At 36.9% G+C, this 144,179-nt stretch overlaps 8 protein-coding genes and 6 pseudogenes across 11 annotated transcripts in view; 7 read left to right on the top strand and 7 right to left on the bottom strand.

Annotated features, from left to right (window-relative positions):
• Positions 1-9,546: 9,546 nt before the first annotated feature.
• On the bottom strand, positions 9,547-10,317 carry LOC143549535 (ethylene-responsive transcription factor ERF039 pseudogene; annotated as a pseudogene).
• Positions 10,318-31,669: 21,352 nt separating this feature from the next.
• LOC143549534 (nudix hydrolase 8-like) lies at positions 31,670-34,407 on the top strand. The gene is made up of 8 exons (XM_077040425.1): positions 31,670-31,800; positions 31,947-32,170; positions 32,258-32,323; positions 32,494-32,631; positions 32,716-32,793; positions 32,908-32,958; positions 33,804-33,947; positions 34,046-34,407. The coding sequence occupies exons 1-8, from the start codon at positions 31,671-31,673 to the stop codon at positions 34,250-34,252; spliced, it is 1,038 nt and encodes a 345-aa protein (XP_076896540.1). The 5' UTR covers position 31,670; the 3' UTR covers positions 34,253-34,407.
• A 5,864-nt stretch (positions 34,408-40,271) lies between these two features.
• LOC143549533 (uncharacterized) lies at positions 40,272-43,385 on the top strand. The gene is made up of 3 exons (XM_077040423.1): positions 40,272-40,405; positions 42,621-42,731; positions 43,113-43,385. Exons 1-3 carry the CDS (start codon positions 40,289-40,291, stop codon positions 43,305-43,307), a joined length of 423 nt encoding a protein of 140 aa, XP_076896538.1. The 5' UTR covers positions 40,272-40,288; the 3' UTR covers positions 43,308-43,385.
• A 2,032-nt stretch (positions 43,386-45,417) lies between these two features.
• Positions 45,418-45,642, bottom strand: LOC143549550 (uncharacterized). The gene has a single exon (XM_077040435.1). It carries the CDS (start codon positions 45,640-45,642, stop codon positions 45,433-45,435), a length of 210 nt encoding a protein of 69 aa, XP_076896550.1. The 3' UTR covers positions 45,418-45,432.
• A 2,652-nt stretch (positions 45,643-48,294) lies between these two features.
• LOC143549532 (uncharacterized) lies at positions 48,295-48,527 on the top strand (annotated as a pseudogene).
• Positions 48,528-51,673: 3,146 nt separating this feature from the next.
• Positions 51,674-61,539, bottom strand: LOC143549549 (nuclear transport factor 2B pseudogene; annotated as a pseudogene). Its single transcript, XR_013138153.1, has 3 exons — positions 61,445-61,539; positions 54,205-54,643; positions 51,674-51,997 (listed from the first exon to the last, which is right to left on the bottom strand). The product of XR_013138153.1 is annotated as a nuclear transport factor 2B pseudogene (transcript).
• A 13,853-nt stretch (positions 61,540-75,392) lies between these two features.
• Positions 75,393-79,545, top strand: LOC143549558 (protein NUCLEAR FUSION DEFECTIVE 4-like). Of its 2 annotated transcripts, none has more exons than XM_077040444.1 (3): positions 75,393-75,728; positions 77,526-78,457; positions 78,924-79,545. In XM_077040444.1, exons 1-3 carry the CDS (start codon positions 75,393-75,395, stop codon positions 79,429-79,431), a joined length of 1,776 nt encoding a protein of 591 aa, XP_076896559.1. In that variant the 3' UTR covers positions 79,432-79,545. The 2 variants fall into 2 exon arrangements, with proteins under 2 accessions (XP_076896559.1, XP_076896560.1); XM_077040445.1 differs by lacking the exon at positions 75,393-75,728 and adding an exon at positions 76,504-76,511.
• Positions 79,546-79,600: 55 nt separating this feature from the next.
• Positions 79,601-81,696, bottom strand: LOC143549531 (peroxidase 55-like; annotated as a pseudogene). The gene is made up of 3 exons (XR_013138151.1): positions 81,481-81,696; positions 81,142-81,333; positions 79,601-80,211 (listed from the first exon to the last, which is right to left on the bottom strand). The product of XR_013138151.1 is annotated as a peroxidase 55-like (transcript).
• Positions 81,697-97,889: 16,193 nt separating this feature from the next.
• On the bottom strand, positions 97,890-100,594 carry LOC143549529 (uncharacterized). Its single transcript, XM_077040422.1, has 7 exons — positions 100,510-100,594; positions 100,389-100,429; positions 99,186-99,243; positions 98,689-98,782; positions 98,493-98,577; positions 98,202-98,267; positions 97,890-98,049 (listed from the first exon to the last, which is right to left on the bottom strand). Exons 1-7 carry the CDS (start codon positions 100,571-100,573, stop codon positions 97,960-97,962), a joined length of 498 nt encoding a protein of 165 aa, XP_076896537.1. The 5' UTR covers positions 100,574-100,594; the 3' UTR covers positions 97,890-97,959.
• A 1,849-nt stretch (positions 100,595-102,443) lies between these two features.
• Positions 102,444-107,301, bottom strand: LOC143549528 (mitochondrial import receptor subunit TOM20-like). The gene is made up of 6 exons (XM_077040421.1): positions 107,187-107,301; positions 105,126-105,204; positions 104,875-105,044; positions 104,706-104,753; positions 102,828-102,926; positions 102,444-102,720 (listed from the first exon to the last, which is right to left on the bottom strand). The coding sequence occupies exons 1-6, from the start codon at positions 107,280-107,282 to the stop codon at positions 102,595-102,597; spliced, it is 618 nt and encodes a 205-aa protein (XP_076896536.1). The 5' UTR covers positions 107,283-107,301; the 3' UTR covers positions 102,444-102,594.
• Positions 107,302-115,771: 8,470 nt separating this feature from the next.
• Positions 115,772-119,135, top strand: LOC143549527 (plastoglobule-localized metallopeptidase 48, chloroplastic-like). The gene is made up of 8 exons (XM_077040420.1): positions 115,772-115,990; positions 116,673-116,730; positions 117,549-117,616; positions 117,749-117,928; positions 118,007-118,103; positions 118,171-118,280; positions 118,354-118,487; positions 118,745-119,135. The coding sequence occupies exons 1-8, from the start codon at positions 115,772-115,774 to the stop codon at positions 118,878-118,880; spliced, it is 1,002 nt and encodes a 333-aa protein (XP_076896535.1). The 3' UTR covers positions 118,881-119,135.
• Positions 119,136-134,539: 15,404 nt separating this feature from the next.
• LOC143549547 (cytochrome P450 94B3 pseudogene) lies at positions 134,540-136,067 on the top strand (annotated as a pseudogene).
• A 3,553-nt stretch (positions 136,068-139,620) lies between these two features.
• On the bottom strand, positions 139,621-140,049 carry LOC143549526 (calcium-binding protein CML38 pseudogene; annotated as a pseudogene).
• A 4,094-nt stretch (positions 140,050-144,143) lies between these two features.
• LOC143549546 (uncharacterized) overlaps positions 144,144-144,179 on the top strand; it is a 579-nt gene continuing 543 nt past the window's right edge. The window contains exon 1 of the mRNA XM_077040434.1: positions 144,144-144,179. This exon is cut by the window's right edge and continues 543 nt beyond it. Within this exon, the coding sequence (XP_076896549.1) occupies positions 144,144-144,179 (36 nt within the window).

Below are 144,179 nucleotides of genomic sequence, written 5' to 3'. Positions count from 1 at the left end.
GGCTCACCCGCAGGGTAATGGTGAGGTAGAAAGAGCAAATAGGAGCATCGTCGACGGCATAAAGAGAAGACTATTGGAACACAGATCCGGCTGGGTGGACGAAGTTCCACACGTACTTTGGGCACACATAACGATGAAAAAGGCAAGTACGGGAGAAACCCCGTTCAGCCTCACTTATGGCACTGAAGCCATGGTCCCGGTCGAAATTGGTTTACCCTCACCAAGGGTCATGATTCAACCAGAGGACAATAATGCGGAAAGACGGTTAGACCATATGCTAACCGAGGAACGCAGAGACTTAGCCGCAATGCGTGAGGAGAACTACAAACGACAAATGCAAAAGTACTACAACACGCGGGTAAAACTCTGCAACTTCAATGTAGGAGACTACATATTGCGTAACAACGAGGCTTCGAACCAAGATCGCCCAGGAAAGCTGACCCCTGTCTGGGAAGGTCCGTACGTTATCAAACAAGTGCTGAGAAAGGGCGCATACCGGCTCGAAAGGCTCGATGGCACTCCCGTCCCAAGAACATGGAACGGAGCTCAATTACGCAAATGTTACATGTAGATCAATTCCAAATTTGTAAAGAAAAGGCCCAGAGCCACTTCTAATGGAAATGATTCTCCTTAGAACATTGACGCTGATGATTTTACATTTATACTTATAAACTTTCCACACGAATATGCCGGTCTTCACCGCATAATTACGAGGAAAGTCGTTGCGTGGGGAAGGCGGCAAAACCCGCATAAACCCAAAAAACGGCAAACCTTCACGCAGGTCAGTCATAGGTAAACTTTGGTCATTCCACTAAATGAAAGTGCCGGTCCTAACCGCACAAATCATAAGAAGAAACCGAACCTATTGACAACCGCGCGTCGAACGGTTAACTTATCCAAAGCACTGGGAAAATTGCTAAAATAAACTAAAATATGCATGCGCAATTCATGTAACGTTTATAACGCAAGTCTCAAAGATTCAAAAGTAAGCGGGAAAATACCCCTTACCTTGGCAACCAAGTAATTATAAGACGGGTGCGGGTACAGTGTTAAGGCAAAACCCTTCACATACTTAGCACCCGCAGGGAATTGAAGCCAGGAATACCTCGGCAACCAAGTAACTATAAGACGGGTGCGGGTACAGTGTTAAGGCAAAACCCTTCACATACCTAGCACCTGCAGGGAATTGACGCCAGGAATACCTTGGAAGTAAAGTAACTATAAGACGAGTGCGGGTACAGTGTCAAGGCAAAACCCTTCACATACCTAGCACTCCGCAGGGAAATGAAACCAAGAAGGATCTTCTGGGCCATGCTTGCGCAAACGGGAATAACATCCCCGCATAGCGGGAACGTCGAGAACTAGATTGTTTGAAGCTTCAAGATGGAATTGGTGGTTTTAACATAATTGATCACTATGTTCAAAACTACCAAAACCTCATGGAGAATCTACACAAGAGGTACTCAACGCTCCTGACTTGCGAGGAGGTTACAGACCTACCCGCATCATACCCAAAGATCAAGCAGAACAGTGGGAAATTCTGCGTGACATTAGGACTTCCGCGGGAAGAATCCCCATGGAAAACCTTAAAACTAAACCCTTTTCAAAAACCCTTTGCTTAAGTCCAAAAGTTCACCTCACTTTATTAAACATTCATGAGGAGAACATTGGACTGGGGGGACTTGAAGAGGTAGGTCCCAGCAGAGCCCAGTTGGACCCGCAAGACTCACCTTGAAAAGGGACGTCTGCGCAGTTGAACCCGCAAGACTCCTTAACGGACGTCTGCGCGGTTGAACCCGCAAGACTTAACTAAAGGGACGTCTGCGCAGAAACCAACTGGATCAGCAGGACCCACCACGCTCAGAGACGTGACGTCCTTACGCGCAGTACGCAAGCTGTTCCCGCAGGAAACGCCTCCCAATGGTTTCTAAGTACTCCGCCTGTTCCCGCAGTTACGGATACCAGCCATCAGGGAAGGCTACCCGCGCAGCATGGCTACACGCACAAGGCTTAACTCATTAATAATTCAGTAGTCACCTGAAGAAGGAATGAGCAAGCCGGGAACAGTCCCGCACAAAGGCGGGAGGGGGAATACTCCCGCCCAAATGAGCCAGTCCGTACGATACTGAAAGATCTTTTGTACTGTACCTGACGAGGTATGGGCAAAAGATCTGACCAAAGATACGACAGCTCATTGACAACAGTATGGCGAGCAGCATGCTCTTGTACTGTATGTCACTATTAGCCGCTACCTACTCACCAACTCCTGTCATACCACGTGCATAGCCTGCAGTTGGTGGAAAAGGAATAGTACACAGCAGGCCTGGTCACTGTCAGCCGCTGCCTACCCACCAACTACCAGCATGGCACGTGCGTAGGCCACAGTTGGTAGAACAGGAATATTATTCAGCCGGCTACACCTCCTTGGAAACCTACCTTCGGCTATAAATACCCCAAATGGTATGATCATCTCATCTTATCTTGTATCTTATCATATTATACCTGATATCTGCTCTAGCAATCTCTTAATATACATTTATATTTAAAGAGCAATCTAGTCTGATTCTCACGCCGGAGGGTGGTCACAAGGAGGAACCCCCCCCTTCTCAGTGACGAGCTCACGGTGTCTGTTTTGCAGGTTATCAGAAGAACCATCTTTGCCGGGTCTAACCCCTCGTGGGAAACATCTATCTAACCCCCAGGTTACCCGTAATCTGCCCGGGGTCCGATTAGTGTTTCTTCAGAACCAATTTATAGTTTTAAACCTAGTTCTGAATTCTAAAATTAGTTACCTTTCTCTTTAAAATATTGAAAAGAGTAACATGTTGTCAAAGGTGCGTGTTCTTGTATTATAGGGGCATGATTTCCAACAGTTGATATCAGAATGGGTTAAAAGAAGATTGACGATCGAGAAACGATTGAATTCTTAGATAAAACGTTGGCGATAAAAGAAGCGGACAAGAAAAAAAAAACAAAACCAGTTGTACTTGATCAAGATAAAAGAGAAGAAAGGAATGAAGCAACTACTAAAAGAATAATTTACATAAATTAATTTTATATTTAATTAAAAAATATAGTTAAGCATATTTAGTAATATCTCATATCCTAATAACAAACTTTACTTCTATTCGAAAAGATAAAGAGGTTTGAAGGTGAATATAATGATCATGTATGCTTATATTTATTTGTGTTGTTAATATATTTATAAATTTGTTTATATATAACTATATATAAAATAAACTAAATATTCAAGTTGAACCGAACCGAGCAGACCCTTGCTTGTTGCTTGCCTCGTTACAAACTGAACCGAGCAGAGCGGCTCGTTTACAATCGGGCGATAAAACGAGCGAGCATTTTCCGAGCAATTTCCGAACGAGCGGCGAGCATGTTCGAACGACGAACGGTTTGGACGGCCCTGTTTGTAATAACATGTATTGTTATTATTTATTAATTTTAGATTCAAGCATGCTTTTTTTTTATTTTGAACGGTGAATTTCTTTTAATTTTGTCGTATGTGGGACTTGCCAAGGTGGTCCATTGGCAAATACAAATTCTTTAAACACCTTGGTTAGAATGATTTAGAAGGTGTTGAATTCAAGTCTCAAAACCGTCAAGGTTTAAAAGATTCAAGCATGTTTTAAATGTTCGTCTTTGTATCTAGGAGTTCTTCAAATTAATTATTGTCCTTCCCATCTATACATTGAACATATACTTGTCTTTTCCCTTTATACACAGTTAAAACGTTTGGTTTGCATTAAAAGGTATAGTTATTAAATTTTTATTTAAACAAGTTGTTTTTTCTTTTTGGTATATTGGTTTTTAATGATCCTAACTATTGTCTTTTGGTCACTATTGGTCCTAACTAATGAATTGGTTGTTAATGGTCTCAACTTTTAAAGTATTTGTTTATAACGGTCCGCGACTAACAGAATCCTAACGTTATTAATTAGTTTCAGGTTGCCGAAAACACGGTTTTGGCCTGAAAACTCAAACTCAACATTTTCGTCCCAAACATCTTGGTAACTTCGTATCAGACCTTTAGGAACTTTTTTCTAGTAAAAGCCCAATTATTGAGGTCGCCGGAAACCCTATAACCATCGTCGGAATCAATTGATGGTGCTCAAGTGGTGGTAGTTGGTTAGCGATGAGTTAATTGGCGGTGGGTGCGGTGTTCAGGTGGTGTTTTCCGACAACAAATTTGAATTTTACAGCCAAAAACGTTTTCCCGGCGACCTGAAACTAACGGCGTTAGGATTTTGTAGTCGTGGACCATTAGGAACAAATACTTTAAAAGTTGGGACCATCAGTAGCCAATTCATTAGTTGGGACTAGCAGTGACCAAAACGCAATAATCGGGATCATTAAAAACCAATAAACCTTTCTTTTTTGGTTTCAGAGCTAAATGTATCAAAAGAAGAATTATGTGTCTAACTTATATCAATCAAGAAACTATCTATTTACCTGCCACTTAATTGTCATCGTTTTGAATATCAATTAATAAGAAAATAAAAAACTCTTAAAATTACTACAAGAGAAACTACATGAGTCAATAAGTTAGGATGTCGAAAAGCAAGACAAGGTCTTTAGTCATAGACTCACAATGGCTACACACGCATGGTGAACGGGGTGCAATGTGTGAATTAGTATGGCTTAAAACCATTAAATTGTATGCGCATGCATCTTTGTGAACATGCATGAGCACCAAGATCTCAAGTTCATGCAACTCGAGTTTGGAACCAATTTATCGTTTTAAACCTAGTTCAAAATTAGTTGCTTTCTCTTTAAAATATTGAAAAGAGTCGAACGGGTTGTTTAAGTTGTGTGTTCTCGTATTTGATTATAGGGGCATGATTTTCAGCAATTGATATCATAATGGGTTAAAAGAAGATTGGCGATCGAGAAACAATGGAATTTGTAGATAAAACATTGGTGACAATAGGAGCGAACAATGAAAAAAACAAAACAAGTTGTAACTTTTTTTTAATAGATGAACTTCATTAAACCACACACGAAAACCACCCACTCTCCAAGGAGGAGAGAGGGGTCCGCAATTCACATTACATCAAAAACAAATTACACCAAGAATTCCAATCGCTAACCGAAACCTTGTGTCTATTCTTATACCACAGAAAACCATACGTCTTAATATCCGCTACAACATCCACAACCTTGCATCTCTTGTTATCAAAAATATGTTCATTCCTTGCTTTCCATATTCGCTAACAAATCATGACCACGCCTTTAAGAATCTCCTTTTTCACCAACGAAATGTCCTTCGACTTATGCGACTCCACCAAATCTTTCACGTTAAACGCAAAGAAATTATGGAGCCCACACCATCTTAAAACAAGTTGTACTTTGATCATGATAAAAGGGAAGAAAGGAAAGGAAGCAACTACTTAAAGAATAATTTACATAACTTAATTTTATATCTAGTAAAAAAAATAGTCAAACATATCCCAAACATATACTAATATCTCATATCCTCAGTCATAGAGTAAGGGTTTGAAAAAATGAGATAATAACAAGCTTTACCTCTATTCCAAAAGAGTTAGACTACACCTCTTGCTCAACTAATTTTTCAATTTAAAAATTATATAACTCTAATACTAAGAACCAAACACTTTCATAAAATATGTTGAGTTGTTTGACTGAAGATATGACTCATGTATGGGTGTTCCAAATGATGATGAAATGAAATATAAATGCCAAAAGGATAATTAATGCATGTTGGAACAATTGAAAACCATTGAAGAAAAACTCTTCCGGCAGTTCGACACATGGAACAATTGGATGATAACTTCACGATATCTGGATACACTCGTCTTTCGATCCGGGAAAGCCCTTACCTAAGGTTAACGCTCGTGAACACTCGCCCTAAGGTAGGGCAGTGGGGTGAGATTAACCGGTTCAATTCAAGGATCCAACTATTGAAAACCACATACTCACCTGGTCTCTCATCATCACTGTAGTGCATCTGAAACTAAATGCTGGGGACGAAAATCAAACCTGGGTCACATGGAACTAGAACACTAAGTCTCCCTTACCACTTCACCACCACCTCATAGACACATCCAATACTTCATTACTAGGCCTATACTCAATAATGCATTATTAGATTGTTTAATGGATTTTTTTTTTTAGATTTTTTGGTCATTTTTCATTTTTATCAGTCATTTTCAACCCAGCTCAATTTAAAAAATTCCAAACCTTCATCGAGACCATGCCCTACATGTCGGCAAGCCTTGTTTGAGGTTAGGGCCGACCCTGTGTGTGGTGTTCGAATTCAGAGGAAAAGATTGATCATCTTCTTGTGGTTTGCAAGTTTGCAAAAATGGTGTGAGATCATATCAAGAAATATTAAAACAATCAAGAAACTAATATTTTCATAGGAGCATTATAGTGTGTTTGGAAAACTAGAAATGATAAAATCTTTAATTTATTTAATAACCATCCTGTAAAACTCATGCTCCAGATTGACTGACACCGGTGGTATTTATGATAGTGAAGAGTTATATACACTATTGTTTAATATTTTCTATTCATGCTGATTTATTGGTGATATATCAATATCAATAGTGTATTATATTATATAACCCTTAGATATTTGTACTGTGGTGTGGGCATAGTTTAGAGGGTGTTTTTGTTAGCTTCTAAAGCATGTTTATTTGCTTATTTACTTTTTAAAGTAAAAAAATATTTTACAAAGCTCATTTAAAAACTTTAAATTGAAACTTTTCAGAAGTGCTTTTGTTTTTCAAAAAACAAATAAGCAAGTTTTAAGGCTCACTCAAACACCCCTATAGATATTAGTGATATGCTTTGTAATTAAAATATTTTTAGCGCAAAATTGGTATCACAATAGGTTTTCTTTTTTACTTTAACTAATTACAAAACGATTTAAGTGTATAAATAAAAATACACACAACCAATTGATCTAGCAGTATGATGTTTGTTATTTTTAAATGTGAGGTGATGGGTTCAAATCCTTACAAATACATAGTTACAGAGATTTTAAATGAAAGATTTGTTTTTTTTCCTTAAAATCGACTAAAAGAAAACGACGACAAAGTATACACTGATAACAACATAATAAAAACATTCCATGTGGACAAAATATGCTACTATGGAAATTATGTAATGAAAGATACATTTCAAGTCTAATAAAGTAATCGCATAAAATACAAAGTGTTATAGACAAAATTGTTGAATATGCATATATTTTTTAAACCGTCTGGGTTTGTACTCTATCGTAGCGTAGTAGTTATTGCTACAATAAAATGAACTATAGGTTAATATTATTAGCGTTAACTAGTGTAATAGTAATTATTATTTTTAGTATTAATATAGTTCAAAACTGGAGTGTAATAGTAATTATATTTTTAATGTTAACATATTTACTCTAATGCTTATTACATTTATCACGTTAAAACTTCTTGTATTTTATCATAGAACTATATGTGTATATATATCTAAACACATTTTGGAACTCTTAAATAATTGGAAAACTCTCAAAACTCTTATCAACCATTCATATTATATATTATTTTTATATATTTGATATTATTTCATGGTAGCTTCATCATTTGTTATATTTAGCTCTATGATTATACATGCATAACATGGTTTTTACACGTGTGAAAATTTTTGTAATGTAAAACTGAGATTACATACATGTAATCACAAAATTACATAACGCAAATAAACCTACCATCAAATAGTATTAAATATAAAATATATAAAAAAAACATGATTGTTTGTTAGCAATTCTTATATTTTTGCCAATTTAGAGAGGGGGGGGGGGGGGGGACTCATTATAGAGTTAGCGTTGGAAACTAACAAAGTTATCAATTTAGATGAAATTGATAAGACTCGTAAACCTAAAAGGCCAAATAACCTTTTGGATGAAATTGATAAAAGTGACCAATACTTATAGACGACTTTGACACTTAACTTATCTTTATATGTATTGTGATATCCACATAGGTAAAATATATGTTTCACAACGGTTAGATATTTCACCATTTGTTTCCACGTCTTAGTGTGAAACTAGCCCTTTTAAGCATAAACATGCATAAAAGATATAGTTGTTTGTGTTAGAATTATCAAAAATGATATAAAATAATAAAAGTTTATAAAAAGACTTTTCGAAGGCTGTGGGGTTTTTGAATAAGGTTCAAAGGATCGTGCATAGTAATTTTTGACTCTTAATTTGGCCCTTAACACCCAAAACTTTATTTTTAATATGATTAGTTTTGCTATTTAAAAGAAGGTTGTAGCACAACTTTTTGCTTGTTTACCTGTCACTTTATTATAATCATTTGAATGGTAAATACTTCTGTATTTTATGAAGAAGAAAAAACTCTTGTTTTCTAGTGTGAAATTCACAACAAAACCATCCAAGATTTGAATATGTTTCCCTAGATCTAGCACACATAAAATTAACCTAGGAATATTTAGAGACACAACAAGACACATTTCCATGAGAAACTCATCTGGAAATTCTTGCTTCACACTTGCTCATACACGTGATTTCTCCCAGCTTTAGTTTGATATGCATTTTCCTTTATGCCCATGAGACAAAATCATAAAATATATAGAAGAAATTAATTTAAAAAGGCATAAAAACTAAAAAGCACCTTTGATTGCAAGGGTAGCTAGGGGCACTATTAACTATTAAGCTTAGTATTTCTAGTTATTTCAAGTGATTGTGTTGCATTGCATCCTTTTGTTATTATGTTACATAAATAGGGAAATTTTTTATGCTAATTAAGTAGCTTTCAACATAGAGAATTTATACATTTCGGAGTCGAGAATCTCTTTGAAAACAATCTCTTTATTCTTTAACATAGATGCATGATTAGCCAACATCTCATCCTGTCAATGTTGTCATATTGATTTATAACTTTGGTATGAACGAGATTTTATTATACATGAATTCAACCAAACCCGAAACAATAACTTATAACTAATACTACAGCTGCTCCAAATTTTAAATCACTTTAAAATAATATATATGCATTCATCTATTAAAATAATCTAATCAATCCCTCATTTGAGGTCTAGTGGTAGGAGTTTCGATCCACACTTGAGTCACTTTGGATGGATATTGACAATCAAGAATTTGAGCTAGGCTTTGCGAGGTTATTACTTAGTTCGATTCCTGAGCTACCCGGGTTTTAGTCTCACCGCGTGTTAGGCCAGAGAGTACGTTCTGCTCTTAGTGTGACACAACGGCTGTCAAGTGGCAGTTGACGGTATTGTTTCCCGGGGAACGTCAAAGCCAAACCCTGAAACCAGTATAGGCTCGGTTAAGACAACATAGTCTGGTAAGAGTGAGACAATGAGACTCTCGAAATTAAAAATTACAATGGCCTAATAATTTAATAATTAAGAAGCCTTGCTAGCTACTCCACTAGAAGCCATGCAAAACCAAAAGTGACCATAAATTAACTTCAATAATTTACAAAAATGAAGAAACATAATCTTAACTAATATTTCAATATGACAAATAATTAAATTAAGGACTCTAGTTGTAATTAATATTACTATTATTATTATCATTATTATTGTTACCACATAAAATAATCTTCTGGCCAGAATTCATTGTTACTAGTGATCTTATCCGACAATGTGTTAACAATCCGGTAACCCAAGTCCATATAAAGATCCGGCAAATCAAGAAACGGGTCATCCGTTACATCACTTTGAGGTGAAGATGATGAACATGGAAGTTGATCAATTTGGCTTGGCTCGGTTTGGTTTCGAAGGACTAACGTGGCGGCTTTAACTGCCGCGGCTTGGATGTCTCTAGGGGAGTTGGAAGCCGGCTTGGGGAACTCATGAGCGAGTTCAGGGAAGTTGAGGATAGCCGAGCGACCTTTGATGGCCACGGCGGCTACATCATGTGCTCGAGCCGCCATCTCGGGGGTGTCAAATGTTCCTAGCCATATTCTTGACTTTTTCTTTGGCTCGCGGATTTCTGACACCCATTTTCCCCAGCTTCGCCTGCGTACCCCACGGTATACTGGGTGCTGTTGTTGTTGTTGCTGCTGCTGTTTATTATCAGTGTCGGTTTTTTTTTTCTTTTTGGTAATTTTGGTATCGGTGGGTTCTCGGTTATTGGGACGTTTGGCGGCGGCGACAGTGGCAGTGATGGTGGTGTGATTCATGTTATTCTAGACAGGTTTTGGTAGGTAAAGATAGGAGAGCATGTGGGAAAATAAGGTTAGAACTAGAAGTCTTGTCTTGTACAGGAATATGAGAAGTGTTGGTTCTTATATATAAGCTAGAGGACTGAACTATATTTTATTGTTGTAATTTGTAATTGTATATATATTTTTTATAGTTTTTAAGCTTTCCACTTTTTGGATAATTATGATTTTATTTTATTTTGGTTTTAAGTAGGGTCTGACCAATGAACAGTTAAAGGCATTGATTAAATATTTAGTCCGTTATGAGTTTCCTTTTTAATTGTGATATTATGTGAGTTGGTCAAGAGAATCAATATCAGTATGGATGATTGATATTTTATTTTGAAAAATATATTCGAGATTTGGGGTAATTCAGATATTCCAGTTTTTGTTTGATTGTTTGTAGGAGTGTGTACGGTTTGGTTCGGTTAATAACCAATATCAAACCTGGGCTAATATTTTTTTTAAAAATACATTAAATGAATGCTTAAATACATGAAATGAAGATACAACTACATGAAATGAAGGTATAAATATATGAAATTGAGATATTAGTACATAAAATGAAGATATAAATACATGAAAATGATATAATACATGAAACAGAGGAAAAAAGGCTTGAAAATAAGGGGAAAAAATTGAAGAGTTCGATGCGGTTCGATTAATTTTGGTTAATTTGGTTTTTGGTTATTTTGATTCGGTTTCAGTTAACGATTCGGTTATTGTTCACCCATAATTGCTTGTATATAATCCATTCTTTCTCTTGTCTTCTTTTGCTTTTCCGTTATTTCCCTTTTTTTTAATAAACATGTTCAACTTTTGGCATTAATGGCTGAGTCACAGGTTTCATAACGAGACACAGAGTCTAATAAAAGAAATTTAACGGTTTATTATGTCAACTTTTAATTGATTTATTAAGATTGTTATATATATTAAAAGACTTGTATAACTATTAACTATTAAGTATTGTTTGAAGAATCATATACTTTTGTTGTCTAGAAGATATTCTAATTTATGAACATTAAATAAATGACTTTATGTTTATTGTATATGTAATATATTTAGCGGCGGCTTCACGTCACTTATCTAACCATTGATTTGAAACCCCTTTGTTGTTTCTTCTACTTCATGAAAGGTTATTACTTATTTCTTCTTTTTCACGCCGATAGTCCTTTCGACACTAACGAATGGTCCAGCTATAGACCGCACACATTCTATCTTCCACGTTCACCATCACTCTAGTCTCTATCCGGCATGAAGTTTGTGAAGCTAAAAACTCAGACTGCAAATGCTTTTATTAGATAGTCAGACAAAGTTTCTTTTGAATCAAGTATTAAACAGTATTAGTTTTATTTGTTATATATCCAAACTAATAAAACAAATAATTCTTACAAACATGATATATATATGTATATAAATATTTTTAAATTAGTAATAGAATTGGTTTTTTCTATTGTTTTGTAATTAATTTAATGAGTAAACTACGGTTTTTGTCCTTGTGGATTGTCCAAATATACGGTTTTAGTTCAATAGTTTTAAATTTGTGATTTTTGTCCCTGTGGTTTCATTTAATTTACAATTAAACTCGCCCCCACTAACCCCATTAAGTCTGGTTGTTAAACCCATCAACGCACACCGTGAAAGACAGTTTTGTCCATTTTTCTCCCGAAATAAACCCCATCCCTAATTCAAGTCTTTTTGACCTAATTTTAAAATAACTTGTATGAATATGTCATGTGCTTAATCCAGAGTTTATTTAAGATATAAAATGGGACAAAAATAATAAAGAAATTGATGGAATAAAGGGATAAAAAAAAAGAAAAAGCTTCCAATCTTAAGATGAATGACAATTGAGGCAACTCCTTACGAAAAGAAAATAAAAGCAGTGCTTTAACTGCTTGTACGTTATGCAGTAAAAATCGTACGTTCTCCTTAAATTTGGCATTTCGATGAAAGGCTTTAGCTTATATATGAGTATTATTACAGAACTCTTAAATTATTTAAGAACTTGAAGGAATTCTTAATAACTAACGTTTTCAATATATATAAAAAAATTGTATGTTAATGTTATTTGAGTGTAGTTTTATCATTTTTTATATCTATATTTACGATTACAGTTATGAAAATTAGTTTTTACACATATATAATTTTTTACACATATATAAATTTGTTATTACATAAATTTTAAACATATGTAAACTTGTTAATTATATATGTAATAAAAAATTTATATATAAAATATGGTAAAACTACTCACAAACAATGTTAATATATGAAAAAATTAAAAAAAAATGTTTGGCTCTCATGAATTTATAAAAGTTATTAACTTTTTTTTTAGTTCTGAAATAATATATATTCTTTAGTTTGTAATTTAATATTTTAACATGTGATATATATAAGTTTTTTTAAAATTAAAATTATTATACTTATATAAATAGCTGGGTAGTTTAGGCATGCAAGTCACTTCGAAGCCAGTATATGAAGCTTAGGATTTGACCTGTTTATTTTAGGCCTGATCAATTGTAAACTTGGCTGGATTCGAGTTTTAATAAATCGATCTTAATTAACTTATGACCCAATCGACTCGTTTACTACCCTAGTTTTCGGTGTGGTTCGTGGTTTATACTTGTTGGACCTTTAAACTTTATACCTTTTGAGATAGTTTAGATCAACTCGAAATTTAGCACGCTAACTAATTCGTACTTATTTAAAGAAAAGATTATTCTAAGTAAAACAGAAAAAATAATTTTACATAAATAAGATTAAAACATTTTAGAAATATGTAAGATTATATGTATGATATTTTTGTTATTTCAATAAGATCAAATAAGCAACTTGTTTCGTTTTGATATCAAAATACTTTTAAATTAATTTATAAACAAAACCGTTTAATCTACTTTAGAGAAGATTGTCAGTCAAACGAAAACAAATTATTCAACTTACCTTTTTTTTTTATTTTGAACGACAAATGTTACTCATGCTTTACTATAATCTTCTCTTTAAAGACACGTATCTGTGTCTATTAATGGAGCAAACTTCACATCGATAATTTAATTGATTCATTAACTTAACTAGACAAATATACTAATAAATAATAAGCTATTTACTCTAGATTTCATTTTCAAGACTTCATAGTATTATATATCTTTACAAGTTTTAGACCCCGTGTATTACACAGGATGATCTAAATAATAAATTTACAAATAAAGTTAATCAATAAGTATATAATGTATTTGAAAAAAAATATATTACATATATATTTCTTATTCTTATTACTGAAATTTTAAAACTAAATGCCAACTATGTCATTGAAATCAAAATTAGTTGAACCTGCCAAATAAATTTTAAAATAACATAGTGTCCGCAAATAATGTGCTAAATATACAACCTATAACACTACAAAGTAATATTTTTTTTTCATAAAAAAACATTAAAGGTATTTGTACACTTAAATATATATTTTGGATTATTTTCGACTTGTTTCCTTTTAGTTAACCAAGTAGCTTAGCTTATTCTATCCAACTTCACAGCATGAAAATAACAATAAAACCATTTAATTAAGATAAAAACACATTCAAGATGAGAATTAAGTATGAATAAATTAAAAATCAAACCCCAAATAATCATATGAATCAAATAATAAGCAAACTTGTCAAAACATATTCAGAATCAAAGTAATGAAAATAAAATCAAACAAATATTGTTAAATTCCAAGGAACACTATGAGAACCCAATATGAAACTATTTAAATAAAATATATTTTAATATAGTGTTTTCATTTTTTTTACTATTGTAATATGATTATTGTATATGTTATTAACAAGCTAATCTTTTTGTTTAATGAAATAAATTATATTAGTTAAATAAATTTGATTTTATATAAAATATAAACAACTTAAATTTACAGATGATATAGAAACTTAGGTTGATTTTTATAACTGAATTTTGAATTTAAATATAAGATTTATTGAACTTATATATAGAAAATATATATTAATTGTAATTAAATATCTTAATTTATAAGATATGAAAGTGAAGGAGTTTTTGTGGGAAAAAAATTATTAGATGAAACATGGTGATGACATGAGTAATAATTATTTTCTTTTATTAAAATAGATTGATTGATTTGCGTATTTATTTTTTATTTAACATTGTTTTTGTTACAAAACCAAAAGCATATATTTCTAACTATATATAAATACATAGTCATGAGTGGTTTTAATAGGCTTGTTGGTAATATACAAAATCGGCTAGATGTCGCTTCACTTAGCAAGTATTCTTAATACCGGTAACATTTATAAACTAACATTATATTAAACTAGTGTTTAGGAATATTCTTAGCCATGCATTCTCAATGTATTTATCATCTCTCTGACTCTCTCCGTCTCTATATAAAGTGGTTTCGTCCACCTAACCCCACCCCCCCCCCCCCCCCCCACCCCAAAAAAAAAGGTCTTTGCTATGGAAGTGCAAGAAATAAGAGTGGGCCTTTGTCTGAGTTTGGGCCCTTTTAGCCTTGACCTAATATTGGGCAGGAATTTTGAATTTATTTTCAAGCTTTGAGGGTTTATTTGCTTGGTTTGGGCTCCTAACAACTAAGAGTCGACTCAGACTCGAGTAACAACTAACAAGTATTTTTCTTTGGGCCTCAACAAGTTAACTACTAGCATACTAGAATGAGCATGCTAGAAGTATTAAGTTATTAATACTTGATAGTAGTTAGTTATTTGGTTTTAAAAGATAGTTAAGTAGTTAGTTGAATGAACTAGTATTAAGTTAGAAGAATTGCATTTACTTGTAACTTATATACACAATTTATCGGTTTCGTATTTTACATACTCTCTCTGTAATTAAGGTTAAGGTTATGAAGACTAGAAAGTTTTTGTATCAATTAAACCTAAGCAACATATCATATGGTTTTTATAGTACCCTTGATGACAAGCTTCACAATCGCTGTCACCTTACGCCTATCCAATTGCCCTAACGCCCATGGACGCCTCTCCCTCTCTCCGCCCCTCTCCTTTCACAAAACCCGTTCAAGGGCATTCTTCCCCACAAACGCCACTCCACCTCGACAACATCTTCTACTTCACTCCTTCGCACGAGTCGAAAATCGCACGAGTCGAAAAATGTTTCAAAACTGAGGTGTCAGATATGCTTCTAATATTAAATTAATATAATAAATGGATATGCATTATCTTCCTTTAAATTGTAATATCTTATTACCATCAAGTCATTGGTTCACGTGACGGCACCTACTCGTGGCCACGTCGTTTGATTTTTCTTTGCTTGAAATCAGTAAATGTTTTGTTTTGTTTTAGTTATGGTGCTGTAACGTACGTGACCGAAACCGACTAAATATGCGTCGACGTTAGTTATGTTACGTTTTATATTATAAGCTATACGAGTATCATGGACGCTTACTAAACGAAGCTTACTGATACCAAACGAATTCGTATTAAAAAGTTATTTTTTTTTAACTATATTAATTTTTTATTATAAGCTATAGGACTGACAATACTGTAATCAGCGTTGACGGATTAATTTTTTTATTATGTGTCGGTATTGTCACGGGTACAATTGTACAAACATAGTTTTTATTTATTTTTCATTTACTTGTATATGTACTAGATGAATATTGGAGTACTTTCATGAAGTGATGATACCAAATCCATCAGATTAGATCGGTTGGTATATTATGGGGGTACTTTGGTAAATTGGGTGGGGGGTGTTTGGGTGCAAGTAGGTTGCTTGAATGTGTTGCTGATTCTTGTTTAGAGATGCCAACGCAAGCTTTTGTATTAAAAAGAAAATTAAAATAAAAAAATAATAACAAAAAGAAAAAGGGAAGAATGTTAGTGGGTATGCTTTTCTTCACTCTTGATATCATTCCTTTACGTATTAAGGAGGTCATCACAACAAAACAAAATAATCACTTCTATTATTAAGGCTAAATCTAAGTGTGTCTAATGCTTTCTCACAACTTAAATTTGAAGTTAAAATGATATCTTCTTACATCATTATCAAATGTTGGTTTTGTTTATAAAACAACTACCATAACGGCACAAGTTCGATTTTTGTGTTCTTAGGTAAAAGCCATCAAATTGAATATATATGTACAGCGTCTCCGCGTCTAAAACCATGGGGCGTGGTTGAGGGAAAACTCCTTATGAAAAGCATTAGATATGCATTACATCATTTCCACACAAACCACGTATAGAAAGCGTGGTTTTACATTTCACACGTGTGGAAATTGTTATATAATTTTTTTTTAATTAAAATTAATGCTTTTATCTTTTTATAGTAATAAGTAAGCAACACCATATAAACCTAATTTAAAAACATTACATAATAGCAATTTAACATCACATAATATTAATTAGAGTTAATGGCCATTTTCGTCTATGTGGTTTGCTACTTTCGCCATTTCAGTCCAAAATTTGTATTTTTGTCAATTTAATCCTCATAGTTTTAAATATTGGCCAATTACGTCATTTCCGTCTAACGGCGTCCAGCTGTTCCGTTAGTTTAAAGGTGTTTTTGTCTTTCTCCTTTTTATTTTGAGTTATTGGTCATTTTCGTCCCTGTGGTTTGATACTTTTGCCAATTCAGTCCAAAGTTTGAAATTTTGTTAATTTAAGTCGGTTTTTTTTTCTATAACCTTAGAGAGCATTATCCAAGCCCAAAACAAGTCTGCATTTACTCTGTCGACAACAGTATTCATACCCCCTCCTCTCGTATTTAGTTTCTAGACGGTTCCTAAACTCTCCCCCATGGTGGAATTCAATGATAAAGTGGTCAAGGTAATTCCCTGAAACCGAATTATACAGAAAAAACTAAAAATTGTTTTGTTGATTAATGTATAATAGTTGATTATGACCCATATTTTCGTTATGATATGTTAATCTCTAAACCCTAAATATTATGCATTCATCAAAGAAACGATTTTTAGTTTTTCCGTACAATTCGGTTTCACGGAATTGCTTTGACCACTTTACCATTGAATTCCACAATGGGGGAGAGTTTAGGAACCGTTTAGAAACTAAATACGAGAGGAGGGGGTATGATTACTGTTGTCGACAGAGTAAATGCAGGTTTGTTTTGGGATTGGATAATGCTCTCTAAGGTTATAGAAAAAAAACTGACTTAAATTGACAAAATTTCAAACTTTGGACTGAATTGGCAAAAATATCAAACCACATGGACGAAAATGACCAATAACTCAAAATAAAAAGAAGAAAGACAAAAATACCCTTAAACTAACGGAATAGATGGATGTCGTTAGACGAATAGGACGTAATTGGCTAATATTTAAAACTATGAGGACTAAATTGACAAAAATACAAATTTTGGACTGAAGTGTCGAAAGTAGCAAACCACAGGGATGAAAATGGCCATTAACTCTATTAATTAGAAATACTAATTAAAAAAATGTATATCAAAAATAAGATAAACAAACTACAACATGAGCCATTTGAGAATGATCACTTTTAACCTTTTCAAATTTACTATTAAGAGAAAAGTAAAATTAACGCATTTATTTAACAATTTATTTACTAGCTAAGTATTTATTAGGAAAATTACACCCTTTATGCATAATATACAATCCACCCCAATATTACAATTAATCAATTGGCTTAATAACCGTCTCAAGTTCATTTGCTGTGTTATCTCCCTCTTACTTGAAGGGGGGGGGGGGGGGGGGCGGTCTTGTTTATAAAAGTTTATATTTCGAAAAAAACTACATATGAAAAAGAGAATATTATAGCCATCTCAAAAACTGTGAAACAAAGGTATATACAAACACCTGCAAAACAAACAAAAAGCGATACAATCGAATCACACCTCTCGATCATTGTTGACTTTGATTGTATATTTTATTTTTCGTACAACCCTTGATAGTTGACGTTGTCGTTGACAAGATTGTAGAGGCAACGCCGTGAAATCTAGTTAAAAACCCATAATCGGAATATTATAAATTGGAAGCTTATAAGACCTAGAAAAAATCGCAACAATATAAAACCCATAATCAAGTAAGCGGGTTAACCCGATTCACGAATATAATCGTTTACCAAGCCATGTAAATTAAATTATGGATTATGAACACCATTATTCTTGAAAAAACATTAGTCTCTCAAATCAATGGAGCAAGAAAAGGCATATAAGTATTTTCCCAAAGCACAACTTTATCAAAGAACAATTAGTGTCTCAAATGAAACCGGTTGGAACACTTGCAACTCTCATACTCTACTAAGGGTTTGTCTTGCTATTTCTTGGGGCAAAAACGAGTAAGAGAATCTTGGTTCTCGAACTGGATAAATGGCCCCAAATTATTGAAATTTAAGATATACAATTTAATTGCAAAGATGTGATTTTTAAGTTGCCATTCAAACGTGTTGAATATTTGGTTGGGTTGTCAAAAGGGAATCTTTCAATTGACTCCAATTCATACCTTTGAGAAATTTCTTTTGAATTGTATTGACAAGACAAATTGATTATATGATTATATTTTGGTATCTATAATATATAACGGAAAAAGGTTTAAATACAAATGCTCCTATCGTACAAAGTCCTAAGGCGTCATCACTATACATTAAGTAAAATAATTACATATAAAAAAAATTATGTATGAAGTAAATAGTTACGCATGAAGAAAAATAATTACACATGACGCAACCCTATATATTTTTTTATTTATTTTTAATTACGTCACCACGTTTTTGTTTTAAGTGAAATCAAGGGTCAATATTTCTTCGTATGCTTTGTGCGATAAGGAGCCTTTGTACAATAACTTTCCCATACACATATATATATATGATTGGGATCATGTGAGAACCATTTTGAAATTGAGAATTTTGAGAACTATTTTAGACCACAAAAACTCTCTGAACTATATATATACACACACAAATAATTAAGTAATCTGTCCAACAAGTCTTTTTTGTTTGGGATTGGGTATCTAATCCACTTTAATACCTTATTTAGAGGTTTATAATTTATTACTAACCTTGACACTCCCCTTTCTTGTTCAGAATGTTTACTTACATAAAAGGCTCTGATACAATTAGTAACAGAGTAGACATAGATTAGTAAGTTTTACAAAGCCATAAACCGTCAATAAGTTTATCATTGTTTTACAAAATAATAAACCGTCAAGGTAGTTTGTAAGGAATGAAAAGACGTCTTAAAAACAAATTAAACATACGGACAAAGTTTCCTTACATACTAACTTCCAGTCTATAATTTTATCTTAGCCACTAAATTGCTTTAACTTTTACTTAATTATTACTAAGATAATATTAGAACCATTTCTTAAAGGGGTGTTATTATGCCATGATTCAATACTTTAAGGGCTTAGCCCATCATATAGTTTATAAATTTGTAATGCAAATATAATAGAACAAGAACTTCTTACTTGAATAAGAATGACAAACTAGTAACACTCCAATAGTAAGACTTCAAAACTTGAAGTTTTTATTAATTTGCTGGATATTATACAAGAGTACTGAAAGAAAAGAAGAGAGGTGCTAAAACTTAGCGTGCCTCTATCTAAAATCTAACTCCCCTTTTATAGGGAAAACACACAGGAAAAGTACAAAACAAATAAATTAAAATTACAAAAGTTATAGAAAAGTAAAGATGCTCTATAAGAGCAGGGCCATTTAAATTGGCATCCAAAGTCTCCATTATTGTGCTATGTCGGAGAATCTTTTCATGATTTATAGGCTATCTTCTTTTGTCAGAGCTTTATCAGAGCACTCAGAGATTCCCATTATGAACAGGGAATAAGCTTTATTAATTTTGGACCTTTTCTTTTTCTTTGTTGGATTTGCTTTGGGAAGATTCCCCCGGTTGGTCTATGAATTCTTCTTGGAGTTTTCTTAGATATTTCTCCAAGTCTGCATCTAGGCATGTGATGTCTTCTATTTCTTGTGCCTCTCCTGCTAAATAAGAGAACTTATTATAATCTCCCTGACTATTAAACGAAATGGACATGGCCTTTGAGGAATCTGTTGTAGAAAAATGTTTCTTTAATTCCCTCTTCATCTCTTCTATATAAGACTTGATAATTTCAGATTTTGAAACTTCTTGTTTTCCTTCTATTAACCTTTTCGAAATATGTTCGAACGAACTGTTGATTTCCTTTTGTTGTCTTTTTACCATCTGGGTTTTATAATATTCTATTCTTGAGGTGATTATATCCATCGTATCCTGGCCTTCAATCTTGTTGGTAGACATATTTATCCTGCTCATTTTTGTCCAGAACTTGGTATAACAAGTTCTTTTAAGGCATGAAAAATTATCCCTTAGGGTATACCCTGTAGTCGGCTTCCATTTCCAAATCCATGGAATTGAAAATTCTATAAAATAGTACATTGAGGCTATTCCCTCAAACCATGAATTATTATTTTTTGCTTCTATAAGATTGGGTGATACTTTTACCCATTCCAAATATAACTCTTTAAATGGTTCAGGAAAAATCTGAACTGTTGGTCCATATAGAATGAACCATTTTTGGAACCAACAAGGTATACCTTGTTTGAAGATATTATTACCGACTTTTATAAACTATGAATGTTTTCTTTTTTGATTCTCATAAAACAAACATTTCTCGAAACCATGGATATAATCCCAATAGTTATATTTATAAGTTTGCCTGTCAGTTGTTTCAGGATATATGAATTCCCTTTCTTTTAGTGTACTTAACCCCTATTTTTGAGGAGGTATAATTGTTTTTATAAAAACTTTACTAAAATTATACATATTTATTTCTCTCTCTCCGGGATAAAAGTGTCTTATTTCTGTAGTTTCTGTAAGTCGCAGAATATTTTCATAATATTGCTGTGTTTTATAAGACGGCGCTTCATATGAAGCTGGTTCTATATATTTTTGCATAAGTATCCAAGGATCATCAAAAGATTCGATATCTTTTTGATTTAGAAGGATTATTTTCTTTTGTCTCTCGGTTATGAACCAGGAATCTTCTTCATCATTGTCTTGAGTAACATATGCATAAGTAGGAGCTTTTGAAGCTTCCTCTTCTTTCTGGGCCTGTATCATGGCCCTAATCTTTTCATATAACGGATCATTCGGGTCAATTTGAATTTCTGTATCATTTGTGTTGTTATTAACAACATTTGAACTGGAGGCAGCATTTGAGCTAGAAGCAATGTTTGAGGCTATAAGCCTCCTGGTTCCCATTTGGGCTAAGACTATATCCTGCCTGTTATTAATACTGAGTCCTCTACCTCTTCCTCTATTAGGAGAGCCTCTTCCTCTTCCTCAAGGAATCATTCCTAAAATCACAAAATTAAGCCGAAGATTATTTTCTCCTTTTCTTTTAGGATTTTTATCCTTTCTCTAGCGTTATAAATTTTATTATAATAAAATCTGATCCTTCTTAGTCTATCATATGGATGAACAGTGAAATCAAGCTGTATATCATGGATTCTATGCATTTGATCTCTTATAATTAGATTATGAAGGTTTATATCATGCGCTATATTATTAAATGAAATCTTTAAAGGACTTTTAATTTTCTTCTCATATATGTATTCTCTGGAAAGAAAATCAGGAAGACTGTTGTCAGTTTCTTTTTTATATAATATTTCAAAGTCAAAAGGGGCTAACTATGACTGCCATCTGGCAAACATTTGTTTAGAAACATCATGCTTAAAATCCTTTTTAAACATGAATCTAGTCGCTTGGCAGTCGGTTTTTATTATAAATTTTTTGTTACATAAATCATCCTGGATTTTTAGAACACACTTTAATATTGCTAAAATCTCTGTAGCTATGGTAGCATAATTCTTTTGGCTATCAGACCACTTTCCTGAATAGAATCGGACAAGATATTCTTGTTAGTTTGAGGAGAAATTTGTTTTAGTATTCCTCCAAAACCTATGTCTGAAGCATATGTCTCTACAATTTTATCCCAATTTGTGTTAGCAATGGTTAAGCACGGAAGATTAGAGACCTTTTGTTTTATCTTTATTACTGCTTTTGTATGATTTTCGCCCTAAGGCTTAGGATTCTTTTTTAATCTATCATATAATATAGACGAATCTTTAGCTAAGTCTTTATAGTATGGGGCGATATAATTTAAACTCCCTAGAAATCTTTGCAATTGGGTTTTATCAATAATTTTATCAGGGAATTTATTTACAAATTCTATACTCCTACTGATAGGGAATATTTTTCCCTTTTCAATTATATGTCCCAAGAACCTATATTTGTTTGAAATAGCATCATTTTTTGACTAGAAATAACTAGTCCGTTTTTATTATAATATTTTTAAACAAATTTAAATGTTTAAAATGAGTCTCAATATCTTTTGAAAATACTAATATATCATCTATGTAGACAATTATAAAGTTTGAAAATGGAATGAATATATCATTAATAATTTTTTGAAATTCCGAATGGGCATTTTTAAGCCCAAAAGGCATAACGTTCCATTCATACTGGCCAAAAGGAACGTTAAAAGATGTCTTATATCTATCCTTTTGGTCAATCTAGATTTGCCAATACCCAGATTTTAAATCAAATTTTGAAAAGATTAGCGAATCATATAATCTGTCCAATAAGTCTTTTTTGTTTGGGATTGGTTATCTAATCCACTTTAAAACCTTATTTAGAGGTTTATAATTTATTACTAACCTTTGCACTCCTCTTTCTTGTTCAGAATGTTTATTTACATAAAAGGCTGTGCACAACCAATAATATTTTGAGGGATGTATTAATCCCTTTTGTTGAAGCGAAGATATTTCCTTTTTACATAACTCTAAATATTCAGAGTTCATTTAGCACGGGCTTGCCTTTGTCGGGACATTACTTTCATGGAAGTCTTATTCATAAGGGAGAGAAACTATATGTTTTTTTCTATCCCAGAAAGCATTTGGATGATCATTACATATGTCATTTGTAAATTGGTTTTTTAGGAGTTCAATTTTTGATAATAGTTTCGGGTTTTTTAAACTTTCTTCAATTGTATGAACATTAATTTCTTCTTTGAGAAAATTAATCTGACTAGTTTTTGCCTGAATCAATATTTCATTTATCATCTTTTCAATAGGTTGAGTTATAAACTCAAAGTAGAGATTCTTCCCATTATAGGTTGCTGTGAAACCTTTTTTCTTTATTTCCTTTAATGGAAATATTTTTGATAAAAACGGTGTTTCTAAGATAACTTCATTAGATATATTTTTTACTAATAAGAATGAAGTAGTAATACATTCTCCATTATTGTAAATCTTTGCTTTAGGAAGCTTGTATTTCACACCCATATCTTGGTGGTTAGCTGTCCTAAGAATATGTGTTGTTTTCTTAAAGTATTTTGCGGGGATAAGACATTCTCTTAAACAATTTAGGTCTACTCCTGAGTCAATAAGAGCTATAAAATCCTTTTTGAAGTTATTCTCAATTAACAAAGTAATCTTCACCAGCCATTTTTGTGATATAATATTTTCTATGATATGAATATGTTCATCTTCTAAATTCATAGGAGGGAATATTTCTGAATAAGTGGGAGATTTAGTAGTTGTTTCTCCTAATGTAGTATTATAAATACTAGTTTTTTCTAGATCTAGGATCCTTTTTTCAAAGTCATAACTTTGTTTTTTTAGATTTATTATTTCTCCTTTTAGTTTGGCTACTTCAGCTTTTAAATCTTCAGAAGTTGAAGAGTTATACTTTCTATTATTCAATCTATCATGACTATGTTTCATTGTATAAGGATCTTCTGGTTCTTTTGGTATATCATCTTTCTTTTCTTCTTCTTGATAGATTATATCAAGAATTTTTACCTTTTCTTCGGGGTCTTTTATTCTTTTAAGAATATCTTCTAAAGTTTTACTATTTATAACATTAAGATCATTCCCATTAACATCATTATCTTGGAATTAGGATATGATTCTATAAATTTCATCATCTGATTTTCCATTTTCGCAACAATTTTCACAATCTTCGGGATCCAAATTTGGTTCAGAATCATAGTTTGTAGATTCTTCTGTATCAAGAATCCTACATAGTTCTTCTTTGATTTTCTATATTTAAATTATTAATTTTACTCTTCATATTTTTTCTTTGGTAACATCTATTTGCTGTATGACCCTTCTTTTTGTATATATAACACGTTGGGGTCCATCTTTCTTTTCTATTTGCTTTTCTTCTATAACGTTTTTTCTCTTCTTTTAGAAAAATATTTTTCTCTAGAAGCTTGTTTATAATTTTTATAAGGACTTCGTTCTTTATCCTCTTTTTTACATTCCATTCCAAATTGTTCACAGAATTGACCTAATTGTCTTTTTTCTGTTAAATTTTGTTTTTTGAGTTGGTAATTTAATTTTAATTCATTACATAAGGCTAGACCTTCTTGCACACAAACCCCAATGAGTCTTCCATAAGTATAACTTTCATAGGGAATTTGGTCATTATCTCCTCTAAGACTTTTTCTTACCCTTTCGGCAAATAAAGGTGGAAGACCATCAATAAATTTTGACTTCCAATGAAAACTATTATTCTCTAGAAGTTCATAGACTCTGCTTAAAAATACATCTTTATACCACCTAAATGATGTTAAGTTAGTACACCTAAAACCATTTAACAATCTTCTTATGGTTTCAGAATTGTCTGACCACCTTCCCGTAAAATGTTCTATGATGGTAAGTATTAAGGTGTAAACTGCATCAGAAACATTTTGGCAATTTTCTGATTTAACATGATTAAAAATTTTAGGCTGATTTTCTGATTTGATATAATTATCCCACCATCCTCTTAGTTGGCTTGTAAATCCTGCAATTATCATTTTGCATACATTGACATCACTATTCTGATTTTTTTTGCTATCGTAGCGTACATCATCATACGATGCGTCATCATGTTATTTGTCTATCTGTATAACCATCTAGATTCCATTCATATATGGACTTTCCATTATAGGAATTGGAAATCTCATATTCTTGTTCTTCATGAAGAACATCTTGTGAAGTGGGTCTAGGATAGTAAAACATTCTTTGTCTTGGCTTATCAGCAAATTTTGTATTGTATGATTCTGGTCTTTTTCTTCCATTTAATCTATTTATAGAATCTATTGTATAAGCCTCGAAAGTTTCATCAATCATGTTTTCTTCTTTCAAAGTATTTAATTCTAACTTGGAAAAATTTTCTTTTAAGACTTCCATCAATTGATTTATGGGTTTTATTTTATAATCTTCTATTTCTGGGGGAGGTTGAACTGTAGGTTAGATTTTTATAAGGCTATTATTATCTTTGGTTTTACTTGTTTCTCCTTCTTCTTTGTTATTTGAAATATATTTTTCTATCTTATTATTTGTTTCTTGAAGGATTTCTAATAAATTGTCAGACATAAATTTGTATAATTATTTTTTGCTTTATTAATTGGTTGACATGAAGGACAGTTGTCTGAAGAGAATCATTAACTATTGCCTTTTTAAAAGCAGAGAAATATATTTTTTCATTTTCTCTTTTCATTTAAAAATCTTGTCGGGGAGGAAATATTGACTTGATAATGGTTCCTGTAGTTAATTTATAATTTTTTTCTATTATAGAGACATATTTTTGGGAATATTTGTTTATGAACCATACTGGAAACTCTATAATTTGTTATAGGATTTGAAGATCTTTATAAAATTCTTCTCCTAATCTTATTCTCTCATCTCTTGGAAATTATTCCATAAACCATTTTATAAAAGATTTTCATTTTTCTTGCTTATATTTTTCGCATATTTGCTTTCTAATAGCAAATTCTGGACTAAAATCTAATTTTTTGTAATCCATTAAAGATGGAACTCATTTGAGAGACGGTATCTTCCTCCCTGACTTGTTGGTGATAGACACCTGAGACTAGATTATCATTATTTATATTTAAATTTTCTGCCCTATTAGGTCTTATTTGAGAAGTAGAGGCCTAGAAGGTTCAGGAAACTCTACCTTATAATCTAGAGGTGAAATGTACGACTTAGCTAAAGATGATCTATTAAGTCTTTGTGATATTGATTTAAAATGATTATCCTCAAATTCTATTTCTATATTTCCTTCAGGTGTTTCTATAAGCTTATTTAAATTATGTTTTATTTGTGGTTGCTTTTTTATTGCTTTGTTTATTACCCAATTTTCTGGGAATGTTATTTCTTCCCATTTAACTGGTCTTCTAATAGAAATATTTGATTTTTCATAATTTGTTTCTATTAATATTGTTTCATCATTTTGTTTATTAATTCTTTTGCATCTAGCATTCATGGTGGTTAATAACCTATAATATATTCTATAACAAATGCAAATTATTTCAGAACCCTGAGCATAATTGTATCCATGGGTTTTTACATATAAAGTTAAAGCGTCATCTATATTTTGATTAGATAAAGACAAATGTAAGTCTGGATAAACATCAAAATATACTGGACCATGTGCTAGACTGGTTTCTATAATACCCATTAATGATTGCTTCCAGTTTAGATTACGAGCATTTCGTAATACCGCTATAAAACTTTCCGGTTATCCTTGTAAAGTTAAAGGCTTAAAAGCAACTTGGACTAAACCAACATGAATAAAATTATAATCTTTTTTGTATCTGACTAAATCAGAAAGATTTAAAATTTTTATTATCATTTCTTCATTACTGACTAACACAGCTTCCTCAGTTGTTTTAACAACTTGTTTCCAATTTAAAAAATTATCAAAACTTCCAATTTGGTATATAACCCTTGGGTTGATATGAGGAATTGTCCATTTATTTAATAAATCAAGATTTTTTGGAATATCATATTTTTCGCTTGTACTGTTTTTAACAATATTTTTCTTTTTAAATAGGTTAATCATTTTAGAGATAAAAGTATTGAACCATAACACAAATACCCCTCTTTAATTCCATGGCTCTGATACCATTAGTAACAAAGTAGACATGGATTAGTAAGTTTTACAAAGCCATAAACCGTCAATAAGTTTATCATTGTTTTACAAAATAATAAACCGTCAAGGTAGTTTGTAAGGAATGAAAAGGCGTCTTAAAAACAAATTAAACTTACGGACAAAGTTTCCTTACATACTAACTGCCAGTCTATAATTTTAACTTAGCCACTAAATTTCTTTAACCTTTACTTAATTATTACTAAGATAATATTAGAACCCTTTTTTTTAGTAACAGAGTAAACATGGATTAGTAAGTTTTACAAAGTATATATATATACATATATATATATATATATATATATATATATATATATAGGTTAGAATAAAAACCACTTGAGTTGTGAAAACTCTAGAAACACATTCTCAATCACATGTTTTTAATTAAAGATTAAATCTTGTGGTCCACAATTAAAGTTAATAAAAAATGTAAAAGTTTATTTACATTTTCTCACTCCTGAAAACATATATAAAAGTCACTAAAAAAATGTAAAAAAATAGCAAAACATATTTTTTTTTCTGTTTTCGATGTTTTGTATTAAATGTAACAACATATATTATACGTAACAAAAAAAAAATGATGTTACATAAGGTTTTCACAACTCAAGTGAGTTTTCATTCTATACTTGGCATATATATATATATATATAGAGAGAGAGAGAGAGAGAGAGAGAGAGAGGAGATGCTAATAAAATGGTTCTTGAGCATCTTTACTTCTTGATCTTCACATATCTTTCAAATTTGAACCAATTCTTAGCTTTTTCGCATTCTCACTTACTCCTATCAACCAATTCACATATTCCATTTGTCATATTATATCATCTTAAAACATTTTATTGTTAAATCAAATACCTTTCACATACTATGTTTTTCTTTTGGACAAAGGGAGTCGTTGCACCCCATGAAGAGGACTAGAAAGAACAATCTCATCATCTAGAACTCTAGAACTTGTTGTAAGTATGAAGAGGTTGAGCTACTTACTAAGTACTCTATACTAGTCGTTTGGTCTCCTAAAAGTTTAAGCTTAAACTTGTGAGGTCTAGTTAATGAATGAATGTGAGATAGAGATTCATACATCGAGGTTAAACGATATTATGTAAATATATATAATAAAACATTTATATAATATAATTTATGATTATGATTAAAACTTGATGACTTATATAATTATATCAGACTATATATATATAACCTATAAATGTATTACGTACACAATAAATAATCATTAAATATTAAAAAATTATTTGAGTAAAAGACATAGAGGTTATAACTAACTCGAGCTCGAATTCTCTTACGTTAAATGGGTCGAGTCCACCTGGCTTGTTTACATACTAAGACAGAAACCTTGCATCTTAGTTAAAGTTAATTGATAGGGATCTTTCTAAGTACGTACCCTAGCCGAAATCAAATTAATATCGACTTCAACCTACGTGGTGCATGGGAAGCGCACTCGGAAGATCATTTAAAAATACGTCCTTGAAATTCATTCACCACGAGAACAATATTGACACTCTTTTCTACCTTCTTTTTATCAGTAACATACCCAAAAGACGCTACATCGTGACTAAAACATTTCTCGTTTTCACTATCCTAGATTCCTACGAGATTGGTTTATCTCGAATCAAACCTTGTCACATACAACCTTTTTTTTTAACACTAGGGATACGTTTTGGAGTCACTTGTAGAACCAAGAGAATCTTAGATATTTAAAATAACAATAAAAAATTTATTTGATTTTCTTATATGAGTAACAATAAATTTGCCAAAGAGAAATTACGTATTTCACAAAAAGAATACATTTGTTTGATTTATAAATATATCGAAGCTTTGTTTTGGGCTAAAAGATAATTGGACCGAGAAAACAACTGAGCATTCAATTATTTCTGATTCAACAATTTAATATTCTAACTTCCAATAATCGAAATATATTATCATATCTCAAGGGTTAATCATACATTCGTGCTGACAACTTATTAGTATTTTAAGTTTTGAACTGTTTAAAACTTATGTTTCGATGTAATAAAAAACCGTCGATATTTAAATTTTTAATGCTAGTCATTATTTCCGTAATCCTAGAAACGGCTATGGATTGACGGGTGGCCGTCTCGTAGAGCAAACATACACTCATATAGATATTTTGTTCTAATAGACCGAATGTTTTTGTTCAGAAGTAACTACTACTTTTTAGTTTGACGCAAGGCCTATAGTTTCCGACTTTTAAGTTGTCATACCAACCCGTTTAACTTTGATTGTGCATGTGTGAATAACTAAAGTTTAAATGAAACCTGGCATAAATTATGAGGACTAGGATAGCATTCAAAATTTTTCTTACATGTTTATGTATTTGAAGTTTAAACATCCAAGAGAACAAATGTAATATAGATTTATAGTTAACAAAGGGTAACAAACCAAAGAGTAAACTGCGGTTTTCGTCCCTGTAGTTTGTTCAAATATGTGGTTTTAGTTCAATAGTTTCAAATTTATGATTTTCGTCCTTGTGGTTTCATTTCACCTGCATTTAAACCCGACCCCACTAACCCCGTTAAGTCTGGTTGTTAAACTCATCAGTATGCCCTCACGTGATGGGCAATTTTGTCCCTTTTCTTCCTAAATAAACCCCAACCCTAATTCGCAAGCCCCCTCACATGAGGGGCTGAGGTGTACTTGGAAACAAAAAGGACAAAATTGCCCCTCACGTGAGAGGCACACTGATGGGTTTAACAACCAGACTTAACGGGGTTAGTGTGGTCGGGTTTAATTGCAAGTGAAATGAAACCACAGAGACAAAAATCGCAGATTTGAATCTATTGGACTAAAACCGCAGATTTGAACAAACTACAGCGACGAAAACCGCAATTCACTCCAAACCAAATGCATGTTACAATATTACAAGGATTATCATTTCACATAGAGATATTATATGTTTGGTTTTCAATTTATTAGGTTTCTAACCTGATAACAAACGTGTTTACATTTCCTTTTGTGTAATGTAGTCGTGTTATCGTATTAAAATAATGTATATGTATTTTTTTAATGCCTTTTGTCTGAAAAAACACAAAATATATCTTTGACATCTCATAAACATGATGATCGAAATCGAACAAACGACGAATAACAAACTGACAAATGACAGCCTACTAGGATAAAACATTATCCTTTTTAAATCCACGGCCTAGTGAGGCCACTTTATAATTTAAAATTATGATTTGATTTAAATAGACAAAAGTTGTCACCGGAAAAAAATAATAATATCTTTGTATGTTTTCACGAGTTAAATAAGATATAAATCAACATGATGGCTAGGTCCTCCTTCACCACAAGATTATTATATTTATTTGATTTACTTAAATACTAATCAAAATAAATACCGTCTTTTCAAAAAGTTAGTAACTTAACCAGACATATATACAAAAGAACAGCTATTAAATTTTATAAGCTATTAAGTCAATTTACTATTTACTTAAAAAAGTTAATAAATACATCTGGTCAACTTACTTTTTTCATGATTTTCCATCCGTTTGTTGTTAAAGAGACATGACTCTGATTCACTGACAACCCAACATCAGAAGAATCGGTTCGGTAAAATGACATGGCACGTGAGGACCAAGTGGAACAAAATAAATGCTCTCGGCAAATAGAAGAAGAGATGCCACCATAATTTCTCCACGATAAATGGAAAGGTAGAAGAAGTACTCACGTTTGCTCCAATTCCGACTAAAGGGGCGTTTGGGATTCCTTATTTTACCTCCTTATAACTTATCAATAAGTTAATAAGTTATAAATGTGTAACTTATAAAACTTTCCTCTCACAATATAAGCAATCCCAACACCTTATTACTTTTCAAAAAGTTAATAAGTTATAAGTTGATGAAAATAAGCAATCCCAAATACCCTCTAATACTTGTACTCTCGTGCTCATTTATTCTATAAGAACCAAATATTGATTCTCACGTCGCAAGGCTGCCAGTTTGTCACAATAGGAACCTCCTTACTGTGACAATAATGGTTTTGCAGGATCATTGTTGGTAATAACGCAAAGATTGACCAGACAGGTTTTACAGTTGGAGGGCTCGGATACTCGTCTAGCGACCCGGTTTTCCTACAATCATAGATATTTGCCCAAAGATTTTATTATTATTATTATAGATATTTTTTTATATATGACGTAAGAATTATGTGAACAGCACGTGATTCCCGTGTGTTAGAGACCCACAGATTTTGGATGTGTAAAATGATTTGCCAATTTTTTAAACTTTCTTCAATACTTGCATGTAACATACAAAGATTATATATATGCCACAAAAATATACAAAGTAACAAAACCTTCATAAGCTTTCTTGCTTCTATTTTATAACCCCTATTTCTTGTTACTTCATCATTTGATTTACACCAATTGCCAATTATGATCTAGACACCATTTTTAGTTTCATCCGAAATCGACAATTTCCAAGAACACCTCTTGTTTTCATCAAGATTCTCATTTGTTTTAAAAAGATTATGTAACTTGATACAAACCCGGGTATAAGTAGTCTTTAGGATTTGATATTAGTCATGGATTTGAAACTATTTTATACAAAATCAATCTTTATGTCAAATTCAATTGGTCCGATGTTGTCTTTCGCTACTTCCAACCTCAAAGCTTGTTCTTTTAAGGTCTCACCCTTCACATGCTCTTACAAAGGTATTATTTTGCCGCCTGTTGCCTGTTTACCGGTCTGTTTACCTGTCATTTTATTGTATATGACGTTATTTCAAATGCTCAAAAAAGTTATATGTTAATGTTTTGAAAGATTGTGAATATTGTTAACATTTCCCATGTTTTTATAGGTAATTCTATTGGTTTTGTTGGGCAAGAAAGATATGAAGTGGGAAGTTATTCATATAGATATGATCATTCAAGCAAAAGCCCGAGTTTGCTAACCGAAAGGCTTGTTCTTGATGCATTTGATGATGAGTATGGTGGTGTTGTTGTGAATCCGGAGAAATTACCATTCGAGACTAATGTTTTTGCCTCGGTTCTTCGGTCATCTGTTTCAATTTGGAGAGAAGAGGTAAGGTTCATTCTTCTTGATAAAATTTGTTCCCAAAATACCCCTTTCTCGTAGGCGGTTACGATATGTTTGTTCATATATTTGCAGGGTAAAAAGGGAATTTGGCTTAAGTTGCCTGTAGAAAAATGTGATCTTGTTCCTATAGCAGTAAGGGTAAAGCTACTGCCTTTGTCATCACATTTATTATTATTATTATTATTATTATTATTATTATTATTATTATTAATATTATTATTATTAATAATATTAATAATAATAATAATATTATTATTATTATTTTCTCTTTTTTTTTTAATTTTTTTTGAAATGTATATTTGTTACAGGAAGGATTTAAGTACCATCACGCGGAAACAGGATATGTTATGATGACATATTGGATTCCCAACGAACCGTGTATGTTACCGGCAAATGCTTCCCATCAAGTGGGAGTCGGCGGGTTCGTTATGAACGACAAGAACGAGGTATGTATATCTATATATATACATGTAGTTTGACATGTTCGTTACGAATTTGTACAAGTTTTTTAATTAAGATGTCGGGTGCAGGTTCTCGTGGTTCAAGAGAAACATTGTGCACCTGAGCTTTTCGGGCTTTGGAAGTTGCCTACAGGCTTCATTCTTGAGGTGTGCATTGTTATAGGTTATAAGTTATAAGTTATAATTAAACTGATTTGATTCCTTATTTCTACACAACCCATGTAATATTTTTATAGTCTTTTATGTTTTGATGTTGACTAGTCAGAGGAGATTTTTACTGGAGCTGTAAGAGAAGTGAAAGAGGAAACCGGGGTAAGAATCCCGGATAAAAATCATGTACCACATTATTAAGGGTTTGAACTTTTGGCACGATATGAATTCACATGTTTGGGTTCAGTATAAACGGACTAGGGTCCGTTTCGGGTTAACGAATGAGCACCTTAGCTAAACAGGTCGTGTTTGTGTCAACTTGATGGGTTCATGGGTTGACCCATTTGGCTTGTTTATTATTTATAATGTTTAAGAAAATGTGTTTTATGTCATAAGTTAAAATGATTATGTATTTTATGCCAAAAGTTAAAATGGACATTGATATGATATTTATAATTAAAATATAATTATTATATAAATTTGAATTTTCGTTGTTAAATTGTAATTTTAACGTATTATATGTTAAAAAGCAAACGAGTTAAATGAGTCGTGTTCATGTATTGACCCATTTGACATATTTATCTTTTAATTCTTTATCTTTTAATTCTTTATAAAGAATTGTGTTTTATGTGAAAACTAAAATTGTAATGTATTTTATGCCAAAATTTAAACTTTGAAATAGAAATGTGATATAATACTTAACTAAAATATAATGGTTTTATATGAATGTGCATTCATTGCTGTAAAAAATTGTAATTTTAAGTCATTAACATGTAAACATTGGGTTAAACGGGTCGTGTTCGTGCCAACTCATGAATATTCGTATCGTGTTTGGGTTCATATGCCTGACATAGTTTTCGAATTCGTTTTGAGTTTAGGTAGGCATCAAATTTTCAAATTCATGTCAGGTTGGGCTCGCCAACCCATAAACACGGCCCATTTAGCACCTCTAGACAGTATCAACTGAATCAAAATTAACCTTTTTTTGCTTCTTATTCTTGTTCCAGATTGATACCGAATTCTTGGAAGTTATAGCCTTTAGGCACGCTCACAATGTGGCTTTTGAAAAATCAGATTTGTTCTTCATTTGCATGCTGAGACCCGTTTCAAGTGAGATCAAGATCGATGATTTTGAAGTTCAAGCAGCCAAGGTAAAACGGACCGGGTTGATTTTGTGTACACATTAAATGTCTACACAAACAAACACAATAATCAAATATCCAATGTATTTTTCTTTTTTTGTTTTTAGTGGATGGCTTTAACAGAGTTTGTTGAACAACCGTTAATCAAAGGCGACAACATGTTCAAGAAAATCATAGACATATGCATTGCAAGAATTGGGAAGCGATACTGTGGATTATCGGTTCATAAAGTCGTCTCAAAGTTTGATAACAGACTATCTTCCTTGTATTATAATGTTGTTGATGATCAACGGTTCGATGGTTGCTCAACTTGAAATTTAAATTTTGATGTACGCAATTATATATGCATGTTGTGTGTATATGTGTGTGCATATTGATAAGAGGTTTGTGACATGACATGTATATATTGAGACATAAATGTATAGATGATTATTACACTTTGTACATATTTGTATCTATATTGTTAGATCCCTTGTAGATTGAATTTATGTCATCTATTGAGGGCATAAATATCTTTGTAGGAAAACGTCACAAGTTCACGTCTAATCAATTTTTGGTTTTTTGTTTAGTTAGCAATGACACATCGTTATCAAAATAAATAAATAAATAAAAGATAAGAAAAAGAGAAAGATATCTTAAATGATGCGTGTATATTGTTAATCCGAACTTGATTTTGTTAAATCGGTCAGTTGTGTTCGGTTGGCCAGTTGAGATTTGAGAGTGACGAACTTTATTTGTGAGAAAAGATATCGACCCAACTAACCCGTTCATCTAATCAGGATAAACGGTAAGTTCTAATTACGGTTTTAAACACATTAAATGAGTCATAGACTCATAGACATATTGACAGGATTAACTTATAAATATACATTTTTTCAAACGGGCTAGCCTGTTAACTTTATTAATAACCTTAACACGGAATGGGTTGGATAGCCAATCCAAGCCAAACACAAAATTAGACAGACAAATCATCCTAAAACCTATTTATTTTTGTGTTAATTATAAGCTGATTTTTTAATAGCACCCTTTAGATCACTTTGATGTGGATTTTTTTTTCTATATTATACATAATTATTAATTTATTATATTTACTTACGTATCATTATGTGATTTTTTTTACCAATCAATCAATTTGTGCTCTTCAAGAAGGAATTGATAATCGGAAACACAAACGAACACATGATACTTAGAATAAGCCTCTTATATTATTATAATAAAGAAACTAGCTCAAACCTCCTCCTTTCACATGTAAAAGAAAATCATTGTTTTTTAATTAAAGTGTCATGGGTGTTTGAAGAAAAAGTTAATGAATGCGCTTACTGTGACAATAACATAACAATGTTTTTATACTGATGTATTCAAAGGAAAAAAAACAACTGAATAAGACTATGTTTTTTGATTTTTTTTAACTTAATCATTAAAAGTTATTAGAAAAAGTTAAGATTATAGTTAAAATTAATTAGTGTGAAAAGAGAAAAGAAAAGAAACTAAAAATATGCCCATGAAGGTCCTAACATGTGACAAGCTCAAAGATTACAAACTAATTTGGGGCACCAAACCGTTTGTCATATAATCTTGCTTCTTCTTTTTTTTTTATTATTATTTTCAATTCAAACAATGAGAGTGTGGGACAAACCTATGTTGGGTTTGTCAACGGGAGTGGTCTAAACCGGTCAAGCTAAGCCAATAAGCCCAAACCCAAGGAGTGTTCAAATTAGAGGTGCACAAATCAGGTTTTTTAGATATTCGGTTCCGTGTATGGAACCGGGTTTGGTATGATCGAGTATTTGGAAAATCGAGTATTGGCAATACCCAATTCAGGTCCGGGTATTGGCTCTTGGGTTCGGGTCAGGTATAGAAATGGGTATTTGAATACCCTATTTTTGGGTATTGAAAAAAACCCATATTTTGAGTTTTTTCGAGTTTTTTTTCAGGTATATTTGGGGTATAGATTGTATTTTTTAAGGGGTTGCACTTTTTAGTGGTATTTTTTGGGTATTTGAAAAACCCGATTTTGGGTATTGGAAAAACCCATTTCCGGATATGGAACCGGTTCCGGTTTTCGTGTATTACCTGGTACAAATCGGGTCTGGTTCGGGTACGGGTTTTTGTACTAAATTGCATACTCTATCCATACCCACAGTTAGATTCAGGTATTAAAAACCCTGGTATAAAAAAACCGAATGCACGTTTTTGTATCGAGTCCGGTTCAGATTCGGGTTTTTTTGAGCAAACCTCTGTTTCAAATTACTTAAAAAGTCCCCAAACAGTCAACTGACCGGACCGGATCCCATAATCACTCTGTAGAATGCAGCGGTCGTCAAGAGTCTCCGGCGATCATCCACCGCCACATAATAATAATAATAATAATAATAATAATAATTATATAGACGACGAATTACCCACTTTCAAAACTCGAGTCCGGTTCAGATTCGTTTAATAAAAGTGTCTGGGCCCAAGCTTGACTTATGGAACTCGAGCCGGCTCGCGAGCCTAAACGAGCCTTTTATTTATATAATTTTTAAAATATATATTTAATAACTATTAATTTATATACATAATGTTATGAAAAAATAAATAAAAATAACGAAAAAAATATATATTACTTTATACATAAAATTATAATAGAAAAAATATATAAAAATAATTAAATTATATAAAAAATAATTGATAAATAGTAAACGAGCTGAACTCGAGCTTCAAAAACTACATAGAGCCGAGCTCGAGTTTTGAAAATAGAGCTCGAAATGAGCCAAGCTCGAGGTAAGTTAAACCAGCCGAGCTCAAGCCTAGTCGAGCTCGGGCTCGGCTCGTTTGCACCCCTATAATCGCCACATTTTGCTGTTTTAGAGCTCTTTTTTGTCTTAGTTTTGGTTTTATTTTCTTAGAAAGAGTTTAAACATAACTTTGTTTTTAGTAGCATCAGATTTGCCATTTAAAAAGCTTACCGTTCACTCTATTTTAATTGGATCCTTTTGTGAAATTACCAAAAACAATTTTTTGATTAAAAAAGAAAATACACAATTAAGAAAATGCTATGTGAAATTTTTTTTGTCTAGATTTTTTGATTTACTTTTACATTCATTTTTAATGAAAACTAAGAAGTTTCACTTCTAGTTTTAATGTCAAATGGCCAGATACTTGACTTTGAAATTGATTTGAGCGAAAGGTTAGATTAGAACATGCGTAGTTAAAATTAGGCACACTCGGGCATTTTGTGCTATGTGGCGCCTAGTCAGTTTTTTTTGGCATTTTGCAAAAAGTGGGTGTAGTGGGAAAATGCCCCAAAAACGCCTCTCTCTCCTTCCCCTCATTCTCACAAAACCCTTAAAATGTGTGCATCACTAGCGTTATGTACATAACTTTGTAGTGTTTTCCGGCGTTTTGGCCTCAAAACTCCCCAAAACATCGACTACGGATGGTCTTAGTCTGGCAAAACGTACGGGTTGGGTTGGAAGACGAGTCAAATGGGTTCAGTTTAAAACGGACGTTTAGAAAAGTATCAATTTGGCGACGGGGTCAAGGATTATATCATTAATAAAGTGTTTGAACTTTGAAGATTAACTTAAAGGTTTCAATGCTAATTTTATTTAAGTTTACAGATTTATCCGCCTAGTTAAGTGTCTTTATGGACTGAAACCATGATTTGGGACTCGTCATATGGGCAACGATTTGGGATTTATAGACCAAACGAGCCTTTTCACCTGTTACAGCCCAAACAGGATATGAAACAAGTCTCATATCTTGCAATAATTTTAGCTCATAACAATAGACCCTCCTTAAGGGCCAACGCCCTCGTTGGTCACGGTTGGCTTTGATATCATTGTTATAGCCCAAACAAGATAATTCAACCCCAAAGACTAGTTAGCCCATTAGGTCTATAAACTCTACATTAGTTGCCTGTACAATTATGCAGCACAAGTCCCTTATCTTGCAGTGGTTTCGGTCCATAACAAGTGTCAAGACGTACAGAAGCATCCACAGGTGAATACGGGTGCAAATGAGCCAAGCCGAGCCGAGCCCGAGCCCAAGTTCGACTAGGCTCGAGCTCGGTTCGTTTAACTTACACAGAGCTCGAGCTCGACTCGTGAGTAGATTTTGAAGCTCGAGCTCGGCTTGTTTACTGTTTATCATTTATTTTTTATATAATTATAATTATTTTTATATACTTATGTATAAAACAGTATATATTATTTAGTTATTTTATTAATTTTTCATAACATTATATATATTAATTAATAATTATTAAATATATATTTTAAAAAATTATATAAAAGCCAGGCTCGTTTAGGCTCGCGAGCCGGTTCGAGCTCGATAAGGGAAGCTCGGGCTCGTTTATTAAACGAGCTTACTTTTAGGCTCGGGCTCGATTAAGCTCGGCTCGATCGAGCTTTTTAACGAGCTGATCTCGAGTAGCTCACAAGCAGCTCGACTCGTTTGCACCTCTACAGGTGAATAATTAAGTTTGATTCTTATTGTTGGCACAGGGTCGACGATGCATTAACACGAAGTTGCAGGCAACATGTTCTTTGCTTAAACAAGTTGATACACACACTTTTATTTTCAGAATTTATTTGATGTATTATATTATATACAGGTGAGTTCGTATGGACGGAGTTTTCCATGATAGTTATTTGTGTTGTATTCGAAAGGATGTATGGTACGATAGCGCATATACATAAGTAGGTAATACTCGAAATGTTTCCTGCAACCTAAGACTTTCTTATCATTATTTGATTCAATATTTGTGAATTTGATAGATGGATAGAAGTATGTTTATGATGATATATGATTCGGAACTAGGTATATATGATCTATCAAAAAATGGTCACCTTCATGAATTCGCTACTAGAAAACTGACTTTCAATGCAAAAATGTTCTTTCACTGAAATTTCGTTGCTTTCGTGAGAGACTGTTCTAGGCTTCGTGACTTCGTCTGTTCCTAAAGATCCTGTTATATATTGCGATTTCGTGTGCAAATTATGTTATAAGACAAAATATTAGATACAGTAAAATCAATAGATTAAGTTACAGAATTGAGGAAATGATATAGAGAATATTATATATAATTTTTTTCTAAGATAAATGATAAGAAGATATCATTAGGCATTACTTACTAGCATGCATACATAAAACTAGAATAAAAGGAAATATTGCATTACTTTAGTACCATTGTACTCTAGTGTTTCAAAACATTAAAATCCATATTGAAAAACAAAGGATGTAGGTGAGCTTTGATATTTACAAATTCCAACAAAAATTAAAGATTTAGGCAGCTTGAACATTAGTTAGATGAATTGATAAGGAGACCATGGGGCGGGCCTTGGTGGACCACCCTGTGCTCAGCTGATGCATGCAACTGATGATGATCATAATCATCACGAATTCATGGAGATTGTAACCAACGGCTGTGGTGTTAGGCTTTACGACGCCAGGGTTTCTAGTACGAGTTTGATGGAAGTAGTTGGGACTTGGGAGGATGAATAACGAGCTCGTCGCTTGGGAAGACATTGACCAACAAGACCCTCAATTCTCTCCACTCTTTTACGTTCAAGTATATTCTTCCTTAATACATTATTTTCGAATATAACTTTTTTTTTCACAATTCTTTGCCTTCATAACACGAAGAGTTGATTGCCATTTTCGTACTTGAGATTTGGCCAACTACGCAATTTTAGTACATTTTTTTAAATTTCTTGCAAATTAGCACACGACGTTTCCAAAATCATGCTATTTTAGTACTTTTCTTAACCCATTTGATTTTCTCGTTAAGTTAGGGGTAAAATAGTAACTTTATGGGATGCTTTTTTTCGTATTCCCCAAAATACACCCAGCCTCTCACGTGAGGGGCTTGCAAATTAAGATCAGGTTTATTTGGGGAGCAAAAGGACAAACCGCCTCTCACGTGAATGACAAGCTGATGAGTTTAACGACCAGACTTAACAGGATTAATGAATTCCAGTTTAATTGCAAGTGAAATGAACCCACAGGGACGAAAATCGTAAATTTGAAACCATTAGACTAAAACCGCATATCTGGACATACCACATGAACGAAAACCAAAGTTTACTATTGAATGGTTGGTAACTTAAGTTATCGAACTATTAAACTTGAAACGTGTTTATTAAATTTCAAAGTTAAAACAGAACCAAACCAAACCGAGCTGAACTCGAGTTTTAAGTATTCTCATCGGTTATAACAAAATGGGCCGGTTCAAGTCACGCCCTGTACCCGGTTGATCTCAAATCAGTAGTCAAAACCCCAACCCCAAATCAATCAAATTAGTAACATTTCTCTAATAATAATAATAATAATTTGTGCAATTTCGTCGCAAATCGATAAACTCAAGGATGAAGAAACTGATTGAATTAGGTCGAAAAGCGATGTTCTACGTGAGAGTATTATCAGGCTACGAAGAACGCCGCATCAGATCTTACCGTCTTGAGCTCCAAAAACGTATTACTGAGGTAACTAATTGTACCAATTTTTTGTTCAACAGTTGAAACTTGAAATGTTTCATTAAAAGGCGCATTAGTTAAAAAAAAAGGTGCAGTTTATATCGGTTTTTGGTCCCGTGGTAAAATATCAGTTATATTGATTATTGACCGTTATATCATGATTTTCCCTATATCAGTTTTTTAAGTCAAAATGCCAATTTTTAGTGTGTTAAGTCTTAATACAATTGTTAGTGTTTTGTAAGTTGCAAAAGGATAATTTGTTAATGACAGTAGAATATTAGTATACTGAATTGAATTGTTAGTGTTAATTTGCTATATATATAAATTCTGCATGATATTAAAATTACCGATATCTCACCGCGATAACTGGCATCTCAAATATTGGTCCTTGACCGATATCCGCTATTTTTCCGCATTACTGCATAGGTTGACACTTGACACTGGTTAAAGTTTTATTTTAAATTCTTCGTTGAAGCATATTGGAATTTCATCAACTTAGTATTTTTATGATTACTAAAATGGTTTAGAATCTACAAATTTGCTTGAAAACCGGGCGTCAAAGTGTAGTAACATTTTATTTAGCATTGAGACCTGGGACAGGGCTGTAACAAGTCTCTGCCCAAGACTTTTCTCGGGCATTTGGTATATGTATTACCCGAAAGTAGATTGATAAAAATGAGTGGATAGCTAGGAACAATAAGGTACACAAAGGATTCACAATAGAGATTATGTAAGTGTATTTCTGTGTATAAAAAGAATAGGAACGAAAAAAAAAAAAGAAATAGAAAGCCTGAATGAAATTGCACTAGAAAAAATAGATTTTCTCTTTCTCTATATAGAGATATAATTCTTGTCATGATTCACGAACTAATCCAACGTCTAATTGGATAATTGGATTTCGTAATTGAAAATGTTAGGTTGAAATATCTATATCTATTTATATTGTTACAAGAAACATTTTATTCAAGGATTTAGTTATTACTCAACAAAGAAGAATTTAAACGGTGAGTAAAAAATATTCACTGGGCTGGTTAACTCAGGATCAGGCTGGCATGTCGTTGTTCGGTGGTCTGGGCAATAAATGGTCAAGACTCTTGATGTTGGGCGGTCTGTGAACCTCCAGTTGGTATTGATACATATGGCTTCTGTGTGTAGTTTAGCTTAGAAAACACTTAAATGATATAACTGTATAGGCTTCAACTAATTGCTGATAAATTTCATAAACACATCAAAATAGGAAAAAAAAAATAACTTCCTCTTTGTGAATATGGCCTGTTCCTGTTAGAATATATGAGCAATAAGAATATTTGGGCTTTGGTAAAAGAGGTTGGATGCCTTTGCCATTATGTAATTTTGGGTTATATGCCTAAATAGAGGTAAGGTTTGCTTCCGTCACACTTGAGGATCTTAGCGGGGGCAGCTACTCTATCCCCACTAACTAGTAGTTTGCCTCCATCACACCCTTCCTAGACACCACCAATAACTTTGTTGTAAGTGGATTATACTGGGTACGTTTGTTTGTTTCTTATGCTTGAAGAGGCTCACCCTGCAGATACTTATGAGTCTTACATGGCAATTTTAGTTTTTGGGTGGATATCAATTAAGCGAATGCTACATACTAGTTAGAATGTTAGATCATAGTGTATAGGCTCTGATTAACGTTGGTGGAGTAAGAAAATGGGGTAGGTTTTAGGTTCTTTAAGAGGATAATGTTGATCACCTAGAGAGCCAACATGAAGAACATTTAATAAAACTGGCTGAGTAATACATGGATAAATGGGAATGGAGATGTGTGGAAAGCATGTCAGCATCAGATGGTCATAACTATTGATCACGAGACCTACTACTCGTTCACGATCCCTCAATGGCTCAATGGTTTGGCCCATCAATCTTCCCGAAATCCATGCCTTGGCTCTGAATTTAAATTTTCTCAATTTTTTTTGGTTTTCGTGACCTAATACACTTTTGTTCTTCTGTTCTGTAAATGTTTTTGCTCTAATATTGCGTAAAAACTTGTGAACTTGTTCTATGTAGTTTTCTAATATGTTTTTTTTTAAATTGCTGATGATCAAATTCAAACTTTCTAGTTTCATGTTGATGTAACATCATTTTCTATGCAAAATTTTGTGAAACGTTCCTTAACATTTTCCTCTGCGTCATCTTGAATGTGACAGATTTATGTGAAATCTGAATATTATTCCTTATCTTTTTCCCATGAATGTAGGCAGAACGGAAGAAGGCAGAGATTCGAAAGATCCCGGAGCAGCTTATATTATCTGAGGTGCGACAAATGGTGGAAGAGATGAAAGCTGTCAACAAGCAGTTAGAGGACACGGTAACTTCTCATTTTACCTAAAACCTAAATATAGACAGTTAGATGTAATTTAGCTTATTAACAGTACTTAACTGCATATTTAGGTTATTATAGTGATTTTACTCTTCAAAAATGTTCTATAGAGCGGTGTCACTTGAGTGTATAATACGTGCATAACACGTAAAAATGAGTATGAGATACTATTAAAGTATAGCAGGTGAACTCATTTGATACTTTTGTATTTCTAAAACTACTCTTTTTCAACAAAAACTTGCTTTGACCCGTTATCTGACCCGACCTGCCCGTTTTGTCAGACTTGATCATAACTAACTGACTTGTAACTTCAGCTTTTGAGTAGATGATTTTGGTGGCTTATGTGTCGGGGTGTTTGATTGATTGCAGGAAGCAGCCATTAATGAATACTTCAAGCCGGTTGATAAGCAAGCCGAGATGATAGTCGAAATGAAGCTTCAAGAAGAGGAGAAAACAATGAAGCAGATGATGCAAGCCATGAAAGCACAAGCTGTGCTCGACAACCAAGACGCCCAAAAAAATGCATATCTCAATATCACCAAAGATGAAGCAGCGACAAGATGATAACAAATGTTTTCTGTCAGTGATTCCAATGTTCGCCCTTTTGATGGTAACTTATTTGTGTTTGTCAGGTTTCGTTTCTCTTGTTGTTTTGAGTAATAATATAATCGATACCATCGTTTGGGTTTGGGTTTGGGTTTGGGTTTGGATTCGGACCGTGCATACTATCCATCCGACCCAAACTAAACCATCCAAATTGCAACGCAGGTTCTTACAATTTTGATTTTTCATTTACCTAAAATATATTACTTATTAGCTTAAGAAACTCATATCTTTAATGCTTTAAGTTGTGATAACTTGTTACGGTTGGCTATGAGTAGAGGTGCACAACCCGGGTATTTTGTAGGAACCGGTTCCGGGTATGGCCAACAAAAGGTAAAACCGGGCCGGGTGGGAACCGGTTCCAGGTATTGTTGGGTGTTTGACCGGGTTTTCCAGGTTTTTTTTGGGTTTCGGGTAGGGGCGGGTCGGGTTTTGACCAGGTAAAGGTGAAACCGGTTCTTGCGGGTCCGGGGAGAAACCCAATACCAGGTCATACCTGCGGGTCGGGTACAAGTAGGAACCGGTTCCGGGTCGGGTCCAGAACCGGGTATTTTGTGTACCTCTAGCTATGACTATGAGATATTATTGCCAATAAGATATCAATCTTAATTTCGATACCAATTGAATTGTTCAACTCATAATTTTCAATCTGAACGAAAAGTTGAGCTCGCATTTAACTCAAGTCGGCCAACCGGCTCTTAAATTATCTCTTTTTTTAGCAAGTGTCAAATAACAAGGCAGCACTATTTTCAAATAAAAAAGCCTGAAAAATAATGAAGTAGAGGTGCGCAAGCTAGGTTTTATTTTTTTGTCCAAATTGGTTCGGGTTGGAACCTGTTCCTGTTTCGGTCTAGCTTCGACAAAACCGGTTCTAGTTGTAACTGGTTTGGGTTGGAACTGAAAGTTACAGGGGAAGTATCGGTTTGGGGTTTACCGATTTCAAAGTATATGTTTAGAAACCGAACCCAAACTGGCGGATCAGGTCGGTTCTTGCCAAACCGACTTCAATGCTGGTTCCGGAACCAGTTTTCTGCGAACCTCTAAATGGAGTATGAAACTACTAATACAGAAGATAAAACAATGTTGTAATTATGTACTAGCCACCTTCACCTCCAACTAGAGGTGCACAAACCGGGTATTTTTAGGAACCGGATGGTCAACAAAACTCAAAACCGGGTCGGTTGGGAACCCGTTCCAGGTATAGTCGGGTATTTGACCTGGGTATTTGACCTGGTGACAGGGTAGGGTCGGGTCGGGTTTTGACCGGCTAAAGGTGGAACCGTTCTGGCAGGTCTGGTTCGGGTCCAGTTCCGGGTACAGGTTTGGGGAGAAACCCAATACCAAGTCGTACCCGCGGGTCGGGTAGGGGTAGGAACCGGGTTTTATGCACCTCTAGCTCTAACGATGCTTGAATGTTTATACTTAATACGCCACAACTGGGTCGGGCCAAATCAGCTCCAGCTAGTCTAAGAATGAGTTTTTAACGAGCTAATTAAAAGCGAGTTAAACCGGGTATTTTTAGGAACCAGATGGTCAACAAAACTCAAAAACTAGATCGGTTGGGAACTCGTTCCGGGTATAGTCGGGTATTTGACCTGGTGACCGGGTAGGGTTAGGTCGGGTTTTGACCGGCTAAAGGTGGAACCGGTTCTGGCTTTCGGGTACAGGTTTGGGGAGAAACCCAACACCAGGTCGTACCCACGGGTCAGGTACTGGTAGGAACCGGGTATTTTGTGCACCTCTAGCTCTAACGATGCTTGAATGTTTATACCTAATACGCTGCAACTGGGTTGGGCCAAATCAGCTCAAGCTAGTCTAAGAATGAGTTTTTAACGAGCTAATTACAAGCGAGTTACCGCATTCCTTATGGCCAATTCGATAAAAGAAGTGTTAAAAGATAGTAATGGATACAAATAGATACACCAAACTACTCAAAAAGCTAGTTTTATAATCTTAGATGAATTAATCACATGGTATATATGGAGTTCAATCAAAATGCCTCCAGGTGTGTATAATATGTTGCATACACAATAATATAACAAGAAACATAACAATGTCGAATTCCCGAAAAACTAAGGTAGCGTGCTTAGCCTATCGTGATAGTGATACCGATGGCAACAAGTAGAATGGTAATGACTCCAAAGTAAATCATGGTGTGGACACAAATAGAGACTCCGCTGGTTTGCATGTTGTTGAACTCCACTCCTCGGCTCTTTGCGGGCAGCTGAAATAATAATCCGGGTGTCAATATCACGAAAAGTAGCACGCCTATGATAACCGGTGCCCAATCGGCCATGTTCTTCTTTTATCAGAATTCAAAAGTTGAGAAAGAAAATATAGAAGTATGATATAGAGGACAATGACAAGACCAAATCCAAAATCTAGGCAGACAACACATTGGAAACATCGTACAAGCCGGCCAACGTTAATTAGAGTTAAACTCTACATTTGTACGTTACATATCATATGAATAATGAACTCGTATACAATATAAATACGTTATATTATATATATATATATATATATATATATATATATATATATATATAATTGTCTCCATGTCGTATAAAATATAAGGTTTATATGGGCCGAATGAAATGTGGAAAATGTTATATGGACCGTATAGCATGTTAGCGATGTTTGAATGGAGTTCGTATAGCATGTCCCTTTAGTAATCGGATAATAGACAAAAAAAAAATATATCTACCACAATATATGCAAGATGTGCTCCAAAATAGACGTGCAAAAAACCCTGAACTCAGAATTGGACCTGAAAAAAAAACCCGAGTTTTTATACCCGGGTTTTTGCTTCCCGAACCTACTCGTAGGGTACGAATAGGATGCGCATTTCTGTACCAAAACCTGGAGCCGATTTCTACTCGATAATACTCGAAAACTGGAACCGGTTCCATACCCAGAACCGGATTTTCCCAATACTCGAAACCTGTTTTTAAAGACAATACCCGAACCCAATCCGAATATTGCCAATACCCGATCATACCCTAATCCGGTTCCATACCTGGAATCAAATATTAGAAAAACCCGATTTGTGCACCCTACTCCAAAAAGCAATTGAATAAAATACATATAAGTATGATATCTCTTGAGTTATCCCAGTTGATTTGATATGTCAAGTGGCGTCAAATTCAATCAACTCTATTTATGGGTCCGGATTTTGAGAAGGCCAACCAAAGGAAGCCACAGAAGTGTTCGCAAGACATTGGACATATATTATTGACCCAACAAACGATCTTAAAACCAAAATTATCTACATGTAAATTTTATGTTTCGACTTTTAGGGCCTAGTAAAGTGAGAGCACAAAGCCATTGCTTTATTTCATTATACTCGTTAATAAACTGAAGATTTTTTTTTTATGTAATATTTTAGTATAATCTTTAAAGACCTTTTGGATTACATCGAAACAGAAGGCAAGCGGGCAACAAGCTGCGCCGCTATCCCTTTTTGAATCGCAAAACCCAATCTTTTAAAAACTATATTTGCTGATCTTGGAGTCATAACATTACTATGCATGACCCGCTGAACACGGGTAAGTAGCTCCACAGCTTCAGGCGCGAAGAAACCAAAAGTGTCAAAAGCAAAATGAATAAATACATGTTGGTTGTCAAGACACGCCTTTTCATGTTTTGCCACCTTACCTGAAGCAGCTTTTAATGCAGCTTGACCGACCGCGAAACCACTACTCCCTAAGCCCACCAAAGGAGAAACCCCTGTTAAATCCACACACATGTGTTTCTCTCCTATCCATCCAAACACCAAAATGTCAGCCGGCTGAAGAATTGTTTACGAAAAACTGAAGTTTCTTGGTTTTCAGTGCCAAGTCTTCGGAACATGTACCCATGTCTTTGCCAACGCCACCACTTCTTCTTGGTAGTTTCGTGGCCGTTAACTTCTCCTAATACTCGGTTCGGGAACGAGATTTGGTTGCTCAGTCACATGAAAATTGTTTGTTGAGTATTGAGTAGTGTTATTAGAGAAAAATGTAAAAAATATATTAGAAATATTGGGAAAGAGTTTTGTCAGTTGACATGGTTTTAAAAAAGCGGTTTAATTTTTTTATGTAACGGTCATATGATCGTTGACCAAATGATATGCCCTATTTCCCTCACCATGTTCGGCTTCACTGATCTGAAAGAGCTACCTGATTTATGCACCCAAAGGGTTGGAATGCTATCCCACACCAACCCGATTGACGCCCTGATGGTCCGTTACCCTTAATTTGCTAAACATTTAAAACATTTTCATATATCGATTATGCTAACATGGTGACTGAGTTGGCAAACCAAGTGAATTCTTTTCGATTACAATGTTTTACTTTAGCGTTCAAAACGTTAAATCTTATTTAGCATATTAATGACTTTAGCCTTCACATCATTGTTTGCTTTCTACCTCACTTGCAATTTCCAACTAAACTTTTACTTATTTTAAAACTTAAAATTATAAAATCAAGAATAAAAAAAGGTTTAGCTGCATAAATATTTACATCAATAATAATAAGAGGGTATTTGGAATTCTTTATTTTTCCCTCTTCATAACTTATAACTTATTAAAATGTTTAAAAGATGTTTGGATTGCTTAATTTGTAAGTGAAAAAGTTTCTTAAGTCGTAAGGTTGTGACTTATATTCATAAGATGGTAAAATAAGGAATCTCAGACACCTTTTAATAATAATAATAAAAAAGTAACACAACCCATATATCAGTGACACACTCCCCCACCCACGTGTTAGCCTTGTTATAATTTGTTACATTCCAAACAATTATATATTCTCTAGTCAACCACATAATTATATACTCAACCCTCATCACCTTTGTCCAATAATTTATATATTCCCCACAATAAATCCTTTAAAACCAATGCCATTTAGTGCCTTATCTACAACTCATTAACTCACTATCAAATCTCACTCTCATTCAATCTTTTTCCCATTCAAGTTCAAGCTGTTTTCGGAGTTGAGATGCACGATTGGGCGGCCCCGATCATAGCTGCGGCGTTGTTTGCGCTTCTAGCACCAGGACTGATCATTCAAATGCCGGGAATAGAGACATCGGTCGGTTTTATGAACATGAAAACTAGTGTGGTCTCCATGTTTATACACAATTCTTTATGGTTTGTTTCTTATTTTGTTTCTTCTTGTTCTTGACATACATATGTATGCTTAGGGAGGAAATTATTAAATTGATATTGTGACTATGTGACTATGTTATTTGCATGTACTTGCAAGTTATTAAATATTAATGATATAAAGTTTAGATCTTTTGGAAGATTGTAAGTGTACACAAATTCTATTTTGTTCATGTAACATATAAGCGAGACCGATTCAGAAGCCAGACTCTAAACGTCGAATTTGCATATCGATCAAGCTTAAACTCGAGTTATTTCTTTCTGTTAAACCTAAAATCCTTGGATTTTGAAACTTTTGGTATAAGAATCTATTATGTATGGTTTTAATTAGGGGTGAGAAAAAACGAACCGTAACGAAAATCTAACTATTAACCGAAATTAACCTTAACCAATAAAATCAGCGGTTATCGTTTAGTCAATATGATTAACCAACTGTTTGGTCATGGTTACGATTATTGTTTCTCCGTTAACCGGGTTAAACCGAAACCGAACCAAACCGAACCTTGTGTTTTCCAAATTTTATACCTCTATTTTCGTCTTTTATACCTCTATTTTCCATATATTTATAAACTCTATTTGATCTTTTAACTAAAACGAAGAAAACAAAAACATAAATAATACATTGCGCAATTAACCAAACTTAACTTAAACCGATTTATGGTTAACCGACCATTTGTTTGTGGTTATGGCCAAGCATTCTTCCATAGGCGAACCTCTGTTATTGTTATGGTTATTAACGGAACCAAACCGACTTTACACACCTCTAGTTTTAATATACTTATTTCCAAGTTTTTTTTTTAGCTTTTTTTTTTTTTAATTTGGCACAATTTAGGGACACTTTCGGTGGCAGTTTTGTCTTCTTCCCTTGAAATATTATTAAGTCGGCGGTCAACTTTACGGTGGAAATAAATGGTTTGTAGTGAGGGAATCAGGAATCAATTTCTAGTTAAATTTTAGTCATTTAAATTGAAAATTATAAAAAAGATAAAAAATTATAAAAAAAAAAAAAGAATTTCTAGAACTTAAGTGTGAGAGCCTAAGTGATATAAAAATGGTCATTTCTCACAACCTTTTGATGTGGATGCAAATATGCAATAGAACTAGGTCCTAAGAAATCAGTTGTTGACACAAACATGATATAATATTATAGTGTGATGTGTTCTAGTTTTGTTTCGAGCGAGTTTTTGTATAATTTACGTCTATTACGCATGTTTACAATGGTTTGCCTAAAACATAGAAGAAGACATATGTTGAATGAAAGTGTAGTCAGTATAAACCGCTAGACCTACGACTATTTCCAAAGCAATTGTATTCCTTCGGTAAGGCTCTAGCGGTGGAGGTGGAGGTTTTCATATAAACGAATTAATATAAATAATCAGATTGTGGCAAATTAACCGAAGCACCCTTACATTTAAGGTCCAAATTCAACTTAGGGACGCAACGTGTAACGAAATTGTAACCACAAAGGCTCAAGGGATCAAACTTTAAATAGGCTCGCATAGTGTTCCCGCCCATCTATCACATACACAAATTGTACTATAAAGTTTAAATACATGTTATATGTAAGCACAAAATATTCTTGTCACAAGTAGCCCAGGCTCAAAGGCATATATGTTCCTTTTTTAAATAGAAGTTTTTGAGTTTAGTGGGTAAAAAAGATATATAGAAAAGTGGATTACACGGATTATAATGGGCCATAAAAACAGACACGGGCTAAGATGGAGGTTGTTCAAAAAGCTCGAGGCTCAAAGTCCGGACTCTTGGCTCGCTCGAATAAAACTAGCTATAAAATGTTGATTTGGAACATTCTGAGCTGATTTGAATCATTTTTGTAACCGAGCCAAAATCGCCTCAGGCTCGGCTCGAGTAATGGCTCGCCTCGTTGGCTAAATCTTAAGTTTGTTAACTTCAAAATCGAGCTAGAGCCTAGCTAAGTTGCCTCGTTGAATTTCGAGCCCGAGCGCAAAACCACCCTGGCTCGACTAGGGCTCGACTAGTGAACAGTGCATCGTTATTGTTATGTAGAGGTGTAAAAACCCGTTTATTTTTTTTCAAACCGAACCGGTTAAACAGAACCATTATTGTTATGTAGAGGTGTACAAAACTATTTTTTTTTCAAACCGAACCGGTTAAACAGAACCAGTTCGCCTCGTTGGCTCGATCTTAAGCTTGTTTAACTTCAAAATCGAGCTAGAGCCTAGCTAAGTTGCCTAGTTTAATTTCGAGCCCGAGCGCGAAACCACCCTGGCTTGACTCGGGCTCTATTAGTGAACAGTGCATCGTTATTGTTATGTAGAGGTGTAAAAACCCGTTTTTTTTTTCAAACCGAACCGGTTAAAAAGAACCATTATTGTTATGTAGAGGTGTACAAAACCGTTTTTTTTCAAACCGAACCGGTTAAACAGAACCAGTTTGAGTAAAAAAAAACCAGTTCGGTTTAAAAACCAGTTTAGGAGCAAAAAAAGGTCGAACTGGTCCAACTCGATTCGACTCGGTTTAGAACCGGTTTTTCCTCAAACCGGCCTGGTTTTAAAACCATTTAGGTAGTTCAAAAAGGGAGCCAGTCCCAAACCATTTTCTGCTTACCAATGTATCAACTTTAGATATTGATGTAGAGATTGACCGTTTTCAAAACAACCCATTTTGACCCATACAAAATTTAGTAAAAACCTGTTCTGGCCTAAACAAAATAACTAGTTTCTAAAAACCTAAACGCGTCATCTTCGGAACCTATTCTGACACGTTTATGGTTTATCCCACCCAATTTAACATATACCAACTTAACTAGTTTGATAAAGTATTTTGTAACCTTATGCCTCGCGTACGTGGTATAATACTCCTCGCGTACGTAAGTTCCAAGTTGGTACTTTCATCTTTCAGTAGTAACACACTTTGTAACACAGAATGATAAGGTGTACAACTTTAGGGGGGTTAAATGATTGTCATTTAGTTATTGAAGATGACACTTTAAAAGTGATTTGATATCTCACCCTCCCCACTATCTTTGATACCATCATGTTGAAAAGACTATATTGTGAGTAGGGCCTAGAGACGAGTCGACAAATGCCAGCTCTCATGTTTTTTTTCCTAAAAAAATCCGTTTCCAGTCATCGCACATTTTGGTTCAAACTAATTTTAGCACAAACCAAATTTCAAATGGCTGGCCCGCCCTGAACAAGTTGTCGAGCTTAATTGCTAGCATAGAAATATCAGGATATATTTCACCGGCTAATTCAATGATTAATAAAGCCAGAGATAAGTTGCATAAGAGAAAAACAGACATGGTTCGCATGTGTAGAAAGAGCACAAAAGCCAAGCAGTACTAGAATGATGGATCATCTAAACACAGACTCGAGTATAGTAAATTTGACAAGAAATAAATGGTGTTCAAAAACTAGGAAACATGCTCGGGTTCTAGAATGACACCTTTTTCTCACGCATAATTCAAACGGAATATGTCATTGAACACATAAAAGCTTCCTTGTGGTGTTGGCATCAAATGAAACATCTGCGTCAAAACCGGTAAAAGAAATAAGCATAAGAAACAGGTCAATTCAAGTTCGGATTTATCTCTAAAAGATTAAACAAAAGAGTTAAAGAATTAAACAAATCAAAAGTTGCCCTACGTATAAATTTTAAACATTAAACCTCCAGAATCTCTTTATTCAAAAAATAAACAGATTATGAATATAATCATTCGTGGGGCACAATGTTTCAAGTAAAATTCATAAAAAAAACAGAAAAAGCAGTAAATGACATAAGCAAATTTACTTGTTCATTGACAGCAATAATATCATAAGTCCTAACTAACTTAATATCGATATATAGCACCATTGTTAATGTAACTAGTGGTTGTAAGTTAGAACATTAAAAACAAGTTTCAAGGGCTTCAAACTCATCATACTTATGGAATTTAGAGTAAGTTATGTCTAATCATGCAACCAAGAGTACGAGAAATGTTGCATAAATAAAGACTCTAAGCTAACACTCATACAACATAATGAGCGTATGCATTATAAAGAATCTAACAGCTGCTACCAATATTAACTATTAGGCACCTCTTATTCCCTCTTGTTCTAACAATAAGACAAGAAGTTCCTGATATATTCTAACTTCTAATAAGCTTAACAGTCTCCCTGTATATTAACCTACAGGTTCTTGATCCTCAATATAATATTAATTATAGATTTAAAATGTATGCAATATGCATAATACTGCAACTGTTAGTTCAAATTCTTCCAATTGAATTTCAATATTACAATATAGTATTATCAACCACAAAAGCACATCACGAATACACATAGACAGATCACTAGCCTATGAGGATATGAGCCTATCACCATGTAGCACCTGGTGCTTTTTTACAAACAGCAGTAAGGCAAATCACTGGCTAATAATTGTTGATGTAATTAGTAGTGGTCGCCAGTGGGAACTTTGAAGCATTATGGAAACAAGCTCTAAGGGCTTCAAACCCATCATGCTTTTGCAATTTGGAGTAACCTATTGTGCAAACAAGAAGATGGAAAATGTTGCATTATAAAAAATCAAAGCAAATACTCGAACAACATGTGTTATAAAGAATCTCACATCTCGCACCAACACAAACTATTAGTCACATCTTCCTCCATCTTGTCAAAACAGTAAAAAAACAAGGTCCTGACTCCTGATACATTCTAGCTTCTAATAAGCTTAACAGTCTACTTGTTTATCACCATCAACTACAAGTTCTCTATCCTTAACATAATATTGATAATAGATAGACCTCAAATGCATCCATAATAGTATAATACAACAAATGCTATCTCAAAATTCTGCCAAATGTAATTCATATACCATCATCCACCACAAATGCACATCATGATTGCACATAAGCAGATAACTGGCCGTGAATAACCTACCTATAATTGTAAATTAAGATCACACCTAGGTATAGATAAACATTGCACATTACAGTAGAGCTAACAGCACATTAACACAATAATTCATCAAAAACGCAAATCAAACAAAACTGCGAAAAGCAAATAAACACATCCGTCTAAAAAAAACTTAAAACCGCATAAAATCGCCAAGCATCCACTACAAATCTGCACCTACAAACACTAAAATCAACTATCAAAAGCCCAACCCTAACCTAAAGCATCTAACTATTTAATCAACATATGAACCTAAAATCCTAAATCCTCAACACATAAGTTGTTTGACAATATAGCATATAGAGAAACAATGCGCATTACAGTAGAATTAACCGCAGAATAACAAAATAACTTCATCAAAAACCGCAATTCAAACAAAACCGCGATATCAATTGCATAAAATCGTCAAGCATCCGCTACAAATCTGCACCTACAAACACTAAAATCAACTATCAAAAACCTAACCCTAACCTATAGCATCTAACTATTTAATCAACATATTAACCTAAAATCAAAATCCTAAATTCTCAACATCACACAAACAAAATCAATCGCACACAAGGTGTTTGACGATATAGCATATAGAGAAACAATGCTCGTTACAGTAGAATAAACAGCACATTAACAAAACAACTTCATCAAAAACCGCAATTCAAGCAAAACCGCGATATCAATCGCATAAAATCGTCAAACATCCACTACAAATCTGCACCTACAAACACTAAAATCAACTATCAATAACCTAACCCTAACCTAAAGCATCTAACAATTCAATCAAAACACAACGTGTTCAACAATATACCTGACTGAACCTCAGCGCGTGTTGTTCACCAGCCAACTGCAAATTACCACTGACAAACACAAGCATACCGCCAGCAGGACCAGACGGCTGGCAATCAACAGTAGTGATGCTGTGCTTACACTGCTGGAACGGGAGTGACGTCAGCTTCGCAACGATGTTCTGCGAGCCTTGGATCTTCTGGCCTTCGAAGGTTAACAAGGACGAGTCCTGGTAGAGGTTGGCTAGTCCGCCACGGTTCGTGTCGAACGTTGAGTAGTAGTGTTCGACGAAGGCTTTGGCTAATGCGTTTAGAAATTGGTTAATAGGTAAAGATACTTGTGCCCCGCCCAAGAGAGAGACCCAAGTCCTAGTAGCCCCGCTAAATGGTGATTCTACATCTTGAAACCAAGCCAGTTTTGGAGCAGCTTTATGATAATGAAACCAACCAGCTTCTTTATTTCTTCATGTTCAAAAAAACAAGATTGTTTAGAGCCGATGGCACAAAATCTCATCTATTTTTTTACGTTTGTATCATAACACAGATATCCTTTAGCAAAATATGGTATAAGCGGCTTCCGCCGAAAAATTCTTATGTCTCCAGAAAATGCTATATTTTAGCTATTTTCAAATGAACCCGAATCGGCGGATGGCTGAGCCGAAAGCCGGTCTATCTATATGTATGTGGCTATCTTGTTATCTCCGCCTTGGTTTGTTTTTGTTTTGATTTAAACGGTGTGTCTGTGTATACTGAGTTTGGTTGATTCAACCTGGCTGAGTATACACGCTACTGAACTGAACTGAACTGAACTGAACTGGACTGGGCTGGGTTAATGGGTTGGGCTTTTAGTTTTACTATAGGGAAAAGAAAAGAAAAGAAAATCATCAAAATTATAGCCTTAGAGAGTTAGAGGCAGAGGTGCACAAATCAGGTTTTTCAAATACCCGGGTTTGAGTATGGAACCGGGTTTGGGTATGACCGGGTATTGAAAATACCCGGGTCGGGTTCAGGTCCGGGTATTGTTTATAAAAACCATACCCTGTGCATCGGGTTCGGGTCGGGTATAGAACCGAGTATTCTAAAACCGGGTATTTGAATACCCTATTTTCGGGTATTGAATAAACCATATTTTCAGGTTTTTTTTGGGTTTTTTCGGGCTTTTTCCTGGGTATTTTTCGGGTATAGATTGGATTTTTTAAGAGGTTGCACTTTTAGGGGTATTTTCAGGTATTTTTTTAAGGTATTTTCGGGTAATTTCATATATAAATCGGGTATTTGAAAAACCCAGTTTCGGGTATTGGAGAAACCCGGTTCTGGGTATGGAACCGGTTCCGGTTTTCGGGTATTACCAGGTATAAATCGGGTCCGGTTTCGGGTACGGGTTTTGGTCCTGAAATGCATACCCTATCCGTACCCTACGGGTAGGGTCGGGTACGGGTTCGGGTATCAAAAACCCGGGTATTAAAAAAACCGGTTCCTGGTATTTTTTTCAGGTCATGTTCCGGGTTCGGGTTTTCTGTGCACCTCTAGTTAGAGGTGCTTAGAATGCCCCGGAATGAGTTTCTAAATGCACCTGGCCTATGGGTATAACTTGGTATTGGATTTCTTTCTGAAAGTGTACTTGGAACAGTTCCATCTTTACCGGGTCAAAACCCGAACTGGTTTTGACTTTTGTTGACCATACCCGAAACCGAACTTGTCATGGTATTGGATTTTTCCCTGGACAGGGACGGGACCTGACCCGGTTCCACCTTTACCTAGTCGAAACCCAAGCCGACCCTGCCCGAAACAAAAAAGCAACCCGAAAAACATGGTTAAATACCCAACTATACCCGGGACTGGTTCCTACCTGACCTAGTTTTGACTTTTGTTGACCTTAACCCGGAATCTGACATGACCTGGTATAAGATTTCTCCCTAGACCTGTACCAGGAACCGGTTCCACATTTACTTGGCCAAAAACTTGACCTGGCCCGAAAAAAACATGGAAACCTATGTCAAATGCATGACAATACCCGGAATAGGTTTTTATCTTACCCGGTTTTAATTTTTTTTTACCATGCCCGGAACCAGTTCATGGTTCCTACAAAATACCTAGTTTGTGCAACCCTAATCAAAGTTATTATTTAACTAAGTTGGAAAAGTTGTTTGTTTTACACGAAAAACAATAGTATTTAGAATGTGACACATGGGTGAAACGTTTGGGCTGTTGGGGTTTTATTCTAATAGTTGGACTCACTGACTGATCAATGATTTGCTGACACGTGGGCATTTTTTTGTAGAGGAAGCGACTATCTAGACGCCTTGGGAGGGAAAACGTTTGAGCCGGCTAACTGGAGATAGCATCTAGAGGTTGAGCTGTCTATACTGAAGAAAATGTCTAAGGCTCAAAACGTTTCCCCTCACAAACGTTTTGCTAGTTGTTTCCTCTTTAAAAAAAGGCACGTGTCAGCAAATCGTTCGTTTGTGGATCTAGCTATTGGAGGAAACACCTATAGCACAGATGTTTCAACCATGTGTTGCTTTTGAAGCTCTTGATTTCATGAAATCTCTATTGCCCTGACTTTCGCATGCTTCTTTTGGCTTTTTCCACTTGGTTGATAGTCATTTTGATGATTTTCCCTTGATGATTATACACGCCACTGAGTTGGGTTGGATTATCAGTCATGCGTTTTGTATGGACTTTTAATATTCAGTGAGATCCATGAGGTTTATTACGGTTCAGCACTCAATGTAGTAACCGAAATGGAACATTGATAATTAAGAAAAAAAAACCTACATTTTATTTGGAAATGTTTGTCACGCCCTCATGTCCTATGTTTACTTGTAATTTGTTATGAACAAGCGTGAAGGAGCTATTCGAAGCCGGGTATTTTTCGAAATTTAAAGCCGCACTTGATTTCCTATGTTTCTTTAGAAACAAATGAGGACAACACGGCTAACGTTATTGTGGGTCATCAAAGGTATTTCATTAATATTAGCGTCAATGTAAGGCTAGCCTATTTGATAAAGACACCTGCCTCTTACACTATATGTTATGGAGCAGGTTACTCTAGTTATATTTTATGTCATTACTAGGACCGTAATCAGTGAATCATTTTCTTGTTTTCTGCAAAGAATCTTTAATATTTATAATTCTTTAATCTTTAGGGCTCTCAAAAAGGTTGAGATACCCTCAAACATTACTTGAGAAATGTTATGAAATTGGTCACATAATATTCGATGCTATTTAGGATAATCATTTCCAAAAGGCAACGTTTGTTTTTCTATTTTTTTAATAGAATCGTCATAATAAAAGTAAAAGGGTGTTGTACTGTAAAATCATTTTTGCTTTAAAGTGGGAGACAATATTATAAACTTGGTCAATTTGTTGGGAAAAAGTATTTAGTGTGACTAACTTTATGTTATATTATTTTCCAGATGTAATTAATTTTTATAATAAAATGTTTATACGAGTCTACTAAATATCTTTAAAATGTGAACAGTATTTATGATTGCATCAATATATTATATTATTTTTAAGATGCATGTCTGGATTGGACACAACAATTGGGTTTATGAGATCTCATATCCTCTCATATATAATCTCCTCCGTCTTTAAGGGCTCTCTCACGATTACATTCTCCTTTTCGATCTCCACATCGTTTTCTTTACCCACGCTACTATATCCGGTGCGGACTAAGATTTTTTTTTCATTGGGTCAATGTTTTTGGTGCTCGGGTGGGTGGTTTTTAATTAAACGTCTGAATGTCTGCTTTGGTTCGGGTTGGGTTGTAAACGATAACTTGACATTACATACAAGAAATAAAAACTAGGGTTTCGGTTGTTCTCCCACCTTATACGAAAGACTCAAAACCTGGGAGGGGGTCTCAACTCTCAACAACTAGATTTACATATCCGCAACATAGTTTTTAAGCTGGAAATTAATTCATAAACAACATAAATCATTCAATCATAGCATAAACATCTAGTACAAGTCAAGTGTAGAATCTATAGCGCATCATAAATGTCTTATAACAAAGCATAAGCATTGGGGTGTAGTCTACATCTAGATTGTGGAGGAAGTTACAGTTTTCATAAATCATAGAAGCGGCTTTAATAAAACATGACATTAACATCATACGTAACTTTTAACATAAAACCATAGTGTGACATTTGAGCCAAAACAAGGTACACCTCAGTACGTATTTACCGATTAAGCAAATAAACGCTTTTTGCGTAACAAACGAACGATTAACCGAACGGGTCGGGTTATGACCCAGATATCTCGGGGGACCATCTATAAGTGATATACGATCTATACAAACTAAAACATTAGAAATATAGCCTTAGTTTGATAGCAAACAAGTTAAACGAAAACATGCTCGTTTAACTACCCGCTATAGATTTAAACGCGAAAGATAGTTACAAACCAAGCATTGTATCATCCGTTAAGCCGAAAAAGACTTACCAAACACTTATTTGAAATGTTTTAAGCGATTCGTGAAAATATTTTTGATTTTTACAAACATATAGTATGTTTTTATAATTTTACACAAAACTAGCCGAAAAACACTCGTTTTCGCGCTGTTTAACGCACCCGATAAGTTTTTCGCGCCAAAAACCGAACCCGAACTAAATTTGGACTGGGCTTTTTGTATTTGGGCTTGAGAAATCAAAAACTTGGGCCAAAATGGGCCCAAATGACTTTCGATCGGACCAGCCCACCCCACCCCCCATTTTTTTTATAAAACTTGTTTTGCAAGCTTGTTTATTCATTCTAATTTATAAAAAGTTGAGGTCCAAGCAGCTGAAACCTGATTTTTCCAGAATTCTTCAAACCCTAAGGTAAGGAGCTTAAATAAGTAACTTTTGTACTTGTTTAACCTTGATTAATACCATAAAAACATGTCTTGATTACTAAAAATCATTCCTAACCATGTAAAAGTCCTAAAAATGGTCCATAAACATGTTTTGATCATACACATGGCAAGGAACCTGTTTTGATAGTTTTTTTGGCCATAAACACGGAAAAAGGTTGAAACGGCGTTTTTACGGTTCAAAAGTTCGTTTTTGTGCACTAGCCGAAACCCTAAGTTAAAGGGCTGTTTTATTGATGAAACCTGCTTGGTTTGTAATATAGGACTTGTACCTAGCTTGCATAAAAGCACAAGAACCTGAAAACTTGATTAAAAAGTCGGAAACGAGCCAAATCCGCTAAAGTAATGCCGGAACACTCGCTTATGGGCTATTTAGGTTAAGGTTGTGATGTGCATATTATTAGACCTTGAACATTTTCAGGGACATCAAGGATCATGTCAACGAGTCCCTGTTCAAATTTGGTGATTTTTCGACCATCCGAGAATATTTGGCGAATTTATTACCGAATTGGGACGTTTATTTGGGAAATATAGTTAAAATACTTCAAAAATTATGAAATTTTTCTGGGAACTCAGACTTGATGTATTTTGATCACATATGAATTTTGGGATCATTTGGAGAAGTTTAAAGGTGTTTTGTTTATATGCATTCGTGTGAATTTTTATAACCGAATTTGGGCCAAAAAGAATATCGCACGAGCTTTTTACATTCTGGAATTGATACAGGTTGATTTGGGACATGATTTGAGCATTCAGGAATTTTTGTGAAATTTTTGGAAATTGTTTGGGGTAAACGGACGATTTTCAGGCGAAATATAGCTGATAAAATGAATTTTTATAAATTAATAAATCAGTAAATAATTCCAGAAATATTTTTATAAAAATCTACATATTTTAATTAATAAGTGGCTAAATTTTCATAATTTAATGATTAACGGTTAATTAATTATGCTAATTTAAAGATTAAACAAATTCAATTTTTATAAAAACCGGCAAGTTCGCGACTAACGAACCTGCGGGAATATCAAAACACCAAGAGTGATCAAAAATCATATTTTTGGACTAATTAAGTAAAAATGAACTTTTCTATGAAAAACCTGGACAATCCAGATGGATTTTGCGTGTTTCTTCCTAAATCAAACTGAATAAACAAAAACGGGCCCCGTGGCTAATTCGGGACCCCAGTATGTGATCCTTCTTTATAACTTAATCATTTTATTAACCAATACATTTACCCAAGCTTATTTTCCCATAACTTTTTTCTGAACACGTAAACGAACAACTTGGCCCAGCTGGGAAAACGGGAATTTGAGCCAGGTTCAGTTTTAAGTATTAGACATTGAACAACATTACAACCTAAGCCTATTGCCACTTTCTGGGCGTTCCAGCTACACCCAGATTAGTTATACAGCCCAGTTTAGTATTGAGATTATAATAATATTAAAATATTAATATTATTATAATATTGATTATAGGAACTACTGATAGCGGACCGAACAAACCACGAGCTGATACAGTACTGATTATCTACTAAACCGTGAGTTTCATGACCCCACTCTTTAAACAGTTTTACGAACTTTTGGGGTGAAAAGCATGTTTGATTACATATACATACCTGAAACATGTATTAATGTGAATTATCTAATTGCTAACACACGAAAGTCCCCACTAACACAGTGATTAACTTCGAGCCGTTGGCTTGTGAATAGTACTATTGGTTTGACAAACCCAAACGGAGCCGGCATGTATTGCTGAGACTTTACCCCGTTTGCACATGACCATAATTATACAACATGCTATGTAGTGTTAGACATAGCTACTTGGGGCATGTTGTGGGCGGAAAGGGGCCACAGTGGTTGATTGAGCGTGGGAAATGGATGCACGCAGCACATACAGTCAAGGCTTCACTATAGCTTAGCATAATTACATCATTTACATACATACATACTTATTTCATGATTACAAGTGTTGACTTGTGAATACTCATTACTGTTTTCTTGAAACTCGCGAAACTCACCAACTCTAGTAGTTGACCCGTTTTAAACTGCTTTTCAGGTGTACCTAAATCAGAGTGATTTGGTGATCTGTTACTTGCCCAAGGTGTGTGGTTGATGCTATGTGAATAGAAGCAAGGATACCAGTAGTAAGATCGTATAGTTAACGAACTAGTTTTGTTTGAATCACCTAGACTGTAAAACAATGATAGAACAATGAAATGTAATAAATTGTAAATTAGTTTGTAATGTTTCTTTATAAACAATGTGTTGATACCAGAGGTGTCTGTTACATTCCCGTTTTACGCTTCCGCATTGTGTTAGTCAGGGTGTGACACATAGTAAATGCATACCACAAGAATATACAACGTTTAAACATATCATGTTTCAGACATACATAATAAATCAAACATTTTAGCGTCTAGATCTGCAAGCATAATTATGGGGTCGTGACCACCCCATGAAAGATCATCATCATTCCATGTGACACCGTGAAAATACCCCATCTAGTTTTGGGCCAAAAATGTCAAGATTAGAAGTTAAGGGGCTAAAAATGCCAATTTTGAAAGTTTAAGGACTTAAAATGAAAATTTTGGGTTTTTAGACCCATCGCTACGTGATGGTCCTCTGACTAACTTCATCGTGCTACGTGACAGATAATCACACAATTCAAGAAAAAGGGGGGCGACGCGCTACGCGACAGCCAAACTCAACTGGTCCATCGCGCTACGCGATGACCAGGTTAAGTAACCTGGGACACGTGGCCAACCACGTGGCAGCTTCTGATTAATTGTGGCGTCGCGCTATGCGACGGCCTTGGGGAAAAGGCCATCGCGCTACGCGATGGTCTGCAAAACTCACCTATAAAAGGGCAGCTACGTGTTCAAGCCATTTCATCCCATTTTCACCTTAGTTTTCGCATAGTTAACCTTGGTAAGCGTGCAAGCGAGTTCCGAGGTGCCGTGGGCTGTTTTTACGAAGAGACGAGGTGTCGTTACGCTGTTTAACGAGATGTCGATCATATGAACGAAGAACAAGCTAAACTGCTGCTGATTTCTAAGCTCTTAAGTTTCGTCAAACCGATTAAGGTAGGATTAAGGTTAAGATACTTTACTAGTTACTTTAAATATCTAGTTATAACTTAGTTAAGAGTATAGTCATTAAACTGTTAATATTTTCCAAGTAATGTTTTATAAATTAAAGACGTTGCTTCCTTGTTGTGACATTTGTCAATTTCGGGTTATTTTATACTTGTATTATTAATGTAAACCCGACCCGTTTGTATCCCGAACCTTTCGATATTATCAAAATGATGAATTGTATGTTAAATATTTGTTTTATAGTTGTTGGATAAAAAAAACACCCTTTTCGGTTCTTAAAATTCCCCGAAAACGCTCAAAACGAACTCCAGGGACTAAAACTACCAAAATGGAGACTTGAAGGACCCATTTGTAGTTTGTGCTTCTTGGGTCTATAACCAACCCATTTTCATGAAACACCCTTTATGAAAGACCCATTCAACTTACTCTATATATACACCTATCTTCTTCATTTGTGCTTGCTCATTTCTTCATTTCTCTCTCAAATTCTTGAATTCTAAGGTTGTTCTTCATAAGCTAATATTTCATTTTAACTAACTTCTCAACACTTAAAGCTTGATGTTGCAACATATATATAATATACACTCCTTGTTTACCTTCAGTCTTTCATTTCTCCGGTCTCGGCCGGTTGAAATGTCGGGCTAGTAAGGCAAGGTTACATGGAGGACTTTGTAGTCCTTGTTTATATATTTAACAAATCTAACCATATAACTTGTTATACTTGCTTAAATTCTACATATTTTAGTTTATTGTTCATATTTGTCAAGTTCCATGGTATTGGGTATGTGGTGACTAGCCTCGGTTTCATCCCGAGTGGAGAACCGAACCAAAAACCGAATTTTTGTTTAAAAGCATTATTGTAACTTTTTGAATGTAAAACTTGAGTATTATTATTTATAAGTTATTTTACAAGTTCCATGGTATTGGGTATGTGGTGACTAGCCTCGGTTTCATCCCGAGTTGAGAACCGAACTAAAAACCGAATTTTTGTTTAAAAGCTTTATTGTTAACTTTTTGAATGTAAAACTTGAGTATTATTATTTATAAGTTATTTTACAAGTTCCATGGTAATTGGGTATGTGGTAACCATCCTCGGTCTTATTCCGAGTCAAGGACCGAACCAAAAACCGAACTAAACCGAATTCGCTCGCTTAAGACACACAAGTGTGTTTTTAGCCACCAAAACTCATATTTTTCTTCAAGATTATATTTTAAATCAATTTTAGTTAGTTTCTAAACATACTTGGCATGTCGGTAACCAACTTGATCTTATAACAAGTTCGAACCGATAAGGTCGTATACTCGCTTAACGAACGTTAAGGTTCTTCACAATAGAACTACATACTTGGTTATGTCTATTTTGATTTTATTGAGTTATCTCATAACATTTATTATTTTGGGAAGTTAACTGTGAGCTTGGTTAATTATCAAGTCTCGAACCGACAAACCCGAACACTCGTTTAAACCTCGTTTTGGGTATTCTTATAACCAAGGGTTTTGCAATATCGCATTTTAACCCACATTACTACTTAACATAGGTTAATTATCAAGTCTCGAACCGACAAACTAATGAATAGAATACCGAGACCCGGTTTCGGGTAAACTTATTTTACAAAACTCGTTTCTTTAATTTATCAAATATTTACATTTTAAATCCTAAACTTTATTTATTTACTTTATTTGTCATGTATTTTATTTTAAACCATTCCAAGACTACCTACTAACACAAGACCCGTTTAATATAGGTCTTGCTCGTTAAACCGATATCTCCGATTATTCACGACACTATCTTTCAAGTTACTTGTTAATGTGAGTATTTTTTCATCCCCCGTTTTTCATCTTTCGTTTTGGGGGTGGCATTGCATACTTATTCAAATTCAAATGATTTATACTTGAGTCTTAAACCACAACACGTATTGTATATGTTTACTTAAATAAATGCTCGATTTGGTGTTATATGCTTTACATGATTATGTGCAAATTCTTGAATGCTAAGGCGGGTAGCCTCTTGAATGCTAAGGCGGGTAGCCTCATCAAAGTATGATCATACGTTAATTCCGAGTATATATGGTATCCCCATATAGAAAGGTGTCGTCAATGTATTCTTATTGACGATTTCATTATTGTCGTTAGTGTATTCTTATTGACGGTTTTATTATCTAAATTGTTGCTATTATTTATTGTTTTTATATACTAGTTGTGGATTTCATACTATATACTTATTCTCCAAAACTATGAAAATTGCTCACCAACCTTCGTGTTGACAAACTCTATTTTATGCAATGTCACAGGTTTGATGTTAGCTTGATTGGATTACTTGAAGAAACTTATTATCTTGGCTTTAGGATATTAGAAAATAAAAGAACAAGTTATTTGTTTATCTATCTATTTGGCATTTTGTATGAACAATTGTTGTGTTATTTATGATGATATGGATTTAAATGAGTTGTTTAAATATTGTAACTTTATAGTGTCATTGTGCAATGAGCAATCATGTCGCGCCTCGATGTTTCCGCCTTCATTGGTCGGGGTGTGACACTTGTAAAGTAATGTTATCATAACTATTATTTTGATGGGTATGTAGTAACTGGAAGGGGGGTATCATTAGTAGACTCTTCTTGCCTAAGGAAAGCAATTCGTACAAATCCCAATCAACCGCGGGACTCGTTTGCTTACCTGGAGAAGTTTGCCAACATGATATCCTTTATTAAGCCAAAGCGTGCTATTCCAAACGTCATATGTAAATTCAAAGTATTTTCATAAAACGACTATAACTATACTAAGGTTAGGTCAGACTTAATAGTCTGCTGATCAGACCTTGAGTCTGCTGAACTGAATCAGACATTAAGTCTGCTGATCAGACCTTGAGTCTGTTGAACTGAAACAGACTTAAAGTCTGCTGAATAGTATCAACTAGATACTTATGCATGCCTATTATGAATATAGGTTGTTAAGCATACTGAGAAGAGGAGTTTGATATTATCCACTGACATACGAGGTGAACACGTTAACCTTTTACTGTCTGAACTGATTTTACTCTTGTAATAAACAGGTTGTTTATTACAAAGAGTCTGATAAATGTTTGTATGAGATATAATCTCTAACATCGTTATAATACAAAATAGATAATAAAAAGCAACTCAGACCGAATACACATGTGTCTGGATCCAAACATAACTGATAATTGGCATACAAAACCAAGTCAGTCATAACCAGTTCTCCAACAGGGTTATAAAGCCTAGGGGAAAGTTTTCTCCGAACAAGGGCTATATACTCGGGGAACCTTTGAATTGTGTGTGTAGGGCAGTGGTACAAATCCCAGGAATGGACAGACATTCTTGCTGAGTTTGTGAAACAAAAAACTATGTTTGTATTTAACGACTGTTATAAATGTTTTAACGAGTCAACGTTTCACCAGCATATAGCTGACATGTTTTTCCCACCCTTGCAGGTAACTAGATGATAATAGATGAGATACAAGGATTGTAGTCATAGAAGTTCGCTCAAGATGGCTCCTTTTTTAATATTACAAATCCTTGTATTATTAATATCACGGTTTTGTAAAACTGAAACTCGATTGTTTAAATTCCCGAGTAAATTTGATAATGTAAATTAATATTTTAATATTTAAAGACTTCCGCTAAAATAAACCCGCTACTCTGATATATTTACAAAAAAGATACCAACTGATGGTCATACTCCTAGGCCCTGGATTGGGGTGTGACACTCCATTAGGCTAGTTGACACTAACAAGTCTTTAAATAGGTAGTATAATCATTGGCAAGCCACAAAAGCGCTGCACGCAACCATATCTTAGTCGTAAGCCTAACTAAAGGGCAAGGCAAAATTTTGGCAATGTATTGACTTGTTAAAATGTTACCATTTTACTTGGGATGTTATATTCAAACACCATCCCCATGGTGTTTTTATAGTCATATACGGCTCGTATAGAGGCTATATGAGTTGTATATGCATCACATGACTGGCAAATGTACAGAGGAAACATGATGATGCAGTTTGTATGGGTCGTATAGCCCCTATACGATCCATATGGCTAAAAATATACAAAATATAATAAATAACAACCGACATGGCTATAAAATAAAAACATTTAATTTAAAATGCTTTATACTAATTAAACAACTTACAAGCAACATGAGTGTTTCGGGGTACTGATGTTTCAAGAGGCATGTATCGTGATAAAGTCGGTACCCCGAAACGCTCATGTTGTTCGAAGGTTGTTTAATCAGTATGGATAAAAATACATACTTTTAAATTACGTGTTTTTATTTTATAACTAACTCGGTTGCTATTTACAATATTTTGTATTTTTTTTAAAGTAATTAAGAAAAACACCCTACACGAGTCATATTGTCCTATACGGCTCGTATAAAGACTATATGATACGAGGAAACATCACCTGACACACTCTGACATAAAACGACAAAATTTTGCACCTATACGGTTCGCATAGCCCATATACGAGTTGTATAGGGGCACATTGTGTACAAATAACCTATATGGTGTGAGAATAACCTATACCTTTTTCTTTACCATTAAACCATCATCATATCAATTCATTCACAAAACATTTTATGCATAAAGTATTTTAAGATTATTACCGAGTATGCACACCACCCTAAAAATAGTTTAAAAATGGTTTCTATATTGCCAATAACTAATGAAAAACAAGATTAAATATTGATGTTCCTAAATAGCCAATAACTAATGTAAAAATTACAAAAGGAAATAGAAAAGAAACAAAAATATCGAGTTATCACATAAGTAACAAGTAGCATTAGAAAAAACAGAAAATACTTGCAACTTTCATGAATATACATTATTTAAGCAGTCTATTTCAACTATAAAAAAATGATAACAATAAATTCTTTTAAAACCTAATGACTTTTATAAAATAAAACATTTCCAACGTTTTTTAACAACCAACACTCATAATTTGTAATATGTCTTAATGAAATTCTAATTTTTATGACTCAAACTCTTACGCTATGTTCCTGAGTTTAATTTAATGAGAGAAGAGAAAAGATTTGGAAAGAAATAAACAAAATTGGTGTTCCAGAGTTTTTTTTAATGAAAAGAAGAGGAAAGAAGAGAAATGAGGAGAAGAGGTTTTTAGTGTATTTATATTTCTTTCCAAATTGGAATGATATGGAGAGAAGAGAAGAGATGAAGGCCAGGTTTTTAAAATATTTAATATCTTTTCTTTTTCTCTTCTTTTCATTAAACTCGGGAACGCATAAAATATTTAATATTCTTTCCTTTTCTCTTCTTTTCATTAAACTCGGGAACACGATATCATTTTCTTTTCTATCCTAATTCCTCTTCTTTTCTCATCTCTCATTAAATTAAACTCAGGAACACAACGTTAATCTCCTCATAAAGAAAACATTTAGAAAAAACCTCTATGACTATCCTACCAATCTAGTGATAAAAGTATCCAAAGTTTGTTACTATTTCATAAGTTTATATATGACAACCATATTTATTTTTGTATATACAAAACAAGAATTATGCCAAATCTAGCAATAAAACAAGTTGTTGTCCTACTAATTTGATAAAGGTAGATATTATGTAACACAAAGTTGCAAATCTCATACATGTTGAAATTATTAATTTGCAAATGATGAAAGTAATGGTGGGCCTTGGTGGACCTTTAGGCTTCCTTTGGATTTTTTAGAAATATTAATATTATATTGTATAATAACAAAATCACTTTCACTTGACACGAAGGATATTAAAAAAAAATAAATTTAAATCCAATTTATTATTTGTACTTCGTCGCTTATTCTATTTAGTCGTCTTGTATAGAGGCGGTGGGCCGGTGGGCCGGTGGACACTACGTGGAGGTTCTCACATTACAAGAACTCCACTAATACTTGTATGTATAGGTGTATCATTATTTCCCTTTTAGTTAAATAGATTAAAATTCAAAATTTGTCACATCCATAACTTATAAGAACATGTGTTTTTATCGGCGTATTGTTGTGGAGCGGGTTAAATGCATTACTTGTTTGAAAGTTATTGTCGTTGCAGCGGTACACGACAGGAAATTGGTCGATATTGGTTTAATTCACTACGTCGCCGATTAATACTAAAAACCTAACAGAACTTTTCGAAATAAAAAACGGATCAGTTGACTTGGTCTATGAATCTATTCTTCATACCGAAGTTGAAAGTCTAAAAATTTATTGTAAAAGTGCGAAGCTTATGTGGCTAAAATTTTATAGTATAAAAGTTTAGAAATGCAAAAAAAAAGGAATTAATAAATTTGAAATACTAAAAGTAGACAAAAGTTTGGTGGTCAAACTTGTAAAGTTGAAAGTATTATGGCAAAAATTTCATTAGGACGAGGAGGTGGCTACTTACTCAACCAATTAATAAAGTAATACTATCTCAAAACAACCTAAAACTACTTGATTTAAATTTAAATAGGATAAGTCTCAGATACTCACTCAATAATTAATCAATATAATAATATCACCTCAGGTCAACTAAAACCATCCCAACTACAATCCATCGAGCTCACCCGGATACATATACTCGCTACACTACTCAGCCAAACCAAGGTGCTACAAATATAAGCATTAAAATACTATGTTGCTACAAATAAACACTATAAACATTTAAATACCATGTTGCTACAAATAATCTCCAAAGAGTACTATTGTAAAGTTACAATTTTGAACGATAGACTAATTACACACTCCTAAATACTTCTATAAATTACAAATACACGCGTTTTGCAAGATTATTACCCCCTATCTTTAGAATAGAGAGGAAATACTTTACCGTCACCTTATATACATGGAGGACTAATGTTGGTTAAATGGCAAAGCGTTGGATGAGATTCTTCTATTTGGATTGTACTAGATAAGTAAGAAACCATTAATATTGCGATAGTAGGAATGGGTTCCCTCTATGGCATTACAATAATTGCATTTCGATTAAATGCTTGTAACTTCGTATTAAATAGGAGCATTCTTGGTTTTTATACTTAAGGTTCTCTTTATGGGGTTTCCGTTTTATATAACAATAGGAAGATCGTATTAGATGTCTCCATCTTGTTGTTTGCTATGCCAACGACTCTTTTATCTGGAATATTCTTTCTGTTATTGGTAAATATGTATTAATGCATTGTGATTATGATCATACTACATTGACTGGTTATAAACACTTATTTGATACTAGTATTTAACTCACCATAAGTTGACAATTGGCATAGTATAAATCTTAAAAACCTTATGAATTCGAACATATTGATCTTGAGAGTTGTGTGGGGCCCACCAAGATATACTGATATAGAGGTTTCACTACAAAATAGACAAGCTTGTGAGTTCTTTTTCGTAACCTGTCAATTGTCAAAACAACTACTATAAGTAAAAATACATTAGGATGTGTTGTTCCCACCTTAGCAAATGAACAAAATTTTCAATGTTATATATATATATATATGCCATCCAATGTAAATGTCTGGTTATTGGTATCATTTGTTTGTGATGAATACAAGTTAACGTGAATACGAACATGGATTTTTGACATTTCCATTAAAAATGGGGAAAATACCCTCATATTTGACTTCTTAGTTAAGTTCTAACGATTGTTAGCGTTTATACTTAAGTTTGTTACAAAAAATTATATATAGCACCTCAATCCATCATTTAAAAACCTTAATACTCAAACTTGTTACTTTTTAAACACTCTTAAGAGCAGAAACGGTATAATTAACTTTATTATTTATTAATTATTATATAGTATAAATCTGTATGTAATAAACACTAAAATACTTTAAATACGAGGTCTACGCATTTCAATAGTGTAAGAAGTAGCATGTGAGGCATCTTGTCCTCAGTATTAATAATAATATACTAAATAAATAAATAAATAAATAAATAAATAAATAAATAATTTCTGTTGATAAGTATTATATGTGACTTTTTAATTAGGAAAAATTCCCAAAATATCCCATTTTAGAGAGAAGTTCTAAAATAGACCTTTTTTTCTCAAAATCATTTATAATTTGGACTATCAAGACGTATTGGGAAAAGATAAAAATAAAGACGAGATTTCGAAAGAAAGTCAGGTAAAAGACGAGATTTAGGGAAATAATGTCGGTAAAGTCCAAATTATTTGTAATCTTGGAGCAAAATTATTTGTAATCTTGGAGCAAAAGTTCAAATTTTTCACAAATTATTTTACTCAAAAAAACCGTCATGAGAGACTGTATTATTATGTTTCCTACCTTTTCCGTCCATATTTTTAAATTCTTTGAAAAATATATTTCTTATAATTATACCCCTAAACCACCACCACCACCACCACCACCTTAAACAACCACCATCAGTAATTAAAAAATAATATCTGACAAAAAACGTAGATAAAGTACTGTATTATTATATTTCCTAACCATGATATGAGCATCTTCTAAGCATCTGCTCCAAAATCTTCAAACAGATAACATCATCATCCACAACAAGAACCCTCAACCCAAGCGGAAACTGATCCGGTACACCCGTTTCACCTTTACACCCCAACGACCCGGACCCGGACCCGGACCCGAAACTACCCCCTGTAGTCATACTCAAACCCACAGGCAACAAAATTCAAAATTGAGCAAGACCCATTTCATTAAACAGCAACTGGAGTAAAACCCAGAAAGCTTTTAGCAGATCTTGGAGTAATTTGTGGAGTTGAAGACGTAATGATTGAGAAATTGGGGTGTTTGTTTATTATGGGAAATTGGGTGTGATCAATTGGGGGAATTGAATGTAAATAGATACAGGAGGGTGTAGAAGAAAGAAGATTGGTGATGATGGGGTGGGAGTGGTGGTGGTTCGGTGGTGGTGATGGGGTGGGGCCGACGTGATGGTGGTGGTTTAAGGTGGTGGTTAAGGGGTATAATTATAAAAAATATATTTTTGAAATTTGAAAATATGGACGGGAAATATAGGAAACATAAAAAAACAGTCTCTCAACGTGGTTTTTTAAATAAAAAAAATTTGAAAAAATATGGACTTTTGCTTAAAGATTACAAAATAATTTGGATTTGTACGAATTATTTCCCAAAATCTCGTCTTTTACCTGACTTTCTTTCGAAATTTAGCCTGCTCCTTTATTTTTATCTTTTCTCAAAGCGTCTTGCAAGTCCAAATTATAAAAGATTTTGAAGAAAAAAGGGCTAAAATGAGACTTCTCACTCTAAAACGGACTATTTTGAGAATTTTTGCTTTTAATTATATAAAAACCAAGAGAGTTTATCACATGAACGCCAGCCTGCCAGGCTTCACACGTGAAGAGGTTGAATACAAATGCCCATTTTCCATAGAATCATTAACTTAACTTTGAGAAAAATAAAAAATCACAAGAGTGAGGATGTGACAACACAATATAATTACATATTACAATTTACAAATTACAAGGGATTTATTTTGTAGTACGATTTTATGTGTCACAAGTCTTATGGATCAAGTTATCACACATTAAATGAAACGTCGTGTTTTCCTCATAATTTTCACGTAAAGTTTAACCGTTTGTATAAAAAAAACTTATAAAATCGTATAAACGATATATATAGAGAAAAAAAATTACAACAAAACAACAAAATATTAGTTCAAATACATTAGAGCTCTTTATAATAAGATTCATTTTTCGTTTATAGTTATGGTTAATTAACTATATTATATCTTAATCTTAAATATATATAAACGAAACCTTTAATAACTTTCTGGTTGCTTCGTACATCCTTTCAAGTCGCCAGATTGTTTTATTTCTAAATGAATGCTTCTCATGCATTTGAACCGAATTCACGGGTATTGGTCTCTCCAAATCCAGACTGCCCTTACATGGGTTATAGTATCTTATTAAATTAAAAATTAATCTAACCAAATATTTGATATAAAACTCCTATAAAATAGGGATATACTAAAAATTAATAACCAATTTTTTTTAAATCTTATTTATAATTAAGAAACAGTTTTATATTAAAAAAAATAAGCGGGTCATGGGTCTCACCAAACCCAAATAGTTTTTAAAACAGGTTATAACATCTAATTTATTTGTGAAATATTTTCATCATCAAATCTTAAGTATGTTATTAACTTACTTACAATAAATAAAATTAAAATCCAAAAGAATATAAATATTAAAAACGAATAATATAAAACAACCCCGCAATACGCGGGGGGGGGGGGGGATAAAAGCTAGTACTATATATTATTTAACAAATACGATAAATACTATTTCGGGTTGTTTAAACGTGAAACTACTAAAAATACGAAATTGCTATAATTATGTAGTTGATATTTCGTATGAGTTAGTTTGAGACCTAGTTTTGGGTAATAGGAACCTAAGAACAACTTTAATCCTTAAGTATACAATCACATGTAAGCGTTAGTCTACCACAATAAATACAGAACTATTTCTAGCTATAATTCATGTAAGCACCATAACTAAAGTAAGGACAAAGGTTCTCTTTAATATCTATTATTCATTATAAGGTAACTCGATTGGTTAACTAGTCTACTAGTAGGAAAGTAACGTGTTAGAAAACAAGTATACAACGACATTGAATGAAGAAGCGTGTGTGCAAGATTTGACAAAAATGTCAAGGAAAACCACGAAGATGTCAATAATGGTGTTACCCCCGCAATGTCCTACCAACAAATAAGCATTGATGGTATTAATGACACTTATCAAGGCCTACATTAGAAAGCCAACAAATTAAAATATGTAGTCCTAGTAAAGTTTAAATGTTCTTATTTTTCTGTTTTTCAAACAACAAATATATATGTTCTAAAACAATGTTCAATATGTAATAACACGAATACTAGAGTATTGACATTATTTTCGTTATATCAATCTCTATCTTTAACTATGAAACTTACATTTATTTATTTTAAGATATCACATATCTCATTCAATTAAGCAACAATTCTTTATTCAATTTTTCAGTTTTTTTTCTATCATTCATAGCCACTCACAAAACACAGAGAACACGTAACACCAAATTTTAGGGATGAGGTATGAGGATGGGAATGAGGATAAAAAAAACCGAATGAGAATACAAAGTAACAAAACTTATGAGAATCACTTATTATTTTTTTTGAATGATTCTTTGGATCACTAACAGGACACTAACTTATCCGATCATCTTCATTTCACTCCTAGTAGGAAAACAATCATAGTATGTCTCCATGAACTAACCTGAAACCTCTATTTTTGTTACTATAAATAGAGTTGAATCCAATACCTTTTTTTTTAAATTGAAGTGTTTAGATGTCTCGTATCAACCACTCGAGCTTATGATTATTGGCACGAGTTCACTTACCTGTATTTTGAGTTTTTAAAAAAGTTAATAAATAGTAAATAACTATTACAAATGTTTTTCAACCTAACTTTTCCTAAACGAGTTTAGAGACATTAATTTATATGGAACTCATTTGAATCTTCCTTTGTTACGAGGGCTTATTTAGGTTTTTGTTTTGAATCGTTTTGCTATTTTATATTTTGTCATAATTTGTTTTTATTTTCTAACATAGTTTTATTTTGATTTAGTACGTATATATTAGTTTGTTATGTTCATTATATTTTTTAACGTTTGCGCTATTTCAATTGAGATGTGTAGGTTTTTAGATTTTTAACAAAAGAACATAAACGAACATGAACATGTTGATTTTTTTTAACTAATAGATATTAACACAAATATTTGTCTTATGAAAAATAGGTCGTTGATGTAGGTGACAATGGTGGTTGATGCATGAGAGAGGGGGGGGGGTTGACGATGGTGGGTGGTTAATCGAAAGTTAATCGGTGATGAAGAGGATAGACTGGCGACGGAGAATATGTAGAGGAGATAAATTAAATTAGGGTTTAATAATGAAAATGATTCACAAATAAATGAGATGTTATAACCCGTGCAAGGGCTATCCGGTTTGGTGAAACCCATGACCTACGAAAATTATTGTTTTATGATTAAGGGGTTATTTACAAATAAATGAAATGCTATAACTCATTTTAGGACTATCTGGGTTTAATAAGACCCAAACCCGTAAATTCAAGTCAAACACATGAAAAGCCTTGTATAACAAATCAAACAATCTTATGACTTGAGAAGGGATAAAAAACAACCAGGAAATGACCCATATGATTTTTTTTAGCAATTATATAAATAGATTATGTTGTGGGATTTTTGACAAGCTCAATGAGTTTATAAGAACCTTTCCCTATAAATATAAGAAACTATCTTTTCCTTTTCTTTTTTGGCATTTACTCTATTTTAAACTAAAAATCCAAATTATTATATACAACATTTAATAATTTTGGTGTCGCTAAGTGTCTATTGGAACGCTTGCCTGTAGGCCCTGCACCAAGTTGGTTCTTGGCATTATGTTTTTTTTTTTGTTTTGTTTTATTCTGGTATTTTAACGAACATAACGTAAACCAACTGAATACGCATAGACTCACAACCTCAACATCCGCGACCGACAACACTCGAGTTTTATCAACACCCGGTTTTACCAACCGGCGACACCCCAATGGTTCTCCTCAAATTTTTATATATTTTTTCCCGCTTTTTCAGATCCGAAACTGTAACGAAAGTAACCGAAAACGACGTCCGAACTCGTGTCGAGTTGACATCTCAATGCCCGGGACCGACAACACTTAGCTTTTACCACTGCGTGAGTTTACCGACTAAATAAACATCGTATAATTTAATTTTTCTATATGTTAATTGACGAATTTAGATTTTGGGTTTTAACGTTCAGGCTTTACCAACGGTGTCCATACCGTAGCAAGCGTAACCGATAATGCCCGAATTCGCGTTGAATTCAGGTAACCGAAACCAATGACATTGCGTCGATTTACTGCCTCAATGCCCGTGACTAACAACGTTAGGGTTTATCACCACCAGGTTCTTATCGATATGTCCGCGCAACATGCCGGATAAAACACTCGTTATTTATACAAAACACGATCAAAATGGTCGAAAATAAAAACCCATCGACTTTTTGCTGTCCATTGTCACACACAATAAAAAAACGTTACCTTTTTAATAATAATTATTAAAAACACTATAAAAACCAGTCTTGTCGTGTTAATATTATATTCCAAAATAATCCACCCTGACTCGTCACTAACAAATATATATATAAATAATATTGTCTCAAGATTTCATCCAGCACATCAAATCCATCCAAACTCAAAACCATCATAAACACCCCACCGATATTTTTCCATCACCAATGGTTCGATTCAAAGACGTGATCCTCACCTTCTTCAACAACCGATGGCTCGTATTCGTAGCCGCAATGTGGGTTCAGTCCTGTGCGGGCATCGGGTACTTGTTCGGCAGCATATCACCCGTTATCAAGAGCTCATTAAACTACAACCAGAAGCAAGTTGCAAGGCTAGGTGTAGCTAAGGATCTTGGTGACAGTGTTGGGTTCTTAGCCGGAAGCATGTCGGAGATACTGCCGCTGTGGGCCCTACTGCTTGTGGGTGCTATACAGAACTTTGTTGGGTACGGGTGGGTGTGGCTGGTTGTTACGGGGAGATCTCCGGTGCTGCCATTGTGGGTGGTGAGTACATTTTTGTATTTGTTTACCCGATTCGTTTTGTTTTAGTCAACGTAAGAAACGTGTTTTAGTTGATCACTTGGTGTTGATCGGTTAACTGGGTTAATCTGATCCATTGAATTTTTGCCATTGTGGGTTGTAAGTTTGTATTTGTATTTGTATTTGTTTACCCGATTCGTTTCGTTTGTTGTTGTTGTGTTTTGGTCAAGGGTAGAAACGTGTGTTAGTTGATCGGTTAATCGGGTTAATTGGGTTAATCTGATCCATTGAATTTTTGCCATTGTGGGTTGGAAGTTTATATTTGTATTTGTTTACCCGATCCGTTTTGTTTGCTGTTGTTGTGTTTTGGTCAACGTAAGAAACGTGTTTTGGTTGATCGGTTAATCAGGTTAATTGGGTTAATTTGATCCGTTGAAGTTTTGCCATTGTGGGTTATAAGTTTGTATTTGTATTTGTTAACCCGATCCGTTAGTTGAACACTTGCTGATGTTAGTTGTTAATCTGATCTGTTGATTTAGTTTGTTACTGTTATCTATGCGTTGAATTTTTGATATTATTTAGGAATCTGCATTTTGAGTTAATGATTGGATTCTGTTTGATTTTATTTGATTTTTTTTGTGTATTATGATCATGGGTTCGAATAAATGAAGATTGAATTCAATTTTATGATTTTTAAGTGATTTAGACTTTGAAGAACATGAATTTTGATCCTATATTGTGGGAAATTATAAATTAATTGATAATTTGATATTATGTAACTACTTTGATATTATGCCATTGTGGGTTGTAAGTACATATTTGTTATTTGTTTACTCGATCCGTTTTGCATCAGTCAACAAACGAAATGTGCATTAGTTGAACTCTTGATGGTTTTAATCTAATCCGCTGATTATGCGTTGAAGTTTTGATATTATTTAGGAATCTGCATTTTGAGTTAATGATCGGATTCTGTTTGATTTTATCGGTATATTCTGATCATGGGTTCGAATAAATGAAGATCGAATTCAATTTTATGAATTTTTTAAGTGATTTAGACTTTGAAGAACATGAATTTTGATCCTAAATTATGGGAATTAGATTAATTTGATATTTTTGATATCATGTAACTACTTTGATTTAGACTCATACTTACTCAAAATAATTAAAACACAAATAAAGTTCTAGATGAATAAAGTTACAAAGAAGTCTACTTCTATAGAGATTTTTTTAGATATGAGGTTACCAAGGTCAAGTGATTGTACGTTTGACCAAAAAGGTCCCAAAATGTCCATACAGAAACCGTCGGACCTGTCAGGTTTGTATTGTCATACGCCGGTTTCTTTAACAAGTTATATCACACAATGTGTCACAGAAACCGTTGATCCGACGGTGTTTGTTGTGAGATGAGGTTATTATAGTGAGGTCCAATGGTATTTATTGTAAGGCGATGGTATATGTTGTGAGACGGCGTTATTTATTGTGAGTCGACATTACTATCTTTTGAGGTTCGATGGTATTTAATGAGATATGGCGGTATTTATTGTGAGATCCGATGGCATTTAGTGAGATCCGACGGTATTTATTGTGAGATCCGACGGAAATAGATGGTTTAAAAACCGTCGCCTGCCATATTTAAACCGTCGGGCCCAACGATTTTAGGATGGACATTTTGGGAACTTTTTGGTCAAACGGACAATCTTTTGAGTTTAAGCGGTAAAATGGGCATTTTTGGGATTTTCCCATTAATGACACCAATGCAGGATATCTTGAATCTTAATTTATTACTACGTCTTCATGTTAATATTATTTCGTTACATGCAGATGTGCCTGCTAATATTCATCGGAACCAATGGCGAAACCTACTTCAACACCGTAGCGTTAGTTTCATGTGTTCAAAACTTCCCCAAAAGCCGCGGGCCCATCGTGGGAATCCTAAAGGGATTCGCAGGGCTAAGTGGCGCGATCTTAACACAAATATACGCGTTAATCAAGTCACCCGACAAAGCATCACTTATATTCATGGTTGCTGTGGGTCCCACAATGGTGGCTATTGCACTTATGTTTATTGTTAGACCGGTTGGCGGTCATAGACAGCTTAGGTTATCAGACCGGTCAAGTTTCTCGTTAATATACTGCGTGTGTCTCGTGTTAGCCGCTTATCTAATGGGCGTTATGCTCGTTGAAGACTTGGTTGATTTAAACCGGACCATAGTTCAAATATTAACATCCGTTTTGTTTGTGCTGTTAGTGGTTCCAATCGGGATCCCGCTATATTTGACTTTTTCGTCTGACTCGAGACCTCCAGAAGAAGAAGCTTTATTATCCGAACCACAAAATAAAGAGCAGCCCGGATCATCACATGACCCGAACGAAATAATATTTAGTGAAGTGGAAGATGAGAAGCCTGCTGATGTGGATTTGCTTCCGGCTTCCGAGAGGCAAAAAAGAATCTTGCAGTTACAGTCAAAGTTGGCTCAGGCTGCTGCCGAAGGGGCGGTTAGGATTAAGAGGAGGCGGGGCCCGCATCGAGGCGAGGATTTTGATCTTACACAGGCTTTGATCAAGGCTGACTTTTGGCTCCTGTTTTGGACACTTTTACTTGGTTCAGGCTCGGGTTTGACCGTGATTGACAATTTGGGTCAAATGAGTGAGTCCTTGGGATATGATAATACTCACATATTTGTTTCCATGATCAGCATTTGGAACTTTTTGGGCCGTGTTGGCGGAGGCTATGTTTCTGAGATCGTTGTCAGGTATAGTAAACAAAATGGGTCGGTTTCGGTTGACCGGTCAATGTTTTTTTTTTTTAAATAATCTATCGTATATTTAAATATCATAAAACCTATGCTACTGTCGTTTTAATACACTTTAGGCGACGTTGGACCCGACTGATCATGTCATTTTGAAATATTGGTTTCTTGAATTAGATACGGTTTTGGTCCGTGTGGTACTGATATGTTTAAGTGGGTCCTAAAGATTTTATTATCTTGACAAAGTAACACAAATAATCCAAGGGTATTTTGGTCTTTTAATAAAAAAGTTAACAGAAAATTTGGACGGGGTTAGTGGGCTGGACTTTAGTTGATACGAAAATGAAACTATCGGACCAAGATAGTCAAATATAAACTAATGGACTAAAGGGTTATTTGGGTCAAACCGCAGGGACTAAAGCCGTATTTAAATATATAATTTTTTTAATTTTTTAATTTTGCTTGACAGGGACCACGCGTACCCGAGGCCCGTCGCGCTGGCGGTTGCTCAAGGATTAATGTCAATCGGGCATTTATTCTATGCAATGGGTTGGCCCGGGGCAATGTACATTGGTACCCTTTTAATTGGGCTAGGGTACGGGGCCCACTGGGCCATCATACCCGCTGCAGCGTCCGAGTTATTTGGGGTAAAAAAGTTTGGAGCTTTGTACAATTTCCTCACCCTTGCGAACCCGGCGGGCTCATTAGTCTTTTCTGGGCTCATTGCTAGCTATATATACGACTCGGAAGCCGAGAAACAAGCTAAAGAACGCGGTGAACTTATTGTAAAGTCATCTTCTTTGTTGACCAAACTATTTGACACCGATGACGCTCTTAAGTGCACAGGTTCAATATGTTTCTTTCTCACTTTCATGATCATGTCCGGACTATGTATCATTGCACTTATTTTAAGTTTGATACTCGTGCGCCGGACTAAAACCGTCTACCAAAACCTCTATGGGAAAACCCGAGCTTGAAATATTAAATCCCGGGTGTATGTCGTCGGTCGCCATTATTCAACGTGTTCGATTTTGGAGTCTTGAATTTGGTTTGTATATTGTTTGTATCATGTTCAGTTTTCAACAAATGTTTTGGATTCAAGTTTTGGATATTTTTTATTTTAATCTTTTAAAATGTGTGAAAAACATTATATATGATCATTATTTATTATTTATTTGCTTTGATACAATATTAATTAAAAGCCGTACAATCCCTTCTTATTTCCCCTTGGCTTCCAATCAAGACACCTGTCCGACCGAGCTTCCTCATGGCGGATATAAACGCGCCGTTAAAGTTCCCGGGGTTGTTTGCAAAGTCGTTGACTGAGTCAACGAGTCGGTAAACAGAACTTGATCCGACATAAACAAACCCTTGCCCCCTACTAGGTTCTGGTAATAAACGTTGTCGAAGGTTCTTGGTGTCACGGGATCCATGTTGATGGCGATACTCGGGTCCACATTTTGAGGGCAAGAATCCATTAGTTGTTGAGCATAGGTCGGGTCAAGAGCCGGGTCAACCTTGGAGGATGGTGAAAATGAGTATAGACGGTTAGCGAACCGGTTGCAGTGAGAAAACCCGAGCGTGTGGGCCCCGGAAAGCGCGATCATGTCGAGCTGTGAGAGGTTGTGTTTGGCGAACATGGTGTTGAGTTGGATGACGTTGAATGTGGGTGACGGGAGGTTTCCTTCAACCCGTGAAGCCTTTGAAATTAGCCCGTCTCGCCTGCCTAATTCGACGTTGAACAAAGGTCCCCCAGCCTGCATACAAAGATATACTCGTCAGTACCGAAGGACTTCAAGTCCACTGGTATCTTGGTGTGTTATATGGTATCTCTTTCCAAGTGGTCAAAGGGTTCGAGTCTCTCTATGGACTACGGTGTAGAATTAGGTGTACATTATACGAATGTCTAAGTTGTTCTATAAAGGTATACTCGTTAATTTGTTAAAACTTATTTGTTGGAAAAATACATTTTGTACTCTTTTAATTTTTATAATACCTCAAGAAATTGGAAATATATTTTTAATCTGTTACCCAGTCACAAACGAAAAAACAAAAGAAAATGTTAAAAGGGGATGATTCGGGTAAACGGGTATGAATATTTATGGTAATTGGGAATCACCAATACCATATCCGTCTTATTATTGGTGTTCGTTGGTTTGGATTTCAGTTTATTCGGTTTAAATATTTCGAGGTCAATGCGAAAACTAAACCAAACTGAACTTAACTAGTTCAAAATCTTATTATTGTTTTTATTTGGATTGTTTATTTATTAATTGTTAAATGCTTATTATTATTGTTTGTTATTTGGATTAGACTGGGCTAAATTCTAATTGGGCTAAAGAAAAAACTAAAATTATAATTATTTATATTCATTGAACCAAGTTTAGATTATGTTTTAACCGTAAACCGAATTAACGACCAGGTTTTGATTTAAACGAATTGAAAACCGAATTTGTGTCTTGGTTCAGTTTTGATTGGTATTTGGTTCAGTCAGCTTCAAACCTAATAATGAGCACTCCTACTTCTCATACCCAATACCCGTCTCAAATAGTTTGGGTTTTGAGTTTAGCCATTGGGTTTAACTGTTTAAGGTTCGTTACCATCCCTATTATAAATTGAACTAGCCCGACCTTTTTAACCCATTACTAGACCGCTCACTCGACCCTTTTTAACTACTTAGGTCATACCGCAACCACCACATCACGGGCAGCAATGGCTAAAACGTCAGCACATGAAACAACACCAGGGCAAACTGACTCAACCGCTTGCTTAGCTTTGATAACCGTATCAAAACCATCACCCGCTAGTGACAAATTGTCACTAGCATCCTTTTCAGCATCATTATTAGGTGACGCTATAATCACCGAAGCATCACAACCCTGCATTTCATGCATGGAAAATAGATGAATAATAATAATAATAATAATAATAATAATAATAATAGATAAAAATAGCTGACTTGACGACACTTGCTATTAGAAAGGTCGTCGGGTCAGATAAAAATAGTTGTACTAAAAATAACGCACCTCAACAAAACAGTCATGGAAAAAGAGACGAAGAGTAGCTGGAACCGTTGTAAAGGTTTGCATGACCTTCGTGTTAACCGTCTGTTTCACGATGGCTTCAACCATGGGGCACGTGGCGGCATAGAAATTCTCAACCAGCTGACCGTTACCTTTTCCGGTTAGAACCGCCGCCACCAACCACCAGTACATGATGGTTCTCCACCTTAACAACACCATGTCTACCTTCAAAAACACACACAAATATTAGTCAGCAATAACTGATCCACCAATGAGAAACTGTGGTGGCTTATTGTCGAAGCATGAAATGAATCTGACCTGATCCATGACGATGTTTCCACGGATTTTCGAGATGAACGAACCACGTCTTGATCTTCTTCTCCGGTTGCTTGAGACCTGCAATGGTTTTTCGGGGGTGTGGAGGTGACTGCTAAGAAATCTAAAAGATCTCTTGTTTACAGACACAAAAAAGTGGTGGTGGCTCTTATTGAGCATGACCCTTTAATAAGGAGGTGGAGACCTCCTTATATAGAGAGTCTCATGGCCACCATCATGGTACCCTAATGGGCCTAGCCCAGTTAGGGTTACCTCCACAAAACCCCCTCAGCCCAATAACATTGTATTAGTCCATATAATAAAATAAGCCAAACATAATAAATTTAGGGTCGTAAGACCGGGTTTAGTACCATACCCCTACAAGCCCCCCAAGTCCAGCGTTGCTCCTGGGCGCGCAAGCGTCTAGGTGGAGCGCTGGACTTTATGAGGTGTGTTAGGTCATGGGACGGTTTTTTTCCCTTTTCTTTGGCCTTGTCTTTATTGTCTTTGAGTTTTGGGAGGTTTTCCTCATGATGGTGACATGTTGCGGTCCTTATGATAATGATGGTGCCCTGTCATAGATAAGATATAGCACGCATCATAGTGGCGCGAGGCCTGATAAAAGATGGAGCGCGCATCTCGATAATAATGTAACATAACTTGCGCGCGAGGCAGCTTACGAGTTATGAGAATAATAAAGCCTGCGCGCCAGGCGACTTACGGATCTATAAGAATAATAAAGTCTGCGCGTAAGGCGACTTACGAGCTATAAGAATAATAAGGCTTGCGCGAGTTGCGGCTTACGAGCTATAATAATAATAAAGCTTGCGCGAGTTGCGGCTTACGAGCTATAATAATAATGGAGCTTGCGCGAGTTGCGGCTTACGAGCTATGAGAATAATAAAGCTTGCGCGTGAGGCGACTTACGAGCTATAATAATAATAAAGCCTGCGCGCATGGCGACTTACGAGCTATAAGAATAATAAAGCTTGCACGTGAGGTGGCTTACGAGCTATAAGAATAATAAAGCTGGCGCGCGAGGCGACTTATGAGCTATAATAATAATAAAGCTGGCGCGTTAGGCGACTTATGAGCTATAATAATAGTGGAGCCTGCGCGAGTTGCGGCTTACGAGCTATAATAATAATGAAGCTTGCGCGTGAGGCGACTTACGAGCTATAAGAATAATGAAGCTTGCGCGCATGGCGGCTTACGAGCCATAAGAATAATAACAGCTTGCGCGCGAGGTGTCTTACGAGCTATAAGAATAATAACAGCTTGCGCGCGAGGCGTCTTATGAGCTGTATGAATAATAAAGCTTGCGCGCGTGGCGTCTTACGAGCTATAAGAATAATAACAGCTTGCGCGCGGGGCGTCTTATGAGCTGTATGAATAATACAGCTTGCGCGCGTGAGGCGACTTACGAGTTGTAAAAATAATGAAGCCTGCGCGCGAGGCGACTTACGGATCTGAGAATAATGAAGCTTGCGCGCGTGGCGTCTTACGAGCTATAAGAATAATAGCAGCTTGCGCGCGGGGTGTCTTATGAGCTGTATGAATAATAAAGCTTGCGCGCGTGAGGCGACTTACGAGTTGTAAAAATAATGAAGCCTGCGCGCGAGGCGACTTACGGATCTGAGAATAATGAAGCTTGCGCGCGTGGCGTCTTACGAGCTATAAGAATAATAACAGCTTGCGCGCGGGGCGTCTTATGAGCTGTATGAATAATAAAGCTTGCGCGCGTGAGGCGACTTACGAGTTGTAAAAATAATGAAGCCTGCGCGCGAGGCGACTTACGGATCTGAGAATAATGAAGCCTGCGCGCGTGGCGTCTTACGAGCCATAAGAATAATAAAAGCTTGCGCGCGAGGCGTCTTACGAGCTATAAGAATAATGAAGCTTGCGCGTGCGCGTAGACTCTGGCTTTGTGTTATGCGCCACGCGCAGATGTTGCATGCGCGTGCGCGTAGATTTTATGTCCCGCGCCACGCGCAGATGTTGCGTGCGCGTGCGCGTAGATTTGTGTCATGCGCCATGCGCGGATGTTGCGTGCGCGTGCGCGTAGACTGTGATATGTGAGAGCATGTGATGCGTAAGCATATGTAATATGCGTGAGCATATGTGATGCGTGAGCATATGTGATGCGTGAGCATATGTGATATGCGACTGCGCTTAAGCACCATGGTGGTGTGCATGTTGAACGGAGCGGAGCCGCGTTTGGTCTTGTATTCGGCGCGTAGCCATATGGGATATTATGAGGATTCCCAACCTTAAACTATGGCGTGTAGCCATATGGGATATTATGAGGATTCCCAACCTTTAAGTATGGCGCGTAGCCATATGGGATATTATGAGGATTCCCAACCTTTAAGTATGGCGCGTAGCCATATGGGATATTATGAGGATTCCCAACCTTTAAGTTTGGCGCGTAGCCATATGGGATATTATGAGGATTCCCAACCTTTAAGTTTGGCGCGTAGCCATATGGGATATTATGAGGATTCCCAACCTTTAAGTTTGGCGCGTAGCCATATGGGATATTATGAGGATTCCCAACCTTTAAGCATGGCGCGTGGCCATATGGGATATTATGAGGATTCCCAACCTTTAAGCATGGCGCGTGGCCATATGGGATATTATGAGGATTCCCAACCTTTAAGCATGGCGCGTTGCCATATGGGATATTTTGAGGATTCCCAACCTTTAAGTATGGCGCGTAGCCATATGGGATATTATGAGGATTCCGAACCTTTAAGTTTGGCGCGTAGCCATATGGGATATTATGAGGATTCCCAACCTTTAAGTTTGGCGCGTAGCCATATGGGATATTATGAGGATTCCCAACCTTTAAGTTTGGCGCGTGAGGCCTGATGCGCGCATGCACGGCGATGGAGTGGTGACTCGCGAGTGCGCGTGCATGGCGGAGGTCTCTTGCGCAAAACCCACATGGTGGTTTCCGCGGTGGTTTCCACGGGCGCTCACGCATGTCGGCGGAATGGTGACCCGCTGGCGAGCATGCGTGACGGCAGTCTTCTGCGCAACACCCACATGGTGGAGGTCTTTTGCGCGAAACCCACGTGGTGGTTCCCGTGGCGGCACATGCACGGCTGCGGAATGAGAATCCGCGGGCGCGCGTACGTGGCGGCGGAAGTCTGGTAATTTTTGGATCTGCAATTTAAGAGTTAGACCTGCAATTTTAAACCTAAAATCCAGGTCTGTAATCTAGATCTAGATCTGTAAATCAGATCTGGATAGATCTGAAGCTCGGAGCAGATTTAAAACCATCACAGATCCGGAGACTTGATCATTCGAGTCCGGCAGTTTCTTTTCGCACAGATCTGGAAGCCTCTTTTAGATCTATGGATCTTTTTGAGCTTTAATAGAACAAGCCTTGAAGCCTTTTTCTGTAAACTTCCAGATCTGGGTTTTTCCTGGGAGAGATCTGACAGCCGAGATGAAGATCGAAGGGTAGTTCGTTGCCGTCCCACGGATGGCGCCAATGTCGAAGCATGAAATGAATCTGACCTGATCCATGACGATGTTTCCACGGATTTTCGAGATGAACGAACCACGTCTTGATCTTCTTCTCCGGTTGCTTGAGACCTGCAATGGTTTTTCGGGGGTGTGGAGGTGACTGCTAAGAAATCTAAAAGATCTCTTGTTTACAGACACAAAAAAGTGGTGGTGGCTCTTATTGAGCATGACCCTTTAATAAGGAGGTGGAGACCTCCTTATATAGAGAGTCTCATGGCCACCATCATGGTACCCTAATGGGCCTAGCCCAGTTAGGGTTACCTCCACAAAACCCCCTCAGCCCAATAACATTGTATTAGTCCATATAATAAAATAAGCCAAACATAATAAATTTAGGGTCGTAAGACCGGGTTTAGTACCATACCCCTACACTTATAAAGTGTAGAAAGTTGACAAAAATATATATGCATGATTAGCTTTGTAATTGTAAATTGTAAATGTTAATGTAATAAAAATTAAAAAAATGACAAGTAAACCTACCACAGGCACGCTGGCTGGTTCAGCTACTTCAACTAGATTAATAATATTCCAAGCCGTTTGAAACAAGAAATGTGACTGCTAAATTATTATTATTATTATTATTATTATTATTAAACCAATATTAGTGCTAAGTCAGATATACTGTCTCTAATATTTTATGATATAGTTTGCTAAAAATATTTATTAATTCTTTCAAATGTGGTGGAGAAAGTCAAAAACTTAAAAGAGCTACTATAATATTTTATTTTCCACTAAAAAATCTAGAATCCAATATTTGTTAAAAATACACATAACTTTAATATTGTTAAGTTAGTGTAAGTATACTTATAAAAATTAAAATAACTTGTTAGTTGTTAAGTTGTTATGGGATCAAATTTGATAAAGTCATTCAATATTTTAGATAAAAAGTTCATATCATAATATATTGATTTATATATAAATAACTAGGTTTTATCTCCTGTATTACAGAAATGTTTTCATTTTTTGTTTCTAATATTTATATATTTTTTTGGATTTTAATTTTATTTATTATAAGGAAGTTAATAATATACTTAGGGTTTGATGATGAAAGAATTTCACAAATAAATAAGATGTTATAACCCGATTTAACATATCATAAGGAAGCTAATAATATACTTAGGGTTTGGTGAGACCCATGACCCGCTTATTTTTTTACTATAACGTTGTTTCTTAATTATAAATAATATCTTAAAAAAATCGGATACTATTTTTTTGTATATCCCTATTTTATAGGATTTTCATATCAAATATTTGATGAGATTAATTTTTTATTTAATAAGATGTTATAATCAGTTTAATGGCTATATGAGTTTGGTGACCCATACCCATGAATTCGGGTTAAATGCATGAGAAGTTTTCATTTACAAATAAAGCAATCTGATTGTATGAGAGAATGTAGGAAGGTTTCGTTTATATATATATTTAAAATATAAATCTAGAAATATCCTTTTATAAAAAAAAAGGTTTTGAAACCATATTTATCCCAAGTAAAATATCTTCTAATGTTAGATTTGTAATATTTAAATTATCTTTTTATTTTGTTAAGAGTTATACATAAAAATGCTAAATTTAAATAATAATAATAATAATATGTTAAATTTATGTGTATGGATTGATCTACAAATCTACAATTCTAAGTTATTGGATGACACAGCAAGTTGTTACGATTTCACTTTCAGGTGTGACAAATGGATTACAAAACGTAAACTAAAAAGATAACTTACTTTATTTATTTATTTATAAGTATAAAACTTTCTTGTATTATAATATTCCCAAATACTTATAATAGAAAGATTAAAATTGCATTCTAAATGGTCAAAATCAAGATCTTGTTGTCATCATGCACAAATTGGGGCTCAATATCGTCTAGTCAAGAGCCAATTGGTACATTAGTTATTATATGATAATAATTTTAAATTCATAAGCGTAAACGAATAGGTCAGAAAACCCCTTACCCATTAAACTTCAAAATGATAATGAATGAAAATTCTACCCCTTTGTCTCATCACATGTGTTCTTTAATATTCATAACCCCCAGTCTGTCACTCACGCATCACCTGCTCGGAGTCTGTTAACAATTCAAGAATCATACTGGACTATTGGTTCAACACTTAGTGATGTAGAGATTGCCAAACATCTTAATCTAACATAACGAAGATCTCAAATGTTCGTTGATTGATAAGCTCTTTTATTTCTTTAAAAATATAAAGTTTCCTTGTTTTATGATATTTCCATGTACTTTCAATAGAAAGTTTCAAAACGACAATAACATAAAGTTGACATTTTTTACAAACTTGGTACTCAACAACCTTCGAGTCATGAGTCAATTTTCACATTGGAAGCATTCCAAAACTTAAAAAAAAGAAATAAAAAAAAATCAACAATGATACGTATATATGTTGAATTGGTATATATAACATATGGTAATATTTTTATGTTAAACACATAATTATTTATTTATTTCTATTAGCAACTGTAACACTAAACATTTAAATGAAATGTATATTCAATAGACATGTTAAATAATAACAACGATAAGAAAAACGTACAAACGCATATTGCATAATCTCATCTTTCAAAACATTGTCGCAACAGCACAACTTTAAAGATTTAAAATGTATAGAGAATCTTATTCAAATATATGTATATAATAGTTATAACAATATAATAAAATTTTAAACAAAAAAGCTTTAGGATGTTGGTATATGCATGATTAATCAAAAGTTTTAACAACCGTAGCTAAATTGTTGTCCTGAAAGATATAATGTCTTTAAATGTACATACATTCTAGTGACTATGAATATTAAAAGTTTGAACTAAATAACAAATTTCATTATAAAAAGTAGTTTTGATGAAAATAGTAGGCCACCTAAGCTTGTCATAATCAGGACTTAGGAGACGTGCATGTAAACACATGCTAAACCATAAATCATGTATCCTTACAAAAAAATGGTTTTAAGTATATAAATACATTTATCCTTTGCAAAAATAGGATATATTTTAGTTTGATGAAGTTACTAATAAAGAAGAAAATTTAGTTCCTTATAATGATTCAATATTCTTCTATATATAGACTAATTTATCTTCTTTATCCAACATAATTTTTATTTTATACGTATCTTGAATTATTTAGTACTGCTTGCGGTGTGCGAATATAATGCATATGTGCGTGGACCATTGGGTGTGCAAACGTGAATTTGCACTAATTTTGATGTTATTTTGCTAATTTCGTGAAAATAGCGTTAAAAATGATGGAAGGTTAATCAGGTATCATGTGGTGGCGTTGATAGCCGAAAGACAAGAGTACATGCACCAATCAGCCTGGATCTCGATGGTTCAGTGTTATGTGCCTTATGTCCAAGGCTTGATGCAAAACCACTATCAAGCCGGGGGTCTCACTGGAAGCAGCCTCTTTATTCCTATGGGGTAGAGGTAAGGCAGTCTAAATCTTACCAAATAATTATTAGATTCTTAAAAAGATATTCAAAAATAATTATTAGTTGTCGAGAGTGGGATTTGAACCCACGCCCTTTCGGACCTGAAGAAACACTAACCGGACCCCGGGCAGATTACGGGTAACCTGGGGGTTAGATAGCTGTTTCCCACGAGGGGTTAGACCCAGAGAAGATGGTTCTTCTGATAACCTGCAAAACAGACACCGTGAGCTCGTCACTGAGAAGGGGGGAGGGGGGGTTCCTCCTTGTGACCACCCTCCGGCGTGAGAATCAGACTAGGTTGCTCTTTAAATATAAATGTATATTAAGAGATTGCTAGAGCAGATATCAGGTATAATATGATGATAATATGTTAAGATAAGATGATCATACCATTCGTGGTATTTATAGCCGGAGGTAGGTTTCCAAGGAGGTGTGGCCTGCTGAATAGTATTCCTGTTCAACCAACAGTGGCCTACGCACGTGCCCTGCTGGTAGTTGGTGAGTAGGCAGCGGCTGATAGTGACCAGGCCTGCCGTGTACTATTCCTTTTTCACCAACTACAGGCTAGGCACGTGGTATGTCAGGAGTTGGTGAGTAGGTAGCGGCTAACAGTGACATACAGTACAGGAGCATGCTGCTCGCCATACTGTTGTCAATGAGCTGTCGTATCTTTGGACAGATCTTTTGCCCATACCTCGTCAGGTACAGTAAAAGATCCTCAGTATCGTACGGACTGGCTCATTTGGGCGGGAGTATTCCCCCTCCCGCCTTTGTGCGGGAATGTTCCCGGCTTGCTCATTCCTTCTTCAGGTGACTGCTGAATTATTATGAGAGTTAAGCCTTGTGCGTGTAGCCATGCTGCGCGGGTGGCCTTCCCTGATGGCCGGTATCCGTAACTGCGGGAACAGGCGGAGTACCTGAAAACCATTGGTAGGCGTTTCCTGCGGGAACAGCTTGCGTACCGCACGTGAGGACGTCACGTCTCTGAGCGTGGTGGGTCCTGCTGATCCAGTTGGTTTCTGCGCAGACGTTCCTTTAGTTTAGTCTTGCGGGTTCAACCGCGCAGACGTCCGTTAAGGAGTCTTGTGGGTTAAACGGCGCAGACGTCTCTTCAAGGTGAGTCTGTGGGTCCAACTGGGCTCTGCTGGGACCTACCTCTTCAAGTCCCCCCAGTCCAATGTTCTTCTCATGAATGTTTAATAAAGTGAGGTGAACTTTTGGACTTAAGCAAAGGGTTTTTGAAAAGGGTTTAGTTTTAAGGTTTTCCATGGGGATTCTTCCCACGGAAGTCCTAATGTCACGCAGAATTTCCCACTGTTCTGCTTGATCTTTGGGTATGATGCGGGTAGGTCTGTAACCTCCTCGCAAGTCAGGAGCGTTGAGTACCTCTTGTGTAGATTCTCCATGAGGTTTTGGTAGTTTTGAACATAGTGATCAATTATGTTAAAACCACCAATTCCATCTTGAAGTTTCAAACAATGTAGTTCTCATCGTTCCCGCTATGCGGGGATGTTATTCCCGTGTGCGCAAGCATGGCCCAGAAGATCCTTCTTGGTTTCATTTCCCTGCGGAGTGCTAGGTATGTGAAGGGTTTCGCCTTGACACTGTACCCGCAACCGTCTTATAGTTACTTTACTCCCAAGGTATTCGTGGCGTCAATTCCCTGCAGGTGCTAGGTATGTGAAGGGTTTTGCCTTAACACTGTACCCGCACCCGTCTTATAGTTACTTGGTTGCCGAGGTATTCCTGGCGTCAATTCCCTGCAGGTGCTAGGTATGTGAAGGGTTTTGCCTTAACACTGTACCCGCACCCGTCTTATAGTTACTTGGTTGCCGAGGTATTTTTGGCTTCAATTCCCTGCGGGTGCTAAGTATGTGAAGGGTTTTGCCTTGACACTGTACCCGCACCCGTCTTATAGTTACTTGGTTGCCAAGGTAAGGGGTATATTCCCGCTTACTTTTGAATCTTTTTGAATTTTTTTTTTGAAATTTGAAGAGTTGGTGAAAGGATAAGAACAGTCCAAACCTCTGAAACGTCGTGCGACGGTTTCTTCTGACTGTGTCAGGACGTGCAGGGAGTTATGGTAACGTGACAGTACATGGTCATTCCAGACGCTTTTTCAGGCTCGTGGGCGCGATTTTTCGGGCGCGTGGCCGCGAAATTAATGGTACGCGTCCTTTCAACAGCTGTTGCCAGCTTGCTTTTTGCCACGTGTCATAGTTTCATTGCACCTTCGATTTCCCTCTCTTCCGCATTAAATTCATCGCATTAATTGCGATTAGTATATAAAGGGGGAGAGGGTTCTTTGTAATCCACACTTTTCACTTTTTTCTTCATCTTCTAAACGATTTCCGGCGAATACTCACCTTTTCAGGCAAGCATTCTCTTGAAATCGTTTTCTTTCATCTTCAAGATGTCTTCACGTGATCTCGAGTCTACGGCCGATGACAAGAGTACTGCTGGCGAGTGCCAGTGTGCCCTGCCTGGCGATCTGTATCAGTACATCGTCAGGAAGTTCATGCTCGAGTCTCTCGAGCCTGAGTTTCCTGAACCCCACCAGACGGTGTACGATGCCCCCAGAGGCAAGATCGGGGTTTATGCTGCATTCTTTGTCAATGGGAATCTTAGGTTCCCATTGACAAAGTTTGTTTACCGTGTCCTTGAGAGGCACGGTGTGCACCTGACCGAGGTGCATCCGATGGCGATTGCCAAGGTTCGCCACTTCGAGTGGGTGTGCCGGATTCTGGGCATTGAGCCCTATGTTGACCGCCTGATGACCTTCTACACTTGGAGGTGCATCCAGGGGTGGTATACGTTGATAACCCGGATTAAGGGTTTGAAGATTTGCGCAACCGAGCGCAGTCTTCGCTCGTGGAAGAGGGAGTTCTTCTACCTTACTGCTCGCGCCATCCCCCTTGCCATGAAATTTAAGAATGGGCAAGCTCTCCCAAGCCTTCACGCCTCCAACTACCAGGAGGCGGAATGGTTCTCGAAGATATCCCGGGTCCAATCTCCGGTTTACCGGTTTGCGGAGTCCGGGATGGTGATGCTGGGGATGAGCCGGGTGTGGAAGGAGGCGGATGCGCACAAGATCCCAATCGTCCTTGAATACGGTTCGAACTCTGTTCCTTACGGTATGCTTTGTTTCTTATTGTTGATTTTGAATTTCTTCTAACTTCTTTCCTGTTTATTTCAGAGGGGAACGACTTGCAGTCGCTCCTGAACCCGCGGGAGGCTGACGGTCCCGCTCGGATGGGTACTCGCGCTCTAGACGAGAACGAGTTGCCCATCCTAGAACAAACGGCGGATCGGTTCGTGGAGGTCTATCCGCTAGGCCATGAGATCCTTAGCGCCAGGCGGCCAGGTAAGGCGCTATTCGACCCTCGACCCCTCAATGTTGAAACCTCTGCTGGAATTCCTCTAATCGTATGTTCTGATGAGGAATCCGCAGATGGTCCTCCGTTGGTGCGGAAGAAGAAGGCTGCCGGCGGGAAGGGGAAGGAGAAGGTGGCCTCCACTGCCGATCCAGCGCCTCGGTCTGATTCGGAGACCGAGAGCGAAGAGGTGGCGGGGAATCCTGGTGGTGATAAGACCACCGCTCCGGAGGTTGCGACTGTCACCTCCGGAGAGCCCAAGAAGACGACGGTGACCGGCGCAAAGAGGCCGGCTCCATCGGGTTCGTCCCCGCCTCTCCGTACCTTTAGGCTCAAGAAAACCCGTAAGTACAAACTTCCTTTATCTTTAGCTTCATAGTTTAATGTCGTTAACACTTATCTTCTTTACGCAGGCGTGGATGTTGACGCATTCCAGGGTGGAGCGCAGAGGAGTACCTCTCCACCAATGACGGTAGGCTTGGTCAGCCTACCTGAGGCGACGACCCAGGCGCCTGCGCCTGCTTCCGCTGGTTCAGTTGCTCACCCCTTTGAGCCGACTGTTCCAGCTGTGATGACGTCACCGCCGGCTGTGAGTGCTATTTATACAGCATCTTTCACCGAGCCGGCGGTTACTTTTGCTGCGGATTCCGCGGCGGCGACCGCGGCGGCTGCTACCATGCCCCCGTCATCGGCAACGACGGCCGATCCATCAGGTACGCATGGGGCTTCTCGCCAATCTCTGCCACCTTCCCATCTGCCTGACCTCTTGGATGGATTTCCCTTGGGTTCAGGTGATGGGTTCGGCGGCTATCGGCCTGTTATTGACCCTACAGGTGCGTAGGGTTCTTTTGGCCCTTTTCATATTTTTTTATCATCTTTTCCTAACTGCTTTATGTTTTTTGCAGTGTCGGATTCCAATGAAGTGTATGTTCCACGATGGAACATTCGCCGAGGAACAACCCTTCGCACCCCTGTGGAGTGCGTGGAGTGGGCTCGCCACGCTGCTCCCAGTGGTGCGTTGGGGGAAGCCATGGCTAGCTACCAGGAGGGTAGGCTAACCAATGAGCTTCGGGTTCTCCTGGCCCGGATGCAGCCGCGCGTCGAGCTGCTTTGTCGTGAAAACGACAAGTTAAAAGCAGCTCGCGTTAAAGAAGTAGCTCAGGCGCGGGCTGTCCGGGAGGAGAACCAAAGACTTACCGCAGTGGCTGCGGAGAAGGAGAAGGCCTTCAAGGCCCTCGAGGTTGAAGTTCAGGCCCGGCTCGAGGCCCGTTCCAAGGCTGCCCAAGCTGTTAATGAACAGCTTCGGCTGGCTAAGGAAACTGCAAGGAACGCAACCGAGAGGGCCACCAAGGCTGAAGCTGTTGCTGAGCCTCTACGCGTGGAGAATGAGGAGCTTAAAGCCAAATTAGAGGCTCTCCAGCAGGCTCATGATGCCTTGGCGATGGAAGACGCCAAAAAGCTCCAAGAAATCCTGGACCAGAGGGGGGTGCTTGACCATGCTGAGCGTAAGCTAAAGGGCGTCGAAGAGGCTGCGGCTAAAGAAGTGTTGCTTGCCAACCTCAACAAGAGTGAAGCCGATCGCGCCCGTAACGAAGCTCAAGCTGCCCTCCAAGAAGCCCTGGTTGCCAAGGAATGGCTTCTTCGAGAAGCGTTGTCTCAGGTAAGCTTTTCTTGTCTTTACGCTTTTCTTTGTAAATAGAAAAGGTTTTGACACTTGTATATTTTCTTTTGTAGGTTGTGCATCGAGTCTTTGCTGAGACGTCGTATGACGATGCTATGAGCGCAGCCCTCAACGCTTCTCACGAGGATGGGGAAAGGGTCGGCTTCCTGCTTGGTCTAGGGTTCGTTGAGAAAGGCATCCCGCCTTCCAACTTCCCTTTGTATAATGTGGATACTGAAGCTATTTACGACCAAGCAGTGAACCAGTATGCCGCCTTCCCGCATCCGGTGGTGGATAAGGTAAACGAAGTTGCTGCTGCTGATGATGGGCTAGCTATCCTTAAAGCTTTCCTTGAACTGCCACGATCTACTGATGGTGCTGGTCCAAGTGGAAGTGGCCCTGAAGCCTGATCCTGAAGATCCCTTCCCACTGCTAGGATAGATTTAGCTTGTATAGATTTATTTTCTTGTAGGCGGGTAGTTACCCGGCCATTCTTGTAATGAATCATCGTGAAATATAAATCTTTTTGCGGGTAAGACCGCTACTTTCGTTGGGTTCCTTGCTTTGTAAACGTTGTATGACTTGCATACTTTAGTTTAAATTAGCAATTTTCCAAGTGTAGAATAAGTTAACCTTTGAATGTGGTAGATAATAGGTGTGAAGTTTTGCTTCCTCTTTCGTGATTGTGCGGGTAGGACCGTCACTTGCACTTAGTAGGATGGCTAAACTTTACCATCTGACCTGCGTGTAGGTTTTCCTCATCTTTTGAGGATAAGTTAACCTTTGAACGTGGTAGATAATAGGTGTGAAGTTTTGCTTCCTCTTTCGTGATTGTGCGGGTAGGACCGTCACTTGCACTTAGTAGGATGGCTAAACTTTACCCATATCTGACCTGCGTGTAGGTTTTCCTCATCCTTTTTTGAAATTTCTAAGTGTTTAGGATAAGTTAACCTTTGAACGTGGTAGATAATAGGTGTGAAGTTTTGCTTCCTCTTTCGTGATTGTGCGGGTAGGACCGTCACTTGCACTTAGTAGGATGGCTAAACTTTACCTATATCTGACCTGCTTGTAGGTTTTCCTCATCCTTTTGTTAGAAATTCTGATTTGAACCGTTCGACGCGCGGTTGTCAATAGGTTAGTGTTCAGTTTCCTCTCATGATTCATGCGGATAGACCGGCACTTTCATTTAGTAGGATGACTGAACTTTTCCCCTTCAACTGACCTGCGTGAAGGTTTGCCGTTTTTTTGGGTTTATGCGGGTTTTGCCGCCTTCCCCATGCAACGACTTTCACACTTATGTATGCGGTGAAAACCGGCATCAGTGTTGATAGTTCATAAAGTATAAATGTAAAATCATCAGTGTCGATGTTCTAAGGAGAATCATTTCCATTAGAAGTGGCTCTTGGCCTTTTCTTTTCAAATTTGGAATTGATCTACATGCAAACTGTGTAATTGAGCTCCCTTCCATGTTGTTGGGATGGGAGTGCCATCGAGCCGATACCTGGTTCGGGATCTCGTTATTTACGCAGCATGTAGTCTCTACATCAAAGCTGCAATTTTATTCGTGTTTTTTGGTTTGAAGGCTTCTCCAAAACGCCTTCTCGGTTGGGAGTCCGTTTCCTTACGCTTCCCTTTTGCCCTATGGCGAGGGTTCGCGTCGGAGTCAGACTCCTCCGAGTCATCGTCCAAGTATTCTTCGAATTCATCAGCCTGTTGGACGGAACGCAAGCGTTCGTCCAACTCAGCTAGGAATTCCTTCTGACGTGCCTCCGCCCATGCCTTAACTTCATCGAGTGTTTGGCGGGGGTCTTGTTCGTTTCTCTAACTGGGTATCGGTGAATCCCAGTGAGCGATTATTTACTGCACTTGCCCCAGCTTGGGTAACTGGGGTAGTGTTCGTAAAATTTACTTCACTTGCCCCGGCTTGGGTAACCGGGGTAGTGTTTGTAAAAACTGTGTAGCCGGTATTCCCCCCAGTAGCTGGGGTTGTGGTTACCGGAGTTTCTTTAACCATCTTTCCAGAAGTTTGAAAAAACTGGAGAAAAATGAAGTTCTAGCTTTTATGCACGGATGGCGCCAATGAAGAAACACTAACCGGACCCCGGGCAGATTACGGGTAACCTGGGGGTTAGATAGCTGTTTCCCACGAGGGGTTAGACCCAGAGAAGATGGTTCTTCTGATAACCTGCAAAACAGACACCGTGAGCTCGTCACTGAGAATGGGGGGGTTCCTCCTTGTGACCACCCTCCGGCGTGAGAATCAGACTAGGTTGCTCTTTAAATATAAATGTATATTAATAGATTGTTAGAGCAGATATCAGGTATAATATGATGATAATATGTTAAGAAACGATGATCATACCATTCGTGGTATTTATAGCCGGAGGTAGGTTTCCAAGGAGGTGTGGCCTGCTGAATAGTATTCCTGTTCATCCAACAGTGGCCTACGCACGTGCCCTGCTGGTAGTTGGTGAGTAGGCAGCGGCTGATAGTGACCAGGCCTGCCGTGTACTATTCCTTTTTCACCAACTACAGGCTAGGCACGTGGTATGTCAGGAGTTGGTGAGTAGGTAGCGGCTAACAGTGACATACAGTACAGGAGCATGCTGCTCGCCATACTGTTGTCAATGAGCTGTCGTATCTTTGGACAGATCTTTTGCCCATACCTCGTCAGGTACAGTAAAAGATCCTCAGTATCGTACGGACTGGCTCATTTGGGCGGGAGTATTCCCCCTCCCGCCTTTGTGCGGGAATGTTCCCGGCTTGCTCATTCCTTCTTCAGGTGACTGCTGAATTATTATGAGAGTTAAGCCTTGTGCGTGTAGCCATGCTGCGCGGGTGGCCTTCCCTGATGGCCGGTATCCGTAACTGCGGGAACAGGCGGAGTACCTGAAAACCATTGGTAGGCGTTTCCTGCGGGAACAGCTTGCGTACCGCACGTGAGGACGTCACGTCTCTGAGCGTGGTGGGTCCTGCTGATCCAGTTGGTTTCTGCGCAGACGTTCCTTTAGTTTAGTCTTGCGGGTTCAACCGCGCAGACGTCCGTTAAGGAGTCTTGCGGGTTGAACTGCGCAGACGTCTCTTCAAGGTGAGTCTGTGGGTCCAACTGGGCTCTGCTGGGACCTACCTCTTCAGGACCAGAACCTTAATCTGGCGCCTTAGACCAACTCGGCCATCTCGACTATTGTTCTTATTTTCTTTTGTTCAATACATAAGCATAAAGCCAGTGTCTAGAACCCTTAAACAGCACCAAAAAGAAGTTTTGTGAGGCTAAAATATAAGTTAAAAGAGAGAGAAGAAAGTGAGCACTCATTTCCGTCCGTATGGTTTGTGTCATTTCTGTCCTAAAAGATTTTTTGGTCGTTGTCGTTGTCGTCATCGAGGTTTCATTTTCTTGCCATTTTAGTTCAGTTCAAACCCTGTTAGTTATAATATGTTAACTATGTAAAATTACCAAACTACCCTTGAATTTAATAGAACCTTTCCGTCCATATGGTTTGTGTCATTTCTGTCCAAAAAGATTTTTTGGTCATTGCCGTCAACGAGGTTTCAATTTCTTGCCATTTTAGTCCAATTCATTAGCCATGTTAGTTATCATTTGTTAACTAAGTAAATTACCAAAATACCCTTGAATTTAATAAAACCTTTAGATCCAACCATAGTCATTGCAACCGCGACTTTGTCTTCCTCTCCATAACCAATTCCAGGCACGGCAACGGTTTCGACCGCCGGAAAAGCGTAGTTGTCAGCCGTGTGACCATCTCCATTGTCTCTCTCTGTTCTAGGCAATATACGTCTCTACACCACATTTATGAAACACATGTTCTTAACTAGCGAATGTGTTCAAATCATATTCTCTACAAGCAAACCAAATCAAATTTGTACCACCGGAAAGGGCAATGGTGTCAATGGTTCGTGTGTGTGTCAGACGAAATGGCCAACAAAATCCTTTTGGACGCAAATGATAAAAGTGACCAAACGACAGGGACGGAAATGACAGTTCTCTCAAAGAAAGAGAGAAACAGCTAAGAAAAGAGAAATGAATTAACAACCAAAAACAAATGCTTCAAAATTTAAATCCTTAGTGATTCTTAAAAGGTTAATTCTCATTAATAAGGTATTGAGCTTAAATCAACATTCAAACAATCAAAGTTATCTCATATTATGCTCTAGTTTCAACTATTTCCTTCATTTCATCCACCGACAATAACGACGCGTCACCTTCAAAATCTTTCTCCATTCTCTCTCGCAGCTACAATAAAAAACACCACCACCGAAATATTAAATCAAACAAACGCAAAAACTAATTCCTTGCTAACCAATAGAACCAGGTAAAACACACTGTATTTTGTAAATACAAAGAAACAAAAAATCGGTCATGAAATAAAAAAAAACGGGCTGTACCTTCTCTAAAATAGCAGACTGATCATCCACACCATAATTACGCATGTGTTTCAACATCTCGAGTTGCTGTTACAAAATTCCAATTCAAATTAAAACTTTGAAGATATACAAGGATATTTATATCAATATTTTTGCTCATGTTGATAACATTCAAAATATTTTAAATCATATTCCTATTAAATATATATGATATTAAAAATATTATTAACAAATTAATTATAATTTGTTAAAAATATAATAGTATATTATTTATATTAATAATATGAGTTAAGAACCACAAAACACTCCTACCTGTTGCTGCAGATTCTGTTGCGCTTGGAATCGCTCAGAATATTCTTCTGGTCCGAGCTCTGCTTCTTCACACGCCATCTCTTCTCTGTCAATAATCATAGCACATGTTTATATAAATGATTGCAATTTTGTGGCAGTAGCGAAAACGTCACAAAGCTGAAAAAAATTGTGTTATTGAGATAGAGAGAGAGATTACTTTGCTACAAATTTATAGAAGCTGATCATCAAATCTTGGTCGTTTTCGTATTCCATATTTATTTTCCCCAAGCAAGCAAGGCCATAAGTTGGATCTGAAATAACCGCATCACATGCAATGTCAACATGTTGTAAATGCTACAACTCAGGTCGTGTTTTGGACTTTATCTCAATCGGGTCAAACTGAAAACGTTAGCTAAAGGGGGTACGTGTCACCCAAAGTCGGTTTTTAATGCACACAGCCTCCTAAATTATTTTATTCGAGGATTCAGATTATTAGTGTGATAATATTGTTTGCAGTCCTAATTAACATATACAAAATATCAAACAACTTATAACATATGTAAGATCAATATACATATATACATACACATAGTGACGAACACTAAATATTTGAGAACCATTTAACCGGTGAATAAAGCTGTTTGCTAAATACTTAGCGGATCTCATCCGAACCAGTTATAATATAATACATTTAATTAAAGAAACATGACTTACCAATTCCCATTTCTCTAAGTATTTCCTCCTGGATAGCAGTAGTCACAGCTACAGCTTCCTGTATTTATTTAAGCATCATTTTTATGGTTAAAGGTTTGCACACATTAATATGTAACCAAATAACATTAGGCTAACCGTAGTGGGGTGGCACCCATGCCACCTCTCCAACATCTTCCCAGCCAAACCACTGGGGCATCCGTAGTGGAGGGACTAAAAACGCCCTTTTTTCATACCGCATAGACACGAGGGATTTTTCATATTTTATGCGTAGCCGTTGAAGCCCCTTGTAATAAGTAAATACGGTTCAAATTACTTTTTTTTTTCAAATAAACTTTGCTTTCTCATTAAAATAAAAAACGATTACAATAAAGTGGCAGGAAAACAAGCAAAAAGCTACACCGCAACCCCCTTTTGAATAGCAAAGCCAATCCTACTAAAAACGAAGCTTTGGGACTGGTCAAATTACCCTGGTCAAAGACCAACCCATTTTGTCCTTGACGCCGTCGCCATAAAAAAGAGGAGACCATTTTTTTTGTCAAAAACGCCAAAGGCATAGTGGTGTGGGTAGAGGTGCACAGCCAACCCGATTAACCGGTTCCAACCTGAAATCCAAACCGGTCCACCACTAACCGGTTTATACTCGTTTCTAACCGCCGGTTAGAAACCGGTTTATATTATTGATCTCCGAAACCGATTACAAACAGGTTAACCAAACCGGTTATTTGGTTTTTTTTTAATTATTTTTTTAAAACCAGTTTTTTCCGGTTTTTTATGGGTTAACCCGTTTGGTTATACCGGGTAGGGGTTTATTGTCTCAAAACTGGTTATTTGAGTGTTGACCACTAACCGCTTTTGAAAATAACCGATTTTCAACTAACCGGTTAACCGATTTGTGCACCACTAGGTGTGGGGGCGTCATCGGTGGTTTTTGGGCGTCAACGCAACCCCACTACAACCATTTACATAGGGGCGAGCTCGAGCTCAAGCTCAAGGGTGTGGGGCCCCAATTAAATCCAACCAATCAAATTCCGCCTAGTCACATTTTTATATTGAAAAATAAATAAATAATAACCATGTTGTTACTTAAACCACCATTACGCGCTTTTTTATGGAAAAGTTAACGAAAGCCTGGACGTTTTTCACTTTTTAGTTAAACCTAACCACAACAAGAAACCATCTTAAAAGAAGAAAGATTTCAGTCACCTGATTATCGTTAACAGCATCTGCAATCCGTTTCTTCACAGCTATTAAATTCATAAAATTTCGCATCAAAACCAAATAAATAATAATAATAAAAATAAATTGATTGAAATGAAATTGATACCAGGCTGAGATGTGAGAGTAGAGAATCGATCAAATAGATAAAGCAATTGTTCTTTCGATAACATATTGAAAAAAATTGGGATATTATTATTATTATTATTCTAGCCCTGACAGTAATAGTTGGTCTAGCTTGACAAAACGACGCAGTTTCGGCAAAATATGTATAGAGTCTTGACAGCTCCACCACTGGTTCTTATTCCGTTACAGAAAAGAGTAATAAATAATGATTTAAAACCACTTCGTGCTGGTCGTTTAAACCTTTAGGGGGTGTTTGGCCTAGCTTCTTTAATCAAGTTTATAGCTTTTTTTATAAAATAAGTTTAATTTGGTGCATGGGTTAGCTTTTTAAGCTTATGCTTATAAGCTTATACAAGCTTATTTGAAGATGGTTTTTTAGCTTATTTTAAGAAGTTTATTCGTGTAAGGGTGTAAACTACTCATTTGCCCTCAAATAGTGGTGGATTAATAATTATTGAAGCAACTTATTTATGTAACAAATTAAAGAATTGTGGATTTAACAACTTATTATCAACTTGTAGAATATAAGCTAATCCAAACACTTAACAATAGCTTATCAAATAATAGAAAACAAGCTATAAGTTACTTTGAAATATAAACATAAGCCAAAAAATAAAAGCTAGGCCAAACACCCCCTTAATACTGGTTTAAATCGGCAAATCGGTTTTAAGCCCAAACATAAAAGGACCATGTGTAGTTAATTAACTAAAAGGTGAAAAACGTCATGTTACGTAGCATGGGGCTCTCATTAATTTTTCACTTAAAAATACGTAATGGTTTAATTAAAAACATAATTAACATTTGATTTTTTTAAAAGGTGAACATTGAATTTGATTGGTTGGAAAATAGCCTAGCCCCTCTCGTTGCCTCAAAGCCCATTATTCAGTTATCTCCTTAGACTGCACGCTATGGGCGTTATTGCAGGCTTTTTTGGGGCACTATTGGAAGGGAACACCGCATGAGGGCGCTATTGGAGGGGCGGGGGGGGGGGGGGGGGGTCATGGTGACCGGCGCCTAAGGGGAAAGTGGTGGTGGGGCCATGTGTTTTCTCTCTCTCCCCCTCTCATACAAAGACATGTATGTGTGTATGTATTGAGACGTAAAAGTGGCTTTAAACCACAAAGGAGCATTATAGAGAGGGGCTTCGATTCCTCGTTTCTTACGTGACGTGGAAGGGCTTTTAAGCCCCACCATAGTAAGAGGGCTCTTGCTCATTTTGGGCCCCTCCTTTTATTATGTGTAATGATTTGGCTTAACAAATATGGGTGAGATGACATGAGGCGCAACCCGACAACACTCGGTCTAACCACAACATTAGTGGCGGTTAATCCTAAATAATAATAATAAGCACCCTAGAAATGAAATAAAAAATCTTCACTTTAAAGACACAGGAAGCTGCAATTTCATTCAAATTTGACATTGTAAAAGCGTTAAAACTAGTGACAAACCCAAGAATTTTTTTTCAAGGGGTGATCGAGGCTTAACCAAAATTTTATGGGAGAATAGAATATTTCAAGAAATGTACGTAAAAATACCACTAAAAATTTCTATGGAGGGCAGCTGCCCTCCTTTCTTTGGCTATAGGCCCGCCCTTTACCACAAAGGTTTGGATCACCGTTTACTCCAACTAAAACTCCTGGTAACGCGTCGCATACTAATTCTCTCTCGATCTCCACCGCGTTGGCAACAATTCCACTAAATTGCTCCCGACTCACCTTCGTGTTCAGTAATCCGTACAGCAAACACGCGAAATCACAGTGTAATTCGTCTCTCAAAATCAATTCGTACAAAAGTCAAACGCTGATTGTTTCCAATAGCGTTTCAAATCGTATTAGAACCAAAAAAATTGCCTCTTGATGACAGAAAAGTGTAGCATGAATAGCAAAATATAGTTTCTTAATCAAACTCGACAAAAAAATTAAAATTACGAAAACAAGAGATCTTTAACCAATCTTTCATGCGGTGTGGTCAACATTAAATAACATTCCTCATTCCGCAAACAAACTTAAAACTTTCTCTAGTACTCCTGCAATGCAAATATCATATCTACTTTTAAACGGGTGATTGCTTAACGCTGCGGTGGTGGCGGTACGTTTGACTTGGCGAATCCGACCCACGCCACAATACTAACCGCAAGAATAACCCATCCAAATATATCATACTTCAGATCACTGCTCTTTTGCGCCTTTGCACTCTGCACCACACACACACACCAATTTTTTTTAATTTACAGATAGATTTTATATTTGCTTTAAAAAGAATGATTGATTTGCGTGTAAAAGAGAGAAGAAGAAACTATACCTTAACACTTGAAGAAGTTGATGGGCCTCCCCCGGCCCCGGGTCCCGCAGCTTGTTGGCTAAAACCTTGTTTATGGACTTCTGCATGTAATTCAGGAGCCTGAAATCATAATATAATTAGTCATCCACTAAGCTGCTTCAGAAACTAAGATAATTGTAATATCGAACTAAAAGGACGGACATGTCTTGATCACTAAGCTGCATTCTGGTGTACATGTGTGTTTTCGTGTGATGTGTTTGTATGAGAGACACTAAAAGAGAACAAAATGATTTGTAGCATGCAGCTAAACGAAAAATGTTGGGCCGAATAGTCTCCAATGTATGACAGCACAGATACAAATAAGTGGACCCCACTGAGCAAAATATATTTCTTGCTACAGCAGCTTAAAATGATGAATAATTTTGTTTTATCGCGTGGAATGGAATGAAGCATTCGTGAAGAAATGAGATTCTATCCAGTTGACTGCCTTTTCTTTCCCGTTCTATCATGCAATATTGCAATGTAACGGAAATTATGCAAATATAACCGAGTTTTATGTGTAATCTTCAATAACAAAAAGCTTTCTGGAAACTATCAAAATTTAAATTCATTTACTTTTTTGTCTTCCAAAGATGACTTGAGAGGCTTTATTCCTTGATTTTTTTCTATTATACCTTTTAGGTGGATTGTGGTTAGTGGCTGCTGGCAAGAGTTGGAGATTTTACAAGTAGGGATAGATATAGAAGACTGCTAATAATCATATTTAGTTAGTCAATTGCCTATCAGGTTTCTTGAAAAAATCTACAGAGCCAGAGATAGCTTCTTTGTCGGTCAACTGTAGAAACTGATACGAGCCGTGAACACAGTAATAACATATGACAAAGCACACCTAAAACTGGCCAGGCTTGCATCTTTCATTATCTAAAATAGGCTTGACAAACTGGGTGGATTCGGGCTACATGTCAAAACAGTTTATAAGCAGTATGAGTTAGATCAAAACAGATTCTAGACTAATACGAGCCATTTTAAAAAACTATCAATTTGGTTGAAGTCAAAACAGGTTTAGCCAATAGAGAATTGAGTTAAAATGAGTCGTTTTTAAATAAAAAGGTGTCTACCCCTGGTTAAAATTAGTTGTTTTAGAAAAGTACCCACCCCACCGCCGGGTAAAAATGAGTCGTTTTAGAAAGAAAAAAAAAACGCTTCAACCCACACACCACCCATCCCCAAGTTAAAATGAGTTGTATTATTAAAAAAAAGTGCCCACCAGGTTGGCGACAGCTGGTGAGTAAGACGGTAGCGGTGACGACGGAGGTAGAGTAGCTGCGACGGTATTAGAGGTGCTTTGTCGTATGTTAGTAGGTGGCACCGGTTAGTGCTATAAATGACAGCTTTAAGTACAAAATATCATTTGCAACATAGGCAGTATAATAACAAAAGCAAACAGCAGGATGATCTCATATGTGAGTTTTGAAAAGAAGGCAAATTTTCAATAACTAGTAATACGCAATGCAACTTGACAAGAATAGACAACTAATGACTAGTAATCACCTTCCTTAATTAAATCTTTCACTATGTAAATCACCTTCCTTAATTAAAACACAAGGGTAACAATCATCACGAGAACATAAATATCATTCTGTTTCTTAAATGCACAGGTGTCCAAACATCCAGTAATTCATCAGGGATATCGGCCTATGGGGCTACTGTGCTTTTTGAATGTCGATAATTAACGTAAAATCTAACAATATAAAATTCTAGCTCTTGTTTCAAAAGCATCCTACGCTACTTGTTTTTTTTTACCAAACTCGCTTGCTAATTTACCCTCCTAACCACTCCTCGCCACATAAAAACATGAAAGTTAACCTAAAGAATGAACAAACATGAACAAAATTGTACCTTTGTCGCCACTTCAAATGATTTGCGGTAAAGTTCGTTCTCTGGATCCTGAAACAAACATACCACATCACACATCCGACACCAAGTAACGTAATTTAATTATTTAAATTCATCCGATACGTGCCGTTAAACTCTTTATATACAAAACTATATTTCTAAAGATGAGTACCTCATCAACAGCCTGCTTAAAGAACACGTAAGCGGAATCAAAATAACCCTTAGCTTCATCTTTATCCGGAGTCAAAAACGCATACGAAGTCTGCGCATTGGCCATACACCACAAGGCATCATGCTTCTTCGGATCAATCGATAACGCTTCATCCAGTTTCGATATCGCTTCTACACAACCAAACCAAACCAAACATTAACCAAATAATAATCAATTCAAAAACAGCAAACTCATAGCCATAAATTAACAACCTTTAATCATGGACTTTGATTCCTGAACACTCTGGAAGGTTGATAATTCGAGCAAAGCTCCTCCCCATCTAGTTAGGTTCTGCGCGAATATAAAGTAACACAACAAATTAATATATATATATATATATATATATAGGGGTAGGTTAACGTACAATAATTGGTTATCATACATTAGGTACGCGAGCTTTTTGAACGTCGATTTCAATTTCACGCAGTGGCATAATTGTAAATAACTTAAATTTAATTCTATGATCTAATTCATCAATTGATTCATCGAGCGTCCATCCATATCAATATAATTCAACCGTCGATCAGTATTAAACTAATTTGCATATCGATATCAAACTAATTGAGTTAATTATCTACCCCTAAAAACTTCATGACGGACAAAGCTACAGCGTGTGCCCTAAGTTTCTTCAATCGATAAGTTTTTATACTTACAAATACTAAAGTGATGAACTTATAATCCAAAAACTAACAAAAGTGATGAACTTATAAACGTTAGTTTTGGCATTACTTTTGTTAGCTGAACTAAACATGTGAAGATTTTATCAAAACGTATAGAAACGTATTAAGTTTTTGTACTAAAGTGGAAACGTATCAAGTTTTTATACTAAAGTGATAAAACGTTCTTCAATTTTGACACTAAAGTGAAGAACGTATGAACACTAACAAATAAAACCAGAACGTATTAAGTTTTCCCTAAAAACTTCGAAACGGACAAAGCTACAGCTCTAGCTTTAGAAACTTATTTATAAAACTTCAAAACGTATTAAAAAAATCAATTTTATTTCAACCAGAACGTATTAAAAGAACATTTTATCAAAACGTATAAGAAGAAATCATTTTTATTTCAAACTAGAATGTATTAATAGAACGTTTTAATACGTTCCAGCTAATACGCTTTAAACCTTTAAACGTTCAACTAAAACGTTTTTACCTTTAAACGTTCAATACTTCAATGTCAAAAACCCATCATCCAGAACTCAAAATTGATCGATTGAAGCTTCAAATTGATGATTAATTGAATCGATTTCAAGATTAACCGATCAATTGGCTTCAATTTCAATTCAACTAAACAAACCTGTGACGGGTTTTGCGTTTTTCCGATGAGTTCGTTGTCGACGGCGATGATGGTGACGAAGAGTGTTGATGGCGCCGGCGATCGAAGGTGAAGGAGGTGTGTTGATGTCGGCGACTGGTGGTGGAGACGGATTGAGGGAGTGGGACGAGCAGATGAGTGTAATTGTGATTTTGGGTTTTGAAAATCTAACGGTTGGAAGTGTCGCGTACGTAATGTACGATAAAGGATTATTGTATTCTATCCTTTATCTATCTATCTATCTATCTATCTATCTATATATATATATATATGATGGTAAATTATTGTTATTAGAGTAAAGTATCGTACAATAATCGCTTAACGTACAATAGGTGCACGCCAAGTTAAAAACAAATCATTTAATTTTAAATTCCAATACACTCAAATCCATATCAGTTTTTCATAGAATACGCTCAAAAATCCATAATACGCTTAGAAAACGTTTTTAGTAAGAACCGTCAAAAATTTGATCGATTAACAGTCAAAATCTTCTTTTTTTTTTCGGTGGAGAAGGTTCATGTACAAAATGATCTTAACATGAGAACATAGGAAACACTACCAATCTACCAAAAATGAGAACGTAGGAAACAATAGCAACTTCAATACCAATTGACATAAGCAATGTTTTATAATAACAAAGAAAAAACTTAATAATTAACAACAAAATAATCAAAATCAGCACCAAAATAATAACAACAAATACTTATAGCAAGCATAAAAAAACTAATAATAAACAAAATGTAAATCAACAAATACTTATAGCATCTCATAATCGTAAATCAGCATATACTGACAAAAGATAATAGCAAACAATTATAAAAACAAACCTAATAATAACAGCAAATTGGTTCTCACTGATTTCATGTTACGAATAAAATGTATTTGATCCTGAAACTATATGTATATATGGTGGTAAACTGTATATTTGAAATTAGAGACCCTAATTAGTTATTAAATACCTCGGTATCGAGAGGGTTTTTGGTGTAGGTGGCTTCGGCAGTACGGCGAGCGTGTTCGAAGAACAGAAGACGATCGAAATCAGTTTGCATATCCATGGTTCAGTTTCCGGTGGATAAGCAGCAGCGGGTTTAACGCCGCAAGAAATGTTTTAAGAGGTGCTGTAGGTGCGATGGATTGTGTTTCTCCCCAACGTTTTAAGCCGAACCTGGGATCAGACATCCGGGGGGGTTTTAATGCTCGAATCCGTATATGACCGTACCTGTAGGGTGTGGATAAGTACCAAACCTGTACCCGGAAAACAGGAACCGGGTTTTTCAAATATCCGAAATTACCCCAAAAGTGCAGCTTCTTAAAAAAACCCTATCTATACCTGGGGGAAAAAAAAGCCTGAAATAGAGTGTTTGAATGCCCAAAATGGGCAACTTCATAAAACAGTAACCAACTTTTAAAAGTGTTCAAATTAGGTCACTTAACTTTAAAAAGTGTTCCAATTAGGTCACTCAACTTTCGTGTTTGATTAAATTAAAAGTTTTAACATGTTTTTTTAGCCAATTTCTTTTCTGTTCCACATAGGAAATTTTTTTATCTTTTTTTTAAGTTGACGTTGAGTGGCGACGTGAATTTTATTTTTTATTTTTAAATTTTAATATAATTAACGTTTTTTTAAAATTTTTAAATTTAACTACATATATTGCAAATTCCGACACCCACATCTTATCATCCATTTCTTTCTTGATGTACACAAAAATCGGTGAGACTTGATTTGAAGATTTAGTGACCCGATTTGGGGAAAATATGCATCAGTGACCTAATTAGAACACTTTTGAAAGTTGGTTACTATTCTATAAGATTTCCCCTACCAAAAAATAGGGTGTTCAAATACCCAGTTTTCGAGAATACCAGGTTCTATACTTGACCTTAACCCGGTGTAAATGGTATGATTTTTAGAGACAATACCTGGACTCGAACCTGACGGGGGTATGTTCAATACCTGATTTTCTAATACCCGGTCATACCCGAAACTGTAACATCTGCCCGAATCCGACCCGACCCAGATACCCGTTTTCTGATCCGATTCTTTTTATGATTTAAAAATTAATTATAATCTTTATAAATCTAACCTTTAATAAATCTTTATGTATATATATATTTTTAAAATGTTTCTTCCGCCTCTCCTTCCTCTTCTTCTCTTTTCTTTCCGCCGTCCCGCCTTCTTTTCTCTTGTCGCCATTCCCCCCCCCCCTTTGTTTAAACCTTGAGCCTTGAACCCCTTTCTCTTAACTCCTTGCTTGTCCTTTGGCTCTTCCCGCCTAAGGATATCTGCGCAGCTCCACGCGCTAAACTCCTTACAAGGAAGCCTGCGTGAAGATTGACTGTTCCTGCGCTACGCGCTAGGAACTGTAGTTCTTCCCGCGGCGCGCTAAGAATGATACTTCTCCGCGCGACGCGCTAAGAATTGTAGATCCTCCCGCGACACGCTGTAAATTTGTAGTTCTTCTCGCAGCGCGCTAAGAATTGTAATTCTTCCCGCGACGCGCTAAGGATTTATGTTCTTCCCGCGACGCGCTAAGGATTTCAGTTCGTTCCGCGACGCGCTAAGGATTTGTGGTTCTTCCCGCAGCGCGCTAAGGTTTGTCTGTGTCAGCCTTCTGTGTGTGCCTTCGCGCTCGCGCACTCAGCTTTCTCGCGCTAAGTCTTGTGTCTTTTATCTTGATTTATCCAGCCGTTTACCTTTGGTGATATCTTATCTTTTGGGCTGTTGACCTAACTTGCTTTGTGTCTGAAAAGTTACTTTCGGCGCAGCATGCGCGTCAATCCTATTGGTTGACAGAAAAAGGTGACTGACAATATCTTTTGAGATCTTCTTTTCCTTATCTTGAACAGTGTTTGCCTGACATATCCCATGTGCTGTGAACAGTAACCTGACAGCTTTTTCCCCTTTTCCTGCTGCCATATCTTTTGCTTAGATTTGGTGAGATATTTTCCCCTTTTTCCGGGATTATGTTCCCTAGGGTTTGCCTATTTATACCCAGCCATTTTCTTTAACATTTCACACGCAGACACTTAATCTCTTCTCCTTCTCCCTGCTGAAGATCCTCGCAGCACAGCCGTCAACATAACTCCAGCTCTCCTTGCCTCTGTTTTTCTTTCTCTTCTTTTCTGCCCAGATCTCGGTTAGTAAATGTTTATAATTTGTTTAAGTAAATCAATGCATATTACCTATGGTTAGTTATAATCAAGACACTAAAACCAATCGTTAAACCGATAATCTTATTTATAGGTTAACTTTGCTTGTTTGGTTCTTGCTTTATTTATCTTCATCGCACCGTTTATCATGTGAGTTATCTCGTACCTAATCCCTTTTTATTTTTAATGTTTTGGGATGTTCATGTGTTCATACAAACTTAGAGTCTTAAACTGTTTATGAACTTTAGTCGCGCAGTATCCCATGTGTTGAGGATGTTTACTTGGCTGTTATTTGTATGTGTGTATCATTAACCGCTTTGTTCGGCCTATTCCGAAGTTTTCATGGTACCATTGGATGAACACGGGAGACCTATCGTTTACGGTTTTTCTTTGTTTACACTTGCACTGATGTTTTCTCGTTTTTGTGCTCAATTGGGAGCACGGATTGAACTATGAGCTATGATCTATCTTAGGCTTGATCACAATCTGATTACACCCTTGCTAAACTCTAGACATACACGTGTTGCGCGCAGATTTACTGTATTGCATTAAACTTGATTTCTCACCAACACGCAAGTGTTTGACGTTTATTTTAACACATGTTCAGGTTTGCAGTAGCTGTTTTGGAGCTTGTGGACACGTAGGAAGTTTTCTTTTATTTTGGACCTAGATTAAAATGTATCAAGACAAGTATATGTTGATCGAATACTTTGCTTTATTATATAATGATTTTTGTTGATTTATGTTATCTTGTGTTGCGCTGCGCGCGCGCGATAAATGTGTATTAATAAATATTGACACCCAATAGTGTCACGGGTAATGAAACAATATGTGGCGCCCCGATGTATAATCCGCCTTTGGTCGGGGTGTGACAGATTGGTATCAGAGCTCGTTGACTTTAGGATAGGTGGTTAGACGTAACGACCTAGAAAACTTAAGTCCCCTCTCGCGCATGAGAGAAATCTCGTGTTTGCGCGCTTATTGTTAATTACTCGTTATTTATAAATATGCTCGCGCCTGCGCAGTATATGATTTTATGTTTTATTCCGCGATCTTTCGATTTTTATTTATGTTCGTTTGTTGGAATTGAAAATCCGAGAAGTCATGGTGATACATGAATAGTTGACTTTCAATTCCCATTTACTTTATATTTTTAAGTTGAAGATTGAAAAGTCATGGTGATACATGAATTGTCAATCTCCAATGCTTATTTACTTGTATATTTTATATTGAGGATTGAAAAGTCATGGTGATACATGAATCGTCAATCTCCAATACCCGTTTGCTCGTATATTTTTTTTTTTAAATTGAGAATTCGGAAGGTCATGGTGATACATGAATTGTCGATTCTCGATTCGAATTTGTTACCTTTATTAAGTCTGCATATAAAGTCATTTACTTTACCTTAACTTTTGTTAGCAACTAACTTCGCGAAACAAGCTTTAACAAGGTTATACTTTGCGCTAAAACGGTTTCTCATAACATGATATTAACTAAAACTAGAACTTTTATAGAATGCCTCCACTATCAGCTCGTTATCAGAGGAGAGAAGCCGCGCGCAGACGTAGGCAGCAACGTTCCCAGGAAATGGCCGCCGCGATAGCCCAAGCCTTAAACCAAAACAATATCAACCACTCTGGTTACAATATTAAATCCTTTAATGCGGGTAACCCTCCGAAATTCAAAGGACTTGAAGGAGCCACCATAATGCTCCAGTGGCTCGAGAAAATTGAAAACACTTTTCTCCATACCCATTGCCCTCCAAACCAACGAACCTTATACGCCTCAAGTGTCCTGGAATCTAGAGCGCTTACTTGGTGGAACGGAGTAGCTCATGCGCGTGGCGCAGAGGTTGCTTCTAGCATGCTCTGGGAGGAATTCAAGGAACTTCTGACGCGAGAATTCTGCCCTCCAACGAAGTCAAGCGCCTTGAGGAGGAATTCTGGAACTTGAAGCAGTACAGTGGCGAAGCGCGCGAGTACGCGACGCGCTTCCACGAACTAAGTTTGCTTGTCCCTCACCTTGTTACCCCTTCCCGCCGAGCCATCGAAAAATTTCTTGGGGGTCTTCCCATGGAAATTCAAGATTCTGTATGGGCGAGAAACCCAGTAACCCTCTCTGACGCCATCGAGTTGGCCGCTGTGCTCAGCGACAACCATGTCAGAGCAGGAACCCTGTTCCTGCGGGGAACTGAAAGGACCAAACCCACCAAGACTGACCCAGAACCAACAGAAACCAAGCCAGAACCCTCAAACCATAAACGAAGGCGCAAAACCAATCATCAAGCTTACGCGCTTACTAACCCACTCGTTGTCCAGCAACCCCTTTACCAACCTCCAGTATACGCGCCTAACCCACTGTCTACCTACCCAACTCCCCCTGTAGTCCATAACTATGCCTTAACTAATCCTGCACTCCCTACCCCGCCAACTAAGAAACCCTACACAGGAAATCAGCCCTTCTGCCCAACCTGTAAATTTCATCACCCAACTCAAGCCTCGTGTAGGCAATGTAACCAATGTGGCCGCGCTGGTCACTCTGCTGAGTACTGTAGAGTCCCTCCCGCCAACCCAATTGTGCAAACACCACCAACCTACCCGCAGAACCCACAACCAACATACCAGAATCCCCAACCAAGATCGTGCTTTAACTGCGGTGATCCCAGTCACTTCCGGAACGCGTGCCCGAGGCTACAAGTACAGATTACGCAAGCGAATCCGGTGAACCAAATTTCGAACCAAGTGACGCGCTGACAAACTTTTAATATAACCGCGCACCAAGCGCAAGCGATTAATGACGTAGTTAATGGTACATTTTTTTTTTACGGGCATTACGCATCTATACTTTTTGTTACTGGTGCCGATAGAAGTTTTATTTCTCGCGCGTTTGAGCAGAAGCTCGCGCGACCGCGCATTAACTTAAGGAAAACTTCTGTTGAATTGGCTAATGGCGAAACTATTTTAACAAACCTTATAATCATGGATTGCACGCTTAACCTTAATGAAAACGATTTTTTTTGATCGACCTTATCCCCGTACCTTTTCTTTGCGCATCCTACTTCGAGATAAATTTCGGGACGAAATTTCTTAAAGTAGGGGAGACTGTAACATCTGCCCGAATCCGACCCGACCCAGATACCCGTTTTCTGATCCGATTCTTTTTATGATTTAAAAATTAATTATAATCTTTATAAATCTAACCTTTAATAAATCTTTATGTATATATATATTTTTAAAATGTTTCTTCCGCCTCTCCTTCCTCTTCTTCTCTTTTCTTTCCGCCGTCCCGCCTTCTTTTCTCTTGTCGCCATTCCCCCCCCCCCCTTTGTTTAAACCTTGAGCCTTGAACCCCTTTCTCTTAACTCCTTGCTTGTCCTTTGGCTCTTCCCGCCTAAGGATATCTGCGCAGCTCCACGCGCTAAACTCCTTACAAGGAAGCCTGCGTGAAGATTGACTGTTCCTGCGCTACGCGCTAGGAACTGTAGTTCTTCCCGCGGCGCGCTAAGAATGATACTTCTCCGCGCGACGCGCTAAGAATTGTAGATCCTCCCGCGACACGCTGTAAATTTGTAGTTCTTCTCGCAGCGCGCTAAGAATTGTAATTCTTCCCGCGACGCGCTAAGGATTTATGTTCTTCCCGCGACGCGCTAAGGATTTCAGTTCGTTCCGCGACGCGCTAAGGATTTGTGGTTCTTCCCGCAGCGCGCTAAGGTTTGTCTGTGTCAGCCTTCTGTGTGTGCCTTCGCGCTCGCGCACTCAGCTTTCTCGCGCTAAGTCTTGTGTCTTTTATCTTGATTTATCCAGCCGTTTACCTTTGGTGATATCTTATCTTTTGGGCTGTTGACCTAACTTGCTTTGTGTCTGAAAAGTTACTTTCGGCGCAGCATGCGCGTCAATCCTATTGGTTGACAGAAAAAGGTGACTGACAATATCTTTTGAGATCTTCTTTTCCTTATCTTGAACAGTGTTTGCCTGACATATCCCATGTGCTGTGAACAGTAACCTGACAGCTTTTTCCCCTTTTCCTGCTGCCATATCTTTTGCTTAGATTTGGTGAGATATTTTCCCCTTTTTCCGGGATTATGTTCCCTAGGGTTTGCCTATTTATACCCAGCCATTTTCTTTAACATTTCACACGCAGACACTTAATCTCTTCTCCTTCTCCCTGCTGAAGATCCTCGCAGCACAGCCGTCAACATAACTCCAGCTCTCCTTGCCTCTGTTTTTCTTTCTCTTCTTTTCTGCCCAGATCTCGGTTAGTAAATGTTTATAATTTGTTTAAGTAAATCAATGCATATTACCTATGGTTAGTTATAATCAAGACACTAAAACCAATCGTTAAACCGATAATCTTATTTATAGGTTAACTTTGCTTGTTTGGTTCTTGCTTTATTTATCTTCATCGCACCGTTTATCATGTGAGTTATCTCGTACCTAATCCCTTTTTATTTTTAATGTTTTGGGATGTTCATGTGTTCATACAAACTTAGAGTCTTAAACTGTTTATGAACTTTAGTCGCGCAGTATCCCATGTGTTGAGGATGTTTACTTGGCTGTTATTTGTATGTGTGTATCATTAACCGCTTTGTTCGGCCTATTCCGAAGTTTTCATGGTACCATTGGATGAACACGGGAGACCTATCGTTTACGGTTTTTCTTTGTTTACACTTGCACTGATGTTTTCTCGTTTTTGTGCTCAATTGGGAGCACGGATTGAACTATGAGCTATGATCTATCTTAGGCTTGATCACAATCTGATTACACCCTTGCTAAACTCTAGACATACACGTGTTGCGCGCAGATTTACTGTATTGCATTAAACTTGATTTCTCACCAACACGCAAGTGTTTGACGTTTATTTTAACACATGTTCAGGTTTGCAGTAGCTGTTTTGGAGCTTGTGGACACGTAGGAAGTTTTCTTTTATTTTGGACCTAGATTAAAATGTATCAAGACAAGTATATGTTGATCGAATACTTTGCTTTATTATATAATGATTTTTGTTGATTTATGTTATCTTGTGTTGCGCTGCGCGCGCGCGATAAATGTGTATTAATAAATATTGACACCCAATAGTGTCACGGGTAATGAAACAATATGTGGCGCCCCGATGTATAATCCGCCTTTGGTCGGGGTGTGACAGAAACCGGGTATTAAGAAAAACGATATAAATATACGTTTAAAATTATATACTAAACACGATTCCATTAACCTACTTATTTAAACGGGTGACGTTGAAGGTGGTTGCTCGATATCGAACTCTGATGTTTGATTAACAACTTACAATATGAAATACATGGTGCTGGAATACGATAATGACGATGAGAGATGTGGGACGTGGGATGCGAAACCACCATGAGATAGCACCGTTGTGGCACTCCAAAAGCCCACTGTTGCGGATGTGTTTGTTGAAATCATAGCGCCTCTTATTTATAGAGATAGGGTTCCAGGTAAACGAGCATGCATGCATGAGTTAAGGTGTTGGTGCTTATGTGATTGTCTCATTTATGGTGGTTGTCCTCTTAATTGCGAGTAAAAACGACACACTAGTGATCAGGGGCGTACCTTTAAAGCAGGCGGGGATGTCCCTCGTTATCGTTGTTTTTCCTCTTTGTAGGGTAACTTTTTTGTGATTCTGTCTGAAAATTTTTACAGGTATTGAGTTTGGTTACCTCTTAATGACTTCGGTCATCCTTATAACTTAGCCCAAGCTTCGCAACTATCAATGATCCAGACGGAGTTTAAAAAGTTATACCTAAAGTCAGTGTTGTAAAAATCGTTAGTTACTAGTCGAGCGGTGGGGTGGGGACTAGATTAGTCAGGATTAATCGAGATTAATCGGGATTAATCAGATCTAACTTTAATGTATAATTTTCAGTTTTATACACACACACACACATTTTTATATGTAATTTTCATTTTCAGTTTTATACATACACAAACACATTTTGGTCGGAAATTGACTGAAATCTCACTAGAAACCCTCTGGTTTTTGTTGGAATCTTGCCGGAAACCACTTACCTTGGCTGAAATCTCGCCGGAAACCGCCGATTTTGACCTGAACCTCATCAGAAAAAGCCGATTAAGTCCGATAAATTCTGATTTTGGCCGAATTTGACCGTTAACTGATTAATTAGCCTATTAACCCAAAATTAATCAATGAAGTGAAAACTAGCGATTAATTAGAGATTAATATGCGCCTAACACCGTATAAAGTACATTTAATGTTTTAACTATAAGAATTTTTTTTCTAATAAACTTTACGGAAAAAAACAAGTGGCGGCAAATACTCAACGATGCGTACGGATGAAGACGAGACACATACCCCACACACACACACACACCAATTGTCTAAAACCCAACTTCAGGACGATCAAAACCTAATCCCCAATTTTTCAATGGCAATTGCTTCACTCTCGTCGTTGAATTTAACCGCTAAATCATCACCGCTTTGTTTCCGGTTTCATATATCCAGAAGCAAGCCTGTACTCGCTTCATCTTTTGGATCATCAATTAAGAATCATCGAATTCAGATTGCTGCATCAGCAGCATCAGCTTCTTCGTTATCGTTTCGTGATCTCGATGCCGATGACTTTAGACATCCTCTTGACAAGCAGGTATTATATACTTGTCAACTCAATTAGTATATAAATAATTAAATATCATCATTTCATATAAGCTAAACAGTTAATGCTAAAAAATATCAGTTATCATATCCCTAAGTTTATTATCATGTAAAATTCATATATATATAGCAATTTAATACTAATAACAATAATTCAGTACACTCTCTTACCATTAAATTAACCTTTTGCAACTTACAAAACACTAACAAACTTAGCAAGTAGGAACTGGTTAAGACTTAAAACACTAACATTGAACATTAAAAAATGATAATTAAGACTTAAAACATTGATATCCATCGGGGATATATCGGTCAATCGGTGATATATCGGTTATAGCGGTGGGTTGCAAAAGTCGCTAGGCGGACCCTAGGCGGCCGACTGGGGAGTTAGGAGTACTCGGCCTTAGTCGGTGAGTACTCAACCTTAGTCGGAGAGTACTCTCCTACCATTAACAAATTATCCTTTTGCAACTTGCAAAACACTAACAATTGTAGCAGGTAGGAACTGATTAAGACTTAAAACACTGATATTTATCGGTGATATATCGGTCAATATCGCCTATATTCTTACCGATATTTTATGAAGGGACCAATAACCGGTATATATCGGTGATATCGACTGCATAGCATATAAGTATGATTTCTTAAATTAAACGTTTCAATATGTTGTTCAGAATACGCTGCTTTTGAAGGCGATTCCGGGTCTGAATGAGATTGGGAAGGCTTTGTTAGGTAAATTATACTGGCTTTCTATATATCTATGCTCAATGTTACATGATTGAAAACTGTTGTTGACTTGTATGATTGTATCCAGCAAGTAGCTTGCTTAGGTTAGGAATCTTGTGTTTGCAGTGATATCTTTGCATCTATCGGTAATGAACCGGACATGGCCTTGTTCATGTTTGTCCTTTAAGTTTTTATCGGACAAGCGAGCGGTTCATGAACAGCTAACCGAATGAAATTTATTTTTCATGTTTGTTCATTAAGGAAATGAACTTTAGTTCACAAACACAAATAATGTTTAATTTGATTTGGCTAACCAAGAATGGTCAGTGTCAATGGTTCGGTCCGGCTACCAAGTTTGTCATGGTGATTTTTTTAACATTCATATTCATATAAATTAATTAATTACTTAATACTAATGTATATATTTGTTTTATAATTAACAGTTTTACTTAAATTTATATGATAAGATTAGAAAAAGTCATTAAAAAGTACTAAAAACCTTTAATGAACAAACATAAACAATGAAACAATAACGAGCATAAGCAGACGTATACAAACACATTATCGAGCGTTGACGAATACGTTTGAACAGACACGGTCTCTGTTCGTGTTCGTTCATGTAGTTAATCGAACAAAATTTCTTATTCATGTTCGTTCATTTATTAAACAAGCGAACATAAAAGAACTTCCAAACGCTGAGGCGCCGAGCAGTTCAAAATATATGAACACTTTGCTGAACATTCGGTTTGTTTACAGCCCTATCTATAGGCAATACTCTTGGATATCTATATTTATAGCATTCTAAGTTTCACATCAAATTGCAGGGAGTATATCAGAACAGGTCATGGTACTTGAAAACATAGGGACCTCTGTTCTTGTATCTGAAAATCAGGTTAATTTATACTTTGTGAACTATTAACCTATAATACAATATATTAATGCTGTTATTTGGTCTTATATGTATTTTTTCGAAGTAACATGCTAGTGAAAAATTATTTATTTTTATTTTTTTAATATCTTTCAGCTCTCAGAACTTCATCACTTAATGGTCCAGTCAGCAGAAGCACTGAAAATTGAAGCACCCGACTTGTATGTACGCCAAAGTCCAGTACCTAATGCATACACTCTAGCCATTAACGGTAAAAAACCATTTATTGTTGTTCATACAAGCCTCATAGAACTTCTTACAAGAAAGGAGTTGCAGGTAACTTATATTATATTATATTTTATGTAGTCTTGATTTTAGGTATAGTTAAATGCTATTAACAAAATTTATCGACAGGCTGTTTTGGCTCATGAGTTAGGACACCTTAAATGTGACCACGGTGTATGGCTAACCTTAGCAAATATTCTTACCGTTGGAGCCTATACTATACCTGGTACGTTTGGCCATAAGTTTAAAAAATTTAAGTTATAAAAATCTGACAAATTATTTAATATTCTCAGGGATTGGAGGTATGATAGCTCAGAATTTAGAAGAACAATTATTTCGTTGGCTTCGAGCTGCAGAGCTTACTTGTGATCGAGCTGCTCTTCTTGTAGTTCAAGATCCTAAGGTATACACTAAGCAAGTTTTAAAATAACTAATTTTTATATATTTTTTTTAACTTTTGTATGGTCCTACAAGAGGTGGTCGTATCTGTTCTAATGAAACTTGCTGGAGGTTGCCCGTCTTTGGCTGATCAATTAAACGTGGACGCGTTTTTAGAACAAGCCCGGTCTTATGAAAAGGCGGCTGCAAGTCCAGTAGGATGGTATATAAGGTAAATCAGGACTCTATATGCAGTTGAGAGGGTAAAATGGGCAATTTTGGTAATGGGTCAAAATGAGAATTTTCTTTTACGGGTCAAAACAAGTTTTGACCTTGAAGACTTCTTGTCCAAAACACTTAAATTTTTTGGCTCGGTTCTATTGCATAATGTGATTTAGAGGAGTTTTATGCAACGTTCATCCCATTTGGCCCGTTTGGCCCGTTTAGAGATATAACACAACCCAAATTTCTCTCTTTTTTTTTCTCCAGAAACGCACAAACAAGGCAACTTTCGCATCCTCTTCCAGTACTAAGAGCCCGTGAGATTGACGAGTGGTCAAGAAGTCAAGATTATATATCACTTATGAAATGGGCTATTAGTACAAACTCGGCGCAAAAAGCGTAGCAGATTGGGGAAAGATTAAATAGTTAATGAGGTAAAGGTTGCTCTTAGTACTCAAAATCAAACTTCAATATGAAACAGTTTGATAAACTATGGATACTTGCCACTCTGGTGTTGATTGGCTAAGCATTCATCTAGTTATACAAATTTTTAGACTGCGTCTGGTTATACACACTCGTATATATACGACCATTCTTATACATGTACAAATTCAAATATCATGGTTCGAAAATACGTTTATACTTGTTAATATAAACTCTGGTTGAACTATAGTATGTTGCTGAAGAAACACTAGGTGACCCGGTACAGATTATAGATAATCTGGGGGTTAAGTAATGTTTCCCACGGATGAGGTCTAGCTGAGAAGGCTGTTCTTCAGGAGACCTGCAAAACAAACACCGTAAGCTCGTCACTGAGAAGGGGGGAGTTCCTCCTTGTGACCACCCTCCGGCGTGAGAATCAGACTAGGTTGCTCTGAATATAAGTGTATATTAAGAGATTGCTAGATAACTGGATAGCAGATGATCTTACCATTCCAAGATATTGGAGTATTTATAGCCGAAGGTAGGTTTCCTAGAAGGTACAGCCGGCTGAATAGTATTCCTGTTCAACCAACAGTGGACTATGCACAGGCCATACTGGTTGGTGGGTAGGTTACGGCCAACAGTAACAAAGTCGGCTGCACTATTCCACCAACTGTAGATTATGCACGTCCTACTTACTGTGGATTGTACGCAGGCCATGCTGGTTGGTGAATAGGTTACGGCCAACAGTAACACTATTCCACCAACTGTAGGCCGCGCATGCTCCTCAGTAAGGGTTTGTGAGTAGGCAGCGGCTAATAGTGACAAACAGTACTAGAGGGTGCTCCTCCTCGCCCTGTTGTCGATGAGCTGTCACCCTGTGATTGGCTCATGGGCTGTTCTGGTCAGATCGTCTGTCCTATCCATACCTTGGTAGGTATGGTACAAAAGATCTTTCAGAATCAGACTGGCTCATTTAGGCGGGATTGTTCCCGCCTTGCTCATTCCTTCATGTGACTACTGAAGTAGCTAGTGTCTTGTGCGTGTAGCCCTGCTGTCTGCGGGTAGCCTTCCCTGATGGCTTGTATCCGCAACTGCGGGAACAGGCGGGGTACTTCACCATTGGGAGGCTTTCCCTGCGTGTTCAGCTTGTGTACTGCGCGTAAGATCCTATGAGCATGGTGGGTCCTGCGGGAGCAGATGGCCTTTGCGCAGACGTCCCTGTTCAAGGTGAGTCTTGCGGGACCAACTGGTCTCTGCTGGGACCTACCTCTTCAAGTCCCCCCAGTCCAATGTTCTTCTCATGAATGTTTAATAAAGTGAGGTGAACTTTTGGACTTTGAGCAAGGGGTTTTGAAAAGGGTTTCTAGTTTTAAGGTTCTCCGTGGGGATTCTTCCCGCGGGTTTCCTAATGTCACTTGCAAAAATTCCCGATTTTTTTGCTTGATCTTTGGGTATGATGCGGGTAGGTATGTAACCTTCTCGCAAGTCAGGAGCGTTGAGTCTCACTTGTGTGGATTCTCCTTGAGGTTTTAGTGGTTTTGAACATAGTGATCAATTATGTTTAAACCACCAATTCCATCATGGAGCCTCAAACAATGTAGTTCTCGACGTTCCCGCTATGCGGGGATGTTATTTCCGTTTCCACAAGCATTGCCCAGAAGATCCTTCCTGGTTTCAATTCCCTGCCGAGCGCTAGGTATGTGAAGGGTTTTGCCTTAACACTGTACCCGCGCTCGTCTAACGGTTACTTTACTTTCAAGGTACTCCTGGCGTCAATTCCCTGCGGGTGCTAGGTACGTGAAGGGTTTTGCCTTAACACTGTATCCGCACCCGTCTTATAGTTACTTTGTTGCCGGGGTATTCTTGGCTTCAATTCCCTGCGGGTGCTAGGTATGTGGAAGGTTTTGCCTTAACACTGTACCCGCATCCGTCTTATGGTTACTTGGTTGCCAAGGTAAGGGGTATTTTCCCGCTTACTTTTGAATCTTTTTGAATTTTGAATTTTGAAATTCGAAAGGTTGGTGAGGATAAGAACAGTCCAAACATCTGAAACGTCGTGTGACGGTTTCTTCTGACTGTGTCAGGACGTGCAGGAAGTTATGGTGACGTGACAGAACATGGTCATTCCAGTCGCTTTTTCAGGCGCGTGTGCATGATTTTTCGGGCGCTTGGCCGCGAAATTACTGGCACACGTCCTTTCAACAGCTGTTGCCAGCTTGCTTTTTGCTACGTGTCATAGTTTCATTGCACCTTTGATTTCTCTCTCCTCCGCATTAAATTCACCGCATTAATTGCGATTACTATATAAAGGGGGAGAGGTTTATTTGCAATTCACACTTTTCACTCTTCTTCTTCTTCGTAGTGATTTCCGGCAAATACTCCCCTTTTTCAGGCAAGCATTTTCCCGAAATCACTCTTCTTTCTGCAAAAATGTCCTCTCGTGATGCTGAAGCTATAGCTGACGACAGGGGTACTGCTGGTGAGTGCCAGTGTGCTCTGCCCGGCGATCAGTACCGGTATGTTGTCAGGAAGTTCATGCTCGATCATCTCGAGCCTGAGTTTTCTGAATCCCACCAGACCGTGTACGATGCCCCCAGTGGCAAGATCTGGGTTTATGCTGCATTTTTTGTCTATGGGAATCTTAGATTCCCATTGACAAAATTTGTTTACCGTGTCCTTGAGAGGCACGGTGTCCATTTGACCGAGCTGCACCCCATGGCGATCGCCAAGATTCGCCATTTTGAGTGGGTGTGCCGGATTTTGGGCATCGAGCCCCATGTGGACCGCCTGATGACCTTCTATACCTGGAGGTGCATCCAAGGGTGGTACACCCTGACGACCCGTATTAAGGGTCTGAAGATTTGCGACACCGAGCGCAGTCTTCGCGCGTGGAAGCAGGAATTCTTCTACATTTCTGCCCGCTCCATCCCCCTTGCCATGAAGTTTAAAAATGGCCAAGCGATACCGAGCCTTCACGCCCCCAACTACCAGGAGGCGGAATGGTTTTCGAAGATATCCCGGATCCAATCTCCGGTTTACCGGTTTGCGGAGTCCGGGATGGTCATGTTAGGGATGAGCCGGGTGTGGAAAGATGCGTCTCTGGTTCCCATCCTCCTCGAATACGGTTTGAACTCTATTCCCTATGGTATGTCTTGTTTTTCTTTTTTGATACAAGTTTGTCTTCTAACTGTTTCTTTTCTTTCAGAGGGAAATGATTTGGAGTCGCTTCTGTTTCCGCGGGAAGCCGACGGTCCCGCGCGGATAGGTACTCGTGCTTTGGACGAGGGCGAGTTGCCCATCCTGGAGCAAACAGCGGATCGGTTTGTGGAGGTCTATCCGCTGGGCCACGAGATCCTGAGCCACCGGCGGCCAGGTAAGGCGATATTCTTTCCTCAACCCCTTAATGCTGTACCCGCTGTTAGAATTCTTGACCTGTCTTCTTCTGAGGAATCCTCAGATGCTCCTCCATTGGTGCGGAAGAAGAAAGCTGCTGCCGGCGGGAAAGGGAAGGAGAAGGCCTCCACGGCTGGTCCGGTGGTTCTATCTGACTCGGAGTCAGATAGTAAAGAGGTGGCGGGGAAGCCCGGTGGTGAGAAGACCACTGTTCCGGAGGCTACGACCGTTACCTCCGGAGAACCAACGAAGACGACGGTGACCGGTACCAAGAGGCCGGCTCCATCGGGTTCCTCCCCGCCCGTCCGTACGTTCAGGGTCAAGAAAACCCGTAAGTACAATCATAATGTCTTTGCAGATTTATTACTTCTTAAATTTATCTAACACTTTCTTCTTTGTGCAGGCGTGGATGTTGACGCATTCCGGGGTGAAGCGCAGGGGAGTACCTCCCCGCCAATGACGGTAGGCTCGGTCAGCCTTCCTGAGGCGTTGACCCAGGCGCCTGCGCCTGCATCCGCTGGTCCAGTTGCTCGTTCCTTTGAGCCAACTGTTCCGGCCGAGATGACGTCACCGCCGGCCGTGAGTGCGATTTTTACAGCATCCTTCACGGAGCCGGCGGTTACTGCTGCTGCTGAGGAGGCGGCGACCGCGGCGGCGACCACAACGGCGACCACGGCGGCTGCCACCATGCCCGCGCCACCGGCACCTACGGCCGGACCATCAGGTACGCGCAGGGCTTCCCGCCGATCTTTGCCCCCTTCCCGTCTGCCTGACCTGTTGGATGGATTTCCTTTAGGTTCAGGTGATGGGTTTGGCGGCTATCGGCCTGTCATTGACCCTACAGGTGCGTAGGGTTCCTTTCTTTTTCCCTTATGTTTTTTATCATCTTTTCCTTACTGCCTTTGTTTCTTTTGCAGTGTCGGGTTCCAATGAAGTGTATGTTCCGCGATGGAACATACGCCGAGGAACAACCCTTCGTACCCCTGTGGAGTGCGTGGACTGGGCTCGCCACGCTGCTCCTCATGGTGCGTTGGGGGAAGCCATGGCTAGCTACCAGGAGGGTAGGCTAACCAATGAGCTTCGGGTTCTCCAAGCCCGGATGCAGCCGCGCGTCGAGCTGCTTTGTCGTGAAAACGACAAGTTGAAAGCAGCTCGCGCCAAGGACGTATCTGAGGCGCGTGCTCTCCGGGAGAAGAACCAACAGCTGGCGGCAGCTGCCGCCGACAAGGAGAAGGCCTTTAAGGCCCTCGAGGTTGAAGTTCAGGCGCGACTCGAGGCCCGCTCCAAGGCTGCCCAAGCTGTGAATGAACAGCTTCGGCTGGCCAGGGAGACTGCGCGAAACGCAACCGAGAGGGCTGCCAAGGCTGAAGCCATTGCTGAGCCTTTGCGTGTGGAGAATGAGGAGCTCAAGGCCAAATTAGAGGCTCTCCAACGCGCTCATGATGCCTTGGCAATGGAAGATGCCAAGAAACTCCAGGAAATCTTGGACCAAAGAGGGGTGCTTGACCACACCGAGCGGAAGCTTAAGGGCGTCGAAGAGGCTGCCGCAAAGGAAGTTTTACTTGCCAGCCTTAACAAGAGCGAAGCCGAACGCGCCCATAACGAAGCTCAAGCTGCCCTCCAATGGCTTCTTCGAGAAGCGTTGCCTCAGGTATGTTTAGCTTTATCTTCTCGCTTTTCTTTTATAAGAAAAGGTTTTAATACTTGTATTTTTTCTTTGTAGGTTGTGCGTCGGGTCTTTTCAGAGACCTCTTACGATGATGCTATGACCGCAGCCCTCAACGCTTCTCATGAGGATGGGGAAAAGGCCGGCTTCCTGCTTGGTCTAGGGTTTGTTGAGAAAGGCGTCCCGCCTTCCAACTTCCCTTTGTTCGATGTGGATACCGAAGCCATTTATGATCAAGCATTGAACCAATACGCCGCCTTCCCGCATCCAGTGGTGGAAAAGGTGGACGAAGTAGCTGCTGCTGATGATGGGTTGGCTGTCCTCAAAGCGTTCCTCGAACCACCCCGTTCTTCTGACGGAGCGGGTCCAAGTGGAAGCGGCCCTGAAGCTTGATCCTGAACATCCCTTTCCATTGCTAAGATAGACTTGTATAGATTTACTCTTTCAGGCGGGTAGTAACCCGGCCATTCTTGTAATATATCATTGAAATATAAATCTTTTTGCGGATAAGATTGTTATTTCCTTCTTTGGATTCCTTGCTTTATAAGCTCATGACTTAGTTTAAGTTAGCAATTTTCCAAGTTTTTTAGAATAAGTTAACCTGTTGAACGTGGTTGATGATGGGTTAAAGTTTCGCTTCCTCCTTCGTGATTGTGCGGGTAGAACCGTCACTTGCACTTGGTAGGATGGCTAAATTTTAACCGTCATCTGACCTGCGTGTAGGTTTTCCTCATTTTTCCTCGAAATTTCTAAGTATTTAGGATAAGTTAACCTTTGAACGTGGTTGATAGCGGGTTAAAGTTTTGCTTCCTCTTTCGTGATTGTGCGGGTTGAACCGTCACTTGCACTTGGTAGGATGGCTAAACTTTACCCATACCTGACCTGCGTGTAGGTTTTCCTTATCCTTATTTCTAAGTATTTTTTTTTTTTTTTTTTTTTTTTTTTTTTTTTTAGGATAACCTTTGAACGTGGTAGATGATAGTTTGAAGTTTTGCTTCCTTATTTGTGATTGTGCGGATAAAACCGTCACTTGCACTTACAAAGATGGCTAAACTTTACTTACATCATACCTGCGTGTAGGTTTCCCTTATTTTTAACGTTGTGTTTATGCGGGTTTTGCCGCCTTCCACACGCAATGACTTACTTCTCCTCATTTATGCGGTAAATACCGGCACCAGTGGGGAGTTCATAAGGATAAAGGTAAACACATTATGAAAGGAGAATCATTTCCATTAGAAGTGGCTCTTGGCCTTTTCTTTACAAGTTTTGGAATTGATCTACATATAACATTTGCGTAATTGAGCTCCATTCCATGTTCTTGGGATGGGAGTGCCATCGAGCCTTTCGAGCCGGTATGCGCCCTTTCCCAGAACCTGTTTGATAACGTATGGCCCTTCCCAGATCGGGGCCAACTTTCCTGGGCGTTCTTGGTTCGAAGCCTCGTTGTTACGCAGTATGTAGTCTCCTTCCTTGAAGTTGCAGAGTTTTACCCGCGTGTTGTAGTACTTTTGCATTTGTCGTTTGTAGTTCTCTTCACGCACTGCGGCTAAGTCTCTGCGTTCCTCGGTTAGCATAAGATCCAACCGTCTTTCCGCATCATTGTCTTCTGGCTGACTCAAGACCCTTGGTGAGGGTAGACCAATTTCGACCGGGACCATGGCTTCAGTGCCATAAGTGAGGCTGAACGGGGTTTCTCCCGTACTGGCCTTCTTCAACGTTCTGTTTGCCCAAAGGACGTGCGGAAGCTCGTCCACCCAGCCGGATCTGTGTTTCAAGAGTCTTTTCTTTATGCCTTCGACGATGCTTTTATTTGCTCTTTCCACCTCACCATTTCCTTGCGGGTGTGCCACTGAGGTAAAGGTGTGGGTGATTTGAAGTTCTTTTAGCCACTGTTGTAGCTTTTTGTCAGCAAAGTTGGTGCCGTTATCGCTCACCAAATTCTGGGGAATGCCAGAGATCATTGCTACACCCTCAGCTGTTGGCCATCCCATCATGCCATGGACTGAAGATACCACGGCGTTGAATCTTGCCATCCCGTCTCTTCCGAATAGGATGTCGTACGTATGATGTGGCTTTTTCATTACGACAAAATCCACGTCTTCTGTGCGTGAATGATTCCCATCAGTAAGAGTAACGGGGAAAGATAGGATACCCAGGGGTGTTTCTGTACTTCCGTCAAACCCTTCCATTGAAGCGTAGACCGTTTCCAAGCGTTCTTTGTCTTCATCATCCAGCTTATCAAAGAACTGTCTGTACATCACTGTCGACGAAGCGCCGTTGTCAGCAAGAGTGCGTGAAGTGATGTAGTGCCCCAGCTGGCTTCTGATGACGATGGGGCCTTCTTTGCTGGGGCCTCCTGGCACTCGCGGGAAGCGCACCTCAGCTTCCTTCCACGCGCATGGTTCTGCCACCCGTCTTTTTCTTCCTCTGACTTTGCCATGAACCATGTTGATGCTGATATCGACGGGCTTTCGTCCGTTACCTCTGTAACGGTTGTCATTCCTTCCTCCCTTCCTGATCGATGCCACAAGATGTGCAAGCCTTCCGTCCTTGACAAATGTCTCAATAATATCCTTCAAGGATGTGCACTCTTCAGTACCATGACCCTTTGTCCCGTGGAAATCACAGGATTTGCTTTGATCCGCATTAGGTTTCTGCCGGATCAATGGGGCTTTAGGCCATGGCAATTTTTCCGTGGCAAATATCTCCGTGACGCTCTTCGTAAGTGGCGTCCACCGGTGTTTTCGGTTTGAAGGGTGTGTGTTGTCCCTTCCGCCAACAAGAGGGCGAGAGTTGGATGAGGTGTCAAAGTTTACCCTTGACTGCCAAATACCTAGCCTCCTCTTTTTGTTCTGCCGGGCGATCCGGACATTGTTCTCTCTGGTCCTCTGCGTGTAGAGGTGTGTACTCTGGGGAAGATCTCTTCCCAGTTGCTTTTCCGTCTCGGCAAAGCGCTTTGCCGCCGTCATGATGGCATCCCAAGTTGATGGCATGCCATCCTTACCCGTCAATGTGCGGATAAGTTCTGGGTATTCGGCGCCTTGGATGAAGGCGGCGCGAACCAGATCTACACTTATGTTGCCGAGACTAAGCTTTTTGGAGTTGAAGCGAGTGATGAAGTCTAGTAGAGATTCATCCTCCTCTCTCACGCAGTTAAGGATCGTCCACTGCTCTTCAGTGTACTTCCTCTGTTGGCTGAAATGCTGGCTGAACTTGTTCTGAAAGTCCGCCCAGTCATATATGTGGTGGATCGGTAAACGATCGAACCATGCCCTGGCCGCTCCGACCAGAGTCATCTGGAACATGTAGCACCACGTGGGTTCCGTCCAGTTGCTGACGGTAGCCCCCGCAATGAACCTGTTCAAATGGTCGTCTGGGTCGGATAGACCATCGTAAGTGCCAATGTTGGACATTTGTTTGGCACTTCTCGGGGCGATTGCTTCCGCAATGTCCCTTGCGAACTTTGACTTCCCTGCATTTGTAGCAGTTGGTCTAAAGGTTTTGGAAAAGTCACGCGGGTTTCTCTCCACGATTGGTTTAAAGGCTTCCCCAAAATTCCTTTTTGGTTGGACGTCCGTTTCCTTACGCTTCCCTTTCGCCTTATGGCGAGGGTTCGCGTCGGTGTCGGACTCCAACTCGTCGTCTGAGTACTCGCAGTCACTGCTCATATTGAGGTGTTGGCGAGTACTGGCGAATTCGTCAGCCTGTTGAACTGAACGCAAGTGTTCGTCCAATTCGGCTTGGAATTCTCTTTGCCGTGCTTCGGCCCATGCCTTCACTTGATCTAGTGTTTGGCGAGGAACCTTCGTTCGTTTTTTCCAGTTGGGTATCGGAGAACCCCAATGGAATATTTACTCCACTTGCCCCGGCTTGGGTAGTCGGGGTAGTGTTCGTAAGGATTGTATAACCGCCGGTGTTCCCCCCAGTTGCTGGGGTTGTTACCCGGGGTTTCTTGGTCGGTTACTGGCCTTTGAACCGGAGTAACGTTAACCATTTCTTCAGAAATTGTGAAAAAACTAAAGTAGTTCTAGCTTTTATACACGGATGGCGCCAATGAAGAAACACTAGGTGACCCGGTACAGATTATAGATAATCTGGGGGTTAAGTAATGTTTCCCACGGATGAGGTCTAGCTGAGAAGGCTGTTCTTCAGGAGACCTGCAAAACAAACACCGTAAGCTCGTCACTGAGAAGGGGGGAGTTCCTCCTTGTGACCACCCTCCGGCGTGAGAATCAGACTAGGTTGCTCTGAATATAAGTGTATATTAAGAGATTGCTAGATAACTGGATAGCAGATGATCTTACCATTCCAAGATATTGGAGTATTTATAGCCGAAGGTAGGTTTCCTAGAAGGTACAGCCGGCTGAATAGTATTCCTGTTCAACCAACAGTGGACTATGCACAGGCCATACTGGTTGGTGGGTAGGTTACGGCCAACAGTAACAAAGTCGGCTGCACTATTCCACCAACTGTAGATTATGCACGTCCTACTTACTGTGGATTGTACGCAGGCCATGCTGGTTGGTGAATAGGTTACGGCCAACAGTAACACTATTCCACCAACTGTAGGCCGCGCATGCTCCTCAGTAAGGGTTGGTGAGTAGGCAGCGGCTAATAGTGACAAACAGTACTAGAGGGTGCTCCTCCTCGCCCTGTTGTCGATGAGCTGTCACCCTGTGATTGGCTCATGGGCTGTTCTGGTTAGATCGTCTGTCCTATCCATACCTTGGTAGGTATGGTACAAAAGATCTTTCAGAATCAGACTGGCTCATTTAGGCGGGATTGTTCCCGCCTTGCTCATTCCTTCATGTGACTACTGAAGTAGCTAGTGTCTTGTGCGTGTAGCCCTGCTGTCTGCGGGTAGCCTTCCCTGATGGCTTGTATCCGCAACTGCGGGAACAGGCGGGGTACTTCACCATTGGGAGGCTTTCCCTGCGTGTTCAGCTTGTTTACTGCGCGTAAGATCCTATGAGCATGGTGGGTCCTGCGGGAGCAGATGGCCTTTGCGCAGACGTCCCTGTTCAAGGTGAGTCTTGCGGGACCAACTGGTCTCTGCTGGGACCTACCTCTTCAGTTGCCTACTGAAATTTCATCAAATATGATTAATGATTTGAGCATGGCGGTAGCCGAGAAACTTTTAATGATCTAAATATTCGCTAGCTCATGAATTTGATTACGAGGCAAGTGTTTTTAAAACTGATAACTGCATTACAAGATAATAAGGCTGAATTTACTATTAGGAACCGTGTTAAATGATGGTCGAAAATGAACTTAATTAATCCAAAGTATAGTGAAAAACATGAAAATAATCATATTCTCTGCGATGATGTCAGGAAACGATTACACCTAACATTACGAGATAGGTGACTTTCGAGTTACATGTCTGCTTTGGCTTATGTACCGGACTTTAATCATATAAAAATGGTCTTAGGATCATGTCGTAATGTCGTATATAACTTTTCACTTGCATTCCATGCATATTAGTAGCAGGTGTACATTTGGTGGTAGTTCCATGGCAGAACTCAATACGTACCGGTAATCACATCAGGATACGTAGATCTACTGATTAAGGCGTGCCACTTAAACAATGAACATCACTATTCCATTAAAGAGATGCTGTTATATATTTTTGGCTTTTTATTGATGATTGTGATCCATACATATCGGAGGTTTTAGAACCGTAAGATCAATCATTATTTCTGATTGGTTTGTATGATCATTCACGTGAAACTTTTAATGACTTGAAAAATGTATATTGTAGTTCACGGTTCTATGATTTAAAAACTATGAATCATTGAGAATTATTAGGTTGCGTGTAACGGGGGCTACAAATTAGGGAGGATAAGGGTCATGTGACGCCCGGTCAAGAAATAATTTTTGTTTTACGGGTGTTGTGTTGTGTGTGTGTGTGTATATATATATATGCTACACACGAAAGAATTAAAATAATGTTATTTTCAATCATGGAACGACGACAAAATTACATCGCCCCCCCCCCCCCCCCCGGTCGCCCCTCTTATCGCTCAGGGGGGGGGGGGTGTTCCTCTTGAATATTGCCCAAAATCGTCGGGAATTGCCACCCAGTACACAGCCTTACTATTATACTTTTGTAAGTGATGTTTATGAAAAATGCAACGTTTTTAATATATATAATCTAATTTCTTTATTAATAAATAATTTAATTGATTGATATTAATTATTTCATCTCATTAATACATGTGTAGGTAGCCGGTTTTTCCCATTTTGATGGGATGATAAGGTAGTTAAGATGTGAAACAGGAGGTCATGCAAAGTTTTGAGTTTTCGGTACGGGTACCGGTATTTTCTGAATTTTACCTTTAATACTGGTACCGTCCCGGTATCGAGCCGAAAACTGAATGAAATAGTCTGACCAAAGGTTCAACATAATGTGAACACTCTAGTACACACATCACACAAGCTCACCCGCACATTTGACTGGACATTCACACTGGAATTTTGTGAGTCCTAAATAACATTATTATCTTATTATTACAAGCAAGACAAAATCCATGGAATATAACATCAAGTAATCAACTCATCTGATTTACAAAAATTCACCACCACAATTGTTGCCACCATTGCTGTTGCCGCCATCACCACCGGCGCCACTATTACTGCTACCACCACCATCATTGTCAGTGCCACCGTCGCTATTACCATTTTTGTATGTTAGTAAATTTTCTTTATTTTGAGGCCGAGGTATTGTCATTTGTATTTCATTTCTAAATTTTTTTCGTGCCTGCCAAATAGCACTATAAAGTAATGATTATTTTATTTTTATAGGTTAACTAAATAAAACAATGAAATAGTAATTATCTTTTCATTTCTTTCATTCATCCATGTCATTACCTCATACCAAATAAACAATAGCAATTTAGATAAACAAAGAGATGTTACTTATCTTTTGAGATAAAAAAAATAATCAGGTTAAAATAAGACAACGGAGCTCTCTAAATGAAAAGCGTAATAACCTAAATACTGAAAAGTCGTCGTTCTAAATAAAAAAGTTACATGCGTGTCAAGAATTGGTCCATTTATAACGAACATACATTATCCACTTGCTCTTCTAAGTCCAAGATGGCAAAGATCCATTTCACACTTCAGAAAATGCCAAAAATTCCATCTTCTTTTCCCAAAGTCTAAAACGTGCAAATGAGAATGAAAATGGACCATCTATTAGTTTACTAATATAAACAAAAATGATATTATTGTGACCAAGTTGGATACATAGAAAATAAAATAAACAAAATCCAAAGGCTAAAGTGATTTTAAGAAAAAAGTAAGTGGACTCGAACCTCCATGCTTTTTAGCGCCATATTTTGAATATTGTGTTGTCTATTATTTCATCACCAATTCATCTAGAAAGTGAATAGTATTTCATGAATTAGGATATCTGTCTCAAGTCTTATAGGCCTTTTAATTGGATAATCAGAGTAGTTGAGAATGATTTTGGTCTGGTTCATGGTCCGTAAAAAGTGGAAAGCACTCATGGTCAGTTTTATCATGATCGAGCGATAGTACTTCTAAGACTTGAACCAATGAATCACGTAGGTTATGATGCAAAAATGACCTTGTTATGTTCTTGATTAGAGTTTTATCTTTGAAAAAGACACACTATAGTCTGAAGAGGGGGACAGAGAAGAAGCTATGCATATGTGTATATTTTGTTGATGAACTATTCGTTACTATCAAAATATGACGGTGTATGTTGATGAAATATATACATATATGTATAATTTGTGTATGTATTAAATGGAATTTTTTAAGCATAACCATCTCGTCTCATCCCAGAACTATGAAATACATTCAACTCATTCCATTCATCACAAAACCATTTTTCAAATAATTAAGTCAGATAAATACTATTAAAATTAAGCAATAATAATAATAGTTATTACTATTATTGTTTAAATAATCATTATTCATTACCATGTATTTTATTGTTTTTTTCTTTGGTACTTTTAAGTAACATCTAGCTCGGGATACGCAACACAATTTCACCATCTATACCAATTTTCACTCGATAACAAACAAATAGGGTATCAGTGTTCCTTTTCAACACCATATCCGAAAAGGACCATATTTTATGGCATGTGAAAAAGATAACGTGCCATTCAAAAGGACATATGCACTATGTAGTTAGGCCAACCACAAGACATAACGTGACTAACTTGGTTTGACCATTAACCACTCAAAACGGTTCAAAAGTTCTCTTGGCCAAGTTAGGCAAGGATAAAAAATATGAGAATTATTGGCGAAAGCGTCGCACAATTAAAATAGGTATAAATACGTACCAAAAGTATACGTGTTAAAAGGTTTATCTTCGTGATTATGTCATTCTCACTTAGAACTTGCTTTAAATAACTTCACGTATTCTTATTTTTACATCAAGTTTTATTATTACTTACTGATATATAAAGGTGGAGATTTATTTAGTCCCCAATTTTACAATTGCCTTGGGTTCATTATTATAGCCATGCCAATTTCTTTCAAAATCAACAACATTACACATGTAAACCAAATTCCTATATCTATATCATATTTTAGGGAATCAGATGGAGTGTAAGAGCATTCTCATCCCATTCCCTATAATTATGTAAGGGAAGTTTGCACATTATAGGGTGGGGTGATGAGTGGTTGTGAGTGTAAATTATAGGGTGGAGAGAGAAATGTAGTGATTTTTTGTAAATTTGGGGAAACATTGTTTTCCCTATTTATTTTTTAATATTTGTTGGATTGGTTGTGAGTAGAGGAAAGAGAAAACTGTAATGATAAAGGTATAAAAAATATTATTTAATTGAACATGAAAGAGAAATGTAGTGTTTTTAGTGTAATTATAGGGATAGAGATGGAGAACGGGTTGAGAATGCTCTAACATTGATAAAAACCATAAACATTTCCTTAAAGTATATGATTATAGATAATATATGGATCCCAATATGAAAGCTCTAAGCTATACATATGAATAAGTGAATTATATTTCATGATCGAATATGATATGATGTTCGGAATAGTGGAGTGATCAAGTATTTCTAGGCCTATAAACGAACCGAACGTTTGATGAACTATTGTGAACCATTCGGCGGGAAGTTCGTTTATGTTCGTTTATTTAATAAACGAACGAACATGAACAAAAAATTTGTGTCCGTTTAATTAAACGAACGAGCATGAACACATGTTCCGTTCGTTCATTTATGTTCATGAACATTCGTTTATGTCTGTTTATTTATGTTCATTTATGTATTAATATTAATAGAAAGTAATTAAATATTATCTGGATAGGTCATCTGCTTAAAGGTTTTATATTTGTTAATTTGTGTTCATTTAAGTGTATTCATTTAACTTCGTTTATATTTGTGTTTATTTACGTTTGTTCATACATGTTCGTTTATCTTTATTCAGTTATGTTAGTTTAGATTTTAAACAAACGAACACAAATGTCCATTTTTAAATAAACGAATATGAACATAAATATTTGTTCGATTAAGTGTCCGTATTCTTTTAAAGTTAAATGAACGAACACGAGCATGCCTTTGTTCGTGTTCATTCGATTCGTTTACAGGCTTTAATTATTTTGAAGAATACATCGGTCTAAATCTCTAGACTCTGCCGATTTTATTTGTGTTCGTTTGTGTTCGTGAACACATTAATTTCCTTAATGAATGAACACGAACATAAAATCTCGTTCGGTAAGTGTTCGTGAACCGTTCGTGAACACATTATTTACTTAACGAATGAACATGAACAAGGCCTTGTTCGTGTTCATTCGATTCGTTTACAGCCCTAAGTATTTCTATTGACATGTCAGGTCATATAAGCCCTAACTGGACATCCAGTCGTTGAGAATGATAGTGATCTAGTTCATGGTCTATTAGAAGTGGAAGGCACTTTGGTGGGATCGTCAAGGCATGCAGTCAGTTTGATCAAGACCGAGTGTCATCACATCCGTAGAAATTTCAATGTCGAACCTGTAGAAAACCCAAACTTAAATGATAGACAATCAGCTGTTCGGTGTCCATGAAAAATTTCAAACCCGTAGAAAAAATTTTCTGACTAAACCACTGCATCCCATGTCACGTACGTCACTTAAACGAGCATCCACAAACCTTGATGTACCGGGAATCATTGTTTGGCTTTTCTAGTCTTCCACCAATCACAACTATATATCTCTAAAGGTATAAATGCCAAGGATGCAGTCTACCTTTACTCATCATTTTTTATTCAAAACATCTAGCTTTTTAGTTAGTAGTCATTATTAACTCAAAACATCTAGCTTTTCAATTCAAAAGAAAACTTTAATAAAAAAATATACCCACAATCGAACTTAAGTTTCAATCTAAGACAACCAGATCCAGAGACCCGGTCTAAATCATAAATATACAACTTATGATATTAATATTATTAACATAATAAGCCACTTCACATTAAATATCCATTTTAGTACATCTTTGAATAACAATTATATTAATAATATATTGCATGTAGCATTAAACTTACATTATTCTTCATATAAAATACACTATTTAGTCTCTTCTATGCCATACCATGATACCAACATGGAACCATTACTCTTATTATTCTATATGATCTTAGTATCTATTTTTATTCCGGCAATTCTACATCATAAATTCCGGCTAATAATATTAATCCTTCTTTCGGGCGATAACGATAACGCACCGCCTACTTACCCCTTCATTGGCTGCTTGATCTCCTTCTACAAAAACCGCCACCGGCTGCTTTCATGGTACACCGATCTACTCTCGGCCTCACCAACTCAAACGGTGGTCATTCGACGGCTCGGTGCACGTAAAACCATTATTACAGCCAACCCACAAAATGTGGAGTACATGCTCAAGACCAATTTTATTAATTTCCCTAAAGGGAAACCTTTTACTGAGATACTTAATGATTTTTTAGGGTTTGGGATATTTAATGTTGATGGAGAGTTATGGCATGCTCAAAGGAAGCTAGCAAGCCACCAATTTACTTCAAGGTTGTTGAAACAACATGTGGAGATCAACGTAAAGACCGCGGTGAAATCGAAGCTGTTTCCGTTGCTTGATTCGGTTGCGGACTCGGGTAACATGGTTGTGGATTTACAAGAGGTGTTGAGGAGGATAGGGTTTGATATTGTGTGTAAGTTGTCATTAGGGTTTGATCCATTTTGTTTGGGAGATCAACATTCTTTGTTGGGTGATGTGTCGATTTTGAAAGCGTTTGATACCGCGGCGGAGATAAGCGCTAGACGCGCTGCCTCGCCTGTCTCCGCCGTGTGGAAGTTGAAGAAATTTTTTAGAGTTGGATCCGAGAAAGTTTTGAAAGATTGTGTTAAGGAGATTCATGAATATGTAATGCAAATTATTCATGAAAGAAAGAAGAAATTGATTAATAATAATAATAATAATAATAATAATCAAAACCAAGATTTATTAAGTAAAAATGATAATGAATGGGATGAGTGATGAGTTAATAAGAGATATGATGATAAGTTTTATTATGGCGGGAAGAGACACTACCTCCGCGGCGATGACGTGGCTATTTTACGCACTAACCCAAGACCGCCACGTGGAAGAGACCCTTGTTAATGAAGTAGGGTTACTATTTAAAGACAATGAGTTTGATGACTTTAAGGAAATGAAGTACTTACAAGCTTGTCTATGTGAAACCATGAGGTTATACCCTCCGGTTTCTTGGGACTCGAAACACGCGGTAAACGATGACGTGTTGCCCGATGGGACACGGGTGACGGTGGGCGATCGGGTGACTTATTTCCCTTACGGTATGGGGAGGATGGAGAGTATATGGGGGTTGGACCGGTTTGAGTTTAGACCGGACCGGTGGTTTGAGTGTAGGACCGGGGGTTTGAAGGAGGTGTCGGTTTACAAGAACCCTGTTTTTCAAGCCGGTCCAAGGGTTTGTTTAGGTAAAGGTATGGCTAATGTACAAATGAGTTATGTTGTGAGTTCGATTTTGAAGAGGTATGAGGTTAGACCGGCGGGGCCCGGTGAGGCGGTTTACTTGCCAGCTTTGACGGCGCGTATGCACGGTGGGTTTAAGGTGTTTGTCCGGCGGAGACGGTGGTGACACGTGGCAAGATAGGAAGGTTGAAGTTGACATGAAAGAACAAGTTTGATATTGTTTAGAAAGGCAATTGTTCAACACTTAGTGTGTGAATTTTGTCTTTTGTGTCATCATGTGAATATACATATATTATATTATATTATATTTCTTATTTATTTTAATTTTTATAGTTTGAAATTTCTCTCATCAATCTCATGTTGTTCTTGTATGTGACATTGTTGTTTATGTTCTTTTCAATACTATGTATTTTTGTCTAGTTTACAACTTTACATAATTCTGAAGAACTAACATGTCGGCATCAAGTCTATTTTTGTATAAGAGAATAAAATAAATTAAGTTGAATTAGCTATGATATTAAAGTATTACACATGTGCATACCGAATTACAACATATGCGTTTTTTTTCATTATAAATCATCATTTTCTGTAAGAAGACTTTTATCCCGAGTGCCATATACTCTTTTGAGTCTTGTCCGCACCATTCCTTACCATTATTGATGTGACCTAGAGACAACGCATGTGGTAGGCCGTAAGTTTGGCGCCCGCATCTTGTGACATTCGAAAAGATGTGAATTTTCACTTATGGTCAGCTTTATAATTCAACGGTGTATTGTCGTCAACTCTTGATGTTATATTATTCTTGGATTGGACCCCCTTATGCTTTCTTGGTGTGGATAGGAGCTCTGATTATCCGCCTTCACTTACCGTCCTTTCTCATTAGTGGAGTTTTTTTTACTTCTTTTGCTCTTTGCCACGTCATCTCGGGTGATCCTTCCGTTTGTAACCATTTTATTATCTTTTTGGGTATGACCCCGTGCATGCTAGCACACAGCAAGGTAACTTGAGTCGTTACCTTTAAAATAAAAAAAATTATCCTCAACTATACCAACAAACCCCACAACTTATTTAAACTTTAACGACAAAATTAAATAAAAAAAAACTAATTAGAAAATTACTAACTAGAGTTATGTAAAACGAATATCTACATTTTTAACATTATCATCAAATATTGAAATCGGAAAAAATTGCACAAGTATATATACACATGGTGATCCTTAAGCTTTTGTATCTTTCTTATGTATAGAGATACGTATTTAGTATAATTAATAACACCCGTTTCTAAAAAATATAATTTATAATACATTAAGGATAAAATATAAAAATACAAACCTCTACATTAGTAGTTGGTACACTTTAATACATAGTAGGCTGCTCGAGATGAAGTTATTCTATTCTCATTAAACAAATAGGACCTCAATCTCTATGTACAGCATAAGAAAATATACATACAAGTCCAATTCCCATTAATTAAGAGTTAATTATAATTGCTATTAAGCAAATCATTTACAAGGCCAACGACTGAAGCTCGGGATGGAGCCGTTTGATGCGGAAGTCTCACTTACGATTCTCTAAGAAGGGAGTGGCTTGAGACGATGAAGAAATCATTTTGATATCAGAAAGATTAATTACTATTTAATTTTTTTATTATATTATGTTTCTTTCTTTAATTTATTGGATTTATAATAGATCGAAGATATATATGTAGGCATTTAGTACGTCCATCTAGAAGTTGTAAATTTTCCTCGTCTAAAAGTCTTTATTAATAGATAATCCATAACATATTTAAAACAAAACCACAAATCAATAACATACTTAAAACAAAAGACGACATATCTATAACATACTTGAAACAAATCATATCCATAAAAAATATAATATCGGGTTCTGACGAGCATTAGTGAAATGTCGTTTAGAATTATGACTTTAGGATTGTGTATATATATATTTATTATTTGTTTTAAATAAAAATCTATACAAGTTACTAACAGATTAACAGGTTTTTAACCTGTTAGGACATGAATTAAACATGCCTTAAACAGGTCGACCTGTTTAAGACAAGAATCCTGTTAAGATCAAACCCAAACCTGTTAAAACCTGTATCATGTTAACAAGTCCGTGTCATAAATTGACAGCCCTAACCATGAGAAAACAACTTAACTTTCACTTGAAGGAAAATAATACAAGTGGTAAATTAATGGAAGGAGAGGTGTGTGATTTGAACATCTTAACAATAGCTAGCGGTGGCCTTTTGCTATTAGGTCATCCTGTAGGAAGTACCTAGGCATTCTATATTTATTGGTCGTTCAAAGAAAAAAAGAAATGCCTATGTAAAAATGTGTGTTTCTTGGGAGCACACAAAGTACGTCTCACAATAAACTTTTTCTCACCGCCATCAAACCATCGGTGTTTTGTTTTGGATGACTAGTCCTTGCTGGCAAGGCTCGTACGTTAATTCTTATTGAAGATCATGACCATTGTCGGATGCTTGTTAATTAATTTATGAACTTTTCTTTCATTTGAATGGATAAATGTAATTACTTAAGACGCTAGCTAGCTAGGGATGTTAAAACGGAATTAGGACAAAAACGAGTAAGGCAGGTAGCTAGACACATACTTCCTTTAGTATCGATCACAAAAGAACATATGACCTAATTAAAGACTATAAACGAGGAATTGTAAGGTTATAGGTGGACAAAGAGAATAAAAGATTCGTGACACTGTTGATGATAAAAACAAAACTCCTTCGATTAATGTGATTTTCGGGAAGAATTATGTTTTGAGATTGAAATATCAAAATATGTATATTTGCTTGTATTGTGATAATGTTACAGAGGAAAAATATTATTGTTGTTATTATTATTATTATTATTATTATTATTATTATTATATTGTAATTATACATGGCTATGCACATACTGTGATACATCATCATCATCATCATCATCATCATCATCATCATCATCAATACAAAAGTGCTTATGTTTTATGGTACATATTTACACATGTTTATACCAAGAAAATTTACATGACAAATATTACATAGACTGATGCATCATACATGAGAAAGTAAACTACCATCCTGAAGTCTACCCAAACTCATACAAACAATTGTGCAAATGACACTAAAATAAATGTTTTGTTACAAATGAATTAGATTATGATTTATATACTATCAAAATTGATTTGACACTACAAAGTAGTATGCATAGAGTAAAGTTTGCGAGTATATACCAATCAAGAATAAAAACAATATGTACACACACCATAATCAGATCGGTGAGTATATATATAAGAGTAAACTGCGGTTTTCGTCCCTGTGGTTTGTCCGAATCTGTGATTTTCGTCCCTGTGATTTCATTTCACTTGTGATTAAACCCGACATCACTAACCCGTTAAGTCCGGTCGTTAAACCCATCAGCGTGCCCCTCACGTGAGGGGCAGCTTTGTCCTTTTTCTCCCCAAATAAACCCCAACCCTATTCCGCAAGCCCCTTCGCTTGAGAGGCTGAGGTGTATTTGGGGAATGTATTTGGTGAAAAAAAAGGACAACATTGCCCCTCAAGTGAGGGGCACGCTAATGGGTTTAACGATCAGACTTAACGGGGTTAGTGAGGTCGGGTTTAATTGCAAGTGAAACGAAACCACATGAACGAAAACCGCATATTTAAAACTATTGGACTAACCACGGAGACTAAAACAGCAGTTTACTCTGTATAACTACCATGTCATCATTTCCCGAAACTCCTCAAAACTGAGGACACCATCACCATTGACATCAAACTTAGCAATCATCATCTTACAATCATCAACAGTTGTCGACTCGCCCAACTTGCTAAGCATCCTTCTCAAGCTTTTAGGCGTTATGCACCCGCTCCCCTCGGTTTCTCCATACATCTTATAAGCCATCTTCAAATCACTAATCGTTTCCTCCTCGTTCGCACTTTCCACAACTTTTACCAAATCTTCCATGCTCAACAACCCGTCACCATCCGAATCCATCAACTCTGCAGCCATCTCCGCCTCCTCTATTGACAGCTCGCTGCCAATCTTTCCTATGCAAGATTGTAGCTCGGGTGGAGATATTTTTCCATCTCCGTTTATGTCAATGTGTCCAAATATGCGTTTAAATTGTAGATGTTTATTCATCTTCAAAAGTGTCTAGTGAATGATTTTAAGAAGTGAATTTGCATGAAATGGTGATACGTGTAGATATATATATAGGGTTGTATGATGTATGTATAACATTGTATATATGTCACCCGCGTTTTGTACACGGGGTGTGTGTTGACTTGGAATATTAAGAAGAAGATTAGACTAAAGGAAATATCTTCGAAAGAGACACCGACATCAAATCGAAGTACAATATTGGTGCTACTCGTGACATTAAAAATGACAACGTGGGTATATTTATTATCCTAAATTTTAATATCTTTTAGTTGCTTATATTTCTTAACTACATGATGTTTTAAGTTATTTTCCAAAATGTGTAATAAATAAAAATTGTTACTTGTGGCATTAAAACCATGACCATCGACCTAGTCTTTACCAAAATCATTTAGGTGCTATTTGTTTTTTCAGAAGTAAGATGTTTAAAATCTGCGGACCACATATGCAAACATTTGTTAAAGAAGAGGTGGACCAAGAATCTGCAGTCTGCAAGAAAAAGACTATTTGTTTTTTAGCGTCTGTAGATTGCTAAAGTAAACCGGTGTTGGTGTACGAACTGTGGTGGTGGTGGTGATGGTGATAGTGTTAGTGGACGGTGATGGTGGTGGACTGTGGTGGTGGTGGACATCGATGGTGGTAGACGGTGGTGATGGCGGATGGTGGGTGGTCATGGTGGTGATGGACTGTGGTGGTAGACGGTGGTGGTGGCGGATGATGGGTGGTGGTGGGTGGCCACGAACGGTGGCGCAAAAAAAAGAGTAAATTTACACTATGTATACAAATTTTCGAACGAAAAAATTGTCTATTTACACTACTACACAAAAAAACAAAAGGGCCAGGCCACCTCAAACCCTAGAAAGTTTCGCCCCTGCTAATAATATTGGAAGAAAAGTCACACTTTAAGTTTTTATATATATATATATATATATATATATATATATATATATATATATATATAAATTTTGATAGTTATTTAATTTGTTGAGAACAATGTGAATAAACAATTATTTATAAATTACGTAAATCACAATTATTTGAATTTTCTTTCAACTATTTAATTAAATGAAAGGATATTGTTTATCTATGATTATCCTAAATCATACGTTAAATGGACTCTGGTACGCAATGAGTTAGTCGTCTCTTTTCCTATATAATATACGACCTTTTTTTTTCTTTTTGCCTTCCTTCTAGAATTTTTCTCTATACACGAATGGAGCATACGTAATAAAGAAAAAAATAATTATAATGGTGCATCTATTAAATCAAAATGAGTTCTTGGAACAAAATTTAAAAGTAACAGTGTTGTGTTATATCAAAATAGATTATGATAAAAATGCACTCTGTATAAAATGTGTCATGCTATAAATAAAAATAGCAAAATAAATGTGTGTCGAAGGTGAGGGGAAAAGTAACAGTTTTGTGTTATATCAAAATAGATTATGACAAAAATGCACTCTGTATAAAATGTGTCATGCTATAAATAAAAATAGCAAAATAAATGTGGGCCCTATATTTTTGTCAATATATATATATATATAGCCGCGACTGTCGGAGGTGACGGAGTTGATATTGGGGTGGATGCAACAACGACAATGCATGGTGTTGACTGTTGACGGTGGCCATGATGTAGGTATCAGCAGCGGTGACAACAATGATGTTATGGGTTGTTTATTATGGGCTGTTCATGTTTGGGTCAGTGGCAATAATGGGCTATGAGTCCAAAGTTTGAGTCTGTATGAATTAGGTTAAGTCCATGCACGTTTTTATTTTTGTTTTGAATTCGTAGGTTAACGTTAGTGGGTCAAGGTTTGTCCTGGTTTGTAGGATAACGTTGAGGTTGTTGAGTCTGTTGCTATGTCACACCCCAACCGACGGCGGAATACGTCGAGGTGAGACGGTGATTGTTTATAGCACATGATACTACGTGTTACAATAGTCGTTAAATTTAATTTAATATCAAGCAATACAGAGATACAATGAATTGTTTTATAGTCATCTAGGTCCAATCATGCAATCCTATATCTTGCATCAAGTAATCTTCAACAAACAAATTTCCAATACCTGAAAAACATGCGAGAGTGTCAACTAAAAATAGTTGGTGAGAACATAGGTTTTAATAAAATAAGTTTTAAGTTGAAAGCAATCCATATGTGTTAAGTTACTTTGTATACTTTGTGATTACAACCAAACCTCTGACACGTTTAGCGAGTTGTCTAATCCACGATTAGACTATTATGTTTAATGTTTAACGATCGTCGGATTCTGAACACACAAGCCTCTACCTAAGGCCTGCGTGGGCGGGTCGGGCCAATAGATCTATCATCATACTACCACGGACTTTAACAAGTTAATGGTTGTACATGCGATTAAGTATACACTTGTAATAATCACACAATGAATATCATGAATAAAGCTTGAATCAAATAACATGTAAAACAAATTGATTATGCATGTTTCCACCCCGAAGTATAAAACGTTTAAATGCATGTAAAAGGGGCCATGAACTCACCTTCGTTGATGAATTAAGACTTGTAACGCTTTTGTTTAGAGCCCTAATGATCAAGAAAGTTGTTAGAATGTGACCCTATTTCGGTGGAATAGAATCTCCGACCTCAGGTTCCCAGGAAAAGGTAAGTGGGTCCATTCACGCCCGGACACGCCACTTGGTTTTTCCTTAGGCCGTAGCCTTGGTGACAGAACCCTTGGTTGAATATCTATAGACTTGGTGTTTGTTTGGAAGTACAATTGGATTTTAGGGTTTCAAGTGATACTTTATGGTTTAGGGTTTTAGATTATCTTTTCCAGAAAAGAATAGGTTGTTTACTATTCAAGACACGAATTTTTTAAAAATAGTAAACCTTTGAGTTAGATTACGAAAATTTTATATCTTGTAACCGTATGAGTTTTTTTAACATATATATTTTTTATAAGATTTAAGTGTTTATAAAAAAATATATAAAATTCATAGACTACCGAGGGGTCTGATTCTGAGTCAGTTTAGTAGAAAAATCACTAAAAATCGATACTTTAACAAATTGAGGAGATTCCAGTTGGATAATTTTTATAATTAGAAGGTCTACAATATATCCAAAAATTGGGTCATAATTCGTAAACATGAGTGAGTTATGACATTCGTTTTGAGGCTAAAGTTATCTGTTAGGATTTTCAGCAAGACCTTTGTTAAAGAAAAATAATAAAAAAGTTTTTAAAGTTTATAAAATTTTACACAAAAAATTACAGAGATACTAGACACATAAAGAACCAATTTAGGCTTTTGAAATTCGTGATTTGGATATATTATAACCGAGATCTAAGCGTTGAAATAAAAGGTTTTTCTGCAGAATGAAAGAACAAAACATTAAACGGAAAATAGAACTTACTAGGAAGGAAACGAGTTGTGAATCTTTGAGAGGATGATGATCACGAATTTTCAACCTTGGGGCTTTGGAATATGCAGGTTTGGAATGAATTTTAGGGGTGCTAGGGAGTTCTATTTATAGGGGTGTTTAGAGAAGAGATTATGATGAATTAGAGATAGAATTTGACTAGGACTTGAATTCAAATTTGGATAAGGCTAATCTTGGAGATCAAGAATAGAATATTCTAGAAGGTTATTCTTAATTTGAATTTAAGGATATAAATAAAATTACTTTAGGATAGAATTGACAATGACAAATATTAAATCTAGGCATTCCCGGTTAAACGTGTCACGTTAACGATTAACCATGTATAACTAAATGTACATAGAAACATGTAATTGTGCATATGAAAATAATGTTAATAACTAGAAATAAATAATATACGATTCCATAAGAATATAGATGGTGAACTAATACACGGACCTTATTAAATACGAGTATAAAAGACTAGTGATTTCATGCATGAAAATGCATAGGTGTTACATGCTATTTTCGTTTTATGTGTACTTGTATGGCTATATATAGCCTTCTTGATTATTGAATAAAGTCATCCAGAAATTGTGTGAACAAACTTGATATCTACTTGTGCATTACAAGTGGTATCAGAGCGTAAATCCAGGAGAGTTATTAGAGTGTGAGAGAGAAGAGTGTTCCATGGCAGAAGAAGCTTCGAGTTTTCAGGTTCCAAGT

The sequence above is a fragment of the Bidens hawaiensis genome, unplaced genomic scaffold (assembly GCF_021521415.1).
Source record: "Bidens hawaiensis isolate Kalapana, Puna unplaced genomic scaffold, B.hawaiensis_p1.1 tig00015640_1, whole genome shotgun sequence".
Lineage (NCBI taxonomy): Eukaryota > Viridiplantae > Streptophyta > Magnoliopsida > Asterales > Asteraceae > Bidens > Bidens hawaiensis.
The sequence above is the reverse complement of the archived record's forward strand: the minus strand, read 5'-3'. Positions and strand labels throughout refer to the sequence as shown.

Coding starts and splice junctions, on each gene's coding strand:
- LOC143549534 (XM_077040425.1), top strand. CDS start 31,671: ATGGATTTGAAACTATTTTATACAAAATCAATCTTTATGTCAAATTCA. Junction 32,794..32,907: donor CTACAGGCTTCATTCTTGAG/GTGTGCATTGTT, acceptor GATGTTGACTAG/TCAGAGGAGATTTTTACTGG. Junction 33,948..34,045: donor TTGAAGTTCAAGCAGCCAAG/GTAAAACGGACC, acceptor TTTTGTTTTTAG/TGGATGGCTTTAACAGAGTT.
- LOC143549533 (XM_077040423.1), top strand. CDS start 40,289: ATGAAGAAACTGATTGAATTAGGTCGAAAAGCGATGTTCTACGTGAGA. Junction 40,406..42,620: donor TCCAAAAACGTATTACTGAG/GTAACTAATTGT, acceptor CCATGAATGTAG/GCAGAACGGAAGAAGGCAGA. Junction 42,732..43,112: donor ACAAGCAGTTAGAGGACACG/GTAACTTCTCAT, acceptor GATTGATTGCAG/GAAGCAGCCATTAATGAATA.
- LOC143549550 (XM_077040435.1), bottom strand. CDS start 45,642: ATGGCCGATTGGGCACCGGTTATCATAGGCGTGCTACTTTTCGTGATA.
- LOC143549558 (XM_077040444.1), top strand. CDS start 75,393: ATGGTTCGATTCAAAGACGTGATCCTCACCTTCTTCAACAACCGATGG. Junction 75,729..77,525: donor CGGTGCTGCCATTGTGGGTG/GTGAGTACATTT, acceptor CGTTACATGCAG/ATGTGCCTGCTAATATTCAT. Junction 78,458..78,923: donor GTTTCTGAGATCGTTGTCAG/GTATAGTAAACA, acceptor TTTGCTTGACAG/GGACCACGCGTACCCGAGGC.
- LOC143549529 (XM_077040422.1), bottom strand. CDS start 100,573: ATGTTATCGAAAGAACAATTGCTTTATCTATTTGATCGATTCTCTACT. Junction 99,244..100,388: donor ATGCTGTTAACGATAATCAG/GTGACTGAAATC, acceptor AAATAAATACAG/GAAGCTGTAGCTGTGACTAC. Junction 98,783..99,185: donor ACTTAGAGAAATGGGAATTG/GTAAGTCATGTT, acceptor CGGTTATTTCAG/ATCCAACTTATGGCCTTGCT.
- LOC143549528 (XM_077040421.1), bottom strand. CDS start 107,282: ATGGATATGCAAACTGATTTCGATCGTCTTCTGTTCTTCGAACACGCT. Junction 104,754..104,874: donor TTAAGCAGGCTGTTGATGAG/GTACTCATCTTT, acceptor TGTTTGTTTCAG/GATCCAGAGAACGAACTTTA. Junction 102,927..104,705: donor CATTTGAAGTGGCGACAAAG/GTACAATTTTGT, acceptor TTATGATTTCAG/GCTCCTGAATTACATGCAGA.
- LOC143549527 (XM_077040420.1), top strand. CDS start 115,772: ATGGCAATTGCTTCACTCTCGTCGTTGAATTTAACCGCTAAATCATCA. Junction 117,617..117,748: donor TTCTTGTATCTGAAAATCAG/GTTAATTTATAC, acceptor AATATCTTTCAG/CTCTCAGAACTTCATCACTT. Junction 118,281..118,353: donor TTGTAGTTCAAGATCCTAAG/GTATACACTAAG, acceptor GTCCTACAAGAG/GTGGTCGTATCTGTTCTAAT.